General features: G+C 41.0%; 1 protein-coding gene across 1 annotated transcript; it reads left to right on the top strand.

The window, feature by feature from the left end:
• Positions 1 to 59,627: 59,627 nt before the first annotated feature.
• On the top strand, positions 59,628 to 129,265 carry Phf3 (PHD finger protein 3). Its single transcript, XM_032899720.1, has 16 exons — positions 59,628 to 59,937; positions 68,827 to 69,095; positions 86,171 to 86,332; positions 91,824 to 93,537; positions 98,844 to 99,156; positions 102,243 to 102,426; positions 104,767 to 105,071; positions 114,265 to 114,381; positions 116,967 to 117,097; positions 117,268 to 117,358; positions 117,665 to 117,803; positions 118,841 to 119,036; positions 120,023 to 120,170; positions 121,730 to 121,819; positions 125,282 to 125,477; positions 125,701 to 129,265. The coding sequence occupies exons 2-16, from the start codon at positions 68,852 to 68,854 to the stop codon at positions 127,812 to 127,814; spliced, it is 6,144 nt and encodes a 2,047-aa protein (XP_032755611.1). The 5' UTR covers positions 59,628 to 59,937; positions 68,827 to 68,851; the 3' UTR covers positions 127,815 to 129,265.
• The last annotated feature ends 14,914 nt before the right edge of the window (positions 129,266 to 144,179 follow it).

The raw sequence follows: 144,179 nt of genomic DNA, 5'->3' as shown, positions 1-144,179 counted from the left end.
TTTCTCTCTTTCTCTCTCTCTCTCTCTCTCTCTCTCTCTCTCTCTCTCTCTCTCTCTCTTTCTTTCCTTCTTTCCTTCTTTCTTTCTTTTTGTAGGTTCTTACAATGTAGCCATGTTTGGCCCTGGTACTCCCAATGTAGACACAGGCTGGCCTCAAACTCAGAAGTACAATTGCCTCTGTCTTCCAAATCCTGGGATTAAAGGTGTACTACCATATCCAGTAGTACTACTGGTTTTAATAAAGTGCGTTTACATGAGTCAATTCATTTCCATTCAATACAGACTACTACTCTAAACTGTTTTTTTAATAATAATACCCCCCTGTCCTCCCTCCCTCCCAATTTTCCTCCCTCCATAACTCCCCCATCTCCTTTCTCTGGTTCTCCCTTTCTGACTCAAGGGATTTGACCCAAAGCACTACACATGATAGGTAAATGGTCTATATCAATCTGTAGCTCTGATAGATCTTTAAAGACAGGTAAATATACCCTCTGAGAATTTACCCAGTTATTGATCGCACTAATATGTCTTAAACTAATGGTTCTGGTTCGCTTTAACTGCTAACTGGCACAGTCTAACACTATCTAAAAAGAAAGCCTTAATTGAAGAATTAGCTAGATCAACTGTGCCTGCAGACACATCTGTGGGAGTCTCTCTCAATTGTTAATTGATGTAGGAGGGCCCAGCCCATTGTGGGTGATATAACCCCTAGGCAGGGGTTCCTGAACTGTATCAGAACTCTAGCATAGTATAACTCAGACTGAAAGCCCCGCAGTGAGCAGCATCCTCCATGGCCCCTGCTATACTTCCTTTGTGAAGTTAGCTCTTTAGTTGGAGACAGTTCTCTGAGGTATAGAAAGCAAACCTCATTTCATATTCCTGTTTGAGTCTGCCTTTACTTCCTTCTGTAACGTGTTAGAGCCTGGTGTTGTAGGTCAAATAAACCCTGTCTTCCAAAACTTCGAGTTAGAGTGTTTTATTACACAGAAGTAAAACTAAAACACTAATGTTTTAATTCCCTGTTAAATTTTCTTCTCCATTTAGCTGGTTACTTCAAGGTCAATTTTTTAATTTGAAAAAGTTAATTATTATTCTGTGTGGGTTGTATGTGTGAAAGATATTTTTTTCCTTCCTTCTGTGGGGATCCTACTTCTACCATTCCTTTAAAGTTGATAATTATTTCAGGACTTAAAGGCTCTGAAAAATAAGATATATAAAAAAAAACAAAAAACAAAAATCAAAAATATAATACACAAACACACACACATATATATATTATATATATATATATATAAAGATTAAAGATTTCACACACACACACATATATATATATATTTATATATATATAAAGATTAAAGATTTCTGGGCCAAATGATGCATAGATCACAGAACTGAACGTACTTCTACAATCTATCCATGTTAAAAATAGGAATAAAAACTAAACCCTAGTGAAGTGTAGAGTATTTTTGATGAATGCACATTACAAATTATATCAAAGGGAAAATCTCATGACTCAGTAAAGTTAGTCTGAAAGACCAGCGGGGTGGGGAAGACCCCCACTCAAATCTCGAGACGATGCAACCCCCAAGAACTCACGAGAAACCGGTCTTGATATAATGAACAAGAGGTGTATTTGAGAAACCAGAGCTCTGGGAACGACACATATCTCACACAGGAGACAGAGGAGTCGACCCCGAGCCCAATTAGGGGAAGGTATTTATAGGGAAAACTACATAGGTAGTTGGCAACAGTTACACAAAGCAAAGCAATTTCACTGGTTCGTTTACATTGGCGCACATGATCTAGCTTGGGCTCAGTCCAACTCCTGGCCACCCTGCCTCTGGGGCGAGCTGACCCCAACTCTTTTTTTCCCAGGGCTGGTAAGTCAGGCCTTAATGAGGCCAGATGGCTTATGTTCGGCCAGGGCTTATCGAGGCCGGATGGTCTATGGCTGGACTACTTCCCCATAACATGTGATGTTATTCTTTTGTGAGGTGCACTGGCCCTCACAGCAGGGACAGTGGGGGATAGTTTAAAAATCTTTATTATTTCAAGTCAAACCCTTAGGTACAACACTGTGGGAAGAGTTGCCTGGGCTCTACAACACAGGTGTATATCGAGAGGTCCAACGGCTACGATAAAGTAAACCAATATTGGTGAATCTTCCCTACCATCAGCATTTTATGGTTGGACAACAGTGCTTAGGTTTGACAGTGACAGGGACTGTGGGAAGGAAAGAGAATATTCCACTTGGTTCCGTGGTAATAGAACCTGAGGAGTCTTTCTACATTCCAGTTTCTTGTTGTGATGCTTAACAGAAAAAATACCGCCAGACTTAGGTCCGGCTACACCCGTTGTTTTATCTCTCTTGTTTCTGCCAGTCAGGAATTGGGGGGAGGGCATCTGCTATGTATGCTCGCAGGTCAGTTCCTTATACAGTCACCATCAGAGAAGCTTCTTTTTGCAGTAGATGGGAACAAATACAGAGACTGACAGCCAGACATGACACAGAGAAAGGGTCTAAATGAGATGTCTACATCAAGTCCCTCCTCTCAGAGCTCAGGAGAGCCCTCAGAAGAGGGAATGGAAGGAGTGCAAGAGCCCGAGGGTTAGAGGATGCCAGGAGAAAAAGGCCTCTGTATCTCAACTAAGCAAGGCGCCTACGAACTCACAAAGACCGAAGCAGCAAGCGCAGGGTCTACACGGGTTTGTGCCAGGTTCTCTGCATTTATATAAAAGCTTTTAGCTTAGTACTTTTAGGGGACCCCTGGCTGTGAGAACAAGTAGGTTTCTGATTCTTGTGCCTGCTATTAGAACTCTTTTCCTTCTGTTGGGTTGACTTATCCAACCTCCATATGATGGCCTTGCTTTATCTTACTTTGTTTATATTTGGCTGTTATGTCTTAGAAATCTGTTCTTTTGAACTGAGAAACAGAAAGGGAGTGGACCCAGAGGTGGGGAGGAACTGGAAGGAGTTGAGGGAGGAAACTATAATCAGGATATATGATATATTGCATGAGAAAAAATAATCTAGACTGTGGGTATTTTTTATTACCCTTGATATTAATTAAACCATTTTTCATCTTCATTTTTGTAAACAATGGTGGGTAACTATGTAATCAGGCAAATGAAGGACACATGTTTGCCTTTGGTGCCACACCCAAGAAGCATTAGTAATCCTGCTACAGTAAAGTATCAGAAATTCCCACCAGTCATCTCAGTTACGGTCTGGAAATGATTGAATTCCTTGGAAGTAATAAATTTTGTTTTTGAAAAGATCCCTACAAAACTTAGCAGTCATTCTATTGTTTGTGTGTAATATTCTAATACTCTTTGTTGTGTTTATAAAAAGATAAGGAGAGAGGGAATATATTTGGTGGATGTATAGCCAGGTATGGGGGAAGGGGGTGCTTCAGGGGGCCCATGCTAACTCATCCCTTCCCCTGAGTGACCAGCCACAGGACAGGATGGTATAGTATAGAATAGAGTTTATTTAGGACATAGGGAGGGGAGCTGAGAGGGTAGTAGAGACAGATAAAAACAGAGAGAGAGAGAGAGAGAGAGAGAGAGAGAGAGAGAGAGAGAGAGAGCGCAAATAGAGGCCAGCCATGAGCAAATGGAGAGAGAGGGGGAAAGAGAATGGAGAGAGGGGGAAGGGACAGTGGACAGCCTGAAAGCAAGAAGGCAAAAGTAAGACAGAGCAGAGAGGGCAAACAGACCCTTTTTTTTTTTTTTTTTGTTCTTTTTTTTTTTTGAGCTGGGGATCGAACCCAGGGCCTTATGCTTCCTAGGCAAGCGCTCTACCTCTGAGCTAAATCCCCAACCCCCAAACAGACCCTTTTATAGGTAACTGTGGGGCAGAGCTTAGACAAAATGCTAACACTCTTCAGATGATGGCATGTATAATAACCAAGCAAAAAGGCAATATAATGATAGCATTTCACAGTTAGCAAATTAATTTAGCAGAATGTCTGAATAAACGAAAATTTCCTTGAAATTTTTATTTTTCAGTGGTCTCTGGACATTCTTGTGCTTTCAAGAACATAAGCCCGTGGATAACAAGCTCCCTTCGCTTTGCACGTACATCATGTTCTCTACATTTTCTATAGTAAAGCATGTATATATCTGTTTCTAAACTCTGGCTTCTGCCACTTTTAGAGTTGTGCTTGTTCGTTTATTTTTAAAAACAAGGTCTTCAGTAGCATAGGCTAACCTCAAACTTTATAGATAGCTAAAAATGGCTTTGAACTGCCTAGTGATAAGGTATACAGGCATGTTCTCTCACACCTGGCTTTGGGTTTGTTTGTCTTTTAGACAGAAACCTCCTGTGATGGGCTATTCCCAGTTGTCATCTTGACTATATTGGAAATGTGGTACAATCCAGAATTTATAAAGATCTTGCAAGAAAGGAACTAATGAAATGCTTGGGTCTGGGAATGGTAGTACATGCCTTTAATCCCGGTAGACAGAGACAAGCAGATCTGAGCTCAAGGCTAGCCTGGTACAGAGCAAGTTCCAGGTAAAGAAAAGCTTAGATTCAGTTGTGGCGATACATGCCTTTAATTCCAGCACTCAGAAGACAGAGGCATGCAGATCTAAAGGTCAGTCTACAGAGCAAGTTCCAAGACAGCTAAGCTTAAGTAGCAAAGGAAACCATCGAAAACAGAAAGCTGGTGAAGATGTAGAACTCTCAGCTCCTCCAGCACCATGTCTGCCTGCACCCTGCCATACTTTCTTGCCATGATGATAATGGACTGAGACTCTAAAATTGTAAGCCCACCCCAATTAAATGTTTGCCTTTATAAGAGTTGCCTTGGTCCTGGTGTATCTTTAGCAAAAAAAAAAAAACAAAAACAAAAACAAAAAAAAACAAAACAAAACAAAACAAAAACAAAAACAAAAACAAAACAAACAAACAAAAAACAAACCCAAACTTAAGATACCTCCCTTACATTCTGGGGACTCAGTCTTGCAATGAGCCCATGATGGTGAGAGACCAAATCTTTTAAGTTCAGACTCCATTTTAGAGAATCTGACCTAAGTTTGAACTCAGGTAAACTAACAGGCTTGTACCTAGCATTAGTTTCCAAGTTGCCTCCCAACAAAACCAGAGCCTAGCTCCAGTCTCTACACTAATCCCCAGCAAGACCAGCATCTCCAGGTTATTACCACAACAGATCTTCACCTCCAGGTTACAAGCCCATTGTGACCTAATGACCACCAATGCAGAGAGAAGCAGAAATCAAGGTTATGATATATCTTCCAGCACCAGTCAAGTATGTTAAAGGCCACAATAGCTTTCCAATTAGATGTTCGCACAGTATTCCCCTTGCCCCCTTGCTGCTTAACATTAAGCCTTGCCCCATAGATACTCAGGCTCCCCCCTCCACCAAAACTATCCTGTATGACAATGGTGCATTGGAGGACCCCAAGCTAACTCTAATAAAATAAAGGCCCTGCTGTGAAATATATCAGATCAGCTCCTGTCTACATGGGTGGGGAGAATCACGAATACTTCCTTGAAACTACATTTTGATGCATTGGACAGGAAGTTCCCCATGACACAAAGACTACCAATCTGGAGGGTTGCGAAGCAGGCAAAACTAGTCTGGGTATTTGTGTTTTTACGTCTGTAACATTCTGTTAAACTCCCTGCTTCTTGCCTCTCTAAGCGCTGAATTTGTCTGAGCTTTCTATGAGATCTGCAGAGCAGAACAGGAGCAAGCCCGTGTACAGGTAAATGTGGTAACTTCTAGACAGGCTGAGATGGTTTATTTGTGTGAAACCTGGTGGCTTGTGTTGCCATGGTAATTCTTCTAGATTTTAGCCATGCTGAAGAATCTGAGTATCAAAAGCTTTTTTTCTACATGGTCTGAGCAGATGAGTACTTGCACAAAAGCTTGTGATTTGTGTGGTGGCTAATGTGTCTGAATGTCAGAAGCTTCCTATGAGATCTACAGAACAGAATGAAAACTTGTGTAAAGATTAATGACTTATGTTGCCATAGTAATTTTTCCAGGTCTGAGTAAACATCTGTGCAGTACTGCAGGTTGTCATGTGTGAGCTCCACCTTCTGGTTGATTCCTGCTACTGCGGGCTGTATCTTTCTCTGGTTTTGTTTTTGTTGCTGGCTGTCTCTGTTCACAGATTCTGAGTGGTGTCATTCTTGTTTTTGTGGGTTGTATCTTTTTCTAGTCTTGGTTGGTTTTTGTTTCTGGTTGTGCCTTTCTCTGTTCACTGATTCTAAATGGTCCAATATCTTTCTGGGAACAAGGCCTTGATTTTGTACCTGCATCTAGTTGCAGATAGGGATAGATATATCTGAAAACTATGGCTGTGGCAGGGCCAGGAGACTTCCTGAGTTTTAGTCTAGGGTGGGCATGGGCTCAGGGGAGCTGAGAGAGACCCACCAATCTGGTTCTTTTCTTATGTGTATGTATACCACTTTCTGGTTGTTTCTCGTTTCTGCCTGATAGAGGGAAAAGGTTAGACATGGGTTTTGGGTAGCATAGAGAGGTTTTTTTCATTAGTATCACTTTCTGGTTGTGTTTCTTGTTTCTGCCCAATAGAGAGGAAAGGTTATACTTGTGTTTTTGTGTGTTGTGTTTGTGTTTCTCATTGTAAGATGACTTTGACGGGTAACTTTGAAGAGATGACTTTGATGGACATATTAACATGAGACAAGCTAGCTCTGCCACATTCTACAGGTTCCCTTCACCACAAAAGAAGCCAGGAAGCTGGTTCCTGGCCCCACAGGGGAGCCCGACAGTAACCAAGCAACTCTTGATGGTTGCTTCCCCCTAATTCACCCAGACTGGGATTTCCACTGAAGGTGAGAGGAGGCTCTTGGTCTCCTGCCAGACTCTGCTAGCAGGTCTCAGGGTGGGTGCAAGATGGCCCACAAATTTGGCCAGAAGAGAAAAAATGGAAGCCCTACAGCTTTTTTTAGAGAGGGTCATAGAAGCATTTCGAAAATACACGCGCATGGACCCTGAATCACCAGAGACAAAGACGGCAGTTGCTCTAACTTCTATTAATCAGGCAGCACCAGATATGAAGAGAAAGTTCCAGAGGATTGAGCGGTTAGGAGAAAGGAGTTTAAGGGACAGAGAGAGAGAGAGAGAGAGAGAGAGAGAGAGAGAGAGAGAGAGAGAGAGAATTCGATGGAAGAGAGACCACAGAGAAGAAGCAGATAAGAGGACAGAAGGGACAGACTCAAGATCTGTTGGTAGAGCTTGTTGGTAGCCACAGCCAAAGCAGAAGGTTGTAGGATACGCCTAAGGCAGCTTCAGAAGAAGGGGACAACAGGGGCCCAGAAGACCAAAGTGCCCCTCCCCCACCTCAAGATAACCCTAAAAGAATAAGGGAAGCCCACCAGCTTTATCACTAATAGTAAAGTTAAATATTCTGTCTTGCTAAAACCTGGAGATAAAGTCTCTTCATCAGTTTATAAATGACTTCCCAGTGAAAACAGAAACTAAACAAAAACCCAGGACTTCTTAGAGGCCCTGAAAATTTCAGATTACTGAGCCTCTGCTAAGAAAGTCTTACTCTGCTACTACAGGTGACCTCCTTAGACCTGGGGGATGCACACTCAGACTCGGGGCCCTGGCATCAGCCAATGGTGAATCTGTTACCAATTGCTAGAAACTGGGCCCCACCCTGTTTACATATCAGTGCAGCAATGACCTCCTGGTTAAAGATAATGCCAGAATGACTCATTGCCAGCCTCTCATTGAATGCCCCCAGGATAACTTTTCAATTGCCCTTCTGCCTGACCCTGAGCTTGATTGATGGGCCTCTGCATGCCTACTCAGATAGATGCAGAGGTACCATGGTTCACCAGTGGCAACAGCCTCATTCAGGATGGACAGAGGTGAGCTGAGTCAGCAGTGGTCCCAAACACCGAGATCATGTGGCCAGAGCCACTCCTGACAGGAATGTCAGACCAGAGAACTGCTCATAGCTCTGACCAAGGCATCAAAGATGAGAAAAGACAAAAGACAGATGGTGGGTGTGCCTTTGCTAAAGCTTATATCTGTGGGGCTATTTATAGAGAGGACGTCTGATGGCAGAAGGAAGGACTAAACTCCATCCCAGAGGGCAACAAAACAGCACAGTGGGTGGCCCTAAAAAATGGGACCCTCAGGTCCTTGATTGTCCTAGACCCAGGAGTTCCCACACTCTCTGACCAGACAGAAGATGTGATCTGGGCCAAAAGTCTGCCCATGTATCAGTGTCATAAGAGATGATGGAGGACAGCTGACTACAAACTAATTGTACCAGAGAAAATGGATATAAGCTTACCGAAAAAGACCTATTGTTCTTCACACACGGGACCTTGGAGAATTCAGGATTTAGTCTACCGGTCCCACATCAGAATTAGAGATGCCAATTCAAAAACAGCTGAAAGTGTTAAAAGCTGAAAGGCCTGTCAATTGACTAATACAGTTGCTAATAAGAAGAACCTCAGTACTTAATACTGGAGGACCAAGCTAGGAGTCTATCAGGGAATGGACTAATGGATTTCACGGAGGTAAAAACCAAAAAAACTAGGATACAAATATTTGCTAATGTTTATAGATACCCTTTCAGGATGGACTGAGACTTTTCCAACTGAATGTGAGAATGTGGATACAGTAACAAAGAAACTACTAAAAGAAATTCTTCAAAGTTAAGGTTTTTTAAGCTTTTTTTTTTTAAAGATTTATTCATTTATTATATATAAGGACACACCAGAAGAGGGTATTTTTTACTAACCACCATGTGGTTGCTTTTCTGGAAGGTCTCTTAACCGCTGAGCCATCTCCAGCCCTTTCTAAGCTTTTTAGGGACAATGGACCTACTTTTTGTGTCCCAGGTAGGTTAGAGATTAGCTAATATTCTGTGGGTTGATTGGAAACTTCATTGTGCTTGCAGACCCTAGAGTTCAGAACAGGTAGAGAAGATAAATAGAACACAAAAAGAAACCTTAACTAAGTTGACCTTAGAGACTGACGGTAACTGGGTGACTCTTCTCTTCATCCTTTATAGAGTACAGTCCCCGTACCTCATCCCTTTTGAAGTTATGTTTGGTTCATCTACTGTCATAAGTTATTACAGAAACAGACAATTACTAATTATTATGTGACTTAAAGGGTGTCCAATGGGTACACAAACATGTTTGACTTAAACTTTGTGCTTTCCATAAAACAGGTCCACCTCTGGAGTGCCGCCAACTTGGCTCTAGTCAAGAGACACTGCCAGGGGTCACTAGAGCTTCACTGAAAGGGTCCCTGTGCTACAGAATTGCAGCATGGATCTACTGCACATCCATTTGCAATTGAAGACCCTGGCCAGCAGGAGGAGAATTCAGCCTCAAGACTCCCTCCTGTTTCTCACTGATGAGCCCCTACTCATTCCCCAGGGACATCACAAAGACATAGTCTTGTTACTTTTTTCATGAAGCTTCATTGGCCTTCTAGCCTCAAGAGAAAGGGAGTTGGTGGGTGAGAGGTCAAATCTTTTAAGTTCAGACTCCATTTTAGAGAACCTGACCTAAGTTTGAACTCAAGTAAACTAACAAACTGGTACCTAGCATTCATTTCCAAGTAGCCTCCCAACAAAACCTGAGCCTAGCTCCAGTTTCTAGGTTAATATCCCCAGTAAGACCAGCATCTCCAGGTTATTACCTCAACAGAGCTTCACCTCCAGGTTACAAGCCCATTGTAACCTAATGACCACCAATGTAGAGAGAAGCAGAAATCAAGGTTATGATATAACTCCCAGCACCAGTCAAGTATATTAAAGACCACAGTAGCTCTCCAATTAGAGGCTTGCACACTTACCTCCCTCTACACACAACACACACACTTGGTGCGTACCATAAAGCCTTGCCCCAATAGATATTCAGAGCTCCCCCAGTCAAAACTGTCCTTATGACAATGGTGCATTGGAGGGGCCCAGGCTAGCTTGAATAAAATAAAACAAAATAAAATAAAAACCTACTGTGGGGTTGGGGGTTTAGCTCAGTGGTAGGGCTCTTGCCAAGCAAGCCCAAGGCCCTGGGTTCGGCCCCAAGCTCCAAAAAAAAGAAAAAAAAAAAAAAAAAAAAAAAAAAAAAACCTACTGTGGGTTGCATCAGACTGGCTCCTGCCTGTTTTTGGGGGGATCACTAACACTTCCCTGGCACTACATTGGTCTTAACCACCTGAGGTCAAGTGAATGCCCATTTCAACATCCCAAGCAGCTAGGAGTAGATTTATTTTTATTTATATACGTGCATGTGTGTCTTTGGTAGTGTCCACCATATGTATACAGGTACTCTTGGAGACCAGAAGAAGGCATCAGATCTCCTGGAGCTAGATATAAAAGCAGTTGTAAGCCACTTAACATGGATGTTGGTGAACCGAACTTGGGTCCTCTGAAAGAACAGCAAGTGTTGCTAACCCTCATCTCTCAGCCCCTAAATTCGCATTCTCTCTCTCTCTCTTTTTAAAGGTTTATTTATTTAATTTATTATTTTCAGACACACTAGAAAAAGGTATCGGATCCCATTACAGATGGTTGCGAGCCACCATGTGGTTGGTGGGAATTGAACTCAGGACCTCTGGAAGAGCAGTCGGTGCTCTTAACCACTGAGCCATCTCTCCAGCCCTTGCATTCTCTTAATGGTCTACTTAATCTTTATCTAATGTAGCAAGAACATGCATTTACTTTGAATACATGTTCCAAGTGCATGAAGATCCCCACAGAGGTCAGAAGGCATTGGGTCCTCTGTCATTAAAATTACAAGCAGTTATGAGCTTCCTGATGTGGGCACTGGAACTTCTGCGTTTTATGAAAGAGTGGTACATGTGTTCTCTTTAACTGCTGAGTCATCTCTTCATCCTGTAGTCACTCTATCTCTTTTGCCAATTCCAAGGGCTTCTTCACTGCATCAATAACTCAGTTCTTGCTATGTCCCGAACACTGCATCAGCCCAAAGCCAATGATGACAGTGACTTCCAGACCAAGCAAGTATGACCCAACACCAAGATTTCACACTGTCTGTTGAAACACTTCTCATAAACCCTCTCATTTCTCTGTAGACTTCAAACTTTTGAATATTATAATCTGTACCAACTACTTGCTAATGAGGGAACAATAGTTTCTACTCTAACCGTATCAGAGAAGAAACTTAATTTGTGACTGAGCCCATAAGCCACACATTTTGACAGACTAAATGGAGCTTTTAGAATTTACATTTCCGGGGCTGGGGAGATGGCTCAGTGGTTAAGAGCACTGACTGCTCTACCAAAGGTCCTGAGTTCAATTCCCAGCAACCAGATGGTGGCTCACAACCATCCATAATGGGATCTGATGCCCTCTTCTTGTGTGTCTGAAGACATTGTAATCATTAAAAAAAAAAAAAAAAGATTTTACATTTCAACTTAAGAAGATTCTATTAGAAGCCTCTCCTGCCTGATACCAAAAAATGATAATGATTTCTTTCAGTAGTTACTGGATTGATTGCTTTGGACTAAATCCAGTGATTTCTGTACAGTAGGCAAGTACTCTGCAAATGAGCTACATGGGTTTGTTTGTTTTTTTAATCAGTGGGAAATAGGTATTTCCTAAAAGAGGCATTGTTTGTTTCTGCCTTTTACTTGCAGTGACACTCAGGCTCTCTTACACATTAGACTACATTAGAGTATATTAAATTGATTTGATACTCAGAATTACAGGAAACATCACTCTAAAATCCCAACGACTGTGTTTTCTGGAACCATCTAGATATGTTTTCTCTGACAGTGCTAACCTCAAAAGGGATCTTTATTTCCCTGCTTCAGACAGAACGTTTTCACTCCTTGCTTGAGGCATATATCCTGAAAAATATGGAGGCCCCCATGTCATTTTCTATTAATATTTCAGAATATTGGGGCTGGAGAGAAGGCTCAGTGGTTGAGAGCACCAACCGCACTTCCAGAGGTTCTGAGTTCAAATCCCAGCTATCACATGGTGGCTCACAACAATTTGTAATGGGATCCGATGCCCTCTTCTGGTGTCTGAAGACAGCTACAGTGTACTCATATACATAAAATAAATAGATAAATCTTTAAAAAGTATATGTATTTCAGAATCTCAACCAACTTCCTAACTTTGAGAAATTGAGCACAAAGCACAGTTGGAACTTCGAATGTAAGATATTTTCCACTCCAACCTCCTCAATGGGTCTTGAGCTACTCATGTTGGAGAGAATTTGAAGCTGGTAGCACAACAGGAAAAACTGAGCACCCTCATTGACTGTGGGGTGAGCTGCCTCAAGGAACTGCTGTCACTGTCTTCCTCTGCCTTCACAGTAAGGCTCTAAAAATGTTAGAATCCAGACCAACCAAAGTGAAGGCCATTCCACTCTGCTTCCCTTTTCCCCTCTCCCTCTATTCTCCGTGGCAATCAGAGACAACCTGATTCTAAGGTTCCCTGGGAGCTACTCATCAGTCACTGGACATGGAACCTCCCCAATTCCTCAGAGACATAAATGCGATTCTCCACTTGATCATTTGGCCTCAACACTTTCCAAAGTCGCTGACACGCTGTTGTCTGTCCGTTCACTGCTTTTAATAACTTCTAATAAATGTTGTATGCTGGGGGCATAGATCAATGTTAAAGTCCTAGCATGCATGAAGTCCTGGTTTCAATCCCCAGATCTGAATGGAAAAACGAAAGAAAACAACAAAAACTGAATTCATTTAATAAATCTCTCATCCGATCTCATCCTCTTCATCAATCTTCAAATCTGGAACATTTCAGAAAGAAGCTGCGTCTTCAAAGATGTGAAAAATTCTCCATTTGGTATGTATGGGTTTGGTGCAAACATTTTGGTGCAAACAAATATTTCGGATTGCAGTAATTAAAGCAGTTGGCTTTTTATGTATAGTTGAATATATATATATATATAGTATAGATATAATTATGTGTACATATAGGATATAAACTAGAATCTATATTTTATCCTATTACAAGGAATGCCAGAAAATTAATATTCTAAAAGCCATGTGTTAAGTCCCTATATATCTCTCTCTGTTGAGTTTCTGCTTACATTGATTATTGCAATTCCAAGAATTAGCAAACATTGAATATATATATATATATACACACATATATATATGTATATATATAGTATGTGTCTAGGTAGTAAAAAGGCCATGGTCTGTTTGCTGTTGGGTCAACAAAGCTTGAAATGTGAGTATGGTTATTTACTGAGAAACGCCACCTGTAGTGTTGACTACGTGAACACTTTGTCTCCAGCTGGCAGCCCTGCTTATAGAGGCAGAGCAGCCGGGCTGGAGGAAGCATGTCCCGGGTGACAGGTTTTGAGAGCTCATAGTGTTGTCCTTCCAGTTTGCTCTCACTGCTTCACGTTTGCGGTTGAAGGTGTGCTTTCTCAGTTTCCTGCTCCTGCCACTGTTTCGAGCGAAAAGGTCTTCTGTCCTCACAGATAAACGCTAAGGAAAACAGAAACGTCTTTTCAACCGGAAAGACGTATAACCAGTTTTTCCTCCTGGAAGGTGAGAAATGAAGGTGGTTGACCTCTGGTGATTTATGCTATCTGTAGGACCAGGCAATTTCAAGCTCCCACAAGCAGGATGGAGGTGCCTGATAATCTAGGAAACCTTTGCACTGTCTATATGCCAACACCCCCATCCTCCAAGCTCCCACAACCATGACCAGAGGAGGATAATATTCCAAATGAACTCTACAATAGGTGTACGATCAAGACCATACCAGCTCCCTCCCTAAACCCTGATGGTAATACACGTAGCCTACCTCTAGAACCCATCTTCTTAGAAGACGTGACGTGTACTTTGAGTTGAGTTTTGATGTAATTGTACCTCAGGTCATTTGTGGTACACTTCTTTTCTAAATTGTACTGTGCTTAAATCTGCTTACAATAAACTGCTCAGAGTTAAACTCTAAAACTTTGAATCATCCAGACTAAGTACTGTTGAACCGGATTTCCTGAACTGTTTCTCTACTTGCCAAAGCAAATACAGGAGCCTCCATGTGTCACCATGTCTGCTTTATGTCTCCCCACCATGAAGGTCTCTTATCCATAACCATATGGTCTTGAACCATAAGCAAAATTAAATTCTGTCTTCCTTAAGTTTATTTTGGCTATAGTGTTTTTGTTTTGTTTGTTTGTTTGTTTGTTTGTTTAAGACAAGGTTCTTCTGGGTAGCTCTGGCTGTCTCTGGAACTCTCTCTGTAGACCAGGCTGGCCTTGAACTCAGAGATCTGCCTGCCTCTACCTTCTGAATGCTACATTAAAGGTATGCACCACCCTCACACAGCTTATAGGTTTTTGTTTTTATCACAGCAACAGAAACAGGCCTGATGGCTCATGGTTCAGGACTGTAATCCTAACACCTAGGAGTGACAGGAAGGAGGATTGGTATCTAGGTTATCCTTACCTGTGTAGCAAGTTTGAGACAACCCTGAAACACTGTGGCAAAACAAAGTTTTCCTGGCTGGGCTGCCTTGTCTGGCCTCAGTGTAGGAGGGTGAGCCTGGTTCTGCTATGACTTGATGTGCCAGGGTTGGGGGATGGTGGTAGTGGGCACCCTCTTCTTGGAGAAGAAGGGGAGGGAAGAATGATGGGAGAAGCTGCACGTGGGTACTAGGAGGAGAAGAAGGCTAATATTGGGATATAGAGTAAATAAATAAGTTAATGAAAAAAAGAATTAGATTAAATTATATTTTTTTAAGATTTATTTATTATATATAAGTACACCATAGCTGTCTTCAGAGCACACCAGAAGAGGGCATCTGATCTCATTACAGACGGTTGTGAGCCACCATGTGGTTGCTGGGATTTGAACTCAGGACCTCTGGAAGAGCAGTCAGCGATCTTAACCACTGAGCCATCTCTCCAGCCCTAAATAACATTTCTTAAAATTTAGAATGTAGCTTAATATTTTAGAAAAGAAATCTAGTACGATTTTGCCTAATTTATATCTTCCATGAACAATCTGATACAATTTTAACCTGAGCTTCATTTAGGTGTTGTCAGGTGCAAATAAAATGACTGATTGTATAGTGAAATTTGCTGTTTCTAAAACATTGTATAGTGAAATTTTGTTTTTTTAAGTGGGTTTTATCAGTGTTTTTTTTTTTTGATTTTAGACTTAGCTGTCTTTAGACAAAAACATTTTTATATCAACATTTTGATATTGGTTGTGAAACCATTTTGTTTTGAACTCAGGACCTTAAGAGCAGTTGCTCTTAACTTGAGCCATCTCCAGGGTTTTATTTTTTCTTGCTGTATTTTAATGGTGACAATTTTATAGTCAATCCATATGTCAATATGTGTACAAAATCTTACCATTTTGTGACCTTAGTAACGAGTTTGGTCATATTGTTCTTATTATGTGAATGTAGATATTGAAGCATTCCCTTTGTAAAATTCAAAATGTTGTCTCCAAATCTGATCGTTTTAAAGTAATAAATTTTACTAGATGCTCTCTGCAGGTCTAGAAAATAATCAGATGTTTTCTTCCAAACACTTTGTTCACGTGACAAATGACACTGAATTATTTTCTTACAGGAAAACAGCTTTCACCATTTAATTAAATTTTAACTGCTCACCACTACCAGTCCCAGATCCAGGACTTTGAGTTAGGCCACCCCAACATTTACCTCATCTAATATCTTCCGAAGCACGTAAAAGGGCCACAGGTCCAAGGCTGCAGGATTCCCATAACACAGGTAAGTAACAGGATATACTGAGAAGTCCCGGTGAAGATCCAGGATAGATAGTGTAGTGGAAGCCAAAAGTCTTGGAAACAGACCAATGACTCATTGCAATGCACATCTACAGGTAAAGATATGTGGATGAAAGGGTATACTGTGTGACATAGCATAACCCACTACAGCTTCCCAGACAAGATTTTCGTTTATTCTAGCTTTTTTTTTTTTTTTATTTCTATTTTCGGGGGAGGGGAGGCATTGCAATGGTGGAGGGTGGATAGGAGGGGATGGGTAGATGAGCGGGATTGGGGAGCATGATGCGAAATCTCCAAAGACTCAGTGGAGAGATAAAAAGAAGTTTCCAACCTCCAGCACACTATATTCTCACGCATGAATATTCAAAGCTAAGAATGCTCATTTAGTCTGAACTCATAAAGTCATCTGTCTGGAGTATAGGAAGCGCAGAACGACTATGTTGGAATGTGCTTTAACCTGTCACTTTGCAATTCATTGTTTCCTTAAACTGTTCAATTTTCTCCATGCTATCATTAAGTCGAAATTCTGGACTGATAAACATGTGAAGAATTAGGTAAGAGAGTTCTACCCCTTACTGTCTTTTATACTTTTTTTCTAACATTTACTATTCACCCTACATTAACTTATAAATTGTTTTTTGTCTTCCAAGCTCCCGCATAAAATTCAATTGACACCACAGTGAATGAAAGGAATGATGGATGGACCGCAAAAGGCCTGTATTTAATGAAGGAATTCTTTCTATTATATCTCTTGCTTCCAAGAACACATTGTTATACTCCCTAAGAAAGGGAGAAGGCAGACACGGAGGGAGAATGGCAAAGTAGGAAAAAGAACTTACCTGACACAAAGTAAAACTGATAGAAAAATGAGTCAGAGTTTAATCCTGCAGGAATTCAGCTTCTAAAGTGAGAGGTCATTAAGGTGTCCATCGAGTGATAAATGTGCATTTCTACTGAATGGTGATGATGGACGCGAAGTACAAACCCCTAGACAAAGTACAGGGAAATACTTTTATTTATTTTCTGATATTCTTATTTTGGAATCTGTCCTCTGGGTGAGCAGAGGCAGGACACTAGGACATGTTCTTGCTTTTTGATATAAAATGCCAACATTTTTGTGTTCAGTTCAGCATTTAAAAGTATTTTTTGAAGTATGTGAATCCTCTGTGTGTGTGTGTGTGTGTGTGTGAGAGAGAGAGAGAGAGAGGGGAGGGAGGGGAGAGAGAGAGAGAGAGAGAGAGAGAGAGAGAGAGAGAGAGAGCTGCCCAAGGAGACCAGAGCAACCACAAGCATTTGTGTGTTACCTGCTATGAATTCTGGGAACTGAACTCGGGTCCTCTAGAAAAGCAGCACATTGCTAACCACTGAACCATCTCTTCAGCTCAAGCATTTCACAGATAAATGCACATTTACTAAAGTCTCTTCAAGTCCTTTGCTCTGGTTGTTTTGTATCAACTTGACACAAACCTAGACATAGTTGGGAAAAGAAGCCTCAAATAAGAAAAAAATCCCCCATCAGACTGTAGACAAGCCTGGGAGGCATTTTCTTAATTACTGACTAATGAAGGAGAGCTCAGTTCACTGTGGTTGGGGCCAGTCATGAGATGATATGGTATTGATACAGGAGACAGTTTCCTGAACAGAGCACCAATAGCTCAGGCTGTAAGGTCAACAATTGATAAATGGGACCTCATGAAGCTGAAAAGCTTCTATAAGGCAATGGACACTGTCAACAGGACAAAATGGCAGCCTACAGATTGGGGCCAAAAACTTCACTAACTCTACATCTGACAGAGGACTGATATTCAAAATATATAGAGAATGCAGGAAGTTAGACTCTAAAAAAATCAAATAATCCAATCAAAAAAATGGGGTAGAGAATTAAACAGAGAATTCTCAATGGAGGAATGTTGAATGGCAGAAAACCACTGAAAGAAATATTTAACATCCTTAGTTATCAGGGAAATGCAAATCAAAATGACTCTGAGTTTCCATCTTACTCCAATCAGAATGGCTAAGAATAAAAGCTCAAGTGATAGCACATGCTGGCGAGGATGTGGAGAAAGAAGAACACTCCTCCATTGCTGGTGAGACTGCACACTGATACAATCACTCTGGAAATCAGCCTGGTGCTTTCTCAGAAAAAATGAAAATAGTTCTACCTGAAGACTGAACTACAGTGCTCCTGGGCATATACCAAAAAGATGCTCTACCATACCACAAGGACATGTGCTCCACTATGTTCATAGCAGCTTTATTCCTAAAAGCCAGAAACGGGGAGCAACCCAGATGTCCACCAACCAAAGAATGGATATAGAAAATGTTGTTCGTTTACACAAATGGAATACTACTCAGCAATTAAAAACAAGGACATCACGAATTTTGCAGGCAAATGGATGGAACTAGAAAATATCATCCTGAGTGAGGTAACCCAAACCCAAAAGAATATGCATGGTATGTATTTACTGATGAGTGAATATTATCAATAAATACAAGATACCCGTGTTATACTACACAGGCCCAAAGAAGTTAAACATGGGGGATGCTTGAGTCTCACTTACAGGGGCAATAAATAGTTATACGAGGCAGATGGAGAGAAGGTGAGAGAGGGGATGGGGAGGGGAGACTGGAGAGAGAACCAGAGGGCCAGGAGAATGGATGGAATTCAATAGCTGCCTGGGTGGGGGGGGGTGAGGGGATGAGGAGAATCTCTAGGAAATCCCAAAGAGGATGGATGGGGAAGGCTCCCAGGAGTCAATGCAGGTGACCTTAGCTGAGATACCTAACAGTGGTGATAGGGAACCTAAAGAGGTCACCTCCCCTAGCCAAGCAGCACCCCTGATAGAGGGTTAAAGATCCCAACTCCCACCCCCAAAACTTTTGACCCAAAATGTATCCTGTCTAAAAGAAATACAGGGACAAAGATGAAACAGAGACAGAAGGAATAGCCAACCAATAACTGGCCCAATTTGAGCCCCATCTCACAGGCAAGCACCAATACCTGACACTGTTAATGATACTGTTATGTCTGAACATAGAGCATAGGAACTCTACAGGAAGACCAACAGAGTCAACTAATCTGGGGCTCTCAGAGACTAAGCCACCAGCCAAAGAACATACCTGGGCTGGACCAAGGACCTCAGCATATGTAATATAGCAGACATGTGACTCAGTCTCCATATGGGTCCCCTAACAAGTGGAGTAGGGGCTGTTCCTAAAGCTGTGACCTGACAGTAGAATCTATTTCCCAGAAAGGCTGCCTTGTCTGGCCTCAGCTGGAGAGGATGCACCTAACCCTGCAGAGACTTGAAGTGTCAGGGGGGGAGGCACCCAGGGGCCCCACCTTCTCAGAGGAAAGGGGAGAGCAGATGGGGGGATTGTATGAGGGGGAGACCGGGAAGGGGAAGGCAATGGTTGGGGTGTAAATCAATAAATACATTTAAGGAAAAAAAGAAAACCTTATTCGTGACAGTGCAATAAGTCTACAGGCCAGTAAGACAGTCATGTGTTGTCATCATCGGGTACTAAGTTATACACATACATGACTGGCACTGTGGCACTGTGGCACTGTTTATTCCAGCAGCGCCGTATCATCTGTAAAGCACTGCATTACCAGACTGTGGCTGCTACAATATCATTTGGAAATGAAAATGTTTTAGTTGCATCACAGTCCTGTAAGATGACCACTGTGGACAGGGGTCATCGTTGACTGAAAACGCATCATAATTCACATGACTTAATAAAATGCATGCACAGTTGCATCTAAAACAAAACAACAACAACAACAAAAAAAGAAGAGCCCAGTAAGTCACTCTAGCTTTCCTGTCCTCTTTAATTCCTGTACAACTGTAATTGAGTGGCCAAAGCAGTATTGTCTGGGACTCTTGAGGCCTTAAAAAATGATGAACAAGAAAACGTGGTCATAGTCATTGTCCCAGATATTTTGATTTCCACGGTCCCAGACTTGATTTTACTGTTCTTGCAAAGCAGTCAGTCAGCTCACCAGTGTTTTATGGATGATAAAGACCCCAGTACAGTGCAGCAGAAACGTGAAGGCCAAGTCGACTACTCACGAGGAGAGCTTGCTTTGGGAGTGTGCTCAGGAGATTGGCCATTTCATTATAAACAGTACGTGAAGCTGCTCTTTCTCTGGGGGTAATCTTCACAGAAAAGTTTTGATAGAAGACGCTGAGATGGAGATTGTTCCTTGAGGCCACAAGACTTATTGAATGTCTATATTATCTGCAGGCCTATTTCTCAATTATTCTTTAATTTTGTCACGAAACACTGACCTTTTGAGACATACTACGTTTGAGAAGCTGCCTCTTACATTTTGTTTTTCACAAACTCCTCAAAGTCATGCTCAATCTACCTTTACCTTTACCTTTACCTCAGTCTTACCTTTGGGGCAGGGACGGGCCAGGCACCTGAGCACAAGAATGTCAGAGCACTCAGGAATGGAGTGTCTGGGCCGGTGAGATGACTCAGCAGTTAAGAGCTCGGACTTCTCTTCCAAAGTTCCTGAGTCCAATTCCCAGCAACCACGTGGTGACTCAAAGCCATCTGTAAATGGATCTGATGCCCTCTTCTGTTGTGTCTGAAGAAAGTGACAGTGTACTGATGTACATAAATCTTTAAACAGAAAAATGGAATGTCATGGGGTTCTGAAGAGGGGTGAGGCATTTTGGAGCACCTGAAAACAGGAAGTGCACTTTTGGGAAAGAGGAAAGGGAGGGGAATGTCTTGCACTCTGGGAAACTGTGTAGGAGTAGAAAGGCTGTGGGGGAGGTGTAGGGGAAAGCCATTGTCCTGTTTGCCTTTGGGTGCTGTGATAAACATCATGACCAAAAGCAGTTTGAGGAGGAGAGGAATAATTTCTTCTCACAAGGTACAGCCAGTCATCTAGAGAGGCCAGGGCAGCAGCTTAAGGTAGCACCTGGCTGGCGGCAGGAACTGAAGCAGAGACCACAGAAGAATGCTGCTTTCTGGCTTGCTCCGCTGCTTCTCTTAGACCTCCCAGGCCACCTGTTCAACAAGAGGACACTGTAGCCTAGCCCCTCGTACATCCGTTAGCAATTAGAAAGTGCCTTCTCCATGTTTTACCCAGGGAAGAGCACAGCAACTGGTTTTCCAGTACCAAATAATCACCCCTGAAGACATACAAGCAAGTCACATGATGCTGACTGAGCAGGTTACATATAAATAACAGACAATAAACATATAATTAATGAATGGCATAGAATGACTGACCAGGATACATATAAAACAATGAAAAATGAAGGTTTGTCTTTGAAAGACAGCAAGGAGGGGTACACTGGAGGGTTCAGAGGAAGGGAGGGGGAGAAACAATGTCATTATATTATAATCTCAAAAATAAAAGAAATAATAGAAAAAAAATTGCATCATATATATGGCCATTGACCAATAAGATGGAGACAGTCCTTCAATTAATGGTCCCTCTTCCTGGATGTGTCAAGTTGACAAATGCAGCTAGGGCAGACACCTTTGACTTATTCCTTGTATGGGGCAGGTATAAGCCTTATCCCTTTGATGTCCTCAGTTTCTAAGTTCCTTGGTACTAGTCATTCTCCATGAATCTTGACATCTAGGGCTGTGGTTTTCAACCTTCCTTAATGCTATGACCTGTTAGTAAAGTTCCTCAAGCTGTGGTGACCCCCAACCATAAAGCTGTTCTCATTGCTACTTCATAATTGTGATTTTGGTGATGTTATGCATTGTAATGTGAATATCTGATATGCAGGATGGTCTTAGGTGACCCCCATGAAACGGTTGGTCAACCCCAACTGCTGACCTAAGGGCTTTGCTCTACAGACTCAGACAGGCTGTTGACCTCTTCCTGTGGGAGTGAGGATCCCAGAATCAACTACGAGATTAGCTGGCTACTGGCAATAAACAGCCAGAAAGCAGCTACGCCTGTGGAATTTAGTGTTTCTTTCCTGAAGTCTGGAATACCTAAGGGGCCTGTCATGGACTCAAACGCCCTGCTTCCTGGTAAGATGTCCGATAGTATCTGAAAGATTACATGGAATGTGGTCCAGCTAGCACCTAGCTCAAACCTAGTAGTTTGGGAATTCCTCAGACTTTCTCCCTGCAGACAATCCTGAGGAAGGTTCTGGACAAGGAACAGCTAAAGCTGCATTCTTTGCATACCTAGAGAGAATGAATACCTGCCTGCTGTCTCTCTTAGCACCTACCTACCTCCAAAGTGAGGGCGGAAGCTAGTGTAGGCTGAAAATGGTTTAGACGCTTTTGTGAAAGATGAAGTATACTTAGAAATTGCTCAAATGCAGTGTATTGGCTCAACCTGCTAGTGTTATTGATACATCTTAAATAATTGAGCTATGCCCACAGACCATATTAGTATATTTAATAAATCAGTTCTGCTGGTTTTTAGATATAAATAAATAATATAAGGAAAATAAATGATTAAATTTAAGCTATTTATCCTTATCAACGCTGGATTTTTTTTAAAAAAAGTTTTTTGAGGTTATAATTATAACATTCCTTCTTTCTGTTTCTGAACTCCAATGCCCTTGCATATTCTTGCATATTCCTCCCATTCTCCTCCAAATTCATGGCCTTTTTCTTTAATGGTTATTGAATATATATATAATGTATCCTAAATATAATCTCACTCAGTATAATGTTACTTGTATGTATGATATCTTTTAAAGATTTGGTTATTTATTTATTATATGTAAGTACACTGTAGCTGTCTTCAGACACACCAGAAAAGAGCATCAGATCCCATTACAGATGGTTGTGAGCCACCCATGTGGTTGCTGGAATTTGAACTCAGGACCTCTGGAAGAACAGTCAGTGCTCTTAACCGCTGAGCCATCTCTCCAGCCCTGTAGGTATGGTTTTAGGGCTGACTATTTGGCAGTGGACAACTGATTGGTGTGCTTTTCCATGGAGACCATGTAATGTATTCAGCAATGGGGCTTACCTTCTACCTCTTGAACGGTGGCAATCAAGGGCTTCTGGGGCATGGCAATCAAGGGAAGCAGCAATGGGCTTTATTTGGGGGAAATCTCTTAGACAGTCTCCTGGCCAACATCCTAAAAGAAGGTGTCTCCTGTTTGGTACTGGGATTTCTATTAGGTGCCCTTTGGGTCTTGTAGGAAGAATCATCAGCCCACATGTTTAATGTAAGCTTTTTTAAATTTAATAAATTAAGCTTATTTAATTTAAGCTTGTATATAATATAATTAATATAATATAAATATATGTGTGTGGTGAAGGTTTTTTAAGGTAAATAATTAACAGTATGATTCCCTGTGGTTTTTTAGACACCCTCATTGTTGGTTTAGCCTATCCCCTCTTTCTTTTGTATTTACCGTCCTCCTCACCCAATGAACCCCCTTTTCCCATTTCTCTTGTACCCTGCTATTGCCTCTCTGTAACTCTCCAGCATCCTATCCTGGCAATGGTCTTTTTTTTCCTTCCTGGTTTCCGTAGTTAGTATAGGTTACACACTCACATCTGAAGATTTGCAGTTAGGAGCCTCTGATGAGAGAGAACATGTACCATTTGTCTTTCTGGGTCTGGGTTACCACACTTAACATGATACTTTCTTGTTCCACCAATGTACCTGAAAAGTCCCTGATTCTCTTTTTCTTTATAGCTCTATAGTATTCCAGAGTGTATTGTACCACAATGTCACCATGGATTCATGATGAAAATTGCATTGTAAATTAATTATAAGACTTTTAGGTTGTCTCCATTACATAGCTACTGTGAGTAGAGCAGTAATGAACATGGTCAAGCAAGTATCTATGACGTAGGGCACTGAGTCCTTTGGACACACGCTATAGGGTGGTTATAGCTGTGTCATATGATAGATTTACGTTTCACTTTTTGATAAGTCTCCATACTTTTATCTGTAGTAGCCATACCAATTTGCTATCCCATTAACAAGGAATGATGGTTCCCTTTTCTCCACATACGCCCAACATTTGTGGTCAGTGATCCTGTTTTTAAAAACAGTTTGGTCTGAGTACCTGCTAGGACATGAACAATCCCGTTTGCAATAGACAGTAAAAACATCAGCAAGGACTTGGTTGTTTAAGCAGATCAATGGCCAGCAGTGACAACTGAAAAGCAAACATATCCGCCATTATTGAGTTTGCCTTATTATTCTTAACTCTCTTCAACAGTTCAAGCTGTAATTTAGAACAGTAAATACCATGAGGACTTGACCAAGTGCTGAATTTAACCTCAAAATCAATAGGGCTACTCTAATGATCAATTTCATCTCCGTGAAACTAATTCATCTTAACTATGAAGTTTCTGGCTCGCTCTAGGCAACCCCATTTAATTCTCCCAAAGTCTATTTCTGTGCCGTAGGGCTAACTTAACCTGAGTACATTCTTCGGGCAACAATGTCTTAACATGTTCTGATCAATTTCTTTTCTCTCACAGAGTGAGACGTGTCCAGGAGCTCCCGACACATTAGGTTACAGGATGCACTCCCTCATACTCACTCTTCCTGAACTTGTGGCAGGTGAGCCTAAAAGCTGTCTTTTCTTCCTGTCCATCCTTTCTCCCTCTCTCACACCTAGGCTGTCAATAAACTCCTTTCCCCTTTCTGTCTGTACCATCCATATTTGTTACTATTCTTGTCGCTGTCACCGGGTACCTGACAAAGAGGCAGCCTAAAAGGAAAGAAATGTTTATTTGGGGTTACAGTTTGAGGGTACCTTCCATCATGGTGGGGAGGGCAACATTCCATGGTGGTGGGAACATGAAGCAGCTAGTCACAACACGTCCATGGTCAGGAAGCAGACTCATCTCACTCTTTCTATTTTATTCCTTACATAGCTCCAACCTATGGAATGATGGGTCCTAGATTTACTGTACATTGTTTTTGCTTCAATTAATATAATCTAGAAAGTCACTCACAGACATGCCCAGAGAGAGGTGTCCTAGGTAAATCTAGATCTTTTCAAATTGACAATGACGATCAGTATTAACCACCACCTCGTTAATCTGGCAGCCAAACGCCACTTTTAAGTCAAACTTTCCAGCCTTTATTCCCATAAGCTCAAGGCCATCTCATAATGCAAAACGTATTCAGTCCAACTTCAAAAATTTCCATGATTTTTTTTGTTTGTTTTTAGTTTTTAGGAATGCTTTTATTTGGAAACTTACATTGGTCCAAGTCAGGACTTAACACACTTAACATTTTCCTGCTAAAACAATTCTATCAAAATTAAATGACTTGCTTTCCCCCTTGCAAAACATAAAAGCTACAGAGAACCTAACTGGAAAACTAAAAAAGTCAACAGAACTTCTCTTTCCACTAATCCTTAGTTATGAACCATTTCTATCTTGTACATTTGGTGATTTTGGTCCAAAGTTTTATGGATTTCTAGAATGTTCTTCTGCCTCCCCATCTATCTATCATATTGGCTTCCTCCATTGTCATCACATCTCGGTACTCTGTGGTTTGTACTGCTGTAGAGATCCCAAGGGAGAGCCCAGGTTCTTGTATTCCAAGGCAATTGTGACAACTTAAGATGTTTGGGCTTCTGATCTATCACACGAGATGCAATTATTACCACGGTGACTGCTTCCATTAGAACTGGAGGGTGGGGACCTTTGTGCAGGTGGAGCACTGATCTCAGAACTTCTGTAGTAGATGCAACTGAGATGATCTAAATCGTCACCACGGCGGCCTGCCCATATCTATCACTGAAACCTCTTGATGGGCAGTCATCACTACATAGACCCAGAAGAATGACAGTGGTATCTTTTGGCGGCAGTTTGTAATCTCTTGTAGCACCAGAACTTGGGTGATCACTGACTTGAAGTCTTTGGTAGACTACAGTCAACTGGCAACAAGCAAAAGTCTCTGTAATGTAGTGGGTTACTTGGTGTCTGCTTTCATAACTATCTCTTCCAATGTAATATAGAGCACACTGATCTCTTAGAGGGTGAACCCCAAACCCCACAGTGGTGGCTCTTTTTTTGTGGAGAAGTTGCCATCAGCCACGTGTGTGGGAAGCCTCCTACTTCCTCTATTTCTGCCTTTTTCTGTTCTTCCACCTCTGGGAGGGACAGTGCATATGGGAGGAGAAGGTGGTGGTCCAAGTCTTCGACCCCTGAGCGATGCTTTGGTGGATGTTCCACCCTGTTGGCTTTCCCTTGCTTCACTCTAGCTTTTCCACACAGCTCTCCGTGCACATTTCCTGCCGCACCCACCCCTTAACACCTGCTCTTCACCATTATTACATCGTCTTCTTGTTGCTTTCACAATCTTTCCTCAAAATGACCTTCACTATTTTCCCTTATTTCATAAATAGGGCTCTAAGGGTTTTCTGAGTTCTTTACTAAATTCACTAATGATGAATTTTTCTGGGTGGTTTTCTTCAGCCGTTTTTTTCTCTCCACAAACTAACGAGAGCAGGCACTGTCCAGATGGGCTCCAGCTCGGCTAGTAAAATGGCTGCCAAGTCTTCTGTTGCTCAACACTCGGGGCCAAAAACCTCCCTTCCTGCCCTCCGGTTTGAAGCCTATCTACGACGATTCCACCTGTCAGAGCTTCGGCTTAATCGTTCCTATGGTCTTTTAACAGCTCCAACACTGTTTAAAACCCTTGAGTCCAAGTATCTCCTGACACTCAGGATAATGTCTTACCTGTGAATACACGTAAAATAACACAAGCAAAGCAAAACAAAACAAAAACCCTGCAAACATCCAATAGACGGTATCAGAGCATTCCCAACCCAACAGGGAATAATATAGGTATAGCTTGCACCAAAAATTAGCCAGGTAAATGCCAAATCTTTCAGCGCTGTGTTCTCTCTAGCATGTGGGCTCCCAAAGTGTCAGGTAGCCACACACCTGCAGCATAGACAGCCTCTTTCTTGATCTGGTGTCCTCAGCGGATGGCCCATGGTTCTAGCATCTCTAATATCATGGTGTCTCCACTGTGATTTAGGCTTCAGCATCCCTGACAATCACAATGGCTTCACTGTAGAGCCCGACAGCTCTGTGTTAGCGCTAAGAACAGGAACAAAAACCAACAGACTACCACTCAAACTTGTGTCTCCCCAAGGCAAGCTTTACTTCCCTACAGAAGCGTGCAAGACTACAAAGACTACAAAGAGCTGGAGATCAAGTGCACAGGGTCATGATGGCTGTGTATCCCAAGAGCAAGAGGGAACTTGACAGCAACTTGTAGATTTCTACCTGTAAGCAAGTGAGGGCAAGGCGAGAGTCCGTGATTGGACAATAGAAAAGGAGGTTGGGATGAGAGTTTTTGATAGGCTGGAGGGAGGATGTGGTGAGGCGGAAGGAAGGAAGATGGAGAAAGAGAAGGACAACCCAGATCCCTGTGACTTTAAACAGCCACAGGTAGCTATGAATATCATATAGGGGATGGATTATTACAGGACAGTTTGCCCAATCTAAGAAGTAGCTTATATCGGTATCAATTGGCTCTGAGTTTATTGTTTGGGCATTTTGTGGGGTGAGAATTTACTGGTATAAATCTGACTGCTAAATTACAAGCCTCTAGAGTTTTGATTTTACCAGGTCACAGGGATTTATGACAGCTACCTGCAAGATGGGCGGTCACTGCATAAGGCTAGCCATGGAGGCAGTAAGACCCCGAGAGCCAGAGAGTAACTGGTTGCAGCCTTTTTTTTATATTTCCTGCTACAGTTCCTCACTGGCTGAGATCCAGTCTCAAAATATGTATGTAGTTGGAAATCTTGAAGACTGGAAGAAAATAAAAATGAAGAAAGGGTACAGGGAGACGGGGGTTATAATAAATATTCCAGGAGTCACGGCAGTGAGTTTTTGAACTTTTGATATGTGGATCTTTTGATTGGATCAGATTTGGCTGAATGCGCCCAAATTTCATAACAAAGGAGCTGGATAGATGTGAAAGAAAATAGACATACAAAGGTTAGATTTACTTGACAAAGATGGCTAGGTTTATTGTTGTAAGACCCAGAGGTGGCCCTACATCAGGAGCGCCACCCACAGAGCACAGCTTGACAAAGTGATCGCTGCAATAGCATGAGGGTATAAGGTTTTTAATCCATGTACGTGGGGTTGCTCATCCACACAGGGAGAGGCAACCCCGAACCCAAAAAGCACACAATTATATTCCTTACAGAGGGCAGACTTCAGCAACAGGGTTAGCTGGCCCATTCTCATTGGTGGTGCACAGGACAAAGGATCTGGTCAGGTTTTGGCTGGCCTGCCCAAGGGGCTGTTCTTGGCTCAGTTGGTCACTTTCCTCATCCAGCCCTACACCTGGCCTTGGAGAATCACTGGGAAAGGGCTAAGTTGGCATGTCCCTTACAGGGGGAGGAACTGGGTGGTCGGGCAGGGTCAAGATATCATCTTGTGGTCGTTCTTGGAATCTACCTCAGGGAGGGATAGGGGGAACAGTTTTTGTTTCGGCTAGTTTCCATTAAGCCTGGTCACTCTGACCACCGAGACCTTCCTCCTGTATTCCCAGAACCTCCTTCTTACAGCTTTGTTTCTTGCATCTATGAAACTATGAAACTTTATTTCTTCATTCCCCCCTTTTTCTTTTGTCATGGTTTTAATCTTAAAATCATAACTCGATCTCATCACTAGTGATGGGCCTGTATTGTTGCCTTAACAATATGTTCTCTAATAAGCAATAAACCAGAGTTGTGAACCAAGGGGAAGAATTGAACCAGGTTTCAAACCAACTTTTGTATTGAGCTCTCTCTCTTTTTTTTAAAAGACTTTGTTCTAATCTTTCTCTAATCCTGGCCAAATTGTCTTTAACTCTTCCTGAGTGATCTATATAAAAACAACATTCTTTTTTTTTTTAATGCAACACACAGACTTCCTTCTTTAAGGAGTAACTGTAGGTTCAATCCTCTCTTATTCTGAAGGACTACCTCTGAGAGGGAGGTCAGGAATTCTTGGAGGTCAGCTAAAGTCTTTTCTGTTCTTTTTATATCTAGGTCAATGGCAGTCCTCAATTCTCCATAACCTTTGTGTTGCAGGGCAATGGCAGATGTCCCTGTAGCTGCCCCTGCAGCACCTAAACTCAGCCCTAAGATAATTGCAAGAGTAATCCCCAACTCTCTTTTGTGCCTTACTAAGTCTCTAACATCAGGATCCCAATAGTTCAATACATCTTCATAAGGATGGTATAACAGTCTAGGCACTATCTGAACCAACACGCAAAAGTCATGATTGTTATTTAGGACTTTCAAACTTATATAAGTTGTGATCCCTGTGAGCCCAAGAAGTGTTAGGAGTACTAACATATGCAATCCCTTCATAGTAAGGGGATGTTATATCATTTGCAATAGAAATCAAGCCTACCCCCACACCTATGATTGGGGGACCTATCTCGATGGAACCCAGGGCAAACATAAAATTCTTATTTCCAAAGCATACTCCTCAAGTGAGCATCACAGCAACCCCCCAGTCATGTCTCTGATGTATCCACTTATCTGACGTGCAAGTTCAGGGAGCTTTTTAAAGATCTGAGTGTCCCTCTAGGTCTCAGCCCCAAGCCCCAACAGCTAGTACGCGACTGGTGAGGGCTGACACTTGATGGCTGTTGGGGTGGTCAGCAGCACCAGGTATGGTCCTTTCCCTCGAGGCTCAAGTGTCTGGGCCTGGTATTGTCGTACGTAGACAGAGTCTCTGACCTGGAACTGGTGAGATGTCTCAGGGGTCCTTGGGGCATAAGCACTGCCAGCTGTGACCAGACTTCTTTCTGTAACATCTGTAGGCCTTTTAGCCTGGCATTCAAATCATTATTACTATGACATGTTGGTTCAATAACATCATCTAATACAGTCAGAGGAGCTGAGGCCTCATATAAGATCTCAAAGGGGTAAGGCTGAATTTGGAAGGGGTATTTCTTGCTCTGAGGAGAGCAAGAGGAAGGAGTGCCACCCAGTCTGTACCAGTCTCCATGGTCAATTTGGTCAGAGTCTCTTTTAGAGTTCTATTCATTCTCTCTACCTGTCCTAAGCTTTGAGGTCTGCAGATGCAATGTAATTTCCAATCGACCTCTAAATACCTGACCACACCCTGGCTTACCTGGGCAACAAAGGCAGGGCCATTGTCTGAGCCGATTACCTTGGGCACCCCAAACTGGGGGAAGATTTCTTCCAGTATCTTCTTGATGACTACTGAGGCTGTCTCTTGGTTGGTGGGGAAAGCTTCTGCCCATCCTGAAAAGGTATCTACAAACAGTAGGAAATACTTGTAACCATATTTTCCTGGCTTTATCTTAGTGAAGTCCACTCCCCAGTAGGCCCCAGGCTGGTCCCCACAGAACCTCCTGCCTGAGTCAGCTTTATTCCTGCAAACATTTACCTTTTGGCATGGTGCACATCGGTGTACTATCTGCTCCACGAGATACTTGAGACCTGGGCCATAATATTTAGTTTTTGAAAATGTCTGGAAGAGTTTGCTTACCTCTAAGTGAGTCCACTGATGCATTTGTTTTATCATGGCCTCTGCCTGTTTTTGTAGCAGGATCTTCTTTCCCTTTGAGATGTACCAGAGTCTCTTCCTCGGCCTGGCTGGGTCATGGAGGGCCCTTAACAGAGCCAGAATCTCTTCTTTGTTTTTAACCTCCTTGCCCTCAGATGTCAGCAGGCCCCTCTGCTGGTGGGCTGTGGCAAAGGCATACCTGCTGTCCATATAGATGTTAAGTGTGTTTCCCAGCTCAAGGGCTTTGGTGAGGGCAGTGAGTTCTGCCTTCTGAGCAGAGGTGCCTTCTGGTAGGGCCTGAGCCCAGATAACTCTGTTTCCATCTACCACTGCTGCCCCAGCCCGTCTTTTTCCTTCCTCTAAGAAGTTGCTCCCATCTGTGAAGCCGGTGGCATCTGCCCCCCCTAGTGGCTGGTCAGTCAGATCTTTATGCCACCCCTGTGCTTCAGTGAGCACCTGCTGACAGTTATGGTCCGGGTCTTCGAGCAGGGTGGAGTAAGGGGTAAGGGCAGTTTGGGATCACAAGGAACAAGTGGGATACCTGACCCATGCCAAGGTCCACTGTTCTTCAGGTAGTCCGTGAATATTGTTTGTTGCTGGTAGCCCTCTGTATCCAAGGTCTTTTGCTGGACACTGGCCCATTTGGGCGTAGGAGCACACAATGTTGGGTCCCCATATATTTCAAAAACAACTGGGTGGGCTTCCCTTCCATCTTTGTGCATAGCCAGCACTCTAGGACTGAGAGGCTTGCCTTCAGAGCCACTGGAGAGGCCCCTCTTCTTTTTCCTGGGGCAGTTCCTGACCCAGTGTCCTTTTTCCTTACAATAGGCACATTGATCTTTAGCCAGGAATTCTCTTCTGTTGCCAGGTACTGTCTTCCTAGGTTCCCTAAATACTGTGGCCAGTATATGTTCCTCTCCTGTCTTTTAGCTCTCTTTAGCTCTCTAACTTCCTCTTCTTTCTGTCTTTTTTCCCCTAGCTTCCTGCTCTTTTTGCTTTCTTTCCTCTTAATCTTTCTCAGTCTCTCTGTTATGATATCTTCCGCATTTTCTTCTACAGCTATTAGATGCTGTCCACTTATGTGTACAGACCCTGAACCACACTTCAACCTTACTTTCTCTGTAACTTGTAGCTGACTGGTCTATGAAGGCCACAGTAACAGTGGCCTTGTGTTCTTCTGTTGTAGGGTTATAGGGCATGAACTGATGGAAAGCTTCCATCAAACATTTCAAGAACGCTGAGGGGGGATTCTGTCTGCCCCTGGACCGTTTCCCTTACCTTAGCCAAATTGGTGAGGCATTTTCCAGCCCCTTGGAGACCTAACCACTGGAGTCTGTCGGGAGACCTGCAGCGCTCCCTAACTTCAGGGGTATTGAAGTCAACAGGCAGGAGTGAGTGCCTTCCATCCAGGCCTGGAACATTCTTTCTGGCCTCTAGTAGGATTCTGTATTTCCTTGGTGGTAGAGAGGACCTGTAACAGCTATTAACAAGTATCTCAAGTGGGCTAGTGAGAAAAAGAAGAGAGTCTAGAAAATAGAGGTCTGCCAAAGAGGACAAATAGCATTCAGTCACACAGCTAAACCAGGAAGCTTTCTTGGGACAAAAAGGCCAGTGCAAAAATAAGCACAAGCCTTGTGCCTGTAAAACAGAAAGGCAAGCAGAGGGGCAGCTGATCTTTGAACAGGTCCAAAGCCTGTTCCGAATTCTGACTGGCAAAGTTCCTTGAAGTTTGCTGCAGATTCCTTCAGAAACTCCTTTAGGGGCTCCCCTGACCCCCCCCCAACCTGGGGCATTTTGATCACAGGGGCAGGAACTGACTGCTGCGGGGATAGGATCAAAGGCACTCTCTATGACAATGATGACTGATGGGGAAGGTGACTTAATGCAGGAGACCCATTTCTCTCTTGGAATAGGGCCAGCGGATAAGGGGAGGAAGGCTGGCTCCCTCAGAGAACATTCTCTTAATGAACGTTCTCCCTCTGTGAGCAAGTATTGAAGGTCTGGCCACTGAAGGCAGTGACTGGAATTTTTTTTCAGGGCCAAAGGTCTTCTAACAGTCTTTAAAACAATCACTAACTCTACGATATCTTTTTGCTGTCAAAGCGTCAGCCCTGACCAGCGGCCCTATCACCTTGAAACTCCTCCGGCGCCTGCTTGGCCTGAGCTGTGCAGCAGCCTGTGTGCAGCCTGCAGCTCGCTTGCTAGCGGCCCGAGCACCTGCCACCCTCATCTTCTCCTTGGGGAGGAGGCTCAAAAGAGAAAGACAAAACTCCCTGGCAGAAAACAATTTCTCTCAAGCACATTATTTCCAAGTTAAGCACCAGGAGGACCAAGTAAAACCCTTTGACAAACAAAACAAGCAGTTCCATGATTTCAAACACAGTCGTCAGTCCAAGTCCAAAAATGAAACAAAAGCCAAAAGACACTCGACAATACCACAGAAAACAAACAAGACAAACAAGACCAAGACAAGGCGTCCTATGCGCAATTTCCACAAATGCCTGATACTTTCAGTGCCTGGCCCAAACTGCAGCTGAACCGTGGCTGCTTCCAGGTTGAGGTGGACCGTTCCTGATCCTACTTCGTTCTTACAGCTTTGTTTCTCGCGTCTATGAAACTATGAAACTTGATTTCTTCATTGGTGGTTCAGTGGTAGAATTCTCACCTGCCATGCAGGAGGCCTGGATTCGATTCCCAGCCAATGCACCTGTGCCCCATTTTAATTTCACATTCTTCTTTCAAATTCCATTAAGCAGTGCTAGGCCTATTTCCTGCATGTCTTTTAAAAAAGGCTCTGTGGGTATGGGTTTCTGTTGAGAGCTTCTGGTGCCACTTCTAGGAATTTGGCATTTGCCACTGGGCTCGGACAAGGAAGTTAGGCTCAGATAAGAATATCAGAAACAGTGATGCTGATTATGGGGCAAAGAATGATGCTGACTGTGAGCTTGCTGAGTGCCTTGACAATGGTGACAGGGAAGCTGTATTGGGCCGATGTTCCTGACCTACCACTCATATATCCAGCAGTGGTGTGGTCCAGACCAGAGATTCTTGTGCTTGGATCTCCCTGGACAGAGGAGTCAACTTATAATAAGACCGTGACTTTCAAGGCATTTGGTGATGGGATTTCTGTTTGCTTTGTAAAGAATACTACAAATGACGGGTATATTTCTGTTTCCTTAAAATTGGAATCTTTTGCTAATTGGTCATATTAAAATTACTTTTGTTTCTATTACAGTATTTAATGTAAGTATTGGTTGTACACTTTCTAATTGTGCTAATGTACTGAAATCTGGCACGTCTGTTATTGGGGGTCTGTAGGTGAAGGCAGGTACAGGATAGAATGAGGCTTCTCACTGGATGAGAAGGACAGATGGGCAGGAGGAAAGTTTTAGAGGGGAAGAGGTGGTGGGAGTGAGGAAGAGGGAGCTGAGAGAACAAGGTGGTGGATGTTAAGATTTCTCTTTGCATATATTACAGGTTGTTATGGCCATTCTTTTATTTTTGGTTGTGAGCCTAGCCTTTAACGGCTGAGCCATCTGTCCAGCCCTGTTATGACTATTCTTAAGGGATGGATGTGTACAGGATTTTGTGTTGTCTAGAAGGGCACATTACATCTTATCAATTGAATCAGAGAATATTGTGCGATGTGTTCTTTCATGTGGCAACTTAATTGAGTTCAAGAGAGTGTATGCTGGCCAGATGCACTGGGCTGCCACGGAATTGGAATATGTATGCCTGGCATGGTAGAAACCAACCGAGAGCTGAGAGTGAGCTGACAGGGTACTGTGTTGGAATGGCTCTCGGATCAGAAAGTAGATGAGGGCAGTGTGGAGCCACTGAGGTAAATTAGCGCTTATTCTAATGGCCCACCAAAGCCAGAACTATCGAGAGAGAGAGAGAGAGAGAGAGAGAGAGAGAGAGAGAGAGAGAGAGAGAGAGAGAGAGAGACCGCCACCAGGGTACACTCACTTGGAACCAGTTCGGTTGCTTTTTTATTTTTACCCCAACAGGGGTCTATCAATCAGCTTCTGTATTGTTACCCATTATTACAGGACCTTGGTATTCTGAAAAAGTCTTAAAAATACTGAAGAAGCAAGTCAGACCTTAGGCAGAAGCAAAAGGGTAGCAGGCTTGATTATTGCTCGTACAGTGCTTTGATTACATTAATAGCTAACACCACCGCTTCTGCAACTGCTTTGACACAAGTTAAGACAGCTACTTTTGTTAATCATTTAGGGGAAAATGTTACTAATGCTTTGAGTATTCAAGAAGATTCAAATAGACATCTAGAACAACAAATTGACACTCTTATTGATACTATTCAAATGATTTGGGGAGGAGGTTAAGAGTTTAAGAAGTCATCTTGAGTGTCATGCTAAATACCAATGGAAAAATCCAAAGACAATAGCAGGGTATTTGGCCCAATTCTAACACCTCTTGGGTAGTTTAACTTTGCATAAGGAGATCATGAATTTAAGAAATACAAAGCTCAAAGTAAACACAGCCCAGGAATGCATGGCATTCCTTTTGTCTTGGTTATCCTGATTCATGGCTTAAGGTCAGTATTTCTATCTTGGTCAAGTTTCAAGAATGGCTCATATAGCTTGATCATGCTAGCCCTCCTTGTCCTGGGAATACTTTTATTCCTGCCCATTGTGACGAAACTTGACTTTAACAACATCAACATGTTGGCAGCCAAAATACACGGCTTGAAACTAAAAACAGATCCCCAGACAGAGTTATTACTAATAACTTTGGCTGGCGGCCAAAGATAGGTAGGTTTCTGTACAGTGCCTTACCGACCTAAGACAGGATTACATTATTTTTGAAAATGTAAATTCCAAGACAGGTAAGGAAGGCATTCACCTAAGGCAGGTACAGTCTTGTTTGCAAAATTTAAAAGGTGTGGGGGTGGGGAGATATTGAGAACTTTTGGTGCCCCTTCTAGGAATTTGGTATTTGTCACTGGGCTCAGACAAGGAAGTAGGCTCAGATAAGAATATCAGAAACACTGAACGGGGCTTTGTTTACTCCTTTGCTGAGTCCGTGATCTCTTTGCTTACTATTTTACTTAAATACTATCTTGTGTGACCTCCTTGTTTACTACTTTGCTTGATTTCTTTGTCTTTGATCTAAGAACTGACCGTGCATTTTGGATGTAACTAGAATGATATAAAAGCAGGCTGGAGAGACATAAAGCTCCTTCAGCCTCAGCACTGGCTGGAGTCGTGTTATAATTCTGTCTAAATGTTTTTCTTTCTCAATCCTCACTCCCTCACTTGAGACTTTGTTGACGGACTGAGCTGGCTTGGTCAGGTTTGAAGATTAGCTGTTTCCTTTAGCTTCTGAACTAAGCCTCTAATGCAGGGCATTAAACAACAGCCTATTAGAATCATAGCTACAGTTATTATAATGAAGGGTGTTAGACAAGTAATAATTCCATTAAGTTAGCAAGAGGGTTGCTCTTGAGTTTTTTCATTAGAGCGAGCATTAAAACCCTGGAGAGCCTAGTAATGGTTCCATCCAGAGCCTCTGTTGATAAAATTGAAGTGTAATATTGTCCCTCCAGAACTACATAAACTATACTTTTTTTTTTAATCCAAAATCATGTCTAATGTTAATTTGTTCTCCCAAACCATCTTACTAGTGAGGCTCAATAGTTCAACTCTCACCTTGATAGCATCTTGGGCATAATTAACAAACTTTGTTGCTTGTAATAAAATAAGGGATGGATAATTTTGTTAGCAGTCAATCATCCGAACAAAGCTGACTTGAAATTGGCATCTTCCTTTTAGAGTTTGGAAGTTGTTTGTGACTCCCCAGGGACTCTTACAGGATCTTGTTGAGAGACAGGCCTTGGTGACCCCTGCTCCATTGTCCATTGGAATCAGTTGTTCTCTTCACATAGAGAGACGAGAATATAATTACCTGAAGGATGAGTATAATTGCCTGCAGGACTGGGGACTTTACAGCTCCAGGAGGCAGATGATGCTTCCTGTCTTTAACTGGGCAAAACACCCCTGAGAGGTCTGGCAGGATCCTTGCCCCAGGCCTCTCAGTCTAAGAGACAGATGACACTACGTACCTTTTGGATTAGAGGGCCTATTGTGGTTGGAAAGGGACCTATTTTAGCCTGTGATCAGGTTCCTAAGGGCAATGACTTACTGTGCTTTAGTTATTTCTCCAAGGTGTTCTCTTGCAGATAGCAAGGTAAAGCCAAGCCTGTCAATAAGCAGTACAAGCAATGCTTTAGGTAAATAACTGAATAAAGCAATAAGTTTCTATAACTGCCCTTTCCTACCATAGTCTACTTTAGTTGATGATACAGAAATGCCAAAAGTTGGCCACCTGAAAACCACACACTGGTAAACAGTTGATCACTTAACTCAATGAGTCTAGAGGACACCTTTACCTGGGACTACTTACTGTAAATGGCTAGTAATGACTTAAAATACTCTTAAGAAACATCATGTCCATTGACTCAGATAATGGGAGACAGCTCCCTGCAGTCACATCGGAGGACTTGCACAAACACTTGAAATAAATTGTAGAGGAAAATGTAGAGGGAGCGAGGATTGGCTCTGTTCCAAAAAAAGGAGTACTGGTTTCTTTGTCTTAGCTTTGGGAAAAGTGTAGTCTACCCAGTGTCTAAGCACAAGTCCAAGAAATGGGAGGGCAGGAACACTATAGCCTTAGTTTTATTTTCCTTAGAGATTTTTCTTTGCTCCAATTATTTCCTATCCTGGCCTGTTGTGAGGCTACCAGAGAGTCTAATCCTTTTTCTTTGGAATTTATTAAACTCTGATAGCCAGTACAGGCTCCATCACACTCCTTCCCTGCTTATATAGAGCTTTCTTGCTTAGCAATTTCCGTTTGGAATGATAGCCCATGTTTGGTGCTTCAGGGCACCTAGGCAGATCTGTAAAACTCCCTGACTTGAGTCCAAAGACTTCTGGAAAGGTGTGTGACATCCATCTCTAAATATCTCTGGAATTGTTAATCAGGACCCTGCATTAAGTAAACTTCATGCCATCAAGGAATCCTCCTCTCTCATTCAATCTCCAGGATGGCATGACCACCAAGGGGCACCCTGGGTTCTGGTGGTGCCGTATTTCTCTGGATCTTGTTGATTATGTTCTTGTGCTGTCTTTTAGGTATCTGGTTTTCCCTGGTGTTGGCTAGGTAATCCTGATGGCAACAGGTCCTCTCAGGAAGGTGGGGGGTGGGGGGAACCGTGAGGTAGACAATGGAGATCAGGGTACCCTATCCTGTTGACTGTGCCTCAGACAGACTCTACTTTGCAGATAGCGTACTAGTCAGACCTAGCTGGGATGGCAGGTGGGTCCAACTAGGATGTGTGGTTAGGCAAGGTTTCAATCTGATTAGTTTTGGGACCCCCCCCCCCAACAAGGTCTCCACGGGGAGGTAGGTCACTCTTGGGGTCCTGAAAGATTCCTCCAGACTAGGGAGCAAGGCCAGAGCAAGACAATGGGACTTCAGAAATTGGGAGTGTCACTCACTTCTGCCTGCTCTCCCAGAAGGACCAGCTGGGGTAGTGGGCAGATCCAACTAGGATGGTTGGTTGTGCAGAGTTCCAAGCTTGGGGCCACTGAAGGTTTGTTTCCACAGGGAGGTAGGAAGCTCTTGGGGTCCTGAAAGACTCCCTGAAAGTAGGGAGCCAGGATTTTTGTTTAATTCCGTGCCTCCATATGAATCTTTAGACTTTTTTCTATTTCAGTTGGTGCTGGAATTTTTGTTGGAATTGCATGGAATCTGTTCTTGCAGAAGACTCACATTCTGTTCCTTGCACCCACACAATGGCTCACAATCATCTATAATTCCAGTTTCAGAATATCTGAGACCTTCTTCTGACCAGGCATGCACATGTTACACATATATACCTGCAGGCTGTCTTAGTTAGGGTTTTATGCTTGGGAGGAGACACAATGACCACAACAACCCTTATAAAGAAAAACATTTAATTGGGCTAACTTACAGTTTCAGAGGTTGAGTCCATTATCATCATGGTGGGAATCATGGCATGCAGACAGACATGGTGCTCAGGTAGGAGCTTCAGAGTTCTACAGCTTGATCTGCAGGCAGCAAGAAGAGAGAGCACCTCTGGGCTTGGCATGGGTATTTGAAACCCAAAAGTCCGCCATCAGGCACACATTTCCTCCAGCAAGGCCACACCTATTCATTCCTCCGAGGCCACCTCCTAGGAGCCATTCTTATTCAGTCACCACACAGGTGAAACAGTAATACATGTGAAATAAAAATATTTTAAAAATCTAAAGGTATTTTATAATCTAATTTAGATATACATACATAAACCAATGCAGGTGAATTAAACTCTGTGACATCTGGTAATTTGTTTACATGATTCCAGGAAAGGTAAAGAAATTTAAAGTTGGGCTGGAGAGTTGGCGCAGTGGTTAAGAGCACTGCCTGCTCTTCCAGAGGTCCTGAGTTCAAAATCCCCGCAACCACATGGTGGCTCACAACCATCTGTAATGGGATCTGATACCCTCTTCTGGTGTGTCTGAAGACAGCGACAGTGTACCTATATATAATAAATAAATAAATCTTTAAAAGAAAGACACTTAAAGTCAATGGATGCTGGGTGATGGCTAAAGAAATTCCACTTTGTGCTAGGCATCCATTTTGGTACCTAATAGTTGTTTGTCTCTGACTCACATTCCTCAAAGATAGTTCTGCATAATCCCAATGCCTTGACCCCTACCCAGGAATGGGAAACTGCTATCATCTTCTTGTGATGATATGTCTGACTGCTGATTTGGCTTCTGTATCTTCTTATGCAGACATTCAAGGACTGTTTTGAGGCAACCTTGGTCATCTTGGCAGAGCAAAACAGTTCTTAGAGTTTTTGCCTTTGAAAACCTTTACTTCACCCACTTCTGCACAGCAGGTCTCTGATTTGAATTAGAGACTGTGGCCCCAATAAATGTTTTAATAAATATGTCTAATTATAGTCTGAATGGAGTCTGGGGTCTTTTCCCAGTGCTCTTGAACTCCACAACATTGAAATAGTATATAGTTGTTAGAGAATGGATACAAACAGAACTTATTATATTATTTTGTCTCTGATTTTATTATGTCTCTTTGAACAACTCCCAAAACAAAATCACCATTAAAAGGATTGCCATTTTATATGCAAACATTTCTTTTAACGCATTTAGCTGGAATGCACACACACATACACACATTTCTTTGCTTCTTGTTTGTTTTGTTTTGAAGCTGGATCTTACTAGGTATTCTAGGGCCTCAAACTCTATCCTCCTGCCCCAGCCTCTCAAGGGCTGAGTCTTTAGGTATGCACAACTACACTGTGATGGTTTGAATATGCTTGGCCCAGGGAGTGGCACTATTCGGAGCTGTGGCCTTGCTGGAGTAGGTGTAACTTTGTTGGAGGAAGTGTGTCACTGTGGGCATGAGCTTTAAGACCCTTGTCCTAGCTGCCTGGAAGCCAGTCATCTCCTGTTTGCAGTCAGATCAAGATCAAGCTCAGCTCCTTCAGCACCATTCCCTGCTTCCTGTCATGATGATAATGGACTGAACTGCAGAACCAGTAAGTCAGCCCCAGTTAAACGTTGTCCTTTAGAAGAGTTGCCTTGGTCATTGTGTCTCTTCACAGCAGTAAAACTCTAACTAAGGGGTTGGGGATTTAGCTCAGTGGTAGAGCGCTTGCCTAGCAAGAGCAAGGCCCTGGGTTGGTCCCCAGCTCGAAAAAAAAGAAAAGAAAAGAAAAAAAAAAAAAAAAAAACCTCTAACTAAGACACACACACCCAGCTTTACATAGCAATTTTATTTATTTATTTATTTTTTTATATTTTTGAAGGTACTTATCCTTTGGTAGTTTCATACATGGATATAATAAATTTTAGTAGTTTTTCACTCCCTACTACTCTCATCCTCCTGCCTCTTGTGTGTGTTTGTGTGTGTGTGTGTGTGTGAGAGAGAGAGAGAGAGAGAGAGAGAGAGAGAGAGAGAGAGAGAGAGAGAGCTATTTGTATTACATATATGTGAGGTTATTTACTGGAGCATAGGTACCTTTCCAGTGACAATAGGACTGAAGAAAGTGACTGCTACCACCAGATTCTCCCCTTCACAACTCCTGGGGTTTTAACTACTTTTCCTGTTGATATGATAAATACTCTGGCCACTTAAGGGAGGAATATCCTGGCTCACAGTTCCAGGGCATAGTTCACTAGGCAAGAAGTCAAGATGAACCAGTTGGTCACACAGTAACCACAGCTGGAAAGTAGAGGGTATTAGATACACTGTGTCAAGGTGAGCCACTTGGCTACACAGTATCCACAACTGGAAAGCAGAGGGTATTAGATACACTGTGTCAAGATGAACCAGTTGTTCACACAGTAACCACAGCTGGAAAGTAGAAGATATTAGATACACTGTGTCAAAATGAACCAGTTGTCTACACAGTATCCACAACTGGAAAGCAGAGGTAATAGATACACTGTGCTTTTCTTCTCCACTTATATCTTCTAGGATTCCTGCCTGAGAAATGGTCCTACTGTTGAAATGGTCTTCTGTTAGCAATTAACTTAATCAAGATAATCCCTCACAGGCACGTCCAAAGGTCCATCTCCCAGATGGCTCTAGATTCCGTCAAGTAGACAATTAACACTGGCATTGTATCCAGCAACCATTAACTGCTAATTGTTCCCCGGGTTTCCTATCTGGGGTAATTATTAATTTTGTTCCCATCTTCCCAGGAATATTTACACAAAATAATTTAGCAAACCTGGGGTGAAAGTCATGAAGATCTAGACTTATAACCAGAAGCATAGGTCACAGCCCCAGCCTATTGATTGATCCTTAGAGTGGGGGCAGTTGATAGAACTGAGCTTTTAATCTGTGAAATTCAACACTATTCTATGTAGTAGTAGTATCAGAGTTGAGTTGTAGGGCAACTTCATAAGTCAAAATACATGTAATTCATTGTATTAGTTAGGGTTTTACTTCTGTGAACAGACACTATGACCAAGGCAAGTCTTACAAGAACAACATTAATTGAGGCTGGCTTACAGGTTCAGAGGTTCAGTCCATTATCATCAAGGTGGGAACACGGCAGCATCCAGGCAGGCATGGTGCAGGAGGAGCTCAGAGTTCTACATCTTCATCTGGAGGCTGCTAGTGAGAGACTGATTTCCAGGCAGGTAGGATAAGGGTCTTAAAGCCCATGCCCACAGTGACACACCTACTCCAACAAAGCCACACCTCCAAATAGTGCCACTCCTTTGGCCAGCCATATTTAAACCATGACACTTATCAAATACAGGTAACAATTTGGCTGTAAAGTAAGTACTCCTGCCATCCCCACAAGGGCTTCTATGTTAAAAGTTAGGTTTCTAGCTGTTCAATTCGACTATTAGGAGTTGATTGTACATAGCTGGTCTATATAACAAGTTCCAGGACAGCTAAGGCTACACAGAAAACCTTGTCTCTAAAAGCAATGAAAGCAAGTTGATTGTACCATGAAGGCTTTGATATCATCACTACATTAATGTATCTGAGGTTGGTAGAACTAGACCACTGAGAATGTGTTTCAGAGAGTTATATATTGTTCAGGACCTCTCTTTAGCTATCTCTGTATCATTGATACCCTGAGGTAAGCATCTGTGTTCCAATACATCCATCCTCCACGATGTTTTGTCTTACAATAGGCCAGAAACACTAGAGTCAGCCAACTATGGTCTATAATACCCAAAGCTATAAACGCTAATAAGCATTCCCTCCATTTATTTATTTATTTATTTATTTATTTATTTATTTATTTATAGGCAGAGTTTAACTGTGTAGCCTTAGCTGGCCCTAAGTTTGTTGTCCTCCTGCCTCAGCCTCTCAAGTACTAAGATGACCAGCAGCATGGCCAGCAGTTTTTCTCCCTTTAAGTTTCTCTCTCACACATTTATCACAGCAAGTAACTCAACTAACACAAATATTTGGCTACATAGTGCCCTGCAGAACATCTGTTGTTCATGCTCATGAGATCATGGATGTGTGGAGATGCAGCTGTGACAATGCCTAGCACCTCGAAGGAGTGTCATAGCCTAGATCATTAGCACAGGAAAAGATGAGCATTGAAAGTGTTGTTTCCACCGAATATGTGTCACATTAGTCATCATCAAACTGAAATTTGTAAGTAGTAGGCCATCTGTATTTACCCCCAGAAAGGATTCACACTGGTGTCTGAGGCTGTTGAAGTCTTAGACCACAGAAAACCAAGTTTAAGTCTTCAGTTTCTCTAGATGGTCCAGGAATCAGTTGGATCATAATTCTACATAGATCATTTCATCATCCAAGTCATTATAAGTCATCCTTAGTTTATTGCAGGAAATATTGACATCTCTTGTTTAAGATATGAGGTGAGGTATCTCTTCTGTAATTCATAAATATCCAAAATCAATGACATTCTTAACCAACAGGAATACATCATTAACTAAAAGCAGTACTCATCTGAGAGCAATTATCTAGGCCCTTTTCTTTCCTTACAGGTATGATCTAGTGATATTTTATCATCTAGTCTTGGCTCTTTAAAGTATGTAGCGGGGTTGGGGATTTAGCTCAGTGGTAGAGGGCTTGCCTAGGAAGCACAAGGCCCTGGGTTCAGTCCCCAGCTCCGAAAAAAAAAACCAAAAAAAAAAAAAAAAAGTATGTAGCAAGCCAGATTGGAAGGAAGAGAGACTGAGAGAAGGGTAAGAGACTTAGGGAGAACTGCAGAAGGAGGAGGAGTTTGACTTCTGTCTAGCATTCTGCTCCATATGCTTTCGTCTAGCACAGGTATGGTGAAGGGCTGGTCTCCAGGGCCATAGGTGGAATAAGAAGAAAAAAGTAACTTTGTAATATCTCTATTCTTAGAATGGAGGCTATTTCTGAAGGAGGAGGAGGAGGAAGAGGAGGAGGAAGAAGAAGAGGAGGAGGAAGAGGAGAGGGAAAGAATGGGAGGAGGAGGAGAGGAGGAAGAAGAAGAAGAAAAAGAAGAAATATTTTCAAAGACTTAAGAATTTACTATAGAATTATACCCAGAGCAAGGATTTCTATGGTTTTCCAGATTTCTTACCAAAAAAGCTTGCATACGGTTAGCTGGCCAATATTCCTTACTCATTTGTATCACATTACTGCTGGTTCTGGGCTGGGGAAAGACTCCTTAGAAAAATAACACAGAGTGCCCACATCTACTCCGACTGACCTATCTTTTGTTTTTAGAGTATAAATGGATTCACACATATTCCAAGAATCTTGAAGAAAATAATCTGAGTGGGAAAGACCAAGAGGAGCAAAACAAACATAAAGCCAATTGGAGAAATAGAAAAAACAAAAAACCCCAAACATGGGTAAAATGATACCTTCTGAAGAGTTCAACACAATGTTCTATTTATAAAACCTTCAGATGTTCTACTAGTAACTATGCAAAGAAACCATCAGAAATGCAATAGACATCTGAACACAAAAAAGCAATGGTTAAAGAAACTCAATTAGCAATGCTAAAGGTTTTGTAGTGGAGGGTGGCCCACACTCTAGGGGATGGCCCTACATCCATGAGCATACAGGCAACACTCATTGGACTTGTGAGTTATTAAAAAAAAAAAAAAAAAAAACAAAGAAAAAGGGACAAAGAAGACATTGAGTTGGGGGCATCTGGGAAGAGCTGGAGGGAGGGGTGGGTAATAGATACAATGTAAGCACACTGGACTCCTGCAAGAAATCAAAGCCTATGTTTAAATACAGTAGGAAGTCTACTAGATCAAAGGAGGAAAGCAGCCTGAAAGGGAAGATTGTATGCAGGTAGGAAAGGAAAGTATGGCAGGGCAGACTCAGTCTATGGATTCCAGCATTTGACAAGAAACATGCACTTCAAAGATGGAGACTTTAAAAAAAATAGAGAGGAGACTCTTTCCTTCTTTTCTTGTTATCCATTTTACATCCTGATCATTGCCCCCTTCCAGTCATTCCCTCCCCCAATATCTCTCCTGACCCCTCCTCTTCTCCCCTGAGAGGGTGGAGGCTCCCCTAGGTATCCCCCTATCCCAGTACATCAAAGTCTCTGTAGGGCTAGGCTCATCGAGGAGAGGAGTTTTTTTTTTTATTGATTAATTATTTTATTTATTTACATCCTCTCTCCAAGAATGCTCTCCTCATCCCCTCTTCCCCATGCTTCTGAGAGGGCCACCTGTCCTCCCACCTTGGGGTATCAAGTCTCTACAAGATTAGGTGCATCCTCTCCCACTGAGGCCAGACAAGGCAGTGCTCTGCTACATATGTACCTGGGCCTATGTAGAGCCCATGTATGCTCTTTGGTTGGTGGCTCAGTCCTGGGAGCTCTCAGAAGTCCAGGCTAGTTGATGCTGTTGTTCTTCCTATAGGATTGCCATCACCTTCAGCTCCTTCAGTCCTTTCCCTAACTTTTCCATAGAAGTCACTGACCTCTGTCCAATGCTTGGCTGTGAGTATCTGCATCTGTCTCAAGCAGCTGCTGGTAGAGTCTCTCAGAGGACACCCATGTCTGCAAGCACAACATAGCATCAGTAATAGTGTCAGGGATTGGGCCAATTACTAGTCAGCCATTCCTTTGGTTGGAGAGGAGATTATTAAGGAGAAGAATTTTTTAGAAGATTTATTTCTAAAGCTTTTGAAAACTTTTAAAAGCATCAATGAGGAATTAGTCTGTTCGATAAATAAAACAATATATTCCAGACGAACATCACCTTTCTTTTTTCTTTTTTCTTTTTTTCTCTATCTTTATTAACTTGGGTATTTCTTATTTTCGTTTCAATGTTATTCCCTTTCCCGGTTTCCCCTCCCCCTTTTTATGGGTGTTCCCCTCCCCAACCTCCCCCCATTACCGCCATCCCCCCAACAATCTAGTTCACTGGGGGTTCAGTCTTGGCAGGACCCAGGGCTTCCCCTTCCACTGGTGCTCTTACTAGGCCATTCATTGCTACCTATGAGGTCAGAGTCCAGGGTCAGTCCATGTATAGTCTTTAGGTAGTGGCTTAGTCCCTAGAAGCTCTGGTTGCTTGGCATTGTTGTACATATGGGGTCTTGAGCCCCTTCAAGCTCTTCCAGTCCTTTCTCTGATTCCTTCAACAGGGGTCCTGTTCTCAGTTCAGTGGTTTGCTGCTGGCATTCGCCTGTGTATTTGCTGTATTCTGGCTGTGTCTCTCAGGAGAGATCTACATCCGGTTCCTGTCGGCCTGCACTTCTTTGCTTCATCCATATTGTCTAGTTTGGTGGCTGTATCAAACATCACCTTTCTATTTTAGTTTTCCAAGGTTAAATATAAAATCATAAATGCTTGAACTGGGCTTGGGGGTGCACCCCCGTAATCTCACTCCTTGGGAATCTGAAGCAGGGGTATCAAAATTCAATGACAACATGGTGAGAACTTGTCACACAAGTCTAAAGCAGCAGTTCTCAACCTGTGGGTCACAACCCTTTGGGGGTCATATGATCTTCTCATAGGATGTGTATCAGGAATGCTGAGTATCAGATATTTACATTACAATTCACAACAGTAACAAATTACAGTTATGAAGTAGCAACAAAAATGATTTATAGTGTGTGTGTGGGGGGGTGTCATCACAAAGTGAGACATTGTATTAAAGGGTCACAGTATTAGGAAGTTTGAGAACCACTGATCTAAATGCTTCGAGATAGAAAATCCAATTCACTTTCTGAGAAATGAGAGTGTATTTAATACCAGTTTTCTATATAGCAATATTGGATATGAGACAGTCATGAAGAACTGTATCTATAGTCATTTTTTTTGTTGTTGTTGTTTTGTTTTTTAAGTTAAGCCTCCTGACTGACCTAAATCTCACTATCACCCTCACCCTAGCTTTAAACTACAGCAATACTGGGAAATCATCCTCTCAAGTGCTGGGGTTATTGAAATGAGTCAGTATACTTGTACTTTATAAACGCTTAAGAAAGAGAATTGTGAATTTAGTATCATATGCCTGGCTAGAATATCTGACAGTTATGAGGATTAAGGAATATATTTTTAAGCATTGGAGAATTTGTCTTTCCTGAGAACATTATTTAAATCGGTACTTTGACAAAACATGGATTAAAACTGAGTCCAGTGGATGAGGGTATGGAAACAATTAAGCTAAGCCAAGGGACAAAATTTGTCCAGATGGAGGCAGGAACCAGACTGTCTGGCAACACATAGTAACGGGCAGAATATTGCTCAGCAGATCCTAAAAACCTATGGTTCCTTTACAAGTAAAACTGAAGAGAAGTAGTCACAAACAGCTAAAAGCAATAAAGATTTCTGAAAATGATGGCTTAAATGTAAAGCAAACTCAATGTAGAATGATTTTTAACAGCTAAGTGAATCTTTGAAAGGAAGGTGTTTTTGCTTGATGTTTGGAATGCTGTCTGACTGGCATAGGGTTGTAAAATTCAGTTTTTTTTTTTTAACAAAGTGTAATCTTATTTTACTTCATGTCATACTAAAAACATTAACATATAAAATATGTGCAACATAAAATATAGTCATGCTATATACTCTTTTGTATGAAACTATAAAAATCATTCTACACAAAATGCCTCCACTTCATTTCATTATACTGAGGATTAAGTAATTCTTATTTACTGAATTGATTTAATTAAATTATTTATTTTCTGTAGTTACAAAATAAAAAAATTCTGTAGAATTTTTGAGAATTCTGAAATTTTGGCTTCTCTAAAAAATGGAAATATGTGCCTTTGTTTTAATCCCAGCCATTGGATATGGGGCTGCTTTGGGCCTGTCCGCAGGAGCTATGATTTGCCTCGTGCTGTGGCAGAAGCATGTTTTTGGCAGTTGCAGGTAATTTCTACCATGGTGTGACATTTGGAATTGTGGGAACTGTTCTGAATTGTTTTCAGACGTGGCATAAATGGTGAGAGCTCCAAAAAGTGTGATGGGCAGCCATTGTTTGTTTAGGGAGGTTGGGTTGTGGTTTGTTAGTAGCCACAGTCAAAAAAGAAACCTACATATATTCTCCATCTGAAAATTCCTAGAACTAAAAATCACTTTTAGTAATCTTTAGCATCTGTCCAGTGTCTCCCAAACTAATAGAGGCTTTTCCCTTTCCTCTTGGTTGTGTGCCAGGTTGTATGAGGGTGATGAATGACTTATTGCTGAATTCCCAACGTATTTCTGTCATAGAACTTGGAGAAATAATTCCCTGATGGCTATAAAAAAAGAAACAAACAAACAAACAAACAAAAGAAAAGAAATTAGATCCAAGAATCTCTTTCCCCTTTCTCTCTCTTTTTCTCTTTCCTTCCTCCTATCTTTATTTCTCTTCTACTTAGTGTAGAACATGAAACTGGAGGGATAAAAGAACCCACAAAGTAGCAAAGACCAGCTACACTTTCCCATAAGTTAGGAGTTTGAAAAGGTGGCAGGAGAAGAAAAATGCAACAGTCGCTGGCAGAATAGGGAGCCATTAAGAGCATGTTCATTTACAATTGTAACCACTTGAAGGGAAACAGCAAGCAGTGGTCTTGTGTGCATGTTTGTTACATCCCACAGGGAACCCTGAATGCTTACACATCTTCAGGCCTCAGGATAGTCTTCCAAAGTGCTCAGTCATTTGAGAGACAGAAATACTAGGTCACACGAATTGATGTACTTTGTTTCCATATGTAGGAATGGTGGCTGATGACTGGAAATCAAACAGCCATTTACTTAGAGTATATCGGTGAGAAATGTAGAAAGTATGAAATCGAGTTCAGATTAGTTTCAGGATGAAGTATATAGTATCTCACATTTATTGATCTATAAATTAGAAGCTACATAGATTTGTACGACTACTACAGTATACAGTAGTTACTAGGAAAACGAGACACAGGAGAAAGAGGTATTATGTGCTGACTAAATGTGGGGCTGCATTCTGAGAGATGCTTGGCTAGGCATTTCCACCTGCGTATATGTGTCACAGTGTCTCATCTTCTTCTGGGTCGTTAACAGATTCCTGTGTCCTGTGTGCTATGGGTCCATATAGGATTTTGGGTAGTCTCATTGGCTTCAGTGGAGCAGATCCTGGAACAGATTACATAAGTGCATTCTGGTTCTTTATGATTGTAGCTAGGACTCAATGAGACATGCTTGACTGGCAAGAAATAACCAGCACCAATTTTTCCACTTTGTGGTTTTCAATCACCTCCAATGTTCATTCTAGGTGTGACCCCTTTTACTTTCAACACTAACAGCAGATTTTGTATGCTCATACGCTATGCCAAGAAAATACCTGGTTAAACTAAACATAAAGAGAAAAACTCAAAAAACATTATAAGCAAAATATTTGAGGTTGCTTTTATATAGCACAGCATGTTGTTTCAAGTAAACATTTCAAAACTGTATTTTTTTTCCTTATTTAAAAATGTATCGGGCTGAAGGGATGGCTCAGTAGCTAAGAATGCTGATTGTTCTTGCCAAGGTCCTGAGTTCAATTCCCAGCAGCCACATGGTGGCTCACAACCATTTATAATGGGATCCGATGCCCTCTTCTGGTGTGTCTGAAGACATGGACAGTGTGCTCACATACATACAATAAATAAATAAAATCTTTTTTTTTAAGTACCAACTAAAATAGACCTCAGCTTAACACATACTTTAAAAATATTTTTGCGTATTGATGTTTTACTTGCATGTGTGTCTGGGCACATGTAAGTGCGGTGCTCTCAGGGTCAAAAAGTCATTAGATCTCCTGGAACTGGAGTTACCTATGTCTGTGAGCTACACATAGGCACTGGGAATCAATCCTGAGTCCTCTGCAAGAGCAACAAGTCCTCTTAACTGGTAAGCTATCTCTCCAGTCCCTAAATTTGATTGTATAAGGACAGTTCTTATTATATTAACAAGAAATGCAAAGTATTTTTATAGCCAGGCTCTGTTCTCAAAAGTGCTTCTCTTAAAACATCTTTAAAATATCAATTATCAAGTTGTTCAATTATTGGTTTTCTAACTTGTTTGCTCAAACCCAGCTCAGGTGCTGGAATTATAGATGTGAGTCACCATGACTGGCTTCATTTTGGGCCATGTTGTAAAGTAAAATTTGCTTTCACCTCAACAGTAGTTAGGCCTTCTGCTTGGTTAGTTTGATTGGCTTGAAACAGAATCTCATGAAGTCTAGGCTAGCCTTCCACCTCCTTTCTCCACCTCCTGAGTGCTAAGATTTGTAGTGTACGACAGCATACCCAATCATGAGTGTTTAGAAGTTTCCACATCCTGAGCTTACCTGACTGAGACATGATAGACTCCTGATAATTTTAATAAATTTGTAACAATAAATTTTGTTGAGAGTTTCAACTTAATTTTTATACTCTAGAAATTCATTCTTTTAGGGTAATATTTTGTTTTACATTATTATTTATAACAATATAATACTATTATATTATTAATTATTGTTAAGCACCATTCAGCAGCCTGGAACTTGTCAAATCTGTTCATATATACTTGATTTTTTTATTGGGATATATGGATACTTTTATCTACCTAATTCAGCTGGAGATGGCATGCTCCAATCAGTTTTTTTAAAAAAGACTTGTCTATTTTTATTTATATGAGTACACTGTCACTGTCTTCAGACACACCGGAAGAGGGCATCGGATCCCATTACAGATGGTTGTGAGCCACCATGTGGGTGCTGGGAATTGAACTCAGGACAGCTGGAGGACAGCCAGTGCCTTTAACCGCTGAGCCATCTCCCCAGTCCTTCCCCAATCATCTTTAACATTTGGAAATTTGACTTCAGGTCAGTGCTACCATTTTAAAACCAAACATTCCTTCTGACACCTTTATGGGGAAGGTGTGTGTGTTGGGAGGAGATAGCTGCAAAGATCACAAAGGGATTAACAATACTCAAGATTGTTGTTTCCACATGGAACATTACTGTTTCTCATGAACTCACAGTCTGCCTGTGTTATTCTGTTCCATTTCCCAACTCCCCCACTCTGTGCATGTGTGTGTGTGGTGATGACCAGACTGAATTATCATGTCTCTTGGAGTACCCAAACTATCCATTCTTGAGCTTCAATTCTGGGCTGGTCTGTTTTGAGTCAATATGACACAAGCTAGAATTGTTTGGGAAGGAAAACTCTCCTTTGAAAAACTGTCCCCATAAGATTGGTTTGCTGATTGTTCATTTTCTTAATTAGTGATTGTTGCAGGTAGGGTCTGGTCTATTGTGGTGGTGCCACTCCTGTCCTGGGTGCTACAAAGCTGGCTGAGTGAGCTGTTCAGTGAGTAAGCCAGTAATCAGTCTCCTCTATGACCTCTACTTCAGTTCCTGACTTCAGGTTCCTGCTCTGAGTTCCTGCCTTGGCTTCCTTCAGCACTGGATTGTGATCTGAGAGTTGTAAATTGAAGTAAATCTTTTGCTTCCCAAGTTGCCCTTGGCTATGGTATTGTCTCAAAGCAATAAAGACCCTAACTAAAACAGGTGCCAACAAACCACTACTGGTAGTTACTACCACTGTCTATGTTCTGTAGAAACAGGGAAATGCATCCTCTCCCTTCTACACCTTCCCCAGCCTTCTGGGTACCAGAGGAGCAGTACTTTGCATCTTTGTATTTAATGAAGTCTTTCAGTGAAAATAAATCGGGGCTTCTGCCTATCAAACGGGACAAAATTCTATTATATTGTTCAGCCTCCATTCTTTGAAATACAGTAAAAGCTTTTTCCTAGAAGCTGAAGTCCTCTAGTAAATCCATTATTGCTAAATATAGGTCATCAAGACAAGAAATGGCTTTTGAATTTCTGTGGAGCCACATGTCAGAATAGGTTCTTGGGATAAAAGCTTAAACAAAAGTCATGATCTGTGCTGTTTTAAAGTGTACAGCTTGGGCTTGAGAGATGGGTCAGTGGTTTAGAGCATTGACTGCTCTTCGAAAGGTCCTGAGTACAATTCCCAGCAACCATATGGTGGCTCACAAGCATCTGTAATGGGATCTGATGCCCTCTTCTGGTGTGCTTGAAGCAGGTTTGAGTCACAGGGATCAAACTCAGGTTATTAGGCTTGGTGGAAAAATATCTTATCTGCTAAGTCAACTCATTGGTCGTAACATTTCCAAATTACAAGAGAATAAAATGATTAAATAATTCATTTATGCCTGATTAGTTAATTACACCAAGGCAGAGGTAAGAAAAAGCTGAAGGGTCCCCAAGAAAATCCAATCCAGATATTAGTCCCTTTTCTCAACACCTTGACTAGATCCCTATCAGTGACAACTCACACAAGGAAGGTTTATTTGGGCTAAAAGTTTCAGTCAATCCTGGGAGAGAAGCCACGGCAGTGGAAGCAACTCAAGTCTAAGGTGGTGGCAGCCTGAGGCAGCTGGTTACAAGTTAAGTGGTGGCTGATAGACTTCCTGAAGAAAAACAACACAGGCTTCCTCACTCCACAAAGGGTGCCTACAACAGACCAAAGTAACTATTGCACCAGTGTCCAATCTGGCGAACCAATGAGGGGTTTTTTTTTTTCTTTCTTTCTTTCTTTTTTCTTTTTTCTTTTTGGTGATACAGGGATATGTAGGGGAGCAGGGAGAACTCAAAGGAGCCACACTAGTCAAAAGCCCACCCCAATACAACCCTCTATACATTGGTTTATCCTTTATTTCTGTAGTTTGGATGGTCAGAGTGTCTACCCCTATCAACTAACTGTTTATTCCTTTTTATAGAATCAGGGACTTCAAGAATCCTCCAAGTTAGTGCTGGGTGTGGTGGCAAACGCCACTCACTACAACTCCTTGGGACATGTTTCAGATTCTGGTTGTAACACTCAGCACGGTGATGTGAAGTGGAAATTTCTGGTGTCTTTGAAGACTCAGTTGTGTTGTATGATGCTTTTCTGGAAACTGTCTTATGAGAGGATTTTTTTTTCTGAGAATAGACACATGATGTTTTCCTGGAAGTTACCTGGAAAGGAGCATATGAAAGTTTGCTAGAGTGGAGGCCTGAGGGAACTCGTGATGTTTGAAATGGGTATAAATATAACGCAACAGGCAGTGGACGATGGCGTGAGGCGCTGGCTCGCCTTGCCATTCTTTGCTGATCATCGTTTGCCGTGACTTTGCAGAGAGAAACACACCAAAAACCGTCTGGTGGCAGCTTCCTGTTGCTTTCGAGGACTCTGGCTGACTGGCAGAATCTCTTGGTTTCTTCTGGATCAAACTGCTGTTGCTGATTTGTGAATGGTGTCTGCGAGTGGATTGAGCTGCAGATGCTGATTCCTCTGAACTGAATTGCTGCTATCCTGAAAATGCAGATTTTTGCCCTGCAGAAACTATTTCGAAACAGGGTCACATTTTCCTTTGCCCTATCAACCTTTCCTTTCCACTATCTCTGGTGGGCGTTGGGCTAGAAGGGAGATTAAAGCATTTAAGTACACTTATTAAAGTAGGTTTTTTAAAAGGATAAGCCTACAGTGATGCATGCTTACAGTTCTACTACTTGGGAAACCAAGGCAGGAGGAACAGTAGTTTAAGACCAGCCTGGGTTACATAGTGGGAATCTGTCTCAAAACAAACAACTCTATAAATTATCCACTGTAAAAATGAAGGCAACTCAACTGGTGATCCTTTGCTGAAACAGTATTCCAGGGACTGGTGAATAGACATTGGCTTTCTTCAAGCTCTTATTTTTAGTATATCACGAAAAAAAAAAAGGCGCCTTTTTTTATTTTTTAGATTCTCCTTTCCAAGATATCCAGGATGAGTATCTCACCTTCCTTAATTATGTCATGTAGCCAACTAGGTAAGAAGTGAGCCCTTAGGTCATCCTATAACACACCCTCTTTTGCTACTCCTGTGGTTTGAATCTCAGTTACTCCTACCACAATCAAGTGGTTGCCATCCGAGGGGTTTTGGATCAAAGAATAGATTCCAATAGTTCTGATCTAAGGACATTGATTAATCCCTTGGTAGATTTCTAGTATGGTGACATTATTAGGAGGTGGCCTAGGTACTGGCTTCTGAAATAGCACTTGAAAGAACTATGCATGGAAAGCCCAAGTCATGTTTGTCACCCTGAGAAGTTAACCCTGTAACCCTCTTTTTGTGGCTGTCTTGCCTAGAAGGTATATGTTCTCCTGCTGCACATGGACAGACTTCCTGATAAGTTACCTCTTTACTTCTGCACTATCTTGGGAAACAGGAAGCTGGAAAGGAAAGTAAGGTCAATGCTACTGGCTTTGACTAGCATATTGAGTTTGGAGCCTGCTGTGGTGGTGAATGCTTAGCTGAAACCCCAGTTCTCTGGAGGCTGAGAGAGACAGTAGGACAATGTAGTGAAAAAGGCTTTTCATCTTCTGGGCTTGAAAGCCAGACTGACTCCATCCAAGTTGCCATGGAGACCACAGAGACCACAGGGAACTGTGGCTAGTGGACTCTGACATGTTTTAATTGATATATGACTGCTAGATTATAATCTATTCTTCCCCAGATTTCTGACTACATTGACAGCTAAGGTAACTGTAGCTTGATGGCTAGAAAACAGACCTTGCTCCTTACTCTAAGGTGCACTTACTCATTAATAAATTCATTAACCAGGTAAGACTGCCAGATTTTTTTAGAGACTAAACTTTCACAGATGTAATCTGTTACTTCCTTACTTAAATTTAGTTTCCAATGATTAAATGTTTCACATTTCCTCTTCTTGCTATGCCACTGTCCTAACGTTATTTGAGTTCTTAGAAATTTGTCTAACTCTAATAAAATATTCCACTATGCGATCCATCTATATAATCGCAAATTCTTGTTCCTTCTGCTCCACAAAAAGCTCATTTTAAAGACTTCATGTTGTTAACTCAGGTTGTCATCTCTTTTAATAAATTTATAAGCCACAGAAGCCTACTCAGGCCTACGTCTCACGGACCAAATAGACTCCACAAAGATAAGTACATCTACTGATCTATACCCTAAAGTTTCCATTCACTACCTATTCCAGAGGGTGGGATTTCTCTGGGTTTCGAATGTACATCTAAGAAAAAAATTCTTTCTTCCAAACATACTTAATATCTACCTATAATAAATATATTTGTGTGTTTCAGCATCTTGTCAAGTCCAGGAGCTTCTACATTTAGGATATAGCTCTAGAGAAGCAACCTACAGATACTCCAACCTTCTCTCACAGACACAGATGCTTCTACTGGACCTGTCCTCTCTGTGGATAGCCACAGGCAGTTGCATAGACCCTGGACAACAAGGAAACAGCTAACTCCTAAGACTGGACAAACATCCCCAGACCCATTCTTCTAGGTTAACTAGAGACACATTGCCCCAAGGCCAGCAGGAAGTAGCTAAAGATCACGATGACCCTATTTCTGCTTCAACATCACCTCTGATTTTTTTCCCTTTTTTAATTAAACCAAAACAGGGGAATGCCCCTGTCTAAGCGTTCTGTCTAAGCTCCACCCCACAATTACATGGCAACAGCCAGGTATGCCCGACTCACTATAAAAGGGGCTGCTCGCCCCCTCTTTGCTCTCTTGTTCTTGTTCTTGCCTTCCCTTCCCGCCTCTCTCTCCACATGCTCGTGGTCAAGCGCCTCTCTCTCTCTCTCTCTCTCTCTCTCTCTCCCTCTCTCTCTCTCTCTCTCTCTCCTTTCTCTGCCCCTACTACCCTTTTGATTCCCCTCCCCATGCCCTGAGTAAACTCTATTCCATGCTATACCATCATGTGGCTGGGACCTCAGGGGGAAGGGACACGTCAGCACAGGCACTCCCTTCCTCCACACCTCACTACACCTCTGTAGAACGTATGCTCCCTCTCTTTGTCTTTTTTTTTTTTTTTTTTTTTTTATTATTAACTTGAGTATTTCTTATATACATTTCGATTGTTATTCCCTTTCCCGGTTTCCGGGCAAACATCCCCCTCCCCTCTTTTTCTTTTTATAAACACATGGGTTTCACCATAGCTTCTGGTGGCAGCCTGTATAAAGCGTGTGGAAAAAGGAAGAGTCTGCTCTTTGCCGGCTTGCTCTTGCTCCTTCTGGCCAGTCCATTCCTCCATTAGTATTAGAGCTTTCTTCTTCAGAATTCCTACAGATGCTAAAGAGCATCTGAGACATCCAGACTTGTGGACTGGAGAAACTACTGGCTTCTCAGACTTATCTTTGGTTACAGATATTGCTGGATTAGCTGGACCACAGCCTGAGAGCCATTCTAATAAATCCCATCAATATTTCCCCTCTATATTCATTCTATTAGTTCCGATCCTCTGGAGAACCCAGACTAACACGGTGGCAATATGTACAATTTAGATATCAAATCTTTCACAATTACTGAAACACACCAATTTTTCTGTTACTTTTTTTGACTTTTGAGCCCCTGAGGATGTTCTAGAAATGATGCAGGCTGAAGAAAACGTAAGCGCTTGGTTTTTGTGTTAACTAATGTCGTGCCACGCTGCATGGAAATGTTGACTACTCATCCTTGCTGCTCTTCTGAGTTCCTTCAGGGCAGAAATAACTGTGTCCATTCCTCACGTACTTAATAACTGTGTCCATTCCTCATGTACTTAATGGGATAGATAAACAGGTGAGCAAACTAAGGAAGCTGTGGGCGGGTGGGGAGAGTGACAGAGAGATCGCCTTACCACTGAAGTCTTTAAAGGGTTCCTACAGCTTTCAAAGGCCCGGGGGAGATGGAGTCTTATTTTATTATTTGGTCTAGCCTTTCTAGCTATCCTCTGCTAGCCCTTGGTATCCATTTCTGAATAGGGAGGGCACTTCCTTTTGCCCATTAATCACGCAGAAGGCTCACCTGGCTAGTCGAGTTTGGGAGGAAAGTCAATGTGTGGATGGGAGAAAGCCTGTCAGCATGAGGGCTACAATATTTTGGGTGAGACTTTGATGTTCAAAGGTTATCTCACTAAATAGTTCTGGGTAATTTGATTCCTGTCTTCATCTGGTGTTGGAACATAAAAATACTTAACCCTCTTCTAAACTAAGATGACAGTGTGTATGGTTACTACAGAAAATTTTACCACACAAATGTCGTACTTTTATATTTTAAAACACTTCATTATGTTGATTTATGTTGCAGGGGAGGCATGTGTGCCTTGGCATAGGCGTAGAGGCCAGGGGCCAATTGCAGGAGTTAGTTTTCTTCTATTGTATCAGATCTCAACCTTCAAAAGGAGGTGACCCTTTAACACAGTTCCTCCTGTTGGGGTAACCTCCCCCCCCCAGCGTAAACCTGTTTTTTTTTTTGTTATTTTATAGCTATAATTTTGCTACTGTTAAGAATTATGATGTAAGTAGTTTCAGAGATAGAGGTTTGCCAAAGGTTGTAACCTACAGGTTGAGAACCACTGATCTACTATGTGCACCCCAGGGTTTGAACTCAGGTGGTCAGACTTAGTGCCTTTCCTGCTGAGTTATCAGTAGCCAGCTCCAAATGCCTAGTTCTCTACATGCTCATTTTGGGCAACTCAAAAAAATTTCCCGCTTTTACCACTTGACTGAACTGACATTGTAGAGACCAGTGTTTCCGAGAAGGCAAAAGCTTTTCATATCAAACTTGTGTTTTAAAGATTTTATGTGCCTCTGTGTGGATGTGTATACATAAAAACAGTTGCCCAGAAGAGGGTGTTGGATTACTGGAGCTGGAATTATAGGTAGTTGTGGCTGCCTGCTGTATGTGTGTGTGTGTGCTGGGAATTGAACTCCTGTTCTCTTCTGGAAGAACAGCAGATGGTTTTACCCACTAGTGCATCTCTCCAGCTCTCAAAAGACTTCTTAAAAAAAAAGAGTTGAGGGGTTGGGGATTTGGCTCAGTGGTAGAGCGTTGCCTAGCAAGCACAAGGCCCTGGGTTGGTTCCCAGCTCCAAAAAAAAAAAAAAAAAAAGAGTTGAGTCCTAATAATGAGGGAACATCCTAAGTAACACTGCTGGGTGTGAAGGTATAACGTCTGAACCTTCTCTGATCTGACCTTTTTAATAGTCCTGAGTGATGGATACACCCAGGTGCAGGGACACATTAGAAGGTGCCAGCTGTTGCCCCAGAGAGAGTGTCTAAGTGCCACAAGGTCAGCTGAGACTACAGGATCTAGCATTTGTGACATGATGCTTCTGTGTTATGGCACCAAGATATTGGAAAATTGACACCCGTGTTCTGAGTCCCCAACCTTGCCTAGCCTCCTTGTGTACCAAGAACCCCCTCTGTCCTAAGTGTGCCTTGGACAGAGGTCAGTAACACGGGGTCATTCTAGAATGAGAGCCTCAATGTCTGGACGATCAACAAGGGTCACAACCACAAACTGTGGTGCAAAACTCTGGCCCCCAGAGGCCTCAGGGATCTCCAGAATTTAGAAAAGGACACCAAATAGGACAGCCAACAGGGAGGACAAGACACCAAACAGACAGCCAACAGGGACTTGTAGGGACTTGTTCCATCATGGCAACAATGGTGTTTCAGACAAACATAACTTTCTTTTGCCTAAGGCTGGGCAAGCCCAGTCCCCTGTCTGTTGCTCAGCTGCTCAAGAAACAGCAGATGAGCCCCCAGGGCTGTCTAGGTTGGCGATCAAGACTGCTTTGGACATTTGTATTATATACTGTCTTCCTTGACTTTAGTTTAGGTGGATTTTACTTTGCAAGATCCAAATTGTGCCATTTCCCCCATAATTTTCAGTTGACTATAAACACACATTAATTTTGTGATTTCTTCAACTAAATTCATTTCTCAAGTTGGACTTTTAATACTATCAGTATTATCTGATTTTTGCCATTAAGTGTTTAAAAGAACCTAGGCACTTATAAACATTCCCAGGGCTTCTTTTTCTTGTAACCCATGACATGGGTAAAGGACATAATACTGGTAAAAAAGAAGAAATGCCTAGTAGTAGACAAATGTGGATGTGGGTACTTGATGGGGGGCAGGTGGGGGGGGATACAAATACTACGCTTATATCAAATATGCTGGGTTTTTTTTTTTGTTGTTGTTGTTGTTTTGTTTTTTGATCAGAAATCTTTGATGAGTGAATGTGACAGCGGGCGCTATGACTTAGTATTTTTATCTTCATTTTGTGTTTAGTTCTAAATTTCCTAAGAGTTCTCTAAAGACATGTTTTTGTATATTCTTAAATCTTACTTCCCCCTCTCCCTTTACATGAAGTTAGGATATTTTACTTTTTGCAATTGCTTCCCAAACAACTCAAGTCAAAGTTTCTGATTATTCATTTCTATTTTTTTTCTTAAACACACACACACACACAAAGCCTTTTAAAAGACTGTGAAACAAAGACGTGAGGTTTAGACTTACAGCAGAGAATGGCATTCTAGGACTCCACCCCACTCAGGAAAACTCAAACCTCTTTGTAGACCTGTTTGCTGTGAGCCGTAAATTTAACAGAAGACAGGGAAAGTAAAGAGCTGTGGCTTGTTCTACCTCCTGCGGACCTTACTATGCAAAGTATACTTGTAGTCTTTGCAGACTGAAGACACAATCCTGGTCTTTAAGGGACTCATTTTGGTTACCGTGACTGACAGGCAACAGTTAAACCATAACAACACTTAACTGAAGGCTGGGGTGGGGTAAACAAACTGCTGAGAACTCTCAGTATTTGCTCTCTGGATTTTTACAAGCTATTGAAGGACTGATCTCCAGGGGTCTTTATAGTTGTAGCTATTGATACCTTGGAAACCTAAGAAGAACCATTTAAGAGATAATAAAAAGTAACCCTAAAGTGCTATTGCCTGCCACAAACGCTATGAAAGATCCTGCTACAAAATAATCAAGACTGTTTGAAAACTTTTTAAGTGTATTTAACCGGTTCTCTGCAAGGTGACAAGAAACTTTGACACGCGTTGTCATCAGAGGAATAAGGGATCTCTGGAAGGCAACGTGGAGCTGGGGTCGTCCAAGGACTGCAGATCATATTTTGAAGACTGCTTACCAAGAATATTTTTTGGTATCCAGGAATGTTTCTTTTTTTAGAGACAGGGTGTGTCACTACGTAGCCTTGGCTGGCCTAGAACTAACTCTTGAAGATCCGATTGCCTCTGCCTCCAGCGCTGTGATGAACCACGCCTATCCCCCCCGGCCAGGAACTGGATTCTTGAATGGGAGTTCTCAGATGGTCCTAGCTAATCCGCTGCCGGGTGGGGCAACACCACCCCAAACTTTCAGGCCCAACGTTTCCATTTTCACCTGGCACCCAGAAAGTACAAGCATTAGGCGGGGAAACGGGTCCGCTCTACCTAGTCGGTTTTTTCTTCTACTCCAAGCTGCCACCAGCATGAGTTACTAGCTCGGCGGCAGAGGCCTGGCAGAGGCTCCGGGGCGGCTGCGCGCAGGCCCTATCGCGCAGGCGCAGCGCACGCTGCCCCTGCCCCGGGAACGGTAAACAGTGGCGTCACGTGACGCGGCCCCGCTCCTGCTCCCGCGCTGTCGCCGCGGTCGCACGCCGATGGCTGCGGGCTCTCGCGGCGCCGCACAAGCTCCACGAGGCGAGCGACCCCCGGGCCTTCAGGGAAGCAGCGACTGCAGCTCGGACGGGGAGGGCGGAGCGCAGGCAGGCCGTAGTGTCGTCACCACGGCGGCGCGGGCCGAGGAGCCCCGAGCCGAGGCAGCAACGCCGACGCCCTGCGCGCACCCCCTCCGCGGCCCCCTCCTCCGCGGCCCCGCGGCCTCCATCTTCCTCTAGCTGCCGGTGGCAGCGCTCGTCTGCGGAGCGGGTGAGTGGCGGCGCCCGCCGCGACGGGCACTTGGTGGCTTCCCTTCCCCCACGCGGGCGGCCCGGGTCCTCTCCCCGCACTCCCACCTCGCGCAGCGGCCGCCCGATCCTCCGGGGTCGTTCGGCCTCCCCGGCTCGCCCCGCCCCGCCCCGGCCTGCTCCACCGTTTGGACCGCGAGCCCGGAGCGGCGGTGGCGGCGCGGCCTCCGCGCGATCGCCGGGCCTCGCTTCTCGCCCGCGAGCGTGCCCGGTCTCCGCCGCCGCCGCCGCGCGGGCAGGCGGCGCGGGCCACGCCGGGTTCCAAGGCCCTGGGGTCCGGGCACGGTTGCCGCAGCCAGCTCGGGAAGCCTGGCACCCGGCCTGGGTCCCTGCCAAGGCCGACCCGGCCGACCCGCGCCCAAGGCCGGTCCCGGGCCCGGCATCGGGGACGCCTGAGGCTGCGGATCTCCGGGGATCGCGCGCTTTTGTGTTGGGGACCGGGACAGTGGGCCGGCTCCTTTTGCCCAGTTTGAAATGGGAAGCCTAGGAGTCCTGCTTGCGGACGGGACGTGTAATTTAATGAACCACTAGTCGATAAGTACGTGTTAATGGTGCTAAATAACTGATCATCTGACACCGGGCGGGGGTGGGGGACCCAGGGAGAGGAGAGAGTGTTGTAGCACCGTCCAGCGGGAGACTCTGTCCCCTAGATGCCCCTTCTCTCTGTCTCTGGGTAGCTAAATGACATTTCCTAGTTGTTACAATTCGAATGTGTGTTTATGATTGCTATTCAGTAGCCATTAGTAAAGCGTGGTTGGGTTTGAGGCAGGTGGCAGTGTTTTAATATCTGTCCAATGTTAATCTTCATTCTTCGGACAGGTCTTTTAAAAAAGGATAGAACAATCTCGACTTGTCCCACGTTATGAATTTTACTATCTTATTTTATGCTAAAAACAACAACAACAAAACAACAACAACAACAACAACAACAACAACAAACCCCACCAAACCACACTAACCTGATCGCAGCAAATTATATCGCTCTATTTAGTTCGTATTTCGCCATCAAACTTTGTCTTGTGTTTTCAATTTCCAAACCAACATCTCGGTTCCTGCCTTTTTAAAAATTCTTGTGCTTGGTATTTTGAAAATGTAGATGGTGTTTAGTTGTTAAAAGAGATAGATGAAAGAATCAGGAAGTGTTCTGTTACAGCATCCTTATGTTTTTAATTTATAGTGCTATTTCAGAGCACAGAAGATGTTGAGAGAAAAACAAGTTATTTCAAACAGTAAACCTTAGCATATGACATGTTTAGATGGTAGTTTTTCTTCCCACTGTTGTCTTTGCCCGCCATTTATATTCATAATGATTCTTCCCCCACATCCTCATTCCCATGACTACTTACCTGAACATGAGTTTTTTTCAATGACAACAGAATTGAAGCAGGACCTTGAACAGTCATTGCGCTGATGAAACCACACAGTCAGATGCGTATTAGCAGTAGAAAGACTTGTTGCATAGGCAAAATAGGCCATCTAAAAAGAGTTAAGACCAGAAATGTTAAGCTTTATTTTATAGTTGTACCAGTGACCTGTCAAGAGGACAAACGGCTCAGTGGTAGGGCTGGAGTTTTCTCCTGTTCTTTGTACACTTTATTGGTGTTTCTTGAAGAGCATGCATGGTGGAATTTGTTAGAGTGCTCATGCTTCCTAGTGGAAGAACAGTGCGCTTATCCATTGTACCAAACTAGATAAGCTTCTGAGGTAAACTTGTATGCTGCATGTTTTATTCTGGCCTATAAATGTAGGTGGGAATTAAGGCAGATTGCGAATTTCAGGATAAAGAAATTGAAACTATTTTAACCAAAGCTCCATTATTAAAAAGTTAACTTAAATTCTGTTTTGGAATCAGCGAAGAAAAGTTTGAGCTTTTGATCTATATATTATTGGCAAAAGTTAGAAGGCAGCAAGTGACAATTTGCTATCCAATCATAAAATCATATTAAGAGTTGAGATTTTGGAGAATTGTGCATAAACACAGGCATATACACAGGGAGACAAAGACACACAGACATGCACGTATACACAAATGTACACATTGAATTTGATGTGAGAAATTTTGAAAGCATTATTTTGGAGGGCTCCCCGGTGAGCCTTTATCATCGGGAAGAGCAGCTCCCTTAGTCCAGGGGGAAAGAAACTTGCAAAAAAGAAACTACCTAGCCTTGGCTGACCTGACATACAGTATATAGAGAATGGTGGGCCCAAACTCAGATATCTGCCTGTATTGGTACCTCCATGCCTCAGGAATTACATTTGCATTGTGAAGAAGGGCTCAAAGGAAAACAGTTGAGATTTAAATATTGCCAGAAGTTTTCATCTGTTGCTATAATCAAATATATCAGACAGTTTTGAATGGCGTGGTAGATGCTATGGACAGGCTAAGCATAATACTGTAATTTGAATTTGTGTGGGTGGACATGTGAAACCAAAAAGTAGGAAGAAAATGCATTCGGAGCTTTCGTTGGAGAGTTTACCTTCCCGCCAAACAACGTATGCATATGCATTGAGTGTAGCCATATTATTTTTATGTGTATAGCATGGCTAGGTACATACTTCCTGCTTTATTTTGAAAGAAAAATGAGGTGGGATTTAGCAGTTTACAGATTTTATTGTGTTATTAAAGTTATAAAAACAATGTTATGTAAGGAGAGTGCATAAAATAAAATTTAGAAGTGCTGGCTCAGAAATCATGCTGCCTGTATTGTATTTTGAGGGTATTGGGTAAGTGAGCTTTAGACAATTACATAACCATTTGAGTTTGAATTGCTCTTCTGTAGAAGAGACATAGTAATCACACCCACTTTGCAGGCTCTGATGCTCACTCAGTAAGTGCTAAGTGCGGTTGGTCTGGCTGCTAGTACCCATTCTATGATGGTACTTCTGCACATAATTCAAAGTTCTACTGCTGTTGAATGCTGCCGAAAATACAATGAGCATAAAGTTTGAAAAGAACTTTTCCTTTTACTATGTTTGACTGGTCCAGTTCTGATTTTGCCAGGTTCAGCTTCTGCCTGCTAGTTCTTTGTCTAAGTTCATAGGTCTGCTTTAGTCTTTGGTGTCCTCATGGGCAGGATGCCATTTATGTATTTTTACTGGATAAACTCACATAGACTTAATGATCTGGTTTCCCTTTATGCAGTTTGCTGGTAGATTCTAAGTCATATAAGTGGGACAGAATTCGAGCAGTCACTTACTTGAAGGATCGTTCCTAAGTACTTCAGTTTTCTTTGGCTATCCTAGAAGGATAATCCAGTATTTATTGTTTTTTTAAAAATTTAAAATAATGTAAATTTGTATGGGTGCTTGGCATGCGTGGATGTCTGTGCATATGTGTGCCTGCTACCCACAGAGGCCAAAAGAGAGCCTCAGTTCCCCTGGGAACTGAGCAAGGATGTGGGTGCTGGGAATCGGACCTGGGTCCCGTGGAAGAGCAGCCAGTGCTCTTAACTTCTGAACCGTCTCTCCAGTCCTTATCCATAATGTCTTTATAGCAGCTGTTGAGAATGACCTTGGCAAGTGAGTTTAACACTGTTCTACTGCTCACACCGGAGACCGGGTGTCACTGGGCGGCTGTAGCCCCTTTCCTATAGATTGATAACTGTAGTTTCTGCCTGATAGTGTGATCGTGAGAACTAAACAGCACAGTGCCATGGCGTTCTTCTTCCAGCACCAGTAGTAAATATTCAGCAAATTTAATCTTACAAAACTCTATAGGGTAAGTAAGTGTATTAAGTCTTGAGTGAGCTATTTCTCAGGGTTCAGCTTTTAGCTCTGTTGCTCACTCTAGCAAGCAGTTTTATCTTTGCTAATCAATTTTTAAAAATTGGAATTATGATATAAAGTTGTTAAATAAATGTCTTTAGAGAAGCATATTTTTGGCCTCCAGCTCCTCAAAGTGTGGACTTGAGTGCATTATAGTGTATTTATTAGATATTGGGGTGCCCTTCCCAACTGTGGTGACAGTAAATGTATCTGAGCATGCCCAGACGTTCTGTGGCGGGAAGAATCACCTCCAAGTAAGAATAAGCTGTTCCTGATGACCTGGAAGCAGAGGCAGAAGGGTTAACTGAGGTCATCCTGGGCTTCAAGTGCTATGCTCGAAGTGTGGGCAGAAGGATGAAGCCTGTGCAGCTTGGCATCAAATTAGAATATATTACGTTTAATGTTCTACTGCTACTACCATTGTACTTTTTCTACAGCTGCCAGTTAGAAATTTGTTCTTGCATGCCTGATCAAACTGTTTGATTTCAAGTTTAAATTTAAATAGTTAAAACTATTATGTCAGAGTTGGAAGGCATCAAGTCTGACCCCTCCTAGGGCTTTGCTTTATTCTAGGGCTTTGCCTGGATTTCCCTTATATAGAATTGATCACTACTTCCCTTTAGGTTTGCAGTAAAATGTTATTTTAAAGACCTTCACTAGCATACATGTAAAATGCTCCTTTCCAGTTAGTATTACTATGTTTAAAATTTTCATAAGTTTTATTATTAATGCCCTTGTGTTTTAGTTATTTTTCTGTTGCTGTGACAAAACACCTTGACCACAGCAACTTACTTATAACAGAAAGTGTTTGACTAGTTGTATGAGTCCATGATGGCAGAAAAAGACATGGCTGCAGGGGCCCTGAGAGGTGACAGCTGATCCAAAAGCTGGAGGCAGGAAAGGGGCTGGAGAGTGAGAGAGCTGAGTGACCCGGAAGGGCTTGGGCTTTTGAAACCTTAGCTCCCACCTCCAGTGACCCCTCCTTCAACAAGTCCACACGTAATCATAACAGAGCACCGAGTATTCAAACTCACCACTCAGTAGGGGCCATTCTCATTTAAACAGCCAGCTACATTATGGATACTTTTTGTTTCTTCAAGTCACCTCTTACATGTGTGCAAGCACATGTGCAGTCTGCACGAGACAATTGAAGCTCATTGCATAGCCCCAATCTCTCTCTCTCTCTCTCTCTCTCTCTCTCTCTCTCTCTCTCTCTCTTTTTATTTATGGGGGCCTCTTCCCAGGCTGGCTAGGTAAAGCTAGCCTTAAACTCTACTCTCCTACTTCTTTCTCTTCAGTGCTGAAATTAGACATGTCCCCACACCAGCTCTTATCTCTTAACTTTGACACTGGTGTGGATTTATTGAAAGTCCTTGAAAAAAGTAATAGAGGATGAAGTATATTGTACATAGGTTTGCTTTAGAGATTTCTGTTTGAGACTTTTGATAGATATATTTTGTATTGGGATAGAACTCAACCATTGACCTGTACTTCCAAACAGAGTCTCACTGAGTTGCCTGGTTAGACCTTGACCACAAATGTATTCTGTAATCCAGGCAGGCCTTGGCTTTGAAATTATCCAGCATCTTCCTGCCTGCCTGCCTGCCAAAGTAGGTGGGGTTAAAGGCCTGAGCCAATAGGCCCAGCTAAAAGTAAGACATTAAAAATGAAGTCTTAAAGTCAGTTTTTAAAAGTAAGTTTTTGATGCTTTGTAATTTTTTTTTTTACCTATTCTGTTCATACCAGAAACAGAGAATAACATTTTTAGATTTTATTTAATGTAATCTAAATTTAACGGCAGTCAGTCTGTTCTCAGAGTACTTTAAAATTGGTAGTGTGTTTGGGTTTAGATTAAATTTTACTTACTTCATTAGTACTTATGTTTTTAATTATGTTACTAATCGTAATTAGCAGCATTTTTCTTCATTTTGATCGCCCCTCTGAGCCCTTAGAATTAGCAGCCCTCCAATATGATAGCTTATTGATACTTAAATTTTATTATATTTGTCTGTAATCTGGTTTGGATTATGAGTTTCTTTTTTTATTTTTTTTGGATTATGAGTTTCTTAAGTTTGAGACAGCACTTTCCTTTCCTTCATTGCAGATGGTCAGTAATAAATCTGTGTGAGTTAGTGAATGAATTAAGATCCAATTCTGTGACAACTATGTGTATTTTATTGTTTGTAAATAATTGATGTGATGCTGAACCCAAGAAATAATTTCAGATTTTAGCATGTATAGTCTCAATTTATTGGTGATATAATTGTATGCATCCCATGAGCCATTTTAAAAGATGGTAGATTGTGTGTTTGCTCAAAATACCAATTAAAGGAAGTATTTAAGTAAAATTTTGGTGTAAGACAGATTTGTTTGTATTAAGCAGCTATATATAATTACTAAAGATTCTGAAAATACCTTTTTTTTTAAAAAATAAGACCTACCTTTCTTTACATTACTTGCTATTCCAGTCTTTTGTTTTAAACTGGTCTTATTTTGGAGTACTTTTAGGTTTATAGACAGGCCGCAAAGCAGGCTGAGAGTCCTACATACCCTGAATATAGCTTTAATACATGTCCCTGATCACTGCCTTCAGATGTAGTATTAGTTTTTGCCTCTCAGAGCAAACAGAAGGAAGCCTCTTAACTGAAGTTCACACTTGATTCAGATTTTACTTGCTTTTCCAGAACTGTACTTTTTCTGTTCCCTTGTTAGTCCACTTTGCACACAGATTAATGTGTCTATTTTAAGTTAGTCAATATTTCCTATTTAGCAGGAATTATTTTTTAAAGTACACTTTATATTTTGTGTTAGTCTTTGGCTGCTCATGGAGATCACCATCTCCCTGGAGCATGCTGGACATGGGTGCTGGGAACTTCTGCAAGAGCAGCACATGCTTTGGCCACACCCTAAAAGCTAGCTTTTCAGCCCTAGCATGAGTTATTTTTGATATTAAGCACTTAATATCTGAAACCAATTTTTTATACGTGTGATAAATATTATTTTCAACATAGCTTGCATGTTGGATGACTGTCCACTGTTTTTGCTATTTTTTCCTTTATTGTGTGCAAATCTAATAGTACCCACTTCAAAAAAGTAGCCTCATTACTTTATATCAGTTTCCCTTAAGATATGTCCCATAGAGTACTAGTATTGTGATTTGTTTTATGGAAATTGTGGTTTTTTGATCCATAAATTAGGGATCTTTTTGTTTTCTGTCTTAAAAGATTTTCATCTGACTGGTCTGCCAAGGTGTCTCATGCAGTTGTAGCTGCATTTTAAACATTTGATGAAAAAAGAAAAAAAATATTGTTAAAGAAATGCCACCTTATTATAAACACGCTCTTTCCCAGCTTTGGACTATAGGATCTTGATAGTCCTTTCTAAATCTAGTGAAACATAAAGGCATACAGTTTTGGTTGAAGAACCAAACTGGGAAATTTGACCTATCTTAAGGAGTTCAGTGTGCTTAATCTTTCTGTATATCTGTCTTTCTTTCTGTCTCTGTCTCTTTTAGGTTGCTCACTTTTGACATGAGGAAATATGTTGTTGAAATAGGGTCTTACTGGCCCAGGCTGGCTTCAGGCTCTTTATATAGCCAAGGCTAGCCTTGAATTTGTGGTTTTCCATTTGAAGAATGGTGGGACATTTCTAATCTAATACAATAATTAAAATTTAGGACATGTCTGCCATTCCTTAAAGTTTCCATTTATTCTTCAGTCTTTCGTCCTTATCTTTAGTCCCAGTCACTAATTTGTTGGAAGTTGTTCTTCAGTAGCTTTTAATGAGTCACATCATTGTAGCTTCTAAGCTCAGTATTAAGGGTGAGTAAGTATTTAGGTATGGACTGAGGAACTGGATGACTTTGAGGAAGACCTTTTAATTATTTAAATGCATTTTCCTTATAAAAGGAACATATCAAATCCTTTGTATCATTGAGGATTAAGTTATGCACATGCAGATGAAATGCTTACCCCAAAGTATTGCATATAATATGAATTCAGTAGCTTTATTTGGGAACATCACATCACCTCCCATTTTGCGATAGCAATTTAGACTTTGGGACAGGCTGGCCTCATCCTGATTCTGATCATCCTGATTCTGGGATTGCAGGAGGGCAGCATCACACCCAGTTTTCCCTCTCATTTCTAAGCAGAGAGGTTTTAAGCCAGGTTCAGGAAGTTTTGGTAGATTTAGAGTTACTGTAAAAGGCTTTAAAATGTAGAGCACAAGATATTTTAGGTGATCAGTGTGGTTTTCTAATGGTTCAGTTTTACCTAAAACGATTCATAAAATAAATGTTTTTGATAATTGAGGTTTCTTGAAATCTCCTTGGATATGGAATATCTTTTGCTGAAAGCTTGTGTGTTGTTAAAATTTGGTAGACTAATTCAACATCTGTATAAATCCCACATAACTCACTAAAATAAATTTCAGTATATTATGTGCTTGTTTTCTTGTTATTTATCTTGTTTTCTCCTAAAAAAAGACTCGGGAAGAAAGTGTGTCTATGTGCACAACTTTGTGCATGTGTGTGTAAAATTGTGGTTTCTTGGGTTTAGTTAATAGTTTCTTTGATTCACAGGGGGGAAATTGTCTCTCTGTGTCAATAACTTTAATGATTTGTAAATAAAACAAGGCTACTCTATGGTTTTTAGTAGTTGTGGACCATAATTTAAATCAAATTCTAGCTATTTCGTGTGGGCTTACTGTAAAAGCATTGTTTTATTCTTTATGAAAATGTTATGGTTAAAACACAGTTTATGGTTTAAACCGTGTAATTCTTTCAGATATGTCAAATCAATGGACTATATAATTTTTCTAAAAATAATAAATTGAGTAAAACCTTTAGTATTGTTTCTGGTAAAATAGTATTCTACATGCATAATAAAGAAAGGTCATTCAGTAAAAATTTGATCCACATTTCCAAATGTATATTCTAAAAAACACTGAGGGTTTCTTTAAAAAAAAAAAAACAAATTCAGAAGTGTGTTCTTAGATTCAAAATTATTAAAATAATTTGGTATTAGGTGATTTATTTTCAATTGATAGCTTTATTTCTTATGGTATTTTTTTTGTCTTTCTATAGGGTTGAAAGACACACAGAAGTCTTCATGGATATAGTTGATACATTTAATCATTTAATTCCTACTGAACACTTAGATGATGCCCTATTTCTAGGATCCAACCTGGAGAATGAAGTCTGTGAGGATTTTAGTACAAGTCAAAATGTCTTAGAGGACTCGCTGAAGAACATGCTCAGCGATAAGGATCCTATGCTAGGATCTGCAAGTAACCAGTTCTGTTTGCCTGTTTTGGATAGCAATGATCCCAATTTCCAGATGCCTTGTACAACAGGTAATTCTTACTGTTTTTTTTTTTTTAAGTCTGCAATTTAAAATAAAGACTTTTCAGCAGCATCTTTTTTCCTTTTCTTTTTTAAAAACGAGTGTAGTTCATTTAGGGTTCTTTCCTTTCAATTCAGAGTCTCTTTTCCAGGCATCAGTTGAGAGAATTTCAACCACATTTTCTTCTAAGCAGTGTACAGAGTTATGGTCAGGGATGGTATAGATGCAGGTAGAGTGACCATGTAACTTGGCACATCAGATGGGATATTTGTGTTGCTATTAATAATAATTGTGTCTTTAGAACATGTGAAAATTGGGACTCATGCTGGAAACAGAGGTTGCCTGGCAAATGGGACAGTGTCATCCAAGGTCTGCTAGAGTCAGGGTGAAGGCTGAGTTGACATACCTTCAGCTTTTATAGTTCTCTTGGCTCAAATTACAGACTTGGATATTTTGCATATCTGTTTCAAAGCCAGACAGAGAACTATGCTAGTAACTACTAGCTATGTGTAATTATTACCCCAAATTAATATAGTTCTAGTTGAGATGTTCTGCAAAGTGCACATTAAACTTTGGATATTTGATATGACAAAAGATCGCAAAGTATTTCATTAACTTCTTCATGATGTGGTAAAGTAATAGTTCTAAAGATATTTGGTTAAATAAAGATGAAAATTAATTTTTCCTTTTTTATAAAAATATTTTTATGAGTCTGTCTGGGTCTCAAGTGTTGCATCAGGCTGGCCTCCACCTCTTGAGGTCATGCAATCCTTTTGCCTGAGTAGAGGATTTCTGTGCCTGGCTTACTTTTTCTACTGGTATTTATCTATTTATTTAATTATTTATTTATTTACTAAGATTGAGCCCGGGGCCTTGCACATGCCAGGCAAATAACCTGTCACTAGTCAGGTCTGAGCCTAGCCTGTAGTTTTATAGAGGTGTGGTTTGAACTGTTCAAAGGCACTGCTCTAGTCTGTAGTTGAAGCAGCTGAAAGAGTAAGGAGTAACTTTCTGTCAGGCTAAAGTACTCTTAATGAAGTGTCTTTAGAATTGGGTATAAGTGTGAAGAATGCCCTCAATGCCAGCCTGGGTTACATATCAAGACTCTGTCTCAAAGTCAAGGGAACTCCTGACTATTTCCCAGAGAAATTCATGGTTTATGTGATACTACTGGTTTGTTTGCTAATGACTTTAGACCACTCCTGAAATATGTTTTCAGTGTATTTATTATTTCTTTTTAATATTTTTGTCCAGTATTTTAAATTGATATAGTAACTGAAGGTTTGGAATGTCTGGATTGCCGTTGACTCAGATCATGCTGCCTGAAGACCTCAACACTGGTTACTAGGATTCATTTCAATCACTCCTTAATACTCAAGTGTTTGGAATTGACATGCTGTTAATGGCGAATCTCTGAAATGATTTACATTGTGTTGTTATCACACAGGTCATTTTGCTACTTGTATTACAAGCCTTTTAAAGCTTTACAGTTTTCTGTATGTGGCTCTGCAAGCTATTTTTAAAAAAAAAAAAATTGGTGCTTGTGTCTGTGGGTAGTTGTATATTTTATATCTTTACTGTTAAATACTTTGGTAACCTTTGCTTGTCCACACGCAGTTGGGCAGTTTACACACATTCAGGAAAAGCATTTCATACCTGTGCACATGTTGGAATTACAGTCACTACTGATAATGTTTTGCAGGGCCTGGGATCAGTATGGTTAGCATTTTGCTTAACAGCTTTACTTACAAAGTTCTGGCTCATTAATAATCTTAGTATTCTGTTGGCTGTATGAAATATCTTTTTAAATGATAATTTCTGTTGATGTAAATTTCTTTACTGATGTAAAAAGGCTTTGGTTTTAGGGAATATTCTAATTCCCTTCTTGAAATGTGTATATTTGAAGGTTGTTATTAATTTAATACTTGTTAATAATGCTAAGTAGACATATTCTCATTAATTTGTTGGCTGTAATTATCTTAGCTCTGTAGAATGAACTTTTCATATCCATGTGTGTATGATATGTATACTTTTAAGACGTGCAAGAGAATCTGAAGGATATTATAGATGGTCAAGCTCCTCTGATTAGGATTGTTTAAATTTCAGTATTTGCCAGTCAGTCAGGGGATTTGGTTCATGGCTCTTTGGTTTAGTTAAAAGCCCACTAGTTTTCTAATGACTGCAAAATGGAAAACTTTTTAATTTTTATTTTAGAATAATACTAAATTTAGGAGAGTTTCAAAGAAGAAACCTTAACTATAATCTAATGGAAATGCTTCATGGAGAGTAATTTTTCCAGCTATTCATAAATTACCTTGGGTTTTTTTTTTTTTTTTTTTTTGGTTATGAACGAACATGACATAGATTTTTTTTACTGTTGGTTTTGATAGGAGATAAGCAGAGAAATGTTCCTGTCTGTATTTCTTAGGTCAGTGAAGGCTAAAACTGGTTATTTTTTAACTTTGGATTTTTTTTAAAGTGCTTTAAGAATAGCAAATGGAATAAGTGGAATATCTTTTTTCTCTTCTCTGCTGAACCCAGTTGTTTCTGTAGCTGTTTAGAGATTTCTTGTGCTGTATTGTGGTGGTTTGTATTATATTTTTGCTGTCTATAGAAACTCATGCCTGTAATTTCAGTACCTGAGGGGCTGAGGCAGGAGGATTGTCAGGAGTTCCATGACAGATTGGTCTAGATGGTGATTCAAGTCCAGTTAGGAGTACAGAGAAGACACTGTCTCAGCAGAATCTTCACTTGTGCTGATTTACTTCCAAGCAGGGTGCAGGGTTGTAGTGACTTACAAGGTTTTTAGCAGTAGTCTTATTTAGTACCATTTGTAGCAGTTTCTTTTTTAAAATTAACATAATTAATGCATATTCATAGATTAGTATGGTTTCAGTACTTGTACACAGTGCATATGAACAAACCCATCCCCTTAGGACAGACTTGTGTTGACAAATTTCTCATTACTTTATTCCATATCAGCATATTCTCTCTTTGTAGCTGGCATAATTGTTACTTACTTTTTACATCTTCTCTACTGTTTGGCTTTTTCGGAAACTTGTTTTATTATAGTTTTGCTTTTTTGACATGCACGGCTTTTTTTTGGGGGGGGGTTGAATTGTTAAAGTTGTTAAGAACATTTAAAATGGCATCATAGTGTCAAAGGGACAGTAGTTTTCCTCTGCATTTATTTTTCCCTTCCAGTGGTGTTGGGAACATCCCCCAAATGTTGGATTATTTTGGTGTTGATCTTTTGATGTTAAGTAGGGAATTTAGTGGCAGTTTACTGTGGAATAATGGGCTGTTAGCCAGATAGTCTGCAGTTCTGGGGAAGCAGTAAGCAGCAGCTTGAGAAACCTTTCCTAGTAAGTGTAAGTAGCATCTGTGCTGTTTTCTCCTTCTGCTTCAGGTTAGGGAATGGATTTTATTTCCTTGTAATTCAGTGCTTGGGTAAAAGCCTTGTTAGGTAATGAAGTTGAGGGGGATGTCTGTTATATTCAGAGTTTAAATGTTAATCTTCTTTCTAAAAAGACACACTCAGTATTTAACTGAATGTCTAGGTGTTATATCCTGGCCAAGTTGATGTAAAATTAATCATCATGTCAAGACACCAAACCTAGCAACCGTGTTAGCTCACTCCAGAGTTGGCTTTGTATTTGTTGCCAGAGTCATTTCAGTCTCAGAGGTTTTGGGGCAGTGCTTCCCAGTGAGCTTTTGGGTAGAGGCAGTTTATGTAGAAAGCCCTTAGTTCCTTTTCTTCAGAGGATGTCTTTGAAGGAAGTTGATGAATGGTTAGTGGGGCCATGTTGGTGTACCAGGTGCTGGGTAGAAGTGGTTTGTTGGCCACACCTCATCAAGTCTTCAGGACGCCTTAAGAGCTATAGATGTATACACAGTAACTGTCAGTCCCATTTCTATGGCTGCAATAAAGTGCCAGGACAAGAGCAACTTAAGGAAGGAAAGATTGATTTTGGCTCCGCGTTCCGGAGTGCAGGTGTCCATGATGGTTGGGAAGGCATGGCAGCTGAGGGCTAGTGTAAGACTCTGGCTTTTCACACGACAACTGCATATAGGAAGCAGAGAGGATAACACAAGCAGGGGTAAGACTTCAAATACCCAAAGCCTGACTCCAGTAAGGTTGCAGCCTCGGAACCAAACAATGCTGTAAACTGATGACCAAGTGCTTAAGTGTGTGTGTGGGGTGGGGTGGGGGGATGGGTGGATTTCATTCAAACTACAGCACTTATCAACAGGCTTGATTTCTTTCTATGCCCCCCACCCCAAGTTTATTAGTAAAAGCCACAGTACTAAGATTGATATAGTGTCTTAAGTTTTCTGCTGCTTATGTAGTTGAATGCTCTTGTAATCAGGGCTCCAAAGCTGATTCTCAGAATTTTGTTTGGTTTTATTTTCAATTAGGATAGTTTTAAAATATGTTTCTTTTTGAAGGATAAAAAAGCTAGATTTTTTTTTTTTTAACGCTGGAATTAGGGGAGATTAATAGAGTCTGCAGTGGCTTTTACTTACAAGGGGAAGTGGGGAGGAGTGACATAACAGAATAATTAGCTAGTGATTCAGTTGATTGTGCAAACTGATGCTCTTAAATAAATGCAGTCAGTAAGTACCATCGGATAAAAGTATACTACAAGCTGCTCAAAACATTGTGTCAGGCGGTTGTTATTTCAAGGTAGAGTTCTGCTGTCGCTGAAACTGTCACAGTCCTGTCTCAGCCTCCTAAGGACAGCACTTTTTGTTGTTGTTGTTGAGAGTGAGTTTTATGCTAGGTCATTTACCAGACTACAAACATACAGAAGCGACAGAAGAAAGTTTGCCTCAGGTATTATGGAGCTTAGCATCTCATGGAGAACGAGCAGCTTTTGACAAGTGGTCTGAGTATATTTTGTAAGGCTAGTTATGTATTTAACATGCTTTCGTTGGAGGAGACAGTGTAGCAGTAGCTCGAACGTTCTGAGCTGTGTTGTTATGCCAGGTATTCTTGGATCATTTCCCACAGTTGTGATTTCAGCAAGCAACCCTGAATGATAAAGTCCCTTATCGCATCCTTTATTCCAAAGAGCAGACTTGCTCTGTCCGGTACAAAAGCAGTACCCACTTCACTCCTGTTTATTGCTGCAGTTCTCTGTTGATGCAGACGTCCAGCTAAGGCATCCTTGGGTGTTATTGTATGAAACTGGAAGAGGTCAGAGGCACTGACTACTGTCATAATCTGGGTTCCATGTCTCTCTCACATATTCCTTCTGCTAGTTCTTATGTTTTGTTACACACTTAATCTTTGTTGCAAATAGGGGAGGAAATAGAAGAGGTATGAAGTCATTTACAAAGAAGTTGGTTAACTCTGAGGGTATCTAAAATGATGACATTGTTGGATGCTAAATTGTTGCACTGACATTGTTCAATACTAAATTGTTGTGGGCCTGCTTTTTCCAGTAAAGCTAATATATTGTAACCACTTTGAAGATCAGGATGAAGCATCTTCCTGATGAGATGGCAACTCCAGTAATGAAATGTAAAAAGGGCCCTTTGGTTGGATGGACAAGAGATAATGCTTATTAGAGGAGTCAACGTTAAGACATACTGAAATTGCGATAGAAAATGATTGTATTCAACAGCTATACTCTTCAGTAGGAAATATGGTTGTTGGGACCACAGCCCTCCTGCATATGCCTTCCAGATATTAGCACACAGCACCTGGCTTTAGTCTTTTTTTTTTGTTTGTTTGTTTTGATGAGTTATTTACACGTGCAAGCCTGTGTATGCCTGCCTGCATACAGTATCTGCATGTGACTTCAGCAGTCATAGCTGTTAGGTCCTCTTGGAACTGGAGTTACAAGTGGTTGTTCGGCACTTGGGCCTCAGGAAGAGCATAAATGATTGATCTCTACCACTGAGCTATCTCAAACTCCCCAAATGTATCTTTATAGTGTGTGTTCTAACTTAGAGTTTAAGTAAGGCTATCATGCTTGTGTGGGCTGCTTTAAACATACCGAGGTGTAGCATACTCAGAGCTACTGGGATAATTAAAAGAGAGAGCTCTGCCTGTTCCGTAGGTTTATATTTGTATATGTTAATGTGGAATTTGTAAGGTTTATGAGGTCTAGTGAGATGGCTGCTACTCACTGTCAAGCCTAATGACCTGAGTCCATGGAGCAGACATGGGAGGAGGAGAGAAACAACCCCTATAAGTTTTCCTTTGACCTTTACTTACACACACCCTACCTACACACATGAGGTAAATATAATAAAGATAAAAAAAATTTGTAGACACTGAACTTGGTGCTTGTTATTGTTGTGCTCTGCTGGCTGAAGCAGGAGGATTGCTGGAACCTAGAGGCCAGCCTGGGCTTCACAGTTTCAAAAGGAAACAAAACAAAATGGATAAACAAACAAACAAAATACTTTTCCAAATAAAAGTATTCCTCAGTGATGAACAGCAAGAGTGTGGAACCTGCGTGTGGGCGACAGGCATTTTTGAATAGAGTAGCACCTAGTCTAAGATGTTCTTTTTTTAATTTTTAATTTTTTTATTTAATTTTAAAATTCAAATTGTTTATTCTTATCATTGTGGGTGTGAGTGTTAGTGTGTATGATGTGTATGTGGGTACCATGCTGCCTAGGACATGGTTGAGGATGACTTGTGGAGTCTGCTCTCTCTTAAAGCCTTTTGGCAGGTTCTGGGCATGGAGCTCTTGGTCATGCTTGGGTGTTAAATGTTTTCATATGCTGAGTTATTTCCTGTACTTACACTTCTTTTTGTGAAGGACTCAGGTATCTTTTATGCTTTTATGCCAGTCTAATTGACTCCATAATTGCTGACTCTTCTTCAAGAAGAACAAGGGATAGTAAAGATCTCTAGGTGCTCTGTGTTTTAGGGTTAAGCAGGAAGAGTCCTGAGTAAAGACGGAGTGATGGGGACTGGACGCCAGCGGCCTGGAGAGGGCTCTCGCCTCGGGCCTTGTCCCTGTTCTATCATTTTTTCTGTTCTGTTGTATGATGAATGCACCTCATTGGTTTTGCAATTTCTTGGTAGTGGCAGGTTCTGTTTTTAAAGAAGGAAAGCCTTGTTGGTGACCCACATTCCTACTTTACTGCAGACGCCAGAAACAATATCTCACAGCCCTTTTCTTTCCTATGTCTCTTGCTGTTGTGGATTTACTCCAAAGATCTGACTTAGTGGGTTATGTGGACCCAGAATATTTGACCACAGCTTTAGTAATGCCAGGTTCACCAGAGAGGGAAAACAACTTCATTTGGTATTGTGTGTCTTGTGCACAGAGAGTAGTTGTCACATCAGTAGGAAGGTAGGCTGGAGAATGCAGTCTTTGTGAGTGATGTGTACTCGGATACAAGAGTGGCTGAGTGGCCCTGAGCAGTCCCTCGTAGCGTCAAGCTTGCCTGCTGTTTACTTGTGCTCTGTGTGCTGATGCCTCTTCCCACTCCCATGTCACTCAAGGTGCGTGGAGTACTTGGCTTATTTTCCAAACTGATCCTCTTCACTTGTCCAAGACTTTCAATGCTGGTTCCAGTTTTCACCTCTTTAATAGATCCTAAGCATTCATTTTTATGACTTAAGGAGAATGTGAATTATTGTAGTGTTTAACCCTGAAGATGTGTGTCAACATAACCCTGAAGATGTGTGTCAACATAACCCTGAAGATGTGTGTCAGCATAACCCTGAAGGTGTGTGTCAACGTAACTGCTTGCTTATTTGAAGCCTCATTCTTTTGGAGGTGTCAGTGTGGGGAGGAGTGTGTGCATGCATGTGTGTGTACGCGTGTAGACCAGGTGTCCATGTCAAGTATCTTCCTTGGTTACTCTCCACTTTATTTTGAGTTAAGGTCTGATGTAGTATAGGATGTCCTTAAATTCACTAGATAGCCTAGTGATCTTGAGTTCCTGATTTCTGCTTCTGCCTCCCAGGCTCTTGGAGGCGTAGACATTCCCTGGTGTACCATGTTTGCTATGCATTACTAAAATCCATCTTTATGGAAGGAACTAATGTGACTTAGTGCTTAGATCTTTTCATAATAGAAGATGCTATTGTATTTGTAATACCAGTCTCATTTGTAGAACATTTAGCTGGATTTGTAAAATAAAAATGTTTAACTCATCCTTAAAAGGAATAACTTCTTTAAAGCCCTTGCTATGAAAAACAAAACAAAACAAAAAAACTTGCTATGATATCTTAAGAGTCATTTCCTATTCTTTTAGTGCAAACACTCTTTTTTTTTTTTTTTCTATTCTTTTTTTCGGAGCTGGGGACCGAACCCAGAGCCTTGCGCTTGCTAGGCAAGCGCTCTACCACTGAGCCAAATCCCCAACCCCCTAGTGCAAACACTCTTACTGTTTATAAAAAGTTTTAAAATATAGAGAACACTATATTGATAATGCAATATGAGGGCAAGCATGTTTTTAGGGATCAGTTTTTACCACGGGTTAAAAAAAATTGAAGCTGCTGTATAGGGGAGTAGAGAGCTGGCTTAGCAGTAAAGCACTTGCTTGCTCATAGAGCACCAAGTACAGTTCCCAGCACCCATGTCAGGCAGCTCATAACCGCCTGTAACTTCAGCTCTGGGGGAGCTGAGGCCCATCTTACTTCTGAGCACACCCACACTTGCATGAATAAATACTCTCACAAACACACATACATTACAAAATTAAAAATAAATCTTTGTAGAAATGTATATGAGGGATTGTAAAACTGACATTTTATTTAAGGTATGATTTTAATGTATTCTAACTTCATATCCCCCTGAATTTTGCTAAGTACTCGACATTTATTTTAAAAAACGTGGATATCTATGTCTATCTATATAACTATAAATTTTTATTGTGTGTGTATACATGTATGTGTGTATGTGCATGTGCTCACTTGTATGCATGCAAATGTGCAAGACACGTTGAGCCTGTGGAGATACGGAAGTCAGAGAGAAACTCTGAGGAGTTGCTTTTGTTTGCCTGTCATCAGGCTTGGAGGCAAACACCATTACTTAGTGAGCCATTCTCTGCCTGTACGACATGCCCCTGCCTCCCCTCCTCTTTTTATGATACAGGACCTCTCCTGCTCGTAGACCAGACTGGCCTCAAAACATGGCAGTCCTCTTGCCTCAGCTTCCCAAGTGCTGAGATTAAAGACACCTCTGTACCTTGACATTTACACCTTATGAAATGAGGAGACTTTAATTAAAATATCTTTTAAGATTTTAATTAGAGTTACTGAGTTTGCGAGTGTAGGCACTTCTGCCCCACAGTGTATCTGTAAAGGTCAGAGACTAACTTGGGATCTGTCCCTGCTGTATCCAGGCTCTAGGATAGCTGCTCTGTGAGCCCTTGATTTACACTATATTGTTTATCTTATTTATTTAAATCAGGGAACACATATGACATTTCTAAAATCACTCTTTTCTATTGATGACTTTTTTCCTTTTTCTTTTTCTGAGACAGTTTCAGTTGTAGGCTTAGAACTCCCTTTGTAGTTGAGGATGGCCTTGAACTTCCGATAATCCTCTCCACTTTTCAGATCCTAGGATCACAGGCATGTGCCACCCACACCCCATTTTGGTTCTCATAAATGGGACTACATCTAGGGCTTTGTGCATGCGAGGTAAAACTCTATCATCTGCGTTGCTATACCCATCCTTAGCTTTCAGATCAGTGCTTTCTGAAAAAAGGAAGACCACCCATCCCAAGAATGCCCTACATTACAGACATTTTAAAAGTTTTGATGAGGTGATGGCTTGTCCTTCGATTCCTTTACTTCAAATTGGAAGTGAGGATTAAAAGCTTGATTAGAGTTAAGGTTAAACATATTTACAAGAATTCTTCCTGGGTGAAACTTTTCAGTTAGTATTGTATAATTTTACTGTGTTTGATTGTGGAACTCTCTATGTTAAATTTGTTTACCAGGCTAAGGTTCTGTTGAAACAGAAACCTCATCTTAGAATTTGAGATAGCACGCTGTCTGAAGAACAGCCGGCCTGGAGACTCCGGTTTTCATCAGGTTCCCTGTAGTGGGTTCCAAGCCTCCGGCACAGTGCTTGCGGGCGTCAGTTACAGCCATCGGCTATTTTCTAGTTATTTTAATTCCTGTGTATTTGCTGACGTTCTTCTAGTAAAATTAAAAATGTCCTTATTACCTACAAGATGGTGTGAAATTCTTATCATGAGACTGTGAAAGGGATAAACCTAGTATTCATTCAACAGTTTCAGAATTTATGTTGGTGAAATAGTTATATTGAACACCACACAGTGGGCCTGCTATCCCTTCTGATTGTTACAAAGACTGTGGATCTAAAATAATGTGCAGACTGTCTCTTTTAGCACGGACATAGGACCCTGTGCTCCATTTGAGTGCTTGTTTTATGCTCGGTTTTGATGTTCATGCTTTTCCCCTATTTTTATATACAAATTATCTTACATGTAGCCAGTGCAATATATGTCTAATGGCTGTTAACTGTGTTTTAACACACCACACACACACACACACACACACACACACACACACACACACACACACACACACAGCTGTGTGAAGCAGTATTCTTTGATTATTTTAAAATGTGAAGCTTTTGTTTTTACTTTGGCTGCAGCCACATCTTTTCTTCCTCTACTTCATATATGGTTACTCTGAATTTCAGAATGAAAGATTTTCCTGATAAGCAGTGTCCCCAAAATAAATCTGTAAAAAGAGGTTAGCCTGAAAATTAAGTTGTTGGTAAGTTTTGCTTAAAAATATTTTCTAGAATTAGACTCAACATTGATAATAAGTTTGATGCACATTGGTGACAGGGCAACTGTCAGTGACCTGGGTTAGTGAATAAGCAGTGCTCACCGACTCTCAGAGAAATGCTCTGGTGACTGTTTAGGAAATCATTTCCACATAAATTTTCAGTAAACTAAGAGTTCATTTATGAAGCAGCCTATTGAAAATTTTACTTTTAAATATTGATTTAGTTGTTTTAGAAAATACATTACTGCCATCCTTCCCCACCACTCACATGCCCACACCCACAGGGTGACAGTGATCCTGGCTATAGAATCCAGATCCTTATACACGGCAAGCAAGTGCTCCACCACAAGCTGAATCCCCAGTGCCTTTGCATCACTCTTCCGTAGAGATATCGTCAACTACTGTTTTAATAGGCAGGGCTTCTGGTCCTTCCAGCAACTGGGCCCAAGGTAAATGTACTTGGATAAAAGAATCATGATTGAATAATACATTTCTCATCTTTGAGTAGTTTAGAACATTAAGCATCTTTTATATTCCATTCATTTATCTAATTGAGAGTCCAGCAAACAGAAATTAATAGAAACATATGGAATAAAAATTAGTTGTTGGCATATAACACTGTAGGATTAAGCATCTTAACTGAAATGAACTTGATAAAGGGTTGGTATTGTGGAACTTGGAAAGAATCAGAAAGTACTAAAGTTATCAGGATACTCTGGCTCCCAAGCCTGTGATGTAGATGGTACACGGTGTGGATAGTTGGTTTCAAGATAAATGTACGCAATGTACGTGTGAAGCACTGGCCCACATCCATGTATTTATTGCAATGATCAGGATTTTGCTGCTTTTCACAGACTAAAATGTTTCTTAGATTCGCCAACCTTAATGTAGAGTTGATTGGTTTTCTGTCAAGGCTCCTTCCTGTCTTTAATCTTAATTTTTTTTTTCACCCCGGAGCTGGGGACCGAACCGAGGGCCTTGCGCTTACTAGGCAAGTGCTCTACCACTGAGCTAAATCCCCAACCCCTAAATCTTAATTTTTTTTTTTTTTTTTTTTCTTTTTTTTTGAGCTGGGGACCTAACCCAGGGCCTTTGCCTTCCTAGGCAAGCGCACCACTGAGCTAAATCCCCAACCCCTAAATCTTAATTTTTAAGGATTTAGTTTCTAGACATTCTAAAGAAATTAATAACTATGTTTTTTAAGGGAATAGTCTTTATTTCCTTAGGTTTCCGTGCCTTCTAATCTGTTTTTGTATACTATAAGTATCCTCTGTGAGGGCCTACTCAGCACTTCTGTAATTTAATAGAGGTATTTTAATTCTTTTTGTTTGGGTTGAATCTAGTAGAACATAAAAGTTCTAAGTTTTTTGAGGTAGAGAATTGTGATCTGTGGTGTTTGTGCCCATTAGCCCTTAAGATTGAACAATGTGCCCTTTTGCAGCTGTTCAGACATTGACACTGTATCAGAAGGCATAAGCACAGTTTTTACCCTCATGGGTTTATATTCTACGTAGCTGTGTGCATACAGTCATCAAAGCTCTTTCCTGAGGTAGTTTTCATTGTTCAGGCTTTACTTGGTAGGGGAAGGATACATTTCTGTAAGAAGTTGTTTATCTCTGTTTTCTTGTGTATGACATAGTGTTGTTCAGTTTTCACCACTATGGTGAATATCTTAGTAGTAACCAGGTAACAGGAAACAGGTTTACTTTGGGTAAGTTTTGTATGTTTCAGTCCACAATCAGTTTCTTCTTTGCTTTCAGGTCTGGAGAAGCAGCATATCATGGTTAGAATGTGTGGTGTAGCAGAAGGGCTTGGCTCATGCCTAGGAAGGAATAGGGTGAAAAAAGAGACCTTTATCCCTAAACACCTTTCAAGAACACACTCAGAATTCCATGAAGACCTTCCACTAGGCTCTGCCTCTTCAAGTTCCTACTGCCTCTCATTAGAGCCTTCCTGGAGACCAGGCCTCTGACCTATGGACCTTAGGGAACCATCTACGATCCCAGTTACAGCAGTTACAGACTGATTGGGGCCTGATTCGTTGAAATGAAAACTCAATGAGTAAAAGTGATTTATGCTTCAATAAGAGGGCTGAGTTTTTAAATTTAACATCTTTTCCTATTTTATGGTAAACACAATTCTTATTAAGTAACATTTCAAGTATCCGCAATATAATGCTTAATTGCATAATTCTATGTAAGGTACTAAAGTTTGCTTTGACTTAAAGGCGGTTGCTTGCTTGTTTTTTAAGTGCTGTATACGTCAAGTGCTGTATTGTTTAAAGAGTGCTGGAGGATGCAGTTATTTGATACAAGTTCCTGCCGTCATGTAGCTAACAAGTATAGCTGTAGGATGACGAGAGATTATAGTTGTTTCTTACACAGTGAAAGTCACGGTATATTTGAGTGTTTGCCATGAAGAAGCGCAGCATTGGTAGCTGTGGAATTGGTCATTTGCCTTGTAAGCATGAAGGCCTGACTTTGATCTGGTATTTTTGATCCTGTTATTTTTCTGTTACTGTGGTGAAATACTGTGACCTAGGCAGCTTATAGAAAGAAGAGTTTATTTGGGCTTATCTGAGCTCCAGAGGGATAAGGGTACGTCATGCTAGGGAAATGGCAGACATGGTAGTAGGAACAGAAATTGTGATTTCCCATCTTCATTTGTAAGCACAATGCCTCTGCCTCTAGTGATGCCGTCAGCAGCAAGGCCACACCTCCAAACAGAGAACCAAGTATTCTAGTACATGAATCTAAGAAGCTTCCTCGTTCAGACCACCACAGATCCACAGAATTGGCATAAAAAACTAGGTTTGGGTGATGAGGTGGCTCAGTGGATAAAGATTTTTGCTACCAATGCTAACTGCCTGAGTGTGGCCCCTGGAACCCAATTGGTAGGAAAAGTGAATATGTCTTCAGATCTCCACATGTCAGCCATGCAGTGCAGATGGTCTTCACACCCTAAATACATACATGCATATGTACATATATGTATGCATGCAGTAGCTTTTTGAAGAATTGGGTTCAGTGATGTGTGCTGATATTTCAGTTCAGGCAAGACAGAAATAAGAGCATTCCTAGGACTTGCTGGTCTGCCAGTTTTGTCTGGTTCCAGCTTCAGGGAGAGACTGTCCCATTCGAAGGTAGAAAATGCATAAGGAAAATTCCTGCCGAAAAATTTCCCAGGGTTCCACACATAGGGACCCATACATGTATAAAGCATTCATACAAAAACTAGAAACAACAGATAGTAGCAGTATTTGGGAGACATGTAGTGGCCAGCTTTCTGAAGATCTTGGGTACATTATAAATGGAAGCGTATGAAAAGAGATGATTAGTCAGCTGTTTTGTTAAAGTAATTTGATACAAATCAAATATTTCAGTCATGCCTAGAGTTGTTTTTACATTTTTACAATCATTTATAGCTTTCTGCTTTCAAGAGTATAACAGGTAGGCTGTGCAAATGAGTTAGGACATTATATATTCCAGCTAGCTGAAAAGACAGACCTGAATAATAAAAATAGAGTGAAGCAGGCTTTACACAAGTACTCTCTGCCCCTCCCCCAAAGGCTCTTGTCAACAGTGTTTATGTCATTGCTAGGCGTCCTAGGATTGCTCTGTGAATGCAAGTGCCTCTTGCTTGCATGCTTGTAGAGGTATTGGGCAGAGTTCAGATGGAAATACGAAACCTCAGCCTGTATCTTTGTGTTTTCCTTAGTTGCTTAGTAGGTTAACCCGTGCCCTGGTGCCCTGCTGCCTTTCTTGTGATGTCCGGTATTTAGGTGCCCATTTGGGGTTTTGAAACTACCTTTCTTTCCACATGTGTTTTCTACAGGTTGCTTGCAGTTCCGTGGTGTGGAGCATACCTATCTTTCCTTTCTCCTTTCTGTACGTGGAAGGATGGGAGTGTGGTGAAAGCTCTTTGACTCTTCTGTAACAGCCTTTACCGTGGAGCCTCATTGTCAGCACTGCTTGTATTTACGCGTTCAGCATTTGTACTGTACTTTTCTGTCCCTCTACCAAAGACAGTTCTGAGGCTGGATCACCATTCTCACTTTGTAAGGTCACATCAGTAGTTACCATGGTACCATTTATCTTCTCTCTCACCCACCAATTAACTTAATTGATTTTTGCTGTCTTAAAGTATTTTATGTTTGTTTTCTCATTCACATGTCTCACACAAATCCATTTTCCAACTTGCTTATCTCAATTTCTTCTTATGCTTCCCTTACTGACCTTTAAGTATTGGAGTGTCAACAGGTTATAGATTTTTGACAGTTATTTTATTTATATGCACTTTAAAGTCTGTTACTTGATTCCCCAACTAAAAAAAATTAAAACCCTTTATGATTCAACTCTCCAGTGTGTTTGTGTGAGGGGTGGGCGAGTGCGTGGAGGCCTGAGTTTCTTCAGAAGCCATTAATGTTGTTTTTGAGACAAGAGTCTCATATGTACAGACAGGTCGGTGCTATTGAGTTGTTGTGCATTAGACACATTAAGTTAGCTTCTTAGGAGTGAGAGTGACATTTAAGCACTATGATGTTCCTAATGTAGGTAAGAATGTAAGTAATGCTGCTAAGTGGACTTATTTTTATATCCCCGTCATTATAGTCAAAGGCTCGCTGAGTCAAGTAAAACAAACACATGTACATCAGTGTAGTAATATAAGTGGACAGGCAGTAAGGGAGGCACCATTCAGTAACTTGTAAAAGATTATAAGCAACTTACCTCAAAACACTTCAGCTTAAGGCCAGTGAGATAAGGCAGGTAAAGTTTCTCGCTGCCGAGCATGAAGGCCTCAGTTTAAATTCCTTGGGATTTCCATGGAAAGAACAGGATTGTGCAGGTTATCCTCTGACTTACACACACACACACACACACACACACACACACACACACACACACACACACTATTTAAAGCTCATTAATTGGCCGGTGGATTTTAAGAATTAAGTGTCCCCAAGCCATTATTAATTAGCCTCTTGTGGGTGATTTTACTCATCGTTGGTCCCCCCTCCACTGTAATATAGATGTGTGCATTGTGAAGTTTGCTGACAAAGTGTAAGAGTAAGAAACTAGGATAACAACTATTCCTTATCTACCTTAACTGCTAGAGATAATCTATGCTGACAGTCTGTGTTACATTCTGTGGTTTTTATGCACATTTACAATGCAAATATATATAATTCATGTGCTTTATATAGAATTGAGAAGTAGTGTTAATTTACTTTAGGTACTTAATGTAAACTCTTTTCTTTTCTGAGTATGTGCAGTAACATAAATATTTGGTCATGATATTTATAGCCTCACTGGATTCCCTATCTCTCTTTCTCTCTACCTATATTGTATCTTAAGAGAATCCTGAGGAATTTCCCATCAGTATTTTATAGTGCATAGTCTAGTGGTTAAGACCATGGACTCTGAGAATAATGCATGCTTTGTAAGATATTTGGAAGACAGATGAGAACTAAACCCTTGCCTTTTTTAGATAAGTTTGATACTACAACCTTTCATGTGTGTCCTGTCAGTCTTTCTCCCGTTTGAATGAACATGTACGTGCATTTCATTTGTATGACTTCTTGAACAAAGATCAGAATGTTTTCTGGCCAATATTTTATTTGCAATTTGCTTTTCTACTGTTTTTTATGTTTATCTTGGGAAAGGGTTTGAACAGTTTTGTGAATCTGTTTGTTGCCAAATTGCTCTTCATGAAGATTGTGTCATTTGAAAGTATACTTATTAAGAATTTCATTCTCTTTAAATTTTAGGATAGATCACTCTCTTGTTGGGCTCTTTCAAATGACGTTCTTCTACTTGGATACAAGGATGAGGACTAGATAACTTCCTGAGGTTCCTTCTAACCCCTAGGATGAAGATAGTAGCTAACATTTGTCTAGTGCTCTAAAGTTTACAGAGTGAGTTCATGCATCATCCCTCTAGATCCTCACAACAGCACTGTGAGGTAGGTAGGACAGGTCCTGTTACTCTCCTCTCAGAGATAGAAGAAACCAGTGGACAGGCTAAATGCTGTAGTTACACCCCTCCATCCTCTCTGATTAAATGTATCCTTACCCATGACATTCTCAAGGGGAAAGGAGATGATAACAGCAAGAGTTGAGATTAGATCAACAAGGATTACTGCTAATGGTAGACATTGGTCAAATGGAACGGATGTGGGTGCTTACTGGTAAAGTACCGCATATGTTAGCAATAGACTTAGATTTTTATGACTATACAATATCACATTAAAACACTTTGATTTTTTTTTCATGTACTGCTTTTAAATTAATAACACACCCAAAATTTTTTTAAATAATTTTTGTTTTTGTTTCTTTCTAGTTGTTGGTCTTGACGATATTATGGATGAAGGAGTTGTTAAAGAAAGTGGTAATGATACCATTGATGAAGAAGAATTGATTTTACCTAACAGGAGTTTGAGGGACAGAGTAGAAGACAATTCAGTAAGATCACCAAGAAAATCACCTCGTTTAATGGCACAAGGTAATCCTTCCCAAGAGGTTAAGCCAGAAAATCAGATGCATAAAACATGAGTATTAGGTTGTACAATGCTAAGCAGATTACCCATTCATCCACGCACCTATCCACCTGCCACTTAACTGATCATTAGGGTCTATAGTAGCCCAGGTTGAATTCAGATACCCTGTGAAGAAGCTAAGGCTGGCTTTGAACTCCTGTCATATTATCTCCAGTTCCCAAGTACTCAGACTATAGGAGTATTCTAGTCACATCTGGCTTGAAAAATTGTTTTTCAAAGTATGTTTTGTGGTATAAGTGTTTTTAAATTATTAATTTTGGGATTCTAATGTTATTACATTGTTTCTTTCATTCCATTCCACCATCCAAACTCCCATATATCTCTCCTTAAATTCTTTAAATTCATGTGATTTTTTCTTTTATATGTGTATGTGTTTCTAAATATACAGATAGAGCCTCTGAGCCTTTATAATGTTACTTCTCTGTGTTTTTAGGGCTGAACATCCGATATTGGATAACCACTTAGTGTGCTTTTCCCTGAAGAAGACCATTCTCTTTCTCAGTGTTTCTCAGTGGTCTAAGTGCTTTGTTAGGATTGAAGCTTCCTGGGTTCCCTGTCCACATTAGCAGGTCTATTGTTGCCATCCTTGCTCGCTCATGCTTAGGTAGTCATGGTGAGACTGTATGGGCGTAGCCTCTGACACACTAGGATTTGTGGTCATCGAGCAAACTCCCTCGTCCTTCAGCTCTTACAGTCTTTCCTCCACCTCTTCTGTAATGATTCCTGAGTCTTCCTTAGTGCTGCGTCTTAGTGTAGATGTATCCATTGGAACTCCGCTCTACAGCGCTGCAGTTTGACTTGTGGTGTTCTGCAGTGGTCTCTCTCTGTCTGTTACAAAGAGAAATTTTCTTGAGGGATGAGAGCCACACTTACCTGTGTGGAATGTAAGGACACATATTTAGAACATAGTTAGGAACTATGCTGGTTTTAGAAAAGTGGTGGTTGTAGGTTCTACTGTAGGTTCATGACTTCACTGACTGTTGCTAGGTTTTCAGTACCAGGCATAGTTTCCATCTTGATTGGATCTTAAGTCCATTAGAGAGCTGTTGGTTACTGCCAAGGTCTGTGTGCCACGGCTGCATCCTTAGGGTTATTGTGCTGTGTGGTCGCTAGTGAGGTTCATAGGTGGTGTCACAGCTGGGTAGGCCTTTTGGTGGTTCCTTCCCTCCTTTGGAAGCTAGAATGCCACCTTCTGGTGCCATGAGAGCGTCCTCAGGGCGAAGGCTTTCAGGTCAGTTTCAGCTTGGGCATCTGGGCCCTGTGTCTCATGTATGGTGTCTGTCTTTAGCGATAGAGACTTAGCTTCTGCCTCTGGCGGCAGCCTGAGGTAGCAATAGGTTATACTGTTTTGGGAATCTCTTGGACAACACTAACAACTGAAAAGAGCCTCATGCCTGCTGTTGGGGTTTTTTGTTAGATTGTTTTTGGCCCTGGGAGGGAGTATTATTATTAGCCCAGATAAGAAAATTTAATTTTAACTATATATCTCTGTCTGTCTGTCTGTCTGTCTGTCTATCTATCTTTGTTTTACAATTTTATACACACACACTATACATTGGTCATATCTCCCTCACTATTATTTTCCTTCAGTCCCTCCCACTCTTGCTGAAAATATCCTTGTTCTCCCTCCAGGTCTTTCTCTCTGTAGTGTTTCTCTGTGTCCACAGCATCTTATCCCACTTGCTTGTGTGGACATGGGTGAGAATAACTTACTTTAGCAAAGATAAATTACACAGGAACTGATCTGAGAATATGACTTCATTTACTACTTACGAAGTTGTTTACTCTGATTATTTTGTGTAGAGGGGTTGAGTTGCTATATGCTGGATGAAAGCTTGTAGAATCTTTTTCACTATTTAAAAAAAATTTCATTACATGAAATCTTGGCATATTAAGGGATATTTTATGTGTTAAGGTTAGCTAGCAATTTATTCGGGGTCTGGGAACTATTGTTCACTTCTGGAAATGTTTTTTACACACTTAATTAATTTGCATCAGTATCTCTTCTAGAGTATCTTTTTGACTTAATCTTTTGAAATGATTTCATTTTCCTCTGACCTTCTGTCAAGTTTTGCATTTCTAATGCTCAAATGTTTCTTCATTTTGTTTGGGGAATGACCCTAAAAATAGCAATGTATTTGTCTTTATTAAAATTATATAATAGCTTTTATCTTTAAGTTACTAATACCTTTTATCTTTATTAGGATACTCAAAATGTTTTAAAAAGGATTCATCTTTTTATTTTGAAAGAGAAAAAAATTAATATTTTGGTTTTTGTCCTTCATTTTAGAAAACTTCCTCCCCTTTGTTTAGGAATTCCCAAAAGTCAAAGAGCTGAGCAAACATCAAATATACAGAGATTCTTTACATCACAGGGCTAGTCTCTGGCTACTGCCAGCAAGAGTCACAGCATTGGAAGATGGAGTTTTCTTGGGCCATTGAGGAGGGGTTTGTAGCCTGAAAGGGCAGGGTCACTCTGTTGTCACGCTTAGTTCATGGGTAGAGCAGTTCCTGCTGTTGCAGTGACACTGAGGGAGGGAGGCTCACTAAGTCTGAAGTTGACATCCCTAAGGGGAGCCAGGCCTTGGGAAACTAAGGACAAAGGAGCAGTGAGTTCAAAGGAATGCATGCTGTGGAAAAACTTAACTGTGTGGACTGAATTTATGAACTGAGCATTACCTGTCTTTAGGGATTCTCTTACCAGAGGTCAGGTTACTTCTGTGGTCTCATTAGCATATTTTGTTATTTTGGTACCCAGCAAAGGAAGTTGATAGACTATCTGTCATCAGTATCCTATAAATTCTGTTTCACAATTACCATTGTTGTACTGCTACTCTCAACTGTGGCATTCCTAGTATAGAACCCGTTTAGGGCTGTGGGTCCCAACCTTCCTAATGCTGCAACCCTTTAATACAATTCCTTATGTTGTAGAGACCCCCCCCACCCATAAAATTATTTTTGTTGCTATTTCATAGCTATAAGTTTGCTATTGTTTTATAAATATCTGTGTTTTCCAATGGTCTCAGACACCCTCTGTGAAAAAGTTGTTTGTCCCCAAAGGGGTCACAGCCGACAGGATGGGAACCATTGCTTTAAGGGCTAAGCTCTAGGGGTTTAGGGCAGGGTGTTAATGTGGTGGATTTGATAACTTGTCAGCCTAGTGTTTGTCTCAAGTATACTACTTAGTTGTTCCTTGTCATTGTTTCCTCTCAATCTTTATTTTCTGTAGATTCAAACCTTAAAAAAAAGATCCTTTACTGTAGCTAAGGGAACAAGGGTTATCCTTATCATAATTTCTTTGGTATATAATTTTAATCAATTTTTAAAAATCAGTTACTTGACACATGAGTTCTTGAGACTTTAAGAAATAATTAAGATTAAAAAATACAGAAAAAATAAGGTTTCTGTTTTTTTGTTGTTTTTTTTTTTTTGTTTTTTTGTTTTTTGTTTTTTGGCCTATAGGAAGGCATGCTTCAGATTAAGGCAGTTTATATTTAGAGAAGTAAAGGTGGCTTTATCCTTTACTTAATAAAATTCTTCCTATTTAAAACTAACATTTCATCAGAATATCCTCAGACTCGGCCGACTACCATGCCACTCTGTTTTTACCAGCTACTTTAAAGCCACAGTTTTTTATTGTTTTTCAGTGGTTTCATTTCAAACATGTATAGAGTTCAGAGCTTAAAAGTCACCTAAATACAGAAATAAAACTGGTTGTTATTTTAAAACTAACAGAGCCTATGATGAACAGTTCATAAACCATTAAATAATATTCTCTTATTTATTTTGTCTTTATGTGTTGTATATACACATTTGTGTGTGCATGTGCGATGTGCATAATGCACAATGTGCACACCAGGTGTGTGCATATGAATGCCAGAGGTGGGTTTCAGTTGTCTTTTTTCCATCACCTTCTACCTTATGTTTTGAGTCAGTCTCTCACTGAACCTGGACTCCTTGGTTCAGCTAGGCCGGTATCAGTGAACTCTGGTGTCTCGTGTCTCAGCACCCAACCCTACATCCAGCACTGGGCTTACAGATGCGTGCCTCCATGCTCATTCTGTATGTGGGTGTCAGTGACCTCAACCTCAGGTCCTCATGATGCCAAGCGCAGTTTAGGGTCTGAGCCACTCCCCAGCCCATACTGTTGTAAAGTTGTCAAGTGAGTCACAGATGTTCAGAGAGCGAGGCGCCCCCCCCCCAGGGAAATAGAAAGGGTCCCAAAGTCTGGAACGACTAGGTAGTTGATGTTCCAGGGGACACTGAAGAGTGAGAGTGCTGTTAGTTACTCCAGGACCTACTGTATCACCTGGACAAGAAGCACATTCTCTAATGGTCTCATCCTCTATGAGAAGGGACAAGTTGGGGGACATATTCAAAGTAGTGTGTAGTAGGATTTTATTTTGAATGAGTTAGGGTAAATCGACGTGCACGTGCGGTTGATAGAGGAGCAGAATGGTGTGCCTTTATACTCAGTGTGACTTTAATTCCAAGTTGCTTTTGTATTTAGTGAGATTTTAAAGTTTTCTTTACTTCCAGTTCTTTTTACTGTGCATTTCCTTTTTTGGGAAGATTTTTCAGGCTCAGGACAAAGGGGAAAAACTTTATTTAGTAGACTCTGTTAGGAGTACTGTTAAAGAAGGGATCTTCACACTTTTTTGTATTTTCCTTATACTGTTTTTCTTTACTTGGCAGTTTCTGTGTGTTATTCTGGTGCAGACTTTAATTTCTTGCATAGGAATAGTATAGGGACTGGAGATGTATGTAGCATATAAAATCATAAGTATATAAATCTCAGCATGTGAGAAACAGAGGCAAGAGGATCGATTTTAAGGTTTTGAGTCTGGCCTAGGCTACATGAGACCTGTTTCACGTCTCACAACATCCTTTAGTGTAAAGGGGGAATACACTAAACTAGGAATTGGAAATTTTTAGAGGTTGTATCTTGAAACAGTAGATCTTGTTTATGATACTTGGTTTTGTTTGTATGTAAGACTTTTGGTATTTGTACTTGTTTTTATATAATTAGAAATATTTGATGTTTAAAATGTGATATTAAGACATATTAGTGGTAATGAATCTCATTTTGCTTACTTCGATTTCCATCTCTTATAGAAATGATGCTTAAAGAAAATATTTCTTAAAAATTGGATGAGCTTGAAATTTGTATTTCTGTTTTGTCTGACAGAATTCAAGACTCTAATAAATGTAAATTAACATGTTAGGCTATATATAGTATATATACACACATATGTAATATATGTTATATATGTTAATGTATGTGTGGTCATCCAGAGTAGCTCTCGGTAAATTTTTATTGATAAAATCAGGTAAGTTTCATAGGTCAGAATAAGGAAGTGATATATTTTAAACTACTGAAATAAAAACACACAGCAAATAGCTAAGTTATTTTTATTTTATTTCCCCCCATGATAGAACAAGTAAGAAGTTTGCGACAAAGCACTATTGCCAAGCGTTCAAATGCAGCACCTTTAAGCACAAAAAAGCCATCTGGGAAGACTTTCTCTACCTCTAAAGCAGGGGTGAAACCACCAGAAAGATGTCAGGGTAAAGAAGAAGTTTATGCATCACTGAAATCTGAGCACCCTAAGGAGAGCAGAAGGAATAGCCGACATGCTGAACACATGGACATGGTGCCGGAAGTCTCAGCATCTTCAGCTGATTCTCCAGTGCCATCTTGTGTCGGAATGAAGGAAGCAGCTGAGCTCCATCCCAGGCATGCGTGCAATGACCAGGGCGAAGTGAGCGCGCCATCCCCGGAGTTAAGTCGTTTGCCTCCCTCAGAGACTAGCGCTGGTGTGGGAGGAAAGAGAACCGAAGCTCTGATGGAGAGTAAGACTAGCAGTAGCCCATTATTTAAGGTTTCCGTTAAAGAGGATGAGCAAAGTGACCTTGTTTCGGGTGAGCTGGATGACACCACTGAAGGAGGGAATGCAGTGGGAAGACTTGAGCAAGAGTCAGAGGAGATAAAGTTCTCCTGCGAAGGTGACCGGATGAGCATGGAACCTGAGTCTTCTGATGTATCTAGTGACTCTGCTTGTACCGATAAAAATAAGACAGAAAAGAATGAAGGGGCGCAGTGTCATTTGGAATTGAAGAATACTGTGGATATTGTTGATAAACCTGAGAACTCTCCTCCAAGCAATCAAATGGAAATGCTGGGCTATGGCGAGGACGTGGGGTCTAATGATGGTCAGTTACAGAGCGCAGAGTTTACTAAGTCACATTTGGAGGAGGTTGACACTTGTGCTTTTGAACCAGAAACTAGTACTTTTGAAAATACTATTTGTGATGTTCCTGACCAAAATTCAAAGCAATTGAATATTACTCAAAGTATTAAAATGGAAACATCAAATCTTCAGGATGATAGAAGTGGTTTAGAGCCCAAAAACATGAAATCCAAACACACAAAATCTGTAACTCATTCTAAACCAAGCATGACCATAGAGACACCAAGAAAAACTGTGGCAGTAAAGCTTGAGGTAGGTCACAGCAAAACTAAATCTAATGCCAAGACTGTGAAGCGAAATGCCGATGAACCAGAGCCCCAGCCTGATTGTCAGAGGCCAGTCAAAGTGAGAAAGAAACAAGTTGATAAGGACTTGAAGAGTCAGAGTTGTAATTCTGGAGTTAAATCTGTGAAAGGCCAAGCCCATTCTGTATTGAAAAAAATACCCCAGGATCAAACCGCAATGCAAATTTCCAAACCTTTAACTCATTCTGTTAATGATAAACTTCCTGGTCATTCTGGTCACTCCTTAGAGAAGCCTCCTCATCCTGGACACACTGGACACTTAGTGCATTCCAATCAGAAGCAGAGTCATAAGCCTCAGCTACAGGCGGGAGCGGTGAGGGTCACTAGCCATGTGAGGGATGAGCATGAGCATCCAGGCACTGAGCACCCTAAGGAGGAGGACAAACTGAAGCCAAAAAAACTCGATAGGAATCTCCAGCCTCGCCAAAGGAGAAGCAGCAGAAGTTTTTCTCTGGATGAGCCTCCACTGTTTATCCCAGACAACATAGCTACTGTAAAAAAAGAAGGGTCAGATCAGACCACCTCTGTTGAAAACAAATATATGTGGACTCCCAGCAAGCAATGTGGGTTTTGCAAAAAACCACATGGCAACAGGTGTGTGTGTGTGTGCATTTGTGCATATCTGTATGGGTGTGTACATTGGGAAACTTGTAGGATGAGGATTGAGATTCGTGTGAGAACTTTCTAATATGATAAAAAATTATTTTAATATACAGAGATGTCCAAAAACCCCTTACCAACCTTGGATAAATGATAGAAACGTGGAACCATTGGATTTACAGCTAGATCATTGTAGAATATCTTAAAAAGCTTAGTCTGACCAATCTGATATGCATGGACATGTTTTGTCATTGTAACCAGGTAGAATTTGATGGAGTCATTGCATCTGATAAAAACCAAACCCCTTTTGCTAATCAGAATTGTTATACTGCCTCAGGACTGGGGGTTATATGTCATTTTATTTGACTGCAGAACTAGTAATAAAATGTAACGCTCTTAATGGAATGGCTATTTTTCTTTTGAAGCTGTTATTTTTTTAAATGATGCACTTGAAACACCAACCACTACAATTTCAAAACCAACATACTTGACCTTGGAACTAGGTTCAGTAGCAAAAGCAACTGTTAGATGACCTAGCTGAATTTTGTATGTGTCATGGAGTAGACTGAAAGTATGGATTTGGTTTTGGAACATTTAGTAGTTTAAAGAATTTGTGAGTTCTGACCTTTGAAAACTGAGTTGACGTTACCACTACTTTGTGATAGGGTTATCTTGGACTCCATTTTTAGTAGCTTCATGTGCCCTTCGTTGGTGTATTTTCTTCTGCTTGCTCTTTTTGAGAAGGGACAGATGAAGTGATAACCCGCTGCTGTAGTGGTGCTGATCAAGTCCTCATGTTGCTGTTGTGACTTACATCAGTGATTACACACTACAGAGAAGTAAACCTTGGGCAGGAAAGCTCCTTCAGATTACATAAAAGTGAAACTGCGTTTAGAGAGGCAGTCAGTAAACAGCATGGTATACATGGCTGTAGTTGGGAGTAAGGGAAGTTTTGGGGTTGCTAAACTAAACCAGTAATGCCATAGAGGTTTGTAAGTTTTTGTTTGTTTTGAGACAGAGACTGTAGCAGAGCTTGTTTTAAAGCTCAGTATGTAATCTGTGCTGTCCCTGATCTTGGGGTCCTCTTGCCTCCGACTTTAGATGTTGAAATCTTTAACTGTTTATGTCCTATTTTAATGTCAGGAATTACTTTATGAAAAAGTATATGAAAACATTTTTAAACTTTGTAGCATGTTTGAATATAATGCTACCTTTATCCCAGTTACATACTTTTTCATGTTTGTACCTTTATGATATGTTCACATATTTCAAAGGGAGCTTACTCATAGACACTTAAGAATTAATTCACATTGTTAATTGTACTTTTAATAAAAGCCAGTCCTCTGTCTTTTTCAGTATCTTTTAAAAATTCACAACACTGACATATGGTTAGAGTCATAGACTAGGAACCTCAAGAATTACTATGGCATAGAGTTCGAGCCCATGTTCACTGTGTTACTATTAGCTCTTTAATAATAACTTTTGTCCTAGTGGTATAGTGTTCAATTTACCCAAGCTCTATTGTGGTGAGTCACTTCATAACTTCAGCAGCTTCTTAAAGTAAAGATTACATGTTCTCTTTAATATTTCTTTAACATACTTTTTGAGACTGCTATATAAAATATGGACTTTTCCCCTTCAGTCTGGAATATAGCCTAGAATGACAGCTGTGGGGACTGGGTTGACCCTTTGTAATTGATCTAGATGATGTATATTGGAAAGAATTAGCTTCTGAATTGGCTCTTTAGGCACCTTTAGTACTTTTTTCAGTCTGTGAATAAAGAAGCTAAGTCATTAGTTGGGTCTATCTGTCTGTCTCCATCTATCTATCTATCTATCTATCTATCTATCTATCTATCTATCTATCTACCTACCTACCTACCTATCTACCTACCTATTTACCTATCTTCAGCACTACATTACTACATTGGCTTTCCATTCATTAAATGCCTAAAGCATGCTTTTTGCACAATTTGTAATTTTTCAATTTTAATTTATATGTAAAAATACAGATCTATTAGGAAAATATGGAACTAATAATCAGAACTTATATACTAGTCAAATTGAAAGCTATTTGTAAATAGCACTTGTGACAGCAGCGTTAACATTTTACACAAACTACAGTTGGAAATACCTTTCTGTATATATATGTCCAGTTGGAGATTATGTTTTGTACTATGGATCTTCATGAGGTAACGTTACGATCTCATATCCTAAAGACAATAGGTCTCTCTTTTTGATTTATTTATTTATTTCATGTATGGGAGTACACTGTAGCTGTCTCCAGACACACCAGAAGAGGGCATAAGATCCCATTACAGATGGTTGTGAGCCACCATATGGTTGCTGGGAATTGAATTCAGGACCTCTGGAAGAGCAGGATTCTTAACCACTAAGCCATCTCTCCAATCCAGTAGGTCTTTTAATAGTGTAGTTTTTTCTTCAACTTATTTTCTTGATGCAAATATATCAGTATTATTCAATATGCTTTTAAAATGAGACTCTTGTTTACTTTTACATAAATGTGGTTTTTGAGTGGAAGTTTTCCTCGTCGCTTTGTGTCATGTACCTTCGGCTTCTCTTCCCACTTTGTCTTTAATTAGTAATTCATTTACTTAATGCATTCCTGTCTTTAATTAGTAATGCATTTTCTTAACCCTAAGTGTGGGCTGAACAGAATTTCAAAAACAAGCAAAAAGTTTTAGCAACATTAAGTTACAGTGTTACATTCAGAAAAGAAAACTTAATTCTGAGGACATATTTCTAGAACAAATGATTCTGTTTTTTTCATTTTAAGTTTTATAGACTATTTTTCTTCAAAGGTTAGGTTGACTGTTAAGGTGATTTTCTGTTTGCATGGAATAAAATGTCGTGACAGGACATTCAGGATTGTCGCTTACATTACCTACAGAACCGTAGGCTCATATTGTAATGCCACCCATGTTAATTTGTAACCTATTATCTTTTAAGATCAAGTTTTCTTAGAATTAACCTATAGTTTACTCTAACAAAGTTTTCTAAGGATTTTTTTTCTGGCTCTTACCAAAAAATTACGATAAGTTGCTTTCTGTTTCTTTTCAGTCGGCCTAATTATTGTTTTTACTGTCAGTTTATAAGTGAGCATAGTAACAAAAGCCCAGGAGTATTGCTGCGTTTTCCACCTAACTAATACGTGCTGATTTGCTTAACTGATTCAGCAACAGCAGACTCTCATTTCCATAAAGTAATTTCTCCTCTTGTTACACCCAGTGAAGGACAGGGCAAGCGATAGAGTACCGCTTCTTGGCCTCCCACTGCTGTGAATGCTCTGCTCTGCTCTGCTCCTAGTCTACTCCTAGTCTTTAAAGCAGGCCATTCTGAGAGGACATCAGGAGGGGCCTCCCTCCGACCATCTCTACTCCCCTTCTCTTCATCCCCCCCCCATTCTGTCATTATAGATATGTTTTTAGTTGATGGTTCTTAGAAGTACCTACGTAGACATTGGTGTTAACAGTTGTAAGTAATGGACTGTATTAAAGTAGATCCCCCAGATCCCTGGCCCCAGGACATGTGTGTTTGCCACTATTTTTTTGTTGTTTGTTTTGTAGAAAGTTTTATCTAAATACTTGTTTTTAAAACCAAACCGAAGTACTAAGATGACATCTTTAGATGACAAAAATTTGTTTTTAAAAGCATGTCAACAATTGAGTATTAAGTACTTCCAAAGTAAACTTGAAATGAGTATGATGAAATAATTTCTTGATAAATTTTACGATCACAGATAAGTGAGGTGGCCTTTTTACATCAAATGGAGTTTGACAATGCTTTACAGTGCTATAATCTGACATTTAAGACTGAAACCATTGCAAACTTGATTTGAAGTCAATGCAACTCTGGTTGTAGAAGGGAAGGGACCACTCATTTTCCTTCTGAATATCAAAGCTGTTTATATTAGGCAGTGGCTTCAGGAAATAACTGTGTTTGCACTTTGCATGGAGCAAGGAAAGAGCATTAAAGTATTAAACATGAAAGAATTCTTCAAGATCCTTACCTCGTGGAACAACTGTGTCATTGAGACATCAGGAAATCAGCAAAAGTTTCAAAGAGAAACTTTCTTACAAATAAATGTTACATTATTAAATGTTCTCCTGGCTTGTGAATAAAAAGTACTTACCCTTATTTTTCAAACCAAGTGCATCATAGGGAAGGTGAAGACTGATAACGTCGGCAGCAGACAGACCACTGAGGATAAAGATGGGGCAATTGTAGCTTGTTTCCTAAGGCTCAGCCGTAGTAGTTGGGCAGACGGAAATGCACACAGAATGAAGAGTTGCTGTAGAGGAGGGGTGGATTTGTACCACTTTAAGAACACCTCCTAAATGTAGCACTGATTTTGATGCTTACTCTGATACTTTGGTAATTCTGACATGAAATGAGGACCTTAGGTGTATTTAGAGTTGGGCTGTGTCACCCAGGCTATTTAAACATTGCATCTGCTAGACAAACCATTTGTTAAAGGAATATGGCATGCTTGGTGCCGCTATTAACAAACGCGTGCCACAGAGTACTCAGATTATAAAAGGCTAAACCTCTGAGATACCAAGAATTGCCAGACAGAAAAAGAGAAGGGGGAGTTAGATCTGAGTATCCTAGTGAGCTGATTGCATCACTGATCTTGTGTGAGTTGCCATTTTATTCCTAAGTAGTTACAAATACCTTTAGGTGAGCCACAGCTTGGCTTCTGAGTCATGAGGTAATGCAATAAAGGAAGAACGCTCAGGAAACCTGAGGTAAAACCTAAATGCAAGTGCATCCATGTTAAGATGGAGTACTGTTTATTGGGCAAATGAGTTGATTTCCCAAAAACACTAGGTATTAACTAAGGAAGTCCATACCCAAAAGTAAACAAATCCTTCGGCTGAAGCAACATGACATTGGATCAGAGTGATTCAGGTTACATACTGGCTACTAGAAGAGAGACTTTTCCTTATATTTACATTTTTTTAAATGCCCCAGTTTTCTGTATGATCTCACCTCTTAAGATGGATAGACTCTGATTGAGATCTCACACCTGACTGGGTGTTTTTTATGTGCTTTGTTCTATGGTGTTTCTGTACAGTGGGATACCAGTTTTTCATGACTGCCTTGTGTCCTCATTCCTACCAGGGAGTCACCTGATTTAAAACTTACCTCATCATGGAGTCCTTCTTGGGAACGATTGCATCCAGGGAAAATATGAAGAGTATCTGAACGCTAAGTATTTCACTTGATGCTAAGTTTTTAAAAGAAGTCACCTTGTCCCTTCTCTCCTCTCCTTTCAGGTTTATGGTTGGCTGTGGGAGATGTGATGACTGGTTTCATGGGGACTGTGTTGGACTAAGTCTTTCTCAAGCACAGCAAATGGGAGAGGAAGACAAAGAGTATGTTTGCATAAGATGCTGTGCTGAAGAAGATAAAAAGACAGACATACTAGACACAGAGACTTTGGAAACCCAGGCTTCCCTCGAAGCCCACAGTGAAGATAAAAGGATGGAGTGTGGAAAGCTGACATCGTCATCGAAGCACTCGGTCACCGAGGATAAACACAGACACACGGATGACCCTGGGAGGCACAAGGTCAAAATTTTAAAACGGGTAAGCTTTCAAGAGCTTTGCATGGACCTAAATGAGATTCAGAGGTTCTATTACAGTGTGCGTTCTTACACTTTAGCATAAAATTGAGTTGAATAAAGGCGGCGGGGGGCAATTTTTTGAAAAGTGGGGACCTGTGCATATGTATGTTTTTGTGTGCTGTCGCTGTGTAGTAGGTTTATATTTGAATCTTTGCTGTACAATGTTTATGTGGGTGTGTGACCGAAGTATAAATTATGCTTACTAAGTACTTTTTCTAGTCTATATATCTACAAAATGTTTAACAACTTTGCATTTGTTTTCAAGAATTATAAAGAATAATTGTAGCCTTTGATCTCATTTACTTGGAAGTCACTTCTCCCACTTTTCCTGTTGAACTGTGGACTTATAATAGTTTGTTTTCCTGATCTGGCATTTTATTCATATATATGCATACATATATATACATACATACACATGCATATGTACATATACATATATATACACATACATATGTATATGTACATATGTATATATACACATATATATGTTAGGTTTTATATTTATATATAACCTAACATTATTTTATGTGCTTAGTGTGAAGGTATCAGATCCCTTGAAGCTAGAGTTAGACAGTTGTGAGTTGTCATGTGGGTGCTGGGAATTGAAATGGGTCCTTTGAAAGAGCAGACAGTGCTCTTTACCATTGAGCCATCTCTCTGATCCCCCTGATCTGACATTTTAAATCACCTTCTAAAAGTATTTTCTAGACAAATTGAAAATATTTTGTATTTAAAAAAAGGATAATAAGAAACATGCATTATTCTGTACAGTTCAGTTTTCTTTCAATAGCAGTGATTTATCTCATCCTTGATTTGTAGTAGAACCCTGAAGAGAAAATAACGCAGTGTCAGTAAGTGTACAAGAATAAGTAAGCAGTGTCTAAAAAGCAGAGAAAACACTGACTTACAGGGTGCAGGCAGTATGGAAGGAAGCCTTTGGTCCAGCCATCTGAGCTGGTAAACCTCACACAGCTGGGAAGGAAACAGCAGCTGGAGCTCCTGTTCTAAAGGGCGGTGAGGGAGCACAGCTCTGTTAGAGCGGGCTTCAGCTTGCATCTCCTAACACCCCCACCCCCACCCCCCCAGCATAGCCAGGCTTCCTGCTGCGGCAGGGACAGTGAGCCAGGGAAGAGCCTGGGCATCTTCTGGTGACCTCTCCATTCTCGCCATCGTCAGGTCCTTCACACACTCTGTTTGTGACTAGTCTTGGCTGAGCTCCATTTTGACAAACCTTTGTGACATTCAGCATTTGTGTCTGACAAGGTGATTGGAGATTTTCTTGGCTAACATCAAGTTAATTGATGATATTACTGAGTGCTAGATTACCATTTTGTAGTATGTTCCCTGAAAGCTAATGTCTTCCATTACTGTTGGCCATTACATTTTTTATATAGTTTCTTGTCTATTTGGAAATATTTTGTCTTTTGGCTGAACTGTGTCTTTCTTACCTAAAAACAGTTATAAAATGTTACCATTATTAATGTTTTCCGAAATCCTAGACGCTGTTCTATTTATATATAGATTTATGCAGTATTCCATCTTTGCTTGGTATTCTTTTTGAATACCCCCACTCCTTCTATTTTTTGTTTTTAAGTTTTTGAGACAGGGCTGTCCTCGAACTCACTCTGTAGACCAGGCTGGCCTTAAACTCACAGAGATCCACCTGCCTCTGCTTCCCAAGTGCTGGGATTAAAGATGTACAGCACCACACCTGGCTGATGGTGAACTCTTGTATCTTTGGATCGATCTGGTAGTAATTTATGCTGTCTGCGTTTCACATATGGCTTTCTATCAATAGATTTCTATGTTGCAATATTTGTTGCATTTCTGTGTGGTAGGAATGATATTACCAGACCGGAACAGTAAAATGTGTTCCTGGGGATGAAGAGATAGAGTTTCAGTTAAGAGCACTTGGGTGGGTTTTCAGAGGACCCAGGTGAAAGTCCTAGTGTTCACAGCATCGCTTACAGTTATCAGTAACTCCAGTTCTAGGGCTCTGACAGTCAATTCAGGCCTTCAGGTACCAGGCGTGTGTGTGTGTGTGTGTGTGTGTGTGTGTGTGTGTGTGTGTGTGTGTGTGCACTATGCACTATCATACATAGAAAACAAAAATAAGTCTTAAAACACACCCCAACCACATTTCTATTCTTAAAATCTACTTAAAAAAGGAAAAACTACCTGAAAAAATGAGAGCATTCTTACATTAAAGAAAATAATGTTTCCACATTTATCTTGATCTTGGTGTGTATGTGGTTTTTCTCTCTGTGTTTTGAGATTAGTGTGATGTGATTAATTTCTGTCTGAGAAGTAGCAGGTTCATTGATGTACCCATGGGAGTTGGATGCCTGTAGACATCCTGGGAACAGGACTGCTGCTCCCTGTGCTGAAGTCAGTGAGCCTGGTTTGTTCCTTAGGAGTAGATAGGCAAGTACAGGTGCTCAGTGGTCCACAGCCCCTTCCTCCGTCAGCTAAGGCTCTCCAGCCTCATCTCTGTCTTGTCCTCTGCTCAAGGATAGTATGTATTCTCTACAAAATAGATGCTAACAATAGAACCTTGTGTTTTTAATGATGATAATGTGTGTGTGTACCTGTATTAGATTTATTATTTATGTATATGAGTAAGTACACTGTCACTCTCTTGAGACACATCAGAAGAGGGCATCAGATCCCATTACAGATGGTTGTGAGCCACCATGTGGTTGCTGGGATTTGAACTCAGGACCCTTGGAAGAGTAGTCAGTGCTATTAACCACTGAGCCATCTCTCCAGCCCCCCATCCTCCCCTTTTTATATCTTTCAAAAGTTTTAAATGTTTGGATTGAAAATGTTTAGTCTCTTACAGGTTATAATGTTAATTAGGTTTAATTTTTTTCACTTGCATATTGTTGAGGTTTGTCTTATATAGAAATAGTTTTTTTTTTTTTTTTTTTCGGAGCTGGGGACCGAACCCAGGGCCTTGCACTTCCTAGGCAAGCGCTCTACCACTGAGCTAAATCCCCAACCCCTAGAAATAGTTTTTATTTTAATGAAGCTAATTCTATTTTTCAGGAGTCTGGTGAGGGGAAAACTTCCTCTGACAGTAGAGATAATGAAATTAAAAAATGGCAGCTAGCCCCTCTTCGCAAGTTGGGCCAACCACTTTTACCTCGAAGGTCATCAGAAGAAAAAAGCGAAAAAATAGCAAAAGACTCTGCAGCTCTCACCTGCGCAGGAGAGAAAGCGGCGAGATCAGGTAGGAATAGTATGTGTACTTAGTTTATTCACAGAAGGTTGGTATATCTTGGAAATTTTTTGAAATAAAAAAAAGATTATTTTAATGACAGTTAAAATACGTTATTGACCATGTTTGTAAAAATTGCTGTAAACATAGGGGATGCTAGAGAAGTAGTGAGTGAAGATGGAAGGCCTTCCCCCTGTCTTCCTGCCTCTTCCTGCAGGCAAGCGAGGGAATGCTGCCACAGAGCTGCAGGTCGGGGAGCCAGGGAGACTGGTGTAGATGGAGGGAGGGAACAGAACATGGAAGGAGAGGCAAGGTCAGGAGCAGCGCAGTGAATGAGGGCTTTCAGGCAGACACAGGTGTGGTATTTCAGGGGGAAAAGAATCAGTGTGGAGTAAATGGAAGCGAATGGACAGTGGGCATGGTGTAAGCAAGCCAGTAGTCCAGCATTAGAGGGCAGGTTCAAGGGCATCATGGAGGATGACGTACTGTGCTCTGAGTAATGTGGAATCTTTGGAGCTTGTGGAAGGGAGTAATAGATGAAGGGAGTGAGCTCATTAGGAGTGCACAGCAGTGTCCTCTAAAGGAAATGATAGTAGCTTGTCCATAGGCACAGAGGTAGTGAACGTGTTCAAATGAAGATGTCTTTCACAGTAGAGTTAACAGCGAGGTAATGTAGTAGTTACGGGCACATGACCTGTCTTTTTTCTGTTTAGATGCCTCTTGTTCTGTTCGCTTGCCTTACTCCTCTGGCTTCAAATCTGAAGCTCTTTTGAGTATCACCTATTCAAAAAAAAATTCAAATAGGGCTGTTCAGTCAGTAGTAGAGAATATTGGGTGCAGAAGAGAAGAAAACCCATGTAAGAAAGAGTGACATCATGATAGAAGGATTAGTTGAACTCAGTTTTCTTAATAAAATGTGAAATAGAAGAAATCCATCTAGAAGAAGAGAGACAGATGTTTCAAACGCACCATCAGAGCTCCTGGGAAGATAGGATAGTAGGTTAGGGCCCAGAATCAACCTACCTGCTTGTAGAACAGAGAGAGTAAGTGCTAAGTATACACAGGAGGGGTAATAGCATCCTATCTAGTTTGATTTTTATTAGCAATGAGGTTATGAGGAGAGTAAAAATGACAGATTTAAGGATCGTTAGAGCAGGAGGTGTGTGCAAGTCTACATCACAGTAGGACATGAGTTTAGTGCTTAGGATGGCTTCTGTGCACAAGCGTCTGCCAGCTGATGCAGCGTTGAAACGCTGGCTTCACAGAAGCTAGGAATAGATGGGCGAGTACTTTAGCTACTGCTTACCAAGGGTTGGAGAGAGTTGGGTAGGGAAATCTCATAAAATGAAACAAGTTACAAGCAAGAAATCTGGTATACTATTACACAGCAAAGTGACTCCAAATAATAACGTATGTTTTAAAAAATTTAGAAGTTTTAAAAAAAAATTAGGAGTTTAAATATGTTCACCATTTTTAGAAGTTATAAATGATGAGATGAATTTACGCTGATTTATGTATTACATGGGGTTTATCTGTATCCCAGTGTACACCACTAATCAGGACAGCTTTATATGTCATTCATTTTTGAAGATTTACATTTACTATTTCTAATGATGTATATGTGTGCATGTGTGATGTGTATGTGTGGGTGTGTATAAGTAAGCATAGGTATCTCTGGAAGGCAGAGGTGTGCTCATTAGGAGTGCACAGATTCCCCGGCAGCTAGAGTTACAGTGATCATGAGTTCAAGGATCACAGGTTCCTTGAACTGGACTCTTGGCCTCTAGAACAGCAGGACATGCTGTTAACCTGTGAACCATCCTTCAGTCTACCTAGAATGATTGTTTTGAATGCCAGTAAATAGGAAAAAAATATTATTGAGCTGAGAAGGTTCTAGAATAAATATGCTGATGTTAAAGTAGTAGGTTGTTTGACATTGGGATTTTGAAAATGCATGCAAATTGGTAATGTCAGAAAGAAAAAGTAACAGAGTGGGTTAGCATTCATCTAATGTCACACACAAGACATAAGCTCAGTCAGTTCTGTAACTCATCAGTAAGGTCATTAAATTATAAGTTTACGTAATAAGATTGAGTCAGACTTCCTAAGTAGCTTTAAAAATAGAAAATACACGAAGAATAAGTGAGTGCATACTCTCTATGGCTTTAGAACCTCTCTCTCTCTCCATCACAGGAAACGTTAGGCGTCACGTCAGCACCAGCCCTGTTGAAATAATGAATGCTGGGCTCTGGCGTTGTTTCTAAATGATGCTTAGTCTGTGTGGGCTTAGACTTCCACCATGTACTACAGAGAAAGTGTCTTTTAATGAGTTTGCATACTTTTTAACGTTAGGTACTCATGAGAAGCAAGAGACAAAGAAGAAGAAAGTTGAAAAGGGTGGACCTAATGTGCACGCTCCTGCCACTGCTGCCACCAAGCCTTCTGCAGATCAGATCAGACAGAGTGTCCGGCACTCTCTTAAGGATATTCTTATGAAAAGACTTACGGACTCAAACTTGAAGATCCCAGAGGAAAAGGCAGCAAAGGTTGCCACAAAAATTGAAAAGGAACTTTTCTCTTTTTTTCGGGACACAGATGCCAAGTATAAGAATAAATACAGAAGTTTGATGTTCAATCTAAAAGATCCTAAGAACAATGTAAGTAACTTACTTGTCTGAGGTTGAACTTACTTACTTTTGTGTGCACGAGTGTGTGTGGCATGCACATAACTGTGGCTCTTCTGTCAGAGGCCAGCTTTGCGAAGTCATCTCTCCAGTGTGTGCAGAGTTGCACTCAGGTCAGCGGGCTTGGCAGCAAGCACCTTCCCACACAGCCATCGCATTCGTCCTCTAAATGTGGCTATGCTGGCCATGTCCTGAACTGGGATCTAGGACTTTAATCAAGTAGCCCTCCCTAATAGGCGCATAATTGGAGTGAGAGGATCAGTTTGCCTCTTGATTTAGACTCACAAATATGTCCTGCATATGTCCGTAGTCTGAGTGCCTTCGAGAGCAGCTGTGACCACGATCCAGTACCTTTGTAGATGCAACGCTGTGAAGATGTGGAGCTCACATAGCCTTCCTTGTGTGGTTGGTTTGCTTGTGGTGCTAGGGATTAAACTCAGGGCCCCGTGTCACAAAGTTTGCTCTCCACAGCTGAGCTGCTTCTTGCTAAGAGCGTCATTTCTCACTGGCAGGGAAGGGGATGACTAAGTTTCTGATCATCCTACCTCCATCTGGTGAGTGTGGGGAGTACAGGTCAGAGCCACAGTGCTCACTTAGCTGTTTCTGGGGCTCAAACCCAGAGCCACATGCGTGCTAAGCAAGCACTTTCCCAGCCGAGCTGTGTGCGCAGCCCAAGAACATTACATTTTAGTAGCTCTGTGCTGCTGACTGAGGAATCCTGTACATGAGTGAGTCCTTCTGGGAGTCCATTGACCACGTGTCTGGATTTATGTGCACTTTCTTTTCTTCATTCACTATCTCTTGCATAAATGAATACACTTAACGAATACAAAAATGTGCCCTTCAGTATTCTTCAAAATCTCTGTTAAGCCTAAGCATCTTTATTTAAACCCGAGAGTAGAACTGTGTTCACTCAAAAAGTCACGTTTCAGTGTAGACTAAAAGCAAAGATCCATGCCTGCGGCACGTGCTTCACATCAGAGCTATCTTTGCAATGTGCAACAGAGATCACCTAAGCTGTGAATCCCCAGACAGCCTGTGCAGCACAGTGAGACTTCGTTCTTTCCCCAGAAAAGTACTGTAAAATACCAAATTAAATAGAACTCTTTTGTTGTTGTTGTTGTTGTTGTTGTTGTTGCTTTTAACACTGGAGGCAGTTTAATCAATGAAAGAATCAAGAAAAGGTTACTTACAAAAAAGGCTTAATGAAATTTCAACACAGAATTAATAATCACAATAGCATTTTACTCTAGAGTATCTAACGGAGCTTAACAATGAGATGAATCCTCCTGATGGTCCACATCTCTGTGTACCAGTCTCTGACTTGAAGCGACTCATTTCCATAGTTATTTTCTACAGAATTGTCAGTGGAGTAGATATTCCCCGTCTACGGCAGTAATTCTCCTGAGAATGGTGGCCACACTGCAAGTTCTTCTCTGTAGCTGAGCACACTTCAGTGGTTTTCATGCTGCTGGTGGTCGACGTGTGTAGAACTCAGGCAAGCTCCAAAGTTAGTGACTTGGCAGGAGTCTAGCATGACTGAGAGGCTCCACCCAGCGGCTAACTCAGACACGCACTCATAGCCAAACCGTGGATGGACTTTCAGGACTCTTTTTTTTTTTTCCCCCTGGGTAGCTGCCTCTTTTTTTTTTTTTTTTTTAAATTGGATATTTATTACATTTCAAATGTTATCCCTTTTCCTGGTTTCCCATCCACAAACCCCCTATCCTATCCCCCTCCCACCTGTTTCTCTGAGGTTGTTCCTCCAGCCACCCATCCTTCCCCGCCTCCCTGCCTGACATTTCCCTACATTGGGGCATTGAGTCTTGGCAGGAACAAGGGCTTCTCCCCTCATTGATGCTCAAAATGGCCATCCTCTGCTACATATGCAGCTGGAGCCAACGGCTTGTCCATGTGTACTCTCTGGATAATGGTTTAGTCCCTGGGAGCTCTGGGTGTCATTGGGTATCTCAGCTCGTTCAATCTTGTCTCTAACTCCTCCATTGAGGACCCCGTTTTCAGTTCAATGATTGGCTGTGAGCTTCCACCTCTGTATTTGTCATGCTCCGACAGAGCCTGTCAGGAGACAGCTGTATCAGGCTCCTGTCAGCATGCACTTCTCGGCATCAACAATATTGTTTGGGTTTGGTGGATATATATATATATATATATGCATGCCACATGTGGGGCAGGCTCTGAATGGCCATCTTTCAGTCTCTGCTCCAAACGTTGCCTCCATATCCCCTCCTATGAATATTTTTGTTCCCCCTTTAGTGAAGCATTCCCACTTTGGTCATCCTTGAGTTTCATGTGGTCTGTGGATTGCATCTTCGGGAATTCAAGCTTTTGGGCTAATATGCATTTATTAGTGAGTGCATATCATGTATGTTTTTCTGTGACTGTGTTACCTCACGCAGGATGATATCTTCTAGTTCAATCCATTTGCCTATGAATTTCATAAAGGCATTGTTTTTGATAGCTGAGTAGTACTCCATTGTGTAGATGTACCACATTTTCTGTATCCATTCCTCTGTTGAAGGGCATCTGGGTTCTTTCCAGCTTCTGGCTATTATATATAAGGCTGCTATGAACACAGTGGAGCTTGTGTCTTTGTTGTATGTTGGAGCATCTTTTGGGTAGATGCCCAAGAGAGGTATAGCTGGGTCCTCAGGTAGTGCAATGTCCAAATTTTTGAGGAACCTCCAGACTGATTTCCAGAATGGCTGCAATCCCACCAACAATGGAGGAGTGTTTCTCTTTCTCCATATCCTTGCCAGCATCTGTTGTCCCTTGAGTTTTTTTAATCTTAGCCATTCTGACTGGTGTGAGGTGAAATCTCAGGGTTGTTTTGATTTGCATTTCCCTTATGACTAACGATGTTGAACATTTCTTTAGGTGTTTCTCAGCCATTCGGCATTCCTCAGCTGTGAATTTGTTGTTTAGCTCTGAACCCCATTTTTTTAATAGGGTTATTTGTCTCCCTGCAGTCTAACTTCTTGAGTTCTTTGTATATTTTGGATATAAGCCCTCTATCTGTTGTAGGATTGGTAAAGATCTTTTCCCAATCTGTTGGTTGTCGTTTTGTCCTAACAACATTGTCCTTTGCCTTACAGAAGTTTTATGAGGTCCCATTTGTCAATTCTTGATCTTAGAGCATAAGCCATTTGTGTTTTGTTCAGGAAATTTTCTCCAGTGCCCATGTGTTGGAGACTCTTCCCCACTTTTTCTTCTATTAGTTTGAGTGTATGTATGTGGTTTGATGTGGAGGTCCTTGATCCTCTTAGACTTAAGCTTTGTACAGGGTGATAAACATGGATTGATCTGCATTCTTCTACATGTTAACCTCCAGTTGAACCAGCACCATTTGCTGAAAATGCTATCTTTTTTTCATTGAATGGTTTTAGCTCCTTTGTGAAAGATTAAGTGACCATAAGCATGTGGGTTCATTTCTGGGTCTTCGATTCTATTCCACTGATCTACCTGCCTGTCTCTGTACCAGTACCATACAGTTTTTCTCACTATTGCTCTGTAATACTGCTTGAGGTCAGGAATGGTGATTCCTCCAGAAATTCTTTTATTGTTGAGGATAGTTTTAGCTATCCTGGGTTTTTTGTTATTCCAAATTAATTTGCAAATTGCATTATGAAGAATTGAGTTGGGATTTTGATGGGGATTGATTGAATCTGTAGACTGCTTTTGGTAAAAATAGCCATTTTTACTGTATTAATCCTTCTAATCCATGAGCATGGGAGGTCTTTCCATCTTCTTAGATCTTGAATTTCTTTCTTCAGAGACTTGAAGTTCTTGTCATATAGATCTTTCACTTCCTTGGTTGAAGTTACACCGAGATATTTTATATTATTTGGAACTATAGTGAAGGGTGTCGTTTCCCTAATTTCCTTCTCAGCCTATTTTCCTTTGAGTAGACGAAGGCTACTGATTTGTTTGAGTTAATTTTATACCCTGACATTTTGCTAAAATTGTTTATCAGGCTTAGTAGTTCTCTGGTGGAACTTTTAGGATCATTTAAATATACTATCATATCATCTGCAAATAGTGATGTTTTGACTTCTTCTTTTCCAATCTGTATCCCCTTGATCCCCTTTTGTTGTCTGATTGCTCTGGCTAGGACTTCAAGAACTATACTGAGTAAGTAAGTAAGGGAGAGAGTGGGCAGCTTTGTCTAGTCCTTGATTTTAGTGGGATTGCTTCAAGTTTCTCTCCATTTAGTTTAATGTTAGCTACTGGTTTGCTTATATGGCTTTTACTATGTTTAGGTATGGGCCTTGAATTCCTATTCTTTCCAGGACTTTTATCATGAAGGGGTGTTGAATTTTGTCAAATGCTTTCTCAGCATCTAATGAAATGATCATGTGGTTTTTATCTTTCAATTTGTTTATATAGTGGATTACGTTGATGGATTTCTGTGTATTAAACCATCCTCGAATCCCTGGAATGAAGCCTACTTGATCATGATGGATGATCGTTTTGATGTGTTCTTGGATTTGGTTTGCAAGAATTTTGAGTATGCTTGTGTCAATATTCATAAGGGAAGTTGGTCTGAAGTTCTCTTTCTTTGTTGGGTCTTTGTGTGGTTTAGGTATAAGCGTAATTGTGGATTCATAGAAGGAATTGGGTAGTGCTCCGTCTGTTTCTATCTTGTGGAATAGTTTGGACAGTATTGGTATGAGGTCTTTTATGAAGATCTGATAGAATTCTGCACTAAACCCATCCTGTCCTGGGCCGCTTTTGGTTGGGAGAATTTAATAACTGCTTCTATTTATGGGGTTGTTTAGATGGTTTATCTGATTCTGATTTAAATTTGGTACCTGGTATCTGTCTAGAAAAGTGTCCATTTCCTACAGATTTTCAAGTTTTGTTGAATATAGGCTCTTGTAGTAGGATCTGACGATTTTTTTAATTTCCTCAGATTCTGTTGTTATGTCTCCCTTTTCATTTCTGATTTTCTTAATTTGGTTACTGTCTCTGTGCCCTCTGGTTATTCTGGCTAAGGGTTTATCTATCTTGTTGATTTTCTCAAAGAACCAGCTCCTGGTTTTGTTGATTCTTTGTATAGTCCTTTTTGTTTCTACTTGATTGATTTCAGTCCTGAGATTGATTATTTCCTGCCTTCTCCTCCTCTTGGGTGTATTTGCTTCTATTTTTTTCTGGAGGTTTTAGGTGTGCTGTCAAGCTGCTAATATATGCTCTTTCCTGTTTCTTTTTGGAGGCACTCAGAGCTATGAGTTTTCCCCTTAACACAGCCTTCATTGTGTCCCATAAGTTTGGGTATGTTGTACCTCCATTGTCATTAAATTCTTAAAACGTCCTTAATTTCTTTATTTCTTCCTCGACCAAGTCATCATTGAGTAGAGCATTGTTCAGCTTCCATGCATATGTGGATAATCTGTCGTTTTTGTTGTTATTGAAGACCAGCCTTAGTCCATGGTGATCTGATAGGATGCATGGGTTTATTTCAATCTTCTTGTATCTCTTAAGACCTGTTTTGTGACCGATTATATCGTTAATTTTGGAGAAGGTACCGAGAGGTGCTGAGAAGAAGGTATATTTCTTTTTGTTTTAGGATCAAATGTTGTATAAATATCTGTTAAGTCCAATTCGTTCATAATTTATGTTAGTTTCTCTTTCTCTCTCCATGATCTGTCCATTGATGAGAGTGGGGTGTTGAAATCTACTATTATTGTGTGAGGTGCAATGTGTGCTTTGAGCTTTAATAAGGTTTCTTTTATGAATGTAGGTACCTTTCTATTTGGAGAGTAGATATTTAGAATTGAGAAGTCATCTTGGTGTATTTTTCCTTTCCTGAATATGAAGTGTCCTTCCTTATCTTTTTTGATGACGTTTGGTTGAACGTCAATTTTATTCGATGTTAGAATGGCTACTCCAGCTTGTTTCTTGGGACCATTTGCTTGGAAAGTTGTTTTTCAGCCTTTTACTGTCTGTTTGTGTCTGTTTTTGTCTCTGAGGTGTGTTTCCTGTATGCAGCAAACCGCTTTGTCCTCATTACACATCCCGTCTGTTAGTCTGTCTTTTTATTGGGGAGCTGAATCTATTGATGTTAACAGATATTAAGGAATAGCGATTGCTGCTTCCTGTTATTTTTGTTGTTAGAGGTGGAATTATGTTTGTGTGTCTCTCTTCCTTTGGTGTTGTTGCAAGGAGATTACTTTTCTAGGGTGTAGTTTCCATCTTGTGTTGTAGTTTTCCATCTATTATCACTTTTAGGGCTTGATTTGTAAAAAGATATTGTGTAAATTTGGTTTTGTCATGGAATATCTTGGTTTCTTCCTCTATGTTAATTGAGAGTTTTGCTGGATACAGTAACCTGGGCTGGCTTTCACAGTCTCTGGTGAGAAGTCTGGTGTAATTCTGATAGGTCTGCCTTTGTATTTTACTTGACCTTTTTCTCTTATTGCTCTTAAAAGTTTCTCTTCGTTTTGTGCATTTGGTGTTTTGACTAATATTTGAGAGGAGGAATTTCTTTTCTTATACAATCTATTTGGAGTTTTGTAGACTTGTTGTATGTCTATGTGCATCTCTTTCCTTAGGTCAGGGAAGTTTTCTTCTATAATTTTGTTGAAGGTATTTACTGGCCCTTTAAGTTGGGAGTCTTCACTCTTTTCTATGCCTATTATCCTTAGGTTTGATCTTCTCATTGTGTCCTGGATTTACTGGATGTTTTGTGCTAGGAGCTGTGTGCATTTTTACATTATCTTTGATGATTGTGTCGGTGTTTTCTATGGTATCTTCTGCCCCTGAGATTCTCTCTTCTATCTCTTGTATTCTGTTTGTGATGCTTGCATCTATGACTCCTTATCTTTTCCCTATGTTTTCTGTCTTCGGGGTTGTCTCCCTTTGTGCTTTCTTTATTGTTTCTATTTCCATTTTTAAATCCTGGACAGTTTTGTTCAGTTCCTTCACCCGTTCGGTTGTGTCTTTCTATAATTCTTTAAGGGATTTTTGTGTTTCCTCTTTAAGAGCTTCTACTTGTTTACTTGTGTTGTCCTGTATTTATTTAAGGGAGTTGTTTATGCCCTTCTTAAAGTCCTCCATCATCATCATAAAATGTGATTTTATAGCTAAGTCTTGCTTTTCCAATGTGTTTGGATATCCAGTATTTGCTTTTTTGGGAGGGCTGGGCTCTGATGATGCCAAGTAGTCTTGGTTTCTGTTGCTTAGATTCCTGCTTTTGCTTCTCACCATTGGGTTGTCTCTGCTGTTAGCTTGTCTTGCTGTCTCTGACAATGGCTAGACCCTCCTGTTGGCCTGTGTGTCAGCACTCCTATAGACCTGTTTGCTTTCAGCCGGATCTGGGAACAGAGAGCTCTGCTCTCAGGTGTGTAGGCATTCCTGTTTACTGGCTTTCAGTTCTCAGCACAGGCAGAAACCCAAAGGGTCCTGCCCCTGACTGTTCCTAAGTCCCTGTGCCCAGGGGGCACAGATGGTACTAGGTGATTTCCTCTTGTGTCAGGATTGTAGGTAGAAAGTAGTAGTCTCCTCTGAGTTCTCAGGATTGTCTGCACGTCCCAGGGTCCAGCTCTCTCCTCCACAGGATTTGGGTGCAGCAGCCATGTAACCTGTTCAGTTCAGTTCCGGGCGCAGGCCAGAACTTTACTTTAAAAAATATTTTAGCTGTGGATTAAACCTTTTTGCTCTCTTAATTTTATCTTGGGAATTCTTGTTTGAGGCTTAGCAAAAATCCAAAAGATGTGTATTTTTATGTGTGTGTTTGTATATGTTTTTACACCTAGAAAGTTCTATACTGCATACACTAAGCAAAAATTATGAAGTGAGCACTTTGAAAGTTCCAAATATAAATAAGGTTATTTTGTGTGTTATATTTACATAGGTGCATTGAGAAATTTTGTTGAAGTTAACTCTGGATTATAGAATTAAATCTCTCTGTGTAAAAGTTTCCACATCAGTGATGTAAATTTGCAGATTAATATTTGCTATAATATGATCATTTCTCAAAGCTTATGTATTTCAACAGCAGACCAACAATCCTGGGGGGAAATTACATGTGTACTAGAGAGGTATAGGCTTGTTTTTCTCGTTGTTACTCCCTGTGTAATATGTGTCACAAGAATGTACACAGTTGTAAAATGCTAAGTACATAGATAGTTTAAGCCATAGTCACATGACCATGTTGATACAGTAAGACAAAGTGTCATTAGGAGATTTTGCATTGTGCACACATAGAGTATTTGCATAGACAAAGGCAGCTAAACCACCTTCTGTCACTAAGTAGTGAATTTTAAATGTGTGTAGTTTGCATGCACTGGAATTTTATGTTATATGCAGCTGTGTAATAGGTTATATGCTAATAGTACATAGTTCTTATTGGCAGTTTTTAAACATTGAAGATTTAGAATTTGGGCAGAATTAATGGAAACAATTCCCCTAATAGGGGAAGTGTAATTGATTGAATTATTTTCAAATGTACTAACAGCTGTTGAAGAAAAATCTACATTGTATAGTCTGTCATGGACCAAGGACTTCTTACACTATATAATCTAGAAATGTTGGTCAGTAATCAAAAGAAGATTGCTATTCCTTGCACTCAGTTCTTTGCTTTGGTCTCCACTCAAGTCTGCCAGGATTCAAATGTAAACATCTTTAAAAAACAGAGAAACAGAAACACCACTACATGGACTAAAAGCTCTTTCATTCAGTGCCTTTCTATAAGTGGTTTGGTTATTATAATTTGTCCTGGGGCAGATTAAGACAATTTTTGGACACATGTATAGTGGTTTTATTGCATTTGCTTTTTCATGTTGTTTTTTACATGGATTTTCTCTTTTAGGGAACGGGTGGGTGGGTGGGCAAAAGCTTAAAAGAATGTCACTTTGTAACTGTCCTTAAATTCCATCCTCCTGCCTCATTCTCAAGATTGAGTGCTGGGTTTACAGGTATGACCACATCACTGGCATCAAATTGAGTTTTATATAGGATGTGTTTTATGTTTTACTCTTTCAGAATATAAAGCTGTTTGGCTGTGTGTATTAAATTACTACATATTCATAAATCAGGTTTCACAGTAGCTTCAAAGTCAAAGTTTATTTATTGGAAGTTCACATATTACAGCTTTCTTCTGTTTCTAAATGTTTGTGTCTCATTTTCTTCTCATTTTAAAATCCCATAGATACTATTTAAGAAAGTTCTAAAAGGAGAAGTAACCCCTGATCATCTTATAAGAATGAGTCCAGAAGAACTAGCCTCCAAAGAGTTAGCCGCGTGGAGACGGAGGGAAAACAGACACGTAAGGACATCTGGAACATTGTGTTCAGCTTGCCTATCACAGTCAGTCTATACAGAGTGCAGGTTAAACAGGCTGTCTCTCCCTTAATGCTGCATATTGTCTACCGTACCCCTGCTCTGCTCTCCCCTCTCCTCTCTCCCCTCCCCTTCTCCTTCCCCATCCCCTCCTTTCCCCTCCCCTTTCCTCCCCTCCCCTCTCCTCTGGCTGTGCCAGGTGATTTTCTTTCTTCAACATTCTGAGTTGTTGAGACTATTGGCATGTGCCATTTGACTTTTTTTTTGGATTCAGTTATTTTTATTTTATGTATGAGTGCCTTTCCTGTGTGTGTGTGTGTGTGTGTGTGTGTGTGTGTGCACATAGTATCAAAAAAGGGCATGTGTCTTAGGGTTTCTCTTGCTGCACTGAAACTCTAGTACCAGAGCAACCTGGGGAGGAAAGAGTTTCTTGGGTTTATATATCCTGAGTCTTGGGTTTATATATCTGTTGAGGGAAGCTAAGACAGGAACTCAAACAGGGCAGGAACCTGGAGGCAGGGGCCAGTGCAGAGGCCATGCAGTAGGGTTGCTTACTGGCTTGTTCCTTTGAGCTTGCTCAGCCTGCTGTCATATAGAACCCAGGAACTCCAGCCTAGGGGTGTCCCATGTTGTGTCCCTAACAATGAGTTGGCCCCACTCCCATTGATCACTAAGAAAATCCCTTGCAAACTTGTCTGCTTACAGCCTGTTCTTGTAGAAGCATTTTCTCAATTAGGGTCCCCCCATTTTCTCTTGGGTGACTGTAGTGTGTGTCAGATTGATATAAACTAGACATCACAGCTTTGGATCCCAGAAAACTGGAGTTACAAACAGCTGTGAACCTCCATGTAGGTCCTGGGAAAGTGAGCACATGTCTTTTGCAAGAACAACAAGTGCCCTTAACAAACTCTGGGCCTCTCCAGCCTCTGCTTCCTAAGTTCTTATATTTTATTGCCTTTCTTCATCTCTGCAGGGTTTTTTGTTTGTTTGTTAATCACCAAATTATAGAATTACTTTATGATTTGTTACTTGCAAATCAGAACAATTGGAAAATAAGCATTAACCAACGTGCTCTATAACCAGTTTGAATGCATTATCAATATTAACATTTTAATGAATCAGATTGTTCAATTTTAAAACTTTGTAAGACTTTAGAATTTTACTATCAAGATTCATGGGTCAAATCTCCGAAGAAAGTCAGGTGTTTTTAGAACTAATGTATTGAGAAGATATGTTTATGTGGTGCTGTATCAGATCGAACTGGAGTGTTATAATTTGTATACCATACGAAATTTTTAAAATAAAATTTCTCAAAGTCACAGGTGCCAAAAATTTTCAGTTGGGATTTATACTTGCAATACCTTTAAAATCAATCTTTAAAGATTAACTAAAAGTTTGCCTGCCTGCCTGCCATCTTTCCTCCCTCCTCCCCTCCCTCCCTCCCCTCCTCCTCCCTCCCTCCTTTTCCTTCCTCCCCCCTTCCTTCCTTCATTCATTCATTCATTCATTAGGAAAGATCTCACCATGTATAGCCCAGGCTATAGTCTCCTTGCTCAAATATTCCGAGTGCTAGATCAATGGCCACTTGCACCCCCATGCCTAGCAAGGTTGAGGGAATAGATGATGTGAGCTTTTGTTATCAGATATAACCATTAGCTCCCCGTTTTAGGAAATAATGATTATGTATGATTTTTATTGCCCTGCTCAATTTACATGATTCTTTTGTTCCTAGACTTTCACTTTCCTAGGCTTGAGGTGGTCTAAAGGTCCAGAGGCCTTCATGAAGTGTGTCATACTTTATTTATTTTTTTTTTTTACTTTGATTTCATATAATCTCACCTCCACTTTATTTCAAAAATAATGTTAACGTCATCTTTCCCTCCACACCCCAAATCTGCACTTGCCTTACCTAAGCTTTAAAATTGGCTGTGTTGCCTTGGAGACCATGTTTTACTTTTCTTTGTGTGATAAAGAGCCTTTACCCGCTGAACAACCTCACTAATCCTACTTGACTTTGTTAATGGATGTTTTATAACCGTCAAACAAGATGGATGGACAGACCTTTGCAGTCCTTATTCTTCTTTGCTCTAGTTAGCACATGCGTGTGTGAGTATGCATGCATGTGTGTGTGTATGCACAGTCTGCCCCACTCTGTCTCATACTCTTGTTATACTTGCTAACTTTAATATGTTGTCATTGAGTTTCTTTCTGTTAATTACCAGTGTTAACTGAACAGGCTCAGGAGACAGTAGATGGGGGTTACCTGTTTTTGTTCGTTTGTTCTAAGGTGACATTGGAGGGATACACTGGAACATAGACGAGGACTGCGAGTTAAATTCATTCTTGGATCCTTGCCTTGTGTTTCCCCACTCTGAGCATTGCCTCTCAGTTGCCTTCTTGCAGAATGTTAACATGAGCCTCTCATGGCTTAGGCATAGACCTGTCCAAACTTCTCAGGTTCTGTTGGGATTTTATATCAGAGAAAACTGAAAGTTAATTATAATTCTTTAGGTAAGTCCTCATTAATTAAGACACACACTTTAAATGTTTCCTTAAAATATTTTCTATTAGACCATAGAGATGATTGAGAAGGAACAGAGAGAAGTGGAAAGAAGACCAATCACGAAAATAACTCACAAAGGTGAGATAGAAATCGAGAGTGATGCCCCGATGAAAGAGCAGGAAGCAGCCATGGAGATCAGGTAGGAGCATGCTCCACAGCTCCAGATATGGAGGTGGACACAGCTTTGCTGGTGCTCTTAAAGCAGGACAGTGTTTAAAGTGGACTGCTTTACTGACTGGTTCTTAGGGCCTCACTTTTTCTCACAGTGCAGGTTGTCTGCACTTTAGGTGCCTGCTAAAAACTTGTTAGAATCCTGAGAGTATTCGATACAGTAATTCGTTGGGGCTTCATAAGTCGTATAATTCGAGAACTGTTGCAACTTTTCTTTAATTATATTAAGGTGTGTTTTCTCTTGTATAATAGAAAAATGAGAAATAAGTGGATGAGGGTGGAGACAGTCTACTTCAGGGTTCCTTGTTTACAAATACCAGTGGAAATACTGACTTGAAGTTTCAATAAAGCTTTGAAAAATGAGTTGAGTTTTTACTCCAAGCAACAAAGGCTAATTGTTTTGTTTTGTTGTTAAAGAAAGTAAAAACATTTTTTTGAATGTAATGGCTTGACTTTGACAAATTAACAGTTTGAGTTTTTAAAATTGCTGTCAAAATGTATCGGTTGAAACTCTTTTCATTTTCACTTATGTTAGGAACCTTCTTCAGCCAATAAGTCCTCGGAGAAGCCAGAAGCATCCGAGAAACAAAAAGAAGAGCTTGACTCCACATCCAAAGACACCACTAGTCAACATAGACAGCATCTTTTTGACCTGAACTGCAAAATATGCATAGGTTGGGAGCTTTGCTTTCTCTGGGGTTTGCTCACTGTTTAAGGGTGTTTTAGCACTCAGGTTTGTAGTCAGGGTAGGGGTTTATTCTCTGGTTTGGGTGGTGCAGCGCCATCCCACTCCTGCTGTTTGTGAGTGGATCCAGTTTATAAACTCAGACAAAGCCACGTGTGCAAGCTTTACCGTGTGCACAGGAATGGAGACAGAGCAGTTAGACTACTTGCCCATTCTCAGAACGTTTGAGGCTTTGTTTCCTTGTTTTCCCTTTTGGATATTATAGCCCCAAATTAGTGTCATTTTCTGTTTTACACTATTCAGGTTCAGTGACATGCGCTGTGCATTTATGGTTAGGAGTAGCATTTCAGAATACAGATTTCTTTTTACTGGTTGGAGCTTATCAATATTTTAGGAGAAAATTCATCAGGGAGTCAGATTTACTTTAGGTTCTTAAAATGTTTTTATTTTGGTCCTTTTTTTTGTTTTTGTTGTTGTTTTGTGATCGTTGTTGTTGAGAGGAGTTTCCTTGTGTAATATTTCTGGCTGTCCTAGAACTAACTTTGTAGACCAGACAGGCCTCAAACTCAGATCTACAGCCTCTGCCTCCACAGTGCTGGGATTAGAGGCTTAGGCCACACCGTCCCCCATTAGTGTGTTAACATTCTTTTCTTAGTTTTTCACTTCCGTAACTGATGATGAGCCCGGCAACTTCTCATCTCCTTGTGCTGTTTTCTGTTTAAACATCAGTGATAATTATACAATAGTTAAAGGGGACGTTAAGTCAGTCAGGTAGACCTTTTCACAGTATGAGAAAACTGCATTTCAGTTAGCTTAGGTCTCTGGGACAGAGGGTGGCATTGGTAAACTCTTTGGTTCTTAGAATAGGTGTACCAACTTGCTATGAGAAAAATCACAGGTGTGTATTACCCCAGGAAATATTTACTCAATAATTGAACCAAAGACATTTTATCACTTTTGAAAGTAAAAATGCAGGAAAGTTTTAACATTGCAGGTAACAAGTTTATTTGGTATTTTTGGCTTCAGGTCGAATGGCACCGCCTGTAGATGATCTTTCTCCCAAAACCGTGAAGGTTGTTGTGGGCGGCGCCCGGAAACACTCCGACAACGAGGCGGAAAGTATAGCGGATGCATTGTCTTCAACGACAAATATTCTGGCCTCTGAATTCTTTGAGGAGGAGAAACAAGAATCTCCCAAATCAACATTCTCTCCCACTCCACGGTAGCTGTCTCTCAGTCGCACTTCTGTAACAATTGTTGCTTCATTGTTCTTACAGATGTACAAACACAGAAAGTTATTACGTATACCACAGGCCAATTGAAATAAATGAACAGGACTTCAGAGGTTGATTTATTTTGAATGGATTTTAGATTTAAGAGATTTGAGAGTGTGAAGTAATGACTTTCAGACTCTTAACTGTGGGCTGAAAGGTGGGTCAGCAGTTAAGAGCACTGGCGACTCTTGCAGAGGACCTGGCTTGCATTGCCAGCGCCCTCAAGGCAGATAGTCATCATCCATGACTACAGTTCCAAAGGATGGAGCTCCCTCTGGTTTCCATGGACATGCAAAAGGCACACGGAAACACAGGCAAAACTCCGCAAAGGTGAAATGATGTGAGCACATCGTTAGAACAGATCAGAAACACGTGGTTGGAACACACTGATCTCAAGAAGTAGGGAATAGAGCCTTGTTCCGTGCGTGCACACCTTTGCATCTTAGTCTACCTCCAACCAGTTCAGAAGGATGTCGTTGTAAGGCATGACTGTGTGGTTGTGATCGTAAAGTTATACATTGAAAGTGCAAACTTTTCATTGAGTTCATTTGAGTTGAGTAAGCAATTCAATTAAATAGCTTTCAAACTTTTAAAATTAAATTTAAAAATTAAAACAAACAATTAAAATAAAATAGCTTTTATTTTTATTGCCATTTATTGATACTCATTTTTATTGTCTTTTTTGGACATAAAATACTTTTAATGATTATAGAAAGTGGACTCATTCATGGATATTTTATTACATTTATTTGTGTGTGTATATGTGCTGCAGTACTCATGTGGAGGTTTGAAGATAACTTTGTGGAGTTATTCCCTCTTTCCACCTTTATGTGGCCTCCAGGGATTGAGCCCAGGCCCTTAGGAGCAGGGCCAAATGTCTTTCCCGCTGCGCCGTCTGGCTGGCAAGGTTGCTGACTTTAGTATCCCTTTCTAGTCCAGAGATGCCTGGAACTGTGGAGGTTGAGTCAACCTTCCTGGCTCGATTGAACTTCATCTGGAAAGGTTTTATCAATATGCCATCTGTGGCGAAGTTCGTTACCAAAGCCTACCCAGTGTCTGGATCCCCTGAGTACTTGACAGAGGTACTGGGAACTTTTCTGCCTTGCCTTGCTTGGGTGTGCATGTGTTTCTGAGAACAGTAGGCAGGGGGACATGCTGTTAATAATAATTTAAAGACTCTTTTAACCCATATATTACATAAAGTGCTGGCAAATTTATATATAAATTTATATATAAAAAAAGTATTTAATTGTTAAAGGGAATTCCTATACTGTTCATGTATCTTTCACTGCAGTGATACCTGTGATCAGTTAACTAAAAGATTAACAGCAGTAGCAAAATACTGTGGGTAGTGAACAAATGACATTTAAACGTCATAGACGGTAAAGCCAGTATACATGAGCTGTATACATTATTCTTGTGGATGTGATCCATTTTTTTTTTTTTTTTTCGTTTATTCTAAGACAAGAGTTGTTGTAAATCTCATTCCCTCTAATGGTAAGGTGAGTTTTCCTTTGATTAGGCTAAATTTTTCTTCAGCCTCACCTTCTTCCTCTCTCCTTGTGATCTTGGTGTGCAGCCCGGGGGCCTGGCGTGCACACAGCAAACCTTCTGCCACTGAGCCATGGTCCTCAACATCCCATTGTTCCAAGTTACTACACAGTGTTGCTCTTGTGCAAGTTACATGGGCAGTAATGTTTTAGGAATGTGAATATACCTAGAGAAAAGTTAAATGGGCTACTAGTGGTCTTTTGGAGGGTAAAAAAAAAATAACTCTTTTAGAATTTTTATTTTTTCTTTCGATCATTTTGAAGCTAATTCTTTTACATGATCCTGGTCTCTCAGACCCTTTTAAATTTGAATAAAGATATTTCTCAGTGCCATAGTTTCAGTGTGATTAGTTTCATGGACTTCATCTTTGACTTTTACTTTTATTACAGCTAAGATATCAAAATATTGAAAGCAACTAATGAGTTAAATAAACTTAATTCTACTTTTATGCTTTTCCTTGGTCTTCATAGGAAAAAAAGGAATATACTGAATAAAATTTAAACTTTTTGTGATTTACTATATCTATGTGTCAATATACATTTAGTGTTTATAGTTAAACCTTTTAAAACGGTATTGTTAGAGTTAATTTTCTCTTGAAGAATATACTTTGTAATTAAATTGCATAAAATTTGAACTTCAGCTATTAATAGTTAAGGATTCCTGAAAAAGCTTAAAAAAAGCACCAGGCATAGTGGCACACACTGCTAGTATGAGCTTCTGGCGACAGAGACAGGAGGATCTCTTACGAGTTTGAGGGCAGCCTAGTCTACATAGTGAGTTCCAGGACAGCAAGAGCTACATTTTGTGACCCTGTTTCAATAAAAGCAAAACAGAGTAATAATGCTGTCCACCGCCACAGCCCACCACTGAGGAGCAGAGAGCCCACCTCCGACTCTTTGAATTGTGTGCCTGTGTGCTGCTGGCCACGGGGTCCTTGTGCTTGTCTGTCTTGCCCTGGTATGATTTAGATTTTGATCTTAATCTTGTTTTTATTTTTATTCAAATAATTCTCAAAGCTAAACATGCATGGGACATGGCATTGTCATGAAGATGCTGTGCATTTGTTGATCACCTTTTCTTTTATCCCCAGGACCTACCAGATAGCATTCAAGTAGGTGGCAGGATATCGCCTCAGACTGTTTGGGATTATGTCGAAAAAATAAAAGCATCAGGCACCAAGGTGAGTAAACTCAATCATGCTAGTATGTGAAATGTTTTACAGAGTCAAACTACTTAAAGTCTCACACAGGGACCCAGTGTCTCTTATGAGCAGGCAACTAACACAAATTGGAAATGTATATAATCAATCGAGGAGGTAATGGGCCTGGGGAGGTGATAGGCAGCTCAGTTACTAAAGTGACTTACGCAGTTTGATCCCCAGCACACATGAAACATAGGACATGGAGGTGCACATTTATGATCTCAGCCCTGGGGAGACAGATATGTGAACCAAGCAAGCTAATTAGAGCTTAGGTCCCAGCAAGAGACTTATTTCTGGGCAGCTAAAAGTGTCGCTTTGGTTGACCTGTGGATTCTATATATGACTATACTAACTGAAGGGAAGTCATTTCTGCAAGCAGTGCGACCTGCCCTTGATCTCTGCCTTCTGGTCTGTGTTCTGGGCTTCTGTCAGCACTGTGGAAGGAACCATTAGAGTAGGTCTGAGGTTTACCTGTGTCAGACGTGGAGGCTTGGGGTTCTGCGCTTGCAGGGTCAGGTGGGAACCAGGCTGCTGCTTCCACACTACTGTTCCCAATAGTGCGTGCTTTCTTTCGTCAGGCACAGACGGTCACTGGTCACTCAGCAGTAGCAGATGGGAACCATGAGGGCTGCTCATCAGCTTTTTATTTTAAGGCAAACCCTAGAATTTACAGTTGTCTCTGGTTGAGCAGAGAGAATTGAGAGAATTAAGTCACACAGCTGTGTGCACCTGGGAAGAAAGCAGGCAGAGGGGCCATGTGCCGGCCAGAGGTTCCGGTCTGTTAGTAACAGGAAGGGAGGATTGTAAACGGCAGAGGGGCCGTGTGCCGGCCAGAGGTCCCGGTCTGTTAGTAACAGGAAGGGAAGATCGTAAACTGAGGTGGAACCTCTGCCCCCAACACTCGCGGAATAATGTAAATCCTTACAGGGTCTTCTTTCTCGTCAAGGGGGAAGAGTATTGAGGGAGGGTAAGCCTTTGTCTTACGAGATATTTAGGGTTGCTGTATAATAAAAAGTTTACTTATCTAAGTCTAAGTTACCTCGCTACTGTAGCTGACCTGCCTTCTGTGATCCTCGGAGGCCAGAAACTGCAGTCTCTGGCACTTAGCACCTCTTCCTCAAACAGAAGGATTAAGTGCACAGCCTTTGTACGGTCTCAGCAGGGACTGCTGGACTATAGCCGGCAGCCTGCTTGTCTGCAAAGGACACTTGGAAAGCAATTTTAGAGTTTATTACTAAGTTGTAAAAAGTTTCCTGTGAAAGCTGTCTAAGGGGGAAAACAGAAAGATCCTAAGTGGGGAAAAAGGGGAAAATTCTTTGAAGGAAAAGTTCCTTCTCTAGCTCTTCTCTACTCTTTTTGTCCTCAGTACTTATACATCTTTCAGAATACATGATCACATGTTACAAAGTTCATCGGAAGTTCACATAACAAAATCAAATCATAAATTGAAATAGAAGTTTATAACACAGAATGTTTACATGCATTAGGAGTAATTATCTGGCTAAACATCCATCCATCACCTGTCACAGGTTCATTGAAAAGTCAAAAACCATAAGTTATTAGTGAAGTTTTATATAGATAAACCCAGTCAATATTTTATCTTTTGTCATAGCACCTATAATAAATCATTAATTCTCTTTTTATGACCTTAGTTGTTAATTAATTATTTTACAACCTATTGGAACGTGCTCTGAGTAGGAGAAAGTCTGGTTAACTGGTGACACGTGGGAGACTGGCAGAGTTCTCATTGCAGTTTTGACAATCAGAAGAGACCTAATAGCAGTCCCACTATGAAAGAGCCTAATAATCACTGATATAATTTTAGGAATTCTTTTTTTTTTTAAGATTTTTTTTTTTTTATTTACTCTATGTATGTGAGTGTACTGCTGCTGTCTTCAGACACACCAGAAGAGGGCATCAGATCCTCATTACAGATGATTGTGAGCCACCATGTGGTTGCTGGGAAGTGAACATAGGACCTCTGGAAGAGCAGTCAGTGTTCTTAACCGCTGAGCTATCTCTCCAGCAATTTTAGGAATTCTTGTAGGACCATCATTAAGACTTAAGTCATCTATTTGTCTATATAGCATCACTACAAGACAGTACATCTCCTGCAGAGATCTGCTCCAAAGGGGTAATCTAATACCTCGTGATTGTTGTATATGTTTGATGATGATGATGATGATGATGATGATGATGATGATGATGATGATGATGATGATGATGATGATGGGAAAAGCATATTAATAGCAGGGATCTTTCCTAAAATGAATTCTCTTAGGCTTTGGCTATAAGAGTAAATCTGTTTCAGATTAATCCACAGCAGACCGTCTCAAGAAGATCACCTGCTAGCTATTAGCTTGACCTATTATGGCTCCTGACAAGAAGGATTTTTTTTTTCCAATATAGACTTTTAAATTGATATAGTGTTAACAGTTTATTGAAGTAGTTAAAAGGTTACTGAACTTGGAAGGTAGGGACAGGCAGACCTCTTGAGGCCAGCCTGGTTTATATGACCAAAAAATAAGTACTACATTGGTTGCTATTACTTCTCTCTGTGTAGGTGTCTATGTCTCTCTCTCTCTCTCTCTCTCTCTCTCTCTCTCTCTCTCTCTCTCTCTCTGTGTGTGTGTGTGTGTGTGTGTGTGTGTGTGTGTGTGTGTGTGTACATATTACTGTCCCAGTACTTTATAGCATACCTTCAGCTTGAAATGATTTAAACACAATAGTAGTAGGCTTTGGATATATTAGTAATGTGATATTACTTAGACAGTTTGGATATCCCTTATCCAAACTGCTTGTGATCAAAAATATTTCAGATTTTGGGCTTTTTTGAATTTTGGAATGTTAGCACATACATAAGATGCTAGCATGAGAATGGTGATTCAAGTATAATTTTGAAATGATTTATGGATTACATAAGCCTTATAAACATAGACTAACAGTAATTTCATACAAAAGTTTTCGAGGTACCTGTGTTTTGATTGCATCCTATCACTTGAAGACAGGTGTGGAATTTTCTAAATGTTGACCTCTCCAGTTTCAAAGTTGAGAGCTTTTAATAACCTGTTTATAATTCTAGGAAGCCAAGCCACAGCTTAGCTCACTAGTATTTTTCTTCTTGTCAGTTGAGACTTCATAGTGAAGTAGGCCTTTTCCATTTTGACTGAATACCTTTAAGAAGAAACCTCCATTCCTGAAGTAATACCAAATTATGATTATCTTTTTATTTGAAATAAAGCCAAGAACCCCAGAGATAGGCAACAAAATTCTTGAGTTAGCCAATCACCTTAAAAACTTAGGATTTGTTATGTGTTTGTTTTTAGAGTCTTATCAAAACCAAAACTTAAAATTAGATGAATACTAATTAATAAACTAATAAAAATAAAGCTGCATTTTAGGTTACTATTTTAAGCAATTGTTTGTTTTTCTCTTGAATAGGAAATCTGTGTGGTTCGTTTCACACCAGTAACTGAAGAAGATCAGATTTCTTACACTTTGCTGTTTGCGTACTTCAGTAGCAGAAAGCGCTATGGTGTGGCCGCTAACAACATGAAGCAGGTTAAAGATATGTACCTTATTCCACTGGGCGCTGCAGATAAAATTCCACACCCTCTCGTGCCTTTTGATGGACCTGGTAGGTACACGTTTCGGTAATAGAATGAGCTTGAAATAAAGTGGGAGGGGTAGGTCCAAAATAGAAGGAATGGTTGCTTTCTGTCTTAGGATCCAAACCGTTAGAGATGGCATGAGTGGGCCAGCCACCATGCGATGGCTTGTACTGAAGTGCTTGTCAGAGCTCTGAAATGATGGGAAAGCACCACTGGTTTATGGCTCTCATGTTTGTTTGCTTTCTCCAGGGCTTGAGCTGCACAGACCTAATCTGTTGTTGGGTCTGATTATTCGTCAGAAGCTGAAGCGGCAGCACAGCGCTAGTGCGGGCCCCAGTCACGCAGCTGAGACTCCGGAGAGCGCCCCAATATCCTTGCCACCTGACAAAAAAGGTAGAATGGAGTCATCCACAGAGGAAGCAGCAGAGGAAGAGAGTGACTTTTTCAATTCCTTTACAACTGTGTTACACAAGCAGAGAAACAAGCCCCCTCAGCTTCCTCAGGAAGACCTGCCAACTGCAGCTGAACCTCTAATGGAAGTCACCAAGCAGGAGCCACCAAAACCCTTAAGGTTCCTTCCTGGGGTCCTGATTGGCTGGGAAAATCAACCTTCTACTCTGGAGTTAGCAAATAAACCTCTTCCTGTGGATGACATACTCCAAAGCCTGTTGGGCACCACTGGTCAGGTTTATGAGCAGGCTCAGCCAGTTGTAGAGCAAAGCACTCTTAAAGAAATTCCTTTTATAAATGATCAAACTACCCCAAAAGTAGAGAAAATAGATAAAGTGGAAGTGACTGAAGGTGAAGCCAAGGAGATAAAAGTTAAAGCAGAAAATGTTTCAGAGTCTACAGGTAAAAACTCAGGAGTAGAAGAAACGTCACTGGTAGGCTCCTCTTCCATTTCTCCAGGGCCTTTGGCAAGTCTTAGTCTGAGAGGGAAACCACCAGATGTCTCCACAGAAGCATTCTTAACTAATTTATCAATTCCTTCAAAACAAGAGGAAACTGTGGAAAACAAAGAGAGAACATTAAAAAGACCACTGCTCCAGGATCAAGAGAACAGTTCGCAAGATAATAGGACTTCAAGTAACTCTCCTTGCAGGCCTAGCACCGGAAAGGGAAGCGTAGATGGAACTGTGAGCTGCAGTGAGAATCTTGTTGCTAACACCAGGTCCCCACAGTTTATCAACCTGAAAAGGGATCCTCGGCAAGCAGCAGGACGGGGCCAGCAGACAGTTCCAGACAGCAAGGATGCAGAGAGCTGCAGAAACGGAGAACGGCATGCTGTGTCTGCTCCATCATGCAACAAAGAGCCCGTAGAACCCGTCAGTGGAGAGGGAAAGCCCTCTTCTCTGGAGAAGAGCTCGTGTGTAGAGCAGAATGATGATTCAGAGGCTGCGCCAAACTCATCCTCAGTAGAAAACTCAAATCCTTCACAAGCAGAACAAGCCAATCCTTTACAAGAGGATATTTTAACACAAAATATTGAAACCATCCACCCATTTAGAAGAGGATCAGCTACATCATCATCTCATTTTGAAGGTGGAAACACATGCCAGTCAGAATTTCCTTCTAAAAGCATCAACTTTACTCCCAGGAGTACCAGCCCCCGAGCGAGTACAAACTTTTCACCAATGAGGCCACAGCAGCCCAACCTCCAGCACCTCAAGTCTAGTCCTCCTGGATTCCCATTCCCAGGACCCCAGAATTTCCCTCCCCAAAGTGTGTTTGGATTCCCACCACATTTGCCACCTCCGTTACTTCCGCCTCCAGGCTTTGGCTTTCCTCAGAATCCCCCCATGGCTCCTTGGCCACCTGTTCACGTCCCGGGCCAACCACAGCGCATGATGGGGCCCCTTTCACAAGCATCAAGGTACATGGGACCACAAAATTTTTATCAGGTAAAAGATATTCGGAGACCAGAAAGGCGACATAGTGACCCATGGGGTAGGCAAGACCAACAGCAACCAGATAGGCCATTTAATAGGGGTAAAGGGGACCGTCAGAGATTTTACAGCGATTCGCACCACTTGAAAAGAGACCGTCATGACAAGGAATGGGAGCAAGAATCTGAAAGGCACAGGCACAGAGACAGAAGCCAAGAAAAGGACAGAGACAGGAAAAGCAAAGAGGAAGCACATAAAGATAAGGAGAGACCACGGTTATCACACAGCGATCGAGCAGCAGATGGCAAAGCCAACAGAGAGAGTAAGAGTGCAGACAAGAAACCGGACAGGCCTAAAGGTGAAGACCATGAAAAGGAGAAAGAGAGAGAGAAGAGCAAGCACAGAGAGGGGGAGAAGGACAGAGAGCGGTACCATAAAGACAGGGACCACACTGACAGGGCGAAGAGCAAAAGGTGAAACGCAAGGCTGCTTCAGCTTCATACTCAAAACTGTCCGTGTGTCTTTATAAGGTTGCCTGGTAGGCCTGTGCCGTCTTAGCCCTCGCTGTTGGAGGTGGGCAGAGCAGTAAACTGTGCTGGTGCGGAGTCCTGTGCACCAGTGCCCCCTTCACACCACTGTCCTACCTACAGGAATTTAATATTTTTAAAGTTTTACAATACTGTATGTATATTCAAAGATTTGTTTAATTAATATGCAATAAAGGCTTAGAAATTTTAGTTTTATTCCTTAATTGGTAAATATGGTTAACTATGAAATATATTTCCTGCCTCTAGTGAATGTCCTTTATATAATGACTAATTTGGAAGTAATCTGTGCTCTGTACATTTGTTTTCAATTGCACTGTTTTTAAAGAAAATGTAGAGGAGCGGCAAGAAAGCCAAGACTTCCCAGTCAGACCATCCTGACTTAGGGGCAGCTTTTGACTGTGAATCAAGAGCCCAGGGAGTCCATTTGTTGCTTTAATCTGTGCTCACTGAAGGCGGTGTGGTAGGCCATATCCCTTTCCTTTCTGCTCTTCAGAAACTTGAATACTTAAGCTTGTACATGATCTTGTGTTTTGCTATCCTTTTTACTGTAAAATGTAAATATTTTAAGGGATATTTTGATTCTAAATATGATAAAAGAATTTCTCACCTACTTTGTGTGTGTGATTTGAAATTCAATAGTAAAAGCGATTCTTCGAAGCTTCTTTTCCTTGAGACATTATTCTTTTACTCAGCCAAGAATATGTAGACAGACTGTCAGACATTCCTAAGCGAGGAGTGGTTGTTCTTACAGCTTACATGACTCACATCTACCGAGGCTAGTGTTTAGAACTGCAAGTAGGGAGCTTTGCAGTCAGCCATTTAGCTGCCATTATGTTTCTGAAAACTTATATATGATTAAACTTTGTTATACAGACTCAGTAGTCATTGTGAAACTGCAGACTTTTAAGTGAAATGTATTTTGATTTTTGATTATATTTTTTGGAAAATGATTTGTTTGTAGGGCAACTGTAAAATTGAGTATGCCAGTTTGACTTGAAATAGAAAACACACAAGACTTGTTCTTTCAGATCTAAACTTACTCACACCCTGAAATCCATCCTGTGCTGATGTTTAAAACCTAAAGCAATAGCTGCCGGCTGATGCTAACACTCCACAGCCAGACAGGAGCCACCAGTGTGCTTATCTACCTGTTCCATGAAGAATCCCGTAACGCCACAAAATTAAGAAAACCGTTTCTAAAGGAGGATTACCATGTTTTTGAAACCAGATTAACCTTCCCAAAGAAAATAGCAGTCAAACATTTTTATCTGAATTGCAAGGATTACAATATTTTTTTCCCGTCTTTGCCTCTGAAATTTATCATCATCATAAAAGTTCTAAAATGAAGTTTTTCCATTTAAATAAAGTATTTTTAATGTCTGGTCTCCTTTTATTTTGGAAGTTAACTTGTCAGGGAAAAGGAAGTCCTCAGTCCAGACCAGTCCCAAGTCTCATCATTGTTTCTGTGATTGTGAAGAAATGAGTTTCTTAGTCCATCTGTGTCAGTTAATCTACTTTTACTCATTTATGTGGTTTGTGAGTTGACCTACCCCCTGACTTGTTTTCTAAGCTACCAGTAAAAAAGTTAATGGGCTATGGGAACAGCTACAGAGAACTTCTAAGTACAAAGATGGGGTTGAACATGCGGTTCCTGAGAACTTTGAACTTCTTCTCAGCAAGCTAATGTAGACAGGGAGAGGAAGCCAGCTGTCTGGCCACACCTCTGTTCGTACACATTGGCCAGTGCATGTCAATCACTCCAGCATGACCTCTCCAGTGCTCAGGTTTGTGGCTGCTGTGCTGCATCCACAGCAGTTCATTGTAGCTCTCCAGATGGAAATTCTATACTCCTCTAGCAGGGAGGTAGCCATTGGCTGTACCCCTTTTTGGGAGTCTAGATATATTAGGGTTATTTCCTAGAGGAATAGGACTTATGGAACATACGATTTATTAGGATGGCTTATAGGCTGGTCTAGCAAATTCAACAATGGCCATCTACCAATGGAAGGTCCAAGAATCCAGTAATTGTTCAGCTATCTCAGCTGGTCTTCAGTAGATGTCAGAATTGACAGAGAAGTGGGGTTTAGTGCTAATGAAGGATTTCGGTGACCAATGAGAGTAAGTGTGCCTAAAGGGAGCTATAAAAAGGCTGCCATCCAAAGGTGTGGCACCTCAAAAGGTCCCCTTCCCCCCAAAAGGGTGTCTTAACGCTTCAGTTTAAGAGAAGACCCCTCACAGGTGAATCCAGCCATGTGGGCGCTGTGCTATCTGAAAGTCCGCCAAATGGAAGCCATTGGCGACCTCACTTCTCTGCTATACAACCTGACATTGACAGGTATGGCAAGGATTAAGATGTAGGTAGACATCTTCGAGGGTGGGGAACCATTCTACCTGGGCTTAATACATGGTAAAGTAGTTGAATTGTTAGCCTCCTGGAAATAGAGAATGAGATCATTGGAAATGCCAACAATATAGAAGATGTTGAGTTCCTGTGTTTTTCCTGCTTTCAAAGCACATAGCACCATTGAGCACATGGTGGGAAATAGCAGAAAAGCTCACAGTTCGTTACGTGATATGTACAGAGTTTTAAAGTGCTCTCGTCAAGCCACCTCCAGGAATCTCTAGGAAGCTTATATACCTGCTCTGTGTGGTGCTTGGAGTTAATAACTGAGGGTCACGGGCAGTTCCCGAACTGGAGGAGCTTGCCCCATGGTGAGAGGCAGTGAGACTGCAGCTGAAAGGAGTATGTTGAGGTCAGCAAAGCTAAGTGATGAACTTTACTTCCCCCACTCCACCCCCATGCTGTGGATTGAAGCCAGGGCCTTGTCCATGCTAGGCAAGGCCCTCTTTGGTAATTTTTAATTTTAATAATAGCCCATTTAGATATTAACAGAGCATTTGTGTGAGGGTGTAACTTGGTAATTTTTTTTAACATAATATGTATAATTCCCAGTACCACATAAACCAGACAAGGAGATGCCCCATCTTAATCTAAGCAATGTGGAGTGGAAGCAGCTACGTGGTGAGTTCTAGGCCAGCTGGATACATGAGACTGTCTCACATTAGAAAAGAACAGGAAAAGTTGTGTCCATGGTAAGTTTAGTAAGAATGCTACTGGTTTTGTAAAAATACTTTGTGCAAAGTGCTTATACAATGTATTTTTTCATAACCATCCATCAACTCCCTCTCCTTAGCTCTCAGCATCCATGTCCTGGAAGCAGGGTGACTGCCTCCTCACCAACTATCAATTTTGAAAAGCCTCTATGCCAATGGTGGGGTCATCTATGCTGGAGTCTTGACTGGTTTGATTTGGGGCAAATAATGATAGCTGCTGATTTTAGATAAGTGCACCAGCCATGTTATGGCTTTAATATTTTGTATTTCTCCCCATCTGCCAGTCTGTTCTCCCCAACCCCCTTTCTGCAGTGCTCCCTTAATCCTGAGAGCAACACATAAACATAAGTATTTAGAAGGCAGTCTGACAGTATGGTGGTTTAATAAAAGGTACAAAGTTTTTCTGCTAGGGCCAATGACCTTTCTTGGCTTTTGACATGTGTATAGTACCAGGCATGAATTTCCCTCCTATGGAGTAAGCTTCATATCTAACCAGGATATGGTTGCTTGTCCCTGTAACCATCATGCCGTAACTGAGCCAGTCAGCACATCTTACTATGGAGTTCAATATGATACCATGCAAATTTCAGTGCTGGGTCAACCATTGGTACCTTTTCTTCCCCAGCAACTTCCATATCACTAGCCAGCAGGCACTGTGTGAACTATAGCTAAAGCTAGAAATGGTGGTGCACAGCTATCTATATTCCAGGACTTGAGGGGTAAAGGTCAGAGTACTTCCTTTAGTCAGAGGTCAGTTAGTGAATTCCATGCCATCTCAAGTCTACATAATGAGGTCTTGTCTCTAAAGGAAAAAGGGGGGTAGAGGATCTGTTTTCCCCCCAGTTTGCTTTCTCCGTTATATTCAGTCTGAGACTTCGGTCCATGGAATGGTGTTCCCCACATTTAGGGAGGAGGTCTCATACCTGTTAACCCACCCCCCAATATATTCCCAGAGCTTTGTTTCTTTTGGTAATTTTTTAAAATTTATGTTTACATCTTGACCACAGTTTTTCCTCCTTCCTCTCCTCCCCATATTATGCCAATCACCCCCCATGCCCCACCATCCTTGTCTCTGTTTCTCTTCAGAAAAGGGCCAGCCTCAATGGATATCAACCATCCATGGCATATCAAATTGCAGTAAAACTAGACACCTCCTCTTCTATTAAGGGAATCCTGGAGTGGAAAGGGGTCTCGAAGGCAGGCAACAGAGTCAGAGCTCTTGTTCCACTGTTAGGAGTCCCACATGAAGATCAGGCTCCCAGATTGTTATTTTAAATGTTAAAAGCTTTTGCGCTAATATCCACTTATCAGTGAGTACATACCATGTGTGTTTTTCTGTGATTGTGTTACCTCACTCAGAATGATATTTTCTAGTTCAATCCATTTGCCTATGAATTTCATGAGCAAAAGCTTGAATTACCCAAGGTACAATCCACAGACCCCATGAAGTTCAAGAAGGACGACCAAAGTACAGATGCCTCAGTCCTTCTTAAAAGAGGAACAAAAATAGCCATAGTTGAGGGTAGGGAGGCAAAGTTTGGAGCAGAAACTGAAGGAACACGCATTCAGAGTCTGCCCCACATGGATATACAGCCCATTATATACAGCCACCAAAACTAGATAAGATTGATGAAGCTAAGAAGTGCATGCTGACGGGAGCCTGATATAAATGTCTCCTGAGAGGTACAGACAGAGTATGTCAAATAGAGGTGAATGCTAGCAGCAAACCATTGAACTGAGAATGGGATCTCCATTGGAGGAATTAGAGAAAGGGTTGAAAGAGCTGAAGGGGCTTGCGACCCCATAAGAACAATACCAACCAACCAGAGCTCCCACTACCCAAAGACAGACCCATGGCTCCAGCTGTATATGTATATAGAGGATGGCCTTGTTGGGCATCAATAGAAGGAGAATCCCTTGGTCCTACCAAGGCTGGATCCCCCAGTGTAGGGAAATATTGGGGGGGCAGGGAAGGGGTTGATGGGGAGGGGAACACCCTTATAGAAGAAGGGGAGGATGATGGGATAGGGGGCTTTTGGGAAACTGGAAAAGGGAATAACATTTGAAAAGAAAAAAATATCCAATAAAAAAAAGAAAAGAAAAAAGGAATGTAATAAGAAGGGAAAGACTGTCTGCAATGGAGTAAAATTCAGAGTAAAAACTGCTGCTCACCAAGACCTCTCCATGAATTGTATGATCCGTTGGTGCTTTAGGTCAGACACAGGGTGCCACTGTTTTTTTTTTTTTTTTTTTTTTTTGGTGACTGATGTGTTGCAACGATTGATTCTGGAAATATCAAACAGTAACAATATCGTCGTTCTTCCAGTCTGCAATAGGGGCACCAGCAGTAGAAAGAGAAAATGGTCATACACACACACACACACACACACACACACACACACACACACACACACATATGTATATATAATTGTTTCTGTACCTTCTATGAGGGCAAAGTGGGCTTTCATCTTTTAGCAAGAAAAACACTGGGGCCGGAGAGATGGCTTCATAGGTAGAGAGATTACCTCACAAGCATACAAATTGAGTTTGATTCCCCCACGCTGATTGAAAGCTAGGCCCAGTAACATGGCAGTATGTGCGATTCTGGTGCTCCTCTGGTAGGATGGGAAGGGAAGACCGGAGAATCCCTGCAAACTCCAGAGTCAGCTGCCTTCTGTGTGCGGTGGACAAACAACAAAGAGGTCATGACTCAAAACAACATAGAAGTCGAGGACAGATTCCAGAGGTTGTCCTCTGACTGTATGAGCCCACATGCACATACATGGTGGGATGGGGTGGAACACAGAGGAATGAGGTGGGGAGAGAGAGAGAGAGAGATCCCCAGGAACAATGAAAGCACACAACATGAACATTGCTGAAGCAGCTCGGCTGAGGGGCATCATCCAGAATCTGTCCCATGTTAACTTTTGAGACTTTAAACTTGACAGAAATTCAAGTAAAGTTTAATATTAACTGTGGTCTGTTAAGTACACGGTTTTACCAATCAGGCTTATAAGCAAGCAGCGGCCCTCAGCACTATGTGATACTCCGTCCTAGGAGTTTCTTTTGTATTTCACTTTATACACGGACCATTTTTTGTTACAAATTCTGGCAATATCTGCTTTGGTCCATGAAAATTAAGGATTTATCTCTTACTAGTGCACTGTCCCCCAATTTACCTCTTCTTAGTCATGCAATATCTTTTGTTTATCTTCAAGTTTTGCCTTATCACAATTATGTTAACATTCACATTTGTGAATTACACAGTGTAATATGCATATTATGTATATGCATAATGATTTTTTCTGGGAGAATTTTGGCTTTTTCATATTTTAATATCCATCATTAATTTATTCTGACCTGAATTTTATTCTAAACCTTCTCAGATGAATAAGCATTTAAAGAACTTAATACCTAACAGCCAACGTATTTAGCTGAGTGTTGTAGCACATACCTTTAACCCCAGCAGAGGCAGGCAGATTTATGTGTTTCAGACTAGCCTAGGATATATAGTAAGTTCCAGGACAGCCAAGGCTATGTAGAGAGACCCTGTCTCAGAAAAAAGAAATCAGCATAATTAGAAGTAAAATAAGAAAAACAAAATCTCATCTTTAACTGTAATTTACAAGAATGTAATATACCTGTGTGTATAAAATACATAGATGTCTATACATATTTGCATATATATACATATAAATGCATCACTTTGATTCTTTCCAATTAACAGGAAACATTTAATTCCTCTTTAACATTATAGCAAGATTATCAACATAATTACATTATTCACAGTCGGTAAAGTCTCTAGTGTTTAACTTCTATGCCTAATCTTGTCATTCTTTTGCTGTACACAGTTCCTTCTCATTAATTAACCCAATCTTTTTTGGATGCTGCAAGAGTACATCTTTAATATTGCCAACAAAATTTCTGTTAAAAGTATTTTGAAGGCTGGAGAGAGGCTCAACGATCACATCTACAAAACACTCCCATGCATAAAGCTCAGGGAATACTACAGAAGATGGGGCAGAAAGAACATAAGAGCCTAAGAGCCCTTTCCATGAGAGTCTATCTCCCGGTGATGTCAGAAACTAGATTCATAAAGTTTCACCAACATAAGTGCTCAAACATAAACAGAACAAGGACAGAACCAACAGACATACCAAAGTGGACAAGGAAAAGCCCAGGGGGCCTTGACCTACATAAGAACTGTAGGCAGCTGAGAGACACTGGGAATGGGAGAAGTAGTCTTCTCCAGGAAAGAGTATACCCATTAGGTGTCCAGTGGCAAATGCTCATCCTTGAAAACAAATACAAATAATATTAAACCAACTGGACAGGGTGTATTTAGGAAGTGTGTGTGTGTGTGTGTGTGTGTGTGTGTGTGTGTGTGTGTGTGTGTGTAGAGCTGGGAGGAGTATATGGGAGGGTTTGGAAGGAGAAAAGTGAAGGTAGAAATGTACTAATTATAATCTCATAAAACAAGATGGCTACTGTTACAGAGAGCTGTTGTAGGGTAAGCACCAGGGGACATTACTTGGACATGGGCTTAAGCCAATACAAAGTCTTTATTAGCCAGACAGTGAAAACTCTGGATGTTAGGGTTTAATTTCTAGCAGCCATGGTAAGTGGCTTACGCCCCACCTGTACCTCCAGGTAAAGGGGATCGGCTGTCCTCTTCTACCCTTCCCTTTTCTCCACTCTCCACCATGGGTGCCTGCACACTTACACACATATACATCTTATATAGCACATATCCACCTTATATAAGAGGAACATCAGCAAGCCTGAGAAAGTGAGCATGTAAGCAGCATTCCTCCAAGCTCTCTGCCTCAGTTCCTGCCTCCAGGTTCCTGCGCTAACTTCCCTCAATGATGGACCATGATGTGGAAATGCAAACTAAATAGCCGCCCTCCCCCCAACCCCATCCAAGTTGGTTTTATCAGAGCAACAGAAAGCAAAGCAAGACACCTACTAAGCAAAGATTTGTTCTTTCTCAGGGTGTTAACATCCTTTGTCTTCAAGCTCAGAAGTGCTATTCATATGTTGTCTTTGACTCACTCTGAGTCATTCTTTTGAGTTCTCTGTCAGATTTCATCTAAATCAGATGCCGTTACTGCGATACGTCTTATTTTTGGATGAGTTAATATTTTGTTTTTTTTTTTCATGTCCCTTATCTTACTGCATTGGGATTTTTTTCCCCATTGGCTGTTATTTTGTTGGTTGTTCTTGGTTTTTGGTCTTGGTTTTGTTTTGTTTTGTTTTGTTTTTTTATTAACTAAATTCTTCCAGTCAAAGCAATGCCTGACTGGGACTTGAATGTGGTAGAATAGTTCTGAAAATAATGCTTCAGTCTAGGGGCTAAGAGCTCAGGATATTATTTCTATATTATTTCCTGAGGAGGATATTAGAGGTCAGAACATCCACAGCTGTTGAATGTTACCACTATGCAGATGTTGTGCTAGCCAGGTAATGGCAGTGCCCCTGTTTCTCCTTCCCCCAGCTTGATTAAATTCCTTCTAGAGAACTTCTCTCTTTCAGCAGAAGAGCATCCTGGACACTATCTTCATTGTTTGCTCCAGCTGAGTTTCAATCCTAAGGCTTCTTAGTCGGCCATCTTACCCACAGGTTGATACAATACTTTTGTCTGATATAAAACACGGTTATTCACAGAGAAAGGACTGAAAGAGCTTGAAGGGGCTCGAGACCCCATATGTACAACAATGCCAAGCAACCAGAGCTTCCAGGGACTAAGCCACTACCCAAAGACTATACATGGACTGACCTTGGGCTCCAACCTCATAGGTAGCAATGAATGGCCTAGTAAGAGCACCAGTGGAAGGGGAAGCCCTTGGTCCTGCCAAGACTGAACCCCGAGTGAACGTAATTGTTGGGGGGAGGGCGGTAATGGGGGGGAGGATGGGGAGGGGAACACCCATAAAGAAGGGGAGGGGGAGTGGTTAGGGGGATGTTTGCCCGTAAACCGGGAAAGGGAATAACAATCGAAATGTAAATAAGAAATACTCAAGTTAATTAAAAAAAAAAAAAAACAAAACACGGTTATTCAACCAAGATTTAATTATCTAGTACTTTTAAAATGAAAACAGCATACATGTCATTAGATTTTACTTTAGCGTTTTCAAATAAAATTTGTTTTAGTTGATTCTCTTGCCTTGTTCTCCATCATCCCTTGCATCTCCCCTGTACCTAACATTTAACCCCATTGTCTCCCCCTGCTCTTAGGACACATGCATCTTCTTGCCTCCTCTGCTTCCTCAACGCTGCTCCCTACATTGTGGACTCCTTTCCTGTTTGTAACCTGACCGTGCATCCATTCTACTTATATGCACACATATAGCCATTATAAACAGCATCTGCATGAGTGTGAAGGAGAATCCAGAATCTTTATCTATCTGATTCTGATTACCTCACTTATAGATAGACTTTTCAAGTCTGCCCACTTTTCTGAAAATGTCACGGTTTCATTTTTCTTTACAGTTAAAGGAAACTCCACTGTATACACCTTACACTTTCTCATTATGTGCTCATATAATGATGACAGGTATCCAGACTGGATCCATTTCATTGATCCTGTGAGTTCTGCAACTCTGAGCACAGATGGGCAAGTATCTCTGTGGAAGGATACAGAGTATGTTGGGTTTATGTCCAGAAGCGCTACAGGAGGACCATTTGAAAATTCTTTTATATTTTGAGAAAACTCCACAATGATTTCCATGGTGGCTGTAACTAGTTTGCATTCTCATTAGCAATTAGTACTGTATCCTCCTTTCCTATATCTACACTAGCATTTGTTGTTTCCTTTCAAGGTTTAAGAATCTACTTTATTTGAAAAAGCAAAAAACAAAAACAACAATGTGATGGTTTATAAATTCTTGGCCCACTATTACAAGGTTTGGGCCTGTTGGAATAGTTGTGTCACTGTGGATGTGGGCTTTAAGACCCTCAACCTAGCTGCCTGGAAACCAATATTCTGTTAGCAGCCTTCAGATGAAGATGTAGAACTCTCAGCTCCTGCTCCATGCCTGTCTGGATGCTGCCATGTTCCCACCTTGATGATAATGGACTGACCCTCTGAACCTGTAAGCCAGCCCCAGGTAAATGTTGTCTTTATAAGAGCTGGGGCCTGCAACCCCATAAGAACAACAGTGTCAACCAACCAGAGATTCCAGGGACTAAACCACTACCCAAAGAGTATACATGGACTGACCCAGGGGCTCCAACTGCATATGTAGCAGAGAATAGCCTTATTAGGGGCACCAGTGGAAGGAAGCCCTTGGTCCTGCCAAGTTGGACCCCAGTGCAGGGGAATGTTGGGGGGGTGGGTTGGATGGGGGAAACTCCCTTATGGGGGAGGGGGAGGGGAAGGGGAAGAGGAGAGGAGGCTTATGGACAGGAAACCCAGAAAGGGAATAACATTTAAATGTAATTGAAGAAATATATCAAAAAAAAAAAAAAAAAAAAAAAAAAAAGTTGCCTTGGTCATGGTGTGTGTTCACAGCAGTAAAACCCCTGACTAAGGCAAACAACAAATAGCTTTTTTTGTTTGTTTGTTTTAAGTTTTGTGTGTGAACACTGTGCTGGCTAGTTTTTATTATCACTTTGACATAAGCTAGAGTAATTTTTGGAAGATGGAGCCTCAATCGAGAAAATACCTCCATAAGATCAGGCTGGAGGCAAACCTGTAAGGGTATTTTCTTAATTAGCAATTTACGTGGGAGGACCCAGCTCATTATGGTTGTTGCCATTCTGGGTTAGTGGTCCTGGGCTCTATAAAAATTAGGCTGAGTAAGCAATAAAGAGCAGGCTAGGAAGTAGGTCTACGCCCATCGCTTCTGGATCAGCTCCTATCTCCAGGTTCCTGCCCTGTGTGAGTTCCTTCGATAATGATCAGTGCCATGGACATGTAAGCCAAATAAATACTTCCCTCCCCAACTTGCTTATTGTCATGGTGTTTCATCACAGCAATAAACCCATAAGATAAACAATGCATGTACACCACTCCCACCCTCCCTCCATCTCCTCCCATGTCCCCCCTCCAAAATTCATAAGCTCTTGCTATTTATTATTGTTACACATATATACACATGTATACATATAGATTTATACGATGAGAGGCAGTCTGAACGATGAGATTGCTGTGCTCTCAGTTCATGAGGCCCAGGGTGATAGCTCTAGAAGGAGCACCCAGTGAAGGCTATCAAGACTGCAAGCATAAAAGGAATCAATGTTTTCTGTTCTTTTCATGGTTGTTTTTGTTTGTTTTTTTGTTTTGACAATAACAAAACCGGGTAAAAGATTTGAAGCTTAAGAGGAATCCTAGATCCATTCTACAACTCTAGAAAGTAGACCATCTTTTTCCTCCACAATTTTCAGCATTTTTCATCTTGCTTACAGTAAAACTCTCAGCCAACCTTTATATTCAATTTAGGCTCAGTTTATAGTAGAATTCTCACTGGAATGAATCAGTTTATCTGAATACTTAGTTTATGTGGGCTCTCATTTTATTGCCTTAGGTCTTATTCCTCACTACTTGCCTTAGTCAGGGTTTCTACTCCTGTACAAACATCACGACCAAGAAGCAAGTTGGGGAGGAAAGGGTTTATTCAGCTTACACTTCCATATTGCTGTTCATCACCAAAGGAAGTCAGGCCTGGAACTCAAGCAGGTCAGGAAGCAGGAGCTGATGCAGAGGCCATGGAGGGATGTTACTTACTGGCTTGCTCCCCTGGCTTGCTCAGCTTGCTTTCTTATAGAACCCAGGACCACCAGCCCAGGGATGGTACCACCGACAATGGGCTGGGTCCTTCCCCCTTGACCACTAGTTGAGAAAATGCCTTACAGCTTGGTCTCATGGAGGCATTCCCTCAACTGAGGCTCTGTTGTGTTTTGTTTTTGTTTTTGTTTTTTTTTTTTTTTTTTTTTTTTTTTTTTTTTTGTTTTTTTGTTTTTTTTTTTGTGATAACTCCAGCTTGTGTCAAGTTGACTCACAAAACCGGTCAGTACACTACTGCAGCAGTTAAACTTTTGCTCCATTTTCACAGGTTCCTTCTTTCCTGGCTGTCCTGGAACTCCCAGAGATCTCCCTGCTTCTTGAAATTAGAGACATCCACGCAATGTCCAGCTCACTTTGTAATAGTCCACTGCAGGTGTGTGTTTTGTTTTTGACATCAAGGTCTGGCTGATGTCATAGCCAGAGAGTCATTCAGAAGTTCAAAAGGTCACATATAACCTAAGATAGGAGATAGAAGTTAGTGTCCTATGGCCATTAAGGAACATTGGATGAAGGGTTACTTATAAGAACATGGGTTAATCAAAGACAGTTATATGATCAGAAACCCCACTGCTGCATGGGTGACAGACTACTCATAAATGCTGTGCTGCTGAACTTCCGACCCAACTGGTAAGCAGTTCCATTGATGAAACTCACTTTTCCTTTTCTTGATGTTAAATTCTGACTGGGGGGAGATGTGTGGTGACTTGCATAAGAATGGTCCACATGGGCTCATATACTGGAATGCTTGGCCATTAGGGTGTGGGACTACTTGAGACAGATTATGTGTGGCTTTGAGACAGGAAATGTCTCACTGGGGGAGGGTTTGGGTCCAGAGGCTCACTCTCTCTTCCTATTGCCTGTGGATCCGGATGTAGAGCTCTTACCCACTTCCAACACCATGTCTGCCTATGTAGCACCATGTTCACATGATGACAATGGACTAAAGCTCTAAAACTGTAAGCTAGTTCCAAGTAAATAGCTTCCTTTATAAGAGTTGTCAAAGTGTCTCTTCCCAGCAATAAGACCCTGACTAAGACAAGATGGAATCTCCAATTAGTTTTAACTTCCATTTCTCTGATGAATCTTTTTAAAAAATAAATTTAAACATGGGTGAATGATTTTATTTCATGCACTAATTTGAAAAAGAACTATCATGATGTTACAGCTGATTCGAAGGTGGCAACACATTACTTGTCAGATGAAGAATGCTGAAATCAACATTTAAAGTAGTTATAAAAACAGAGAAGCATGGGGGTATTAATAAATAAGCAACTGCATTTCAGCAGACTTAGATTGGATTTCTGATATCAAAACATATATTACGATTGAGTGGTGTGTTGCCGAATGCAGAAGGCTTTTGACTTCAAGGTCAGCCTGGGTTATAACAAAGATGGAGAAGAGACTGAGGGAAAGGAGGTCCATTGGCAGGCCCAATTTGGGATCCATCTCAAGGGGAGGATCCAAGGCCTGACACTATCATTGATGCTATGGCGTGCTTACAGACAGGAGCCTAGTATGACTGTCTTCTGAGAGTCCCAACAAACAGCTGACTGGTACAGAAGGAGATACTTACCCGAAACCAATGGACAGAAACCAGGGACCCCTGTGGTTGAGTTAGGGAAAGGCTGGAAGAAGTTTAGAAGGAGGGCGACCCCATACGAAGACAAGCAGTCTCAACAAACCTGGACTCCTGAGATCTCTCAGACACTGAGCCACCAAGATCTCTCAGACACTGAGCCACCAAGATCTCTCAGACACTGAGCCACCAAAAAGGCAGTATACACTAGCTGGTCGGAGCCCCCCAACACATGTATATAGCAGTAGGACAAGATGCACTTTACCCTCGAGAGACTTGAGGCCCCAGGGAGTGGGGAGACTTGGGGTGGTGGTAAGGGTAGGTGAGGATATCCTCTTGGGGACAGGGGCGAGGAGGAATAGGATGAGGAACTGTCGGAGGGTGGACCAGGAGGGGGATAATGACTGGACTGTTAAAAATAAAAGCAATAAAAAAATAAAAGGAAAAGAAATATCTATATTATTATCAGTTCTCGTTGAGTTACATTTAAAGACCTTAAAGAAAATGAAAATGAGACTCGTCCAAGGAGTAACTTAGAAGAATATGCTAGACATGTGGATTTTTGAAGGAAGATTAGACTTTTGGTCAATTTAAAGTTGTTGTAGAGTTTCTTCTATAATTCATTTTTATAAATTCAGAATGGGAGATGGAGACATAGTACCCTAACCTGGATTTCACAGGGTATAGCTGAAATAGAAATCAAGGTCTATCCAGTCCAGGGGCATCTCTTAGTGTGCAGTGCAGTTTTCTTCACTAAGAGATGCTCTGTGTCTTAGGGATAACACGATACATGAAGACACTTGGAAAACTCCCAGTAGGGGGCTGCCTCTGACTTCTAATAGGTAGAAGCTGAGTAGAGATGGTGCTGATGTCACAGGACATACACAGTGCATTCCCCACGACAAAGAAACTACCTCCTCATCTTTAAAAAGCACCCGCTCATGGAAGACCTTTTCTTCAGACAAATTCAAGTTAGAAGCAGCTAGACACTGGCGTGCAGGACCACTGTGAAAAGCAGAGTCCACATCTCAGAGGCTCCACTGCCGTGTAAATCATCAAGGCATCGAACGGGCTAAGAAGAGCCATGGTAGGATGAGCTGCGATCTTATTGTCAGTGTCACAACAATCATGCTGGCATATAGTTCATAATGCATATATATCTAATACACAAGCATGCACAATCACGGCTCTATCTTTTTCTTTCACATTTTTTTACTCTAAGAATATTGCCTTTAAAAAATTAAACCAGTAAAAAAAATTTTGAGGTATTTTTCTCTTTGCTCCCTCCCAACCCTTCCATACAGCCCTCCTCACTCTCTTTCAAATCTGCTGCTTTTTTTATTAATTGTTACATGCATATGTATGTAAATATGTATATGTATAAAATATACGTACATGTTTTAACACTCCATGTCATGAGTGAGCTTTGCTTTTAACACCAAGGTTCTGCCAATATTGTGACCAGAGAGTCATTCAAAAATTCAGAAAGACGGGCTGGAGAGATGGCTCAGCAGTTAAGAGCACTGACTGCTCTTCCAGAGGTCCTGAGTTCAAATCCCAGCAACCACATGGTGGCTCACAACCATCTACAATGAGATCTGATGCCCTCTTCTGGTGTGTCTGAAGACAGCTACGGACGGTGTACTTATATATAATAAACAAATAAATCTTTAAAAATATTTAAAAAAATTCAGAAAGACAAGTGGTAGTCAATGTCCCGTGGCCAATAGGAGAACAGGAAAGGGTTTACTTGTTGAGTGGGTCTTAAGTCCAATTAGAGAGCTGTTGGTTACTGCCGAGTGTGTGCCACTAATGCACCTCGGGGTTATTGTGCTGTACTTCTCTCTGTTGGGGTTCACAGGCACCATAGCTGAGTAGGACTGTGGTTGCTTCCTTATTTTGGAAGCTTGCGTGATGACTTCTTTTGCTATGTAAGGTAATTCAGAGGGAGGAAGCTTCTGGGGCAGTTCCGGTTCGGGAGCTTGTGAATGCTGTATCTGAAACGCATGATGTCTTCACCAATGGACAGATCTGCGGGCGAGCGCCTTGACTATGTTCGGATGAAGCTCTGACCACAGTGGTGCCAACTGTTTTCTGGGAAGGGGGGGTCTCTGAACCGTGTAACTGTGGAGCGAGGGAGGCAGAAACGAGCATGCAAGCATGGATTCATTATTCGTTACTTTGGACTATGGATGTAATGCAACCAGCGGCTTCAAGCTCCTGCTGTCTTGATTTCTCCAACAACGATGGACTATAACCCCGAAGAGTGAGCTAAATAATCTCTCTTCTTCCTTAAGTTGCCTTCTTAAAAGTATTTTATCACAGCCACAGGAAGGAAGGCAAGACATTGTGCAGTGGACTTTTGAACCTAATTCCAAAGAGATGCTGTGGCGTGATTTAAAAATATTTCCTCTTTAAGGCTATTTTCTGTTTTTATTATTTTTTTCAAGGAATCAAACAGAAAGCTGACTAAGCAAAAGTTTTCACAGCTTAAGTGAGAGAGAGAGAGAGTTCCGATGCCCTTTGAATGTGAGTGGGTCTGCCTGAAGCAGTAGGTAGAGGCTACAAATAGGAGTTGACAGGGCTCCCACTGAGTAAGTAATATCCGTCGTCTTGAAATTAGCTGCCCGGAGTTCTGCTGCTCTGCTGCTCGCTGAGATAAACTCTGGGAAGGTCCAGGTTTCTCTGTAACACACATGGTATCACTCTTGCAGTGAATCGTCCTTGAAGAGCTTGCTCATGAATACACGTTGGTGTAAGAAGAATTCAGCAAACTGCTTCTCTTAGATAACTGAACATCTACTGGGTTCTGACTG

Source organism: Rattus rattus, chromosome 4, assembly GCF_011064425.1.
Source record: "Rattus rattus isolate New Zealand chromosome 4, Rrattus_CSIRO_v1, whole genome shotgun sequence".
Lineage (NCBI taxonomy): Eukaryota > Metazoa > Chordata > Mammalia > Rodentia > Muridae > Rattus > Rattus rattus.
This window is presented reverse-complemented; position numbering and strand designations above follow the sequence as displayed.

Coding starts and splice junctions, on each gene's coding strand:
- Phf3 (XM_032899720.1), top strand. CDS start 68,852: ATGGATATAGTTGATACATTTAATCATTTAATTCCTACTGAACACTTA. Junction 99,157..102,242: donor AGGTCAAAATTTTAAAACGG/GTAAGCTTTCAA, acceptor TCTATTTTTCAG/GAGTCTGGTGAGGGGAAAAC. Junction 120,171..121,729: donor CCCCTGAGTACTTGACAGAG/GTACTGGGAACT, acceptor TTTTATCCCCAG/GACCTACCAGATAGCATTCA.